Here is a 144179-nt window from a genome sequence, read left to right as displayed (position 1 = left end):
CTCACCTTTAAATTTTCCATCTTATTTGTGATGGCAGACAAAGCACTTAAAGGGTGAAGCTTTTTAGAATCAGGAGTTTTGAGCAGATGACAGAGCGCATTAGCTTTTCCACTTTATGCAGATATTGGCCCACTTTGCCACTAAAAAGGCGTGCAGAGGACTATTTTTGCCCAATTCAAAGTGAGTAAAATGTGTCATGACCCAGTAACACATAGTGAAACCTGTGTGAAATCCTGCCGGATCGCTTCCCTTATGCTATATCCTTTCTTGGCGTTAAACATTAATCATGATTGACAGATTGGCTGGCATTTGAACTCCTCCCAGAGGACAATGCCATAAGTAACACCTTTTTTTAACAAGCTCTCCAAACGAAATGGCTGTGCAGTCTGGAATTTTCTGTCAGACGGGGTCAATAAAAGGGGTGTTAATTCCTGTGGGTCTAAATGAAAGCTAAATGCAGTCAACAGTGTCACACTCCTCTAAAAACGGGAGTAGAACAATGTTTAATGGACAGTGTTTTGCAAAAGCCTCCCAGACAGCCCTGTCAAGTCTGTCTACAGTTACAAAGGGAAAATAAATTGTGAAAGTTCAGTTGCCTCAACACATGCATATCTTACAGTGCTACTTTAAATCCAGAATAAGGAAATCATTACTGAATAGTGAAAGTTGGCATTTAGCTACAATTATTTCCATGTCACTGTGCTCCGTAGAAATTTACCAACACATTAATCAATTTGGTTAACCGTTTTTTTGTCTGTGTGTTTTCAGGGGGGTGTCACAATAATTTCTTTGAACAGTTTACTCTTAGTTTAGAAATTTTAACAGCTCTATTTTCTTTCTGAAGAAAACCGGCACTTTTCTAAGCTTCCACCAATGAACAAGGATACAAAGCTACAACGAAGAAACTAGGCTGTATTTTAATATCACCAAGTAACATAAGACTCAATATTTCTCTGGAATTCTGATGGTATAACCATTGACTGTAACAGTCTATGGGTATAACCTAAATACATTTGGGTGAGATCTTGCATGGTTAAAATGAGGATCATTTTCTATCATGAGCTTACAATTTGCTTTAGAAAATCTGCTGATAAACCAATGTTAGAGCTGTCAGTGGATAATTTCATCCCTATCCCAGTAACTCAAGTAACCTAAAAATATTCTGACTTTGTGCACTGTGGTATAAAACTGTGAAACAGCTTTCAAGGTTTTTAAAAATAGTTCCCTTAAAGAGATTAGTTTGACATTTTGGGAAATATTTGCTTTCCTGTTGAGAGGTAGCTGAAAAGAATGATATCATGCTCTCATGTATGCTTAATATGAAGGCACTGTATAGCCAGAAACCTTTTAGCTTAGCTTAGCAGAAAGACTGGAAACAGGGAAGAAAGCTAGCCTGGCTTCTGTCTACACAAAACCACACCATGTCCTTTTTACACTTTTTATAAACAAATGAGATATAATGTGTTAATAAGTGAGCTTTAGAGGGATTTGAAGACAGATTTTTACCTTTGGACAGAGACAGGCTATTTGTTTCCCCCTGTTTCCAGTCTTTGTGCTAGGTAAGATTAGTGATCACATTACATTACATGTCATTTAGTGGACGCTTTTATCCAAAGCGACTTACAATTGCTATATATGTCAGAAGCCACACGCCTCTGGAGCAACTATGGGTTAAGTGTCTTGCTCAGGGACACATTGGTTGATGTATCGCAGTGGGAATTGAACCCAGATCTCCCACACCAAAGGTATGTGTCATATCCACTGTGCCACCACCACCCATCACAGTGGCTATAGCGTCATATTTGCAATAAAAAAGCATATTTCCCAAAATGTAAAGCTATTATTTTAATCCAGATTTAAACTAATGAAGCAACCTGCTATTCATAAAACCTATTTGTGTCATGTTTTGTATCATATCAAGGCATTTTGTCACTTGGTGTGGCAATGTTAGTGAAAAAGGAATATGACAAATGTTCACACCAATGAGTATTTCTAGCACACTTTAAATTCAGTCATTAAAAATAAATGCATGCGTCAATGAATTACTCAATGAATTAACAGTGTGTATTATACAAAGTGATTCTCAAAGTAACCCCTCTTTAACTTTCAATTCAGAGGCGTCACATTTACATTACCTAATTGGGTACAGTTTTTGCTATTTATGTGCAAGTTTGTTTTCTACGCTTAAAACAAACATGCAAATAAACCTAGAAGCAGCATTTTAATATTTTGCCCTGAAGGCATGCACGCTGTGCTCAATGACATCTCTCGGTTAAAATGAAAACTACACTCTCAATAATGCTTATGTGTTGTGTTCGCTGTTGTTTCCCCACCAACAGTTCTCAGCCAAGTGGAACCATCTCCCATAGCATTTGGTGGAGGTGGAAGACAAGCTCTTAATCGTCTGTGTTATTGAATTATTGAATTAAAAGCTTAAGTACTCAGGGTGAGCATGTCAATTTTTCACAACTGAATGCTACACTGCTCATTCCATTTTCATCTGAATAGATCATTTGTGTATGTAAAATGTAGAAGAATGGAGGTATTACACAGATCTGTTTCATTGTCTGTAATTCCTTTTCACTGTGACTGTAATCATTCTGAGAGACAAGTCGTATTCATTCAACACCGCATGCTAGTCCTTAATCTGCATTCAGCTCCCCTTAACAACATACCACTTGTCAAGCATCTGTACTTGTAGCACAGTGTTAATTAACAAATGGGTTGGTTCAAAGCAAATTTTGCATAATTACGGCAGAAGTGGAAGTTTAACCTGTTTTACTTCCTTGTGATGTAAAACAGTGATATAGTGTTAAACAATTGGAGGAGTAAGTGTTGCAGCAAATGGTTTAACCCTTTTACTTGACATTCTGCTCACCTGTCTTCATCCGCTGTGTTCTGATACCCTGGGACTGATACAGATAAAATGATGTGATGTTTCTGTCTGTATTTCAATGGGATGTGTTGCTGTGACCCACGCAATCTCTTTCTCAAAGAGTATTTCAACTTATGCAGATGAGCTCATCAGAGCTGCCTGCTGAGATGAGACATCTAGGTCTGGAATTGTGTCAATACCAGCACCAAAACAAATGCAAATCAAAATCCAAATTAATGTGTTTTCCCTGAGGAGAAACTGAGTCGTACTTATAGTCAGCTCTCAGTAGATGACAGGATTCTGTTATCCAGAGCTCATGAAAAACAAGGCAATCTGAAAACCGCTCACTGGGTACAAAAGTCAGTGTCTCCAGATGGAGAAACTAAACTAAACTAAGTTAAAAAAATAAAGAAAATAAAATAAAGAAAAAAGAAACAGGAGGCTTTGGTGTGATTGTTTTGCAGATGAAAACCAGAAAACATTTTTACATTTCCAGGATTCCTAAGTTTAGTGATTTATCTTGGTAAACATACATTCATGTTTATACTTAATCATTGTATATAGACTATGTCCAGGAGATGTAGTGGATAAATAGCATTACTCTGGTCACAGCAACATTCATGTCCTTGTCCTCTGCATGAAAGAATAAAACAGGTTATGTTTGCAAAGAAATGTGGATGGATTGCAGCGGATCAGGCTGTTCTAATATGTCTGCGGACCGTGGCCTTCTGTCACTACACCCACCCTTTCTGCATTTGATTGAATACTAAATAGTGCACAATGCATATAGTATAAACTTTTGCACAAGCAACTTTGCAAATCTAATGTTTACTGTATGTGTATGTATGTATATTTGTGAGGCTCTGTACAGACTGTGAAAACAAATTTCCCCAGTGGACAATAAAGACTATCTATCTATTTGATAAAAAAAGAGAGCAAATGATGGACCACTGGATAATTCTCTTTTTCTTTATTTACTTGAGATAACCTTTAATGCACTATTTGTTCAAGCCTTTGCTGCTGCAATGACCCACTTTCCCCACAGTGATCATTAAAATTTCACTTAATTCATCAAAGAATACATTGCAAAAAGTTCTTCGCTGGTAACTGCTAGTTTAAGCTGATGTTAACTTTTTTGTTAGATCCATGTCTAGTTATTTGTCAGACACATTCATAAATAAACATATTATTACAAGTAGACATTAACTGACAGCAGCTCTGATGACTTTGAATTTTTGAGTACAAAAGCGTGAGCAGGATTTCCACCTTATGATGCATACCTATCATAAAAGCATTGAGCAGAGGAACTCATATTATCTTGGGTGCACACACAGTGCCTGTTTTATTTGCATTTTTTGAATATAAATAACTGTGTAAAATGTTGATTGTGATTTTTCTTTTAAGTTCCCCTTACTATAATCTAGAATACTGCTAGATAACATGTGCTGGTATACAGAGTATAGCTAAAGATGGCACATTTGCAGAGTGCTTTTTGTCATGAACACGTATTAAGCACCTTGTACACATAAATTTACTTCCCTCACATAAAAACTTGACAGCTTCAGAAGTTCTTACCAGTCAAAAATAATTGCCTTCCATGCACACAGTGTATACAAATTTAATAAAATACACAACAAGTACAGTAGCCCACATTCACGTGTAAGCTCCGCTTATTTTCACATAAACTGCAGAGGACAACAATAAAATTACAAATACATTCTTAAAAAACTGTTTTTTATAGGAACCTCAAATGGTGTTATGAAAAGGGACATTCCCTGTTGCACCACCATTGACAGTTCATAAGACACTTCACTTTTGTTTATTTAACATCACTGATATGTATTTCAGTTTGTCTGTGATATTCAAAGAGATGTTGCTTATACACTAAATGGAGACAGGAAGCTTCACTGTACAAAAGCAGACAGGACTCAATAGCTCAACAATAGCAATTTGTTCCACAGCCTCACGAAATTGGAGCTTGAAATGTGTAAAATACAGACACCTAAGTTGACAGGTACAGTACACTATGAAAACACTTGAAGTCAGGTAAGCACTGGTTCCCCCCCAAAACCTTCACATCAGTCAAGGACACATATTTCACCTAAACACAACAAGTCACAAACTAAAAAAAAAAACAGACAAAGCAGATGGTTTTTGGTTATACAATGTGTGCCTGGACACCTCTGTGGGTCAAAATAAATCACCTCTTGGTCATTAATCTGTGATATCATCATCATCACACCCCTGGCAGGTGAGAGCGAGCGGGATCACCTGGCCCGTCAGTTACCAGAGTCCCGCGGGTCGAGAACACAATCTGACCCCCCACACTCCTGGCTGATGACAGAGCTGTGAATGAAGCTGCTTGACAGAGACTTAGGCCTGAGTTCACAAGTCAGGTAGGAGGGCTCCTCCAATTCGGTGTGCAGTGGGGAGCACTGGCCATCTGGAGGGCCATAGGCACTGCTGTCTGAACCCCCCTCCCTCTCTTCTTTGGACTCTTGGTTGGCCAAGTCCAGGGGCATACTACTCTTGGTGGGACTACTGGACTCAGATGGACTCTCCTGTAGCGGTCGGCTTAGTGCACGCTGCGATTTTAAGTAAGGTTTGACATTGGCCACAAGGATTGTACTGTCCCGCTGTTCCTTTCCAAACGTGCTGAGGGTTTTTCTGCTGCCGCAGCTGATGGTGCCATAAATCTCTGTCTCTACCATGGCATCCATTCCCACAGGGATGAAAAGGTTGGTGCGATTATCGGCGCTGTCTGCTTGGCTTCCTACCCGTAACTTTGGCATCCAGCATCTGTCAGAATGTCCCAGTGCACGACATTCATCGGTGCAGTGGACTGATTTGTCTTGCTCTGCAAAAACAGTTAAACATTTGTTATTGGACCCTGCTGGGGTAAGAACAAACAACCAAGAAGAAAATGTAGATGGCATTTTGAAGGATGAGCAACAATAATAAAACACTTCAACAAACACACATTTCCAGTACTATTCTTAAAATCCTACATATACAAATCCAACAATAGTATATTTCCTGTTATACTGTAAGTTATTTAATATGCATCACAAGAATTTTCCAGAATAAAATAAGCAGCCTTTTGCAGCAGTTATTGGAGATTTAAAATGTAGCAATTATTGATTTGATTTAGTAATGTACAGGCTTTTCTATTTGAGACATCACTCACAATGTAACCTTAAAATTATAACATCATTCAAATGTCATGCCGGACAAGGTAGCAACTGAGTAAGTCAGGCTATCCATGAAACCTTTTCCCCTCTGCTTTTCTCAACAACTTGTGTAGGTGTTTCCAGGAAAATATCATCTGGTGCAGAGGAAGTGATGTGTTGTTCATTTACATTTCCAGCAGCAGCATGTTTGTGTTGAATACACAGAAAAACAACTGTGAAATTTGCATGCACAGTGATATTTACAATTTTTCTGATCAGAAAGTGGTGGGAAACTCTGTAGTCAGAATGTTGTTATTTAGTATTGTTAGGGCTCATTATTTTTCAGTTTTGTATTTTTCACAATTTATAGATGGGAATATATGGGTGGTTATTCTGGATATTCAGAAAATGGGTGGCAATCAGATCAATATCTAAGATTACAATTCAAGTTGGATCTTGGGAATTTGTAACACAAACACTCATTTGTTTGAATTTTAGTAATTCTTCTAATTACTTTGAGGGATTAATTTCACTCCGTATTAATGTACTTATTTGACCTGTCCTTGCCACTAGAGGACCTTGTTAACTATACACTGTGGTCAACAGTTTCTACAAACTACGTTTGGATATGTGGAAACTAATATGAACTGATATGCTATGGTGAAAATTGGCCAAAATGAAAAACAATTAGCTTTAAATATAGTCCACATTGAGTATTAACTCACTGCCAGTAGACTAACACTACTAGTAGTAGCATTTCAAATTGAGGGCTGGTCATTTATGTCAGTTGATGAGGCATAGAAAACTCGTCTTCTTGACCACTTTTTGTTGATTGAAGTGGTTCGCTGATTATCCCATGCCTGTAGTAGACATCAGCTGCATTAGTTGATGGATGCTGAACACCAAGCCAAATGCCACAGAACTGTACATGTGTGAGTGACTGTGTATTAGTGTCAGCGGTAAAAAGTGGAGCAATGGGTAAGACTCTATCTTTATGCCATAAATCAGTCTTTTACATTTCACACCACATCTAACCCTGGTAGACATGAAATAAGCATAAAGAGAGCAGTGCATAGAAGGAGTCAATTTCCACAGCGTCATGATGAAGAAGGTGTCATTTTTATTTCTGTAGCCATTACACTACGCTATCAAAATTAATTTGACAATCATGCGTCAAGGTATTTTGCATGTAGAGGCATGAAGCAATATCTCAAAGGTGTCTTTATACATTGGTAGTAAATGACAGTTTACCTGTTAATTAGAAAAATAATTGTTCTGATGACTGATCTTACTTCTCACTTCTTTGCTGTGACTGCCATGAGGTTGTAATGACATTCTTTAAGCTAGATATGCAAACAAAATGAAATTAATGATCACTGAATCAATCAGAAATTGGTTATTTATTTAAGTTTTGTACATGCGTTTCCTGTTAAAACTACAACTGTATGAAATAAATGAATGAGCAGGTAAAAGATAAAATACAACACACACCACATCTGCAACATCTCCCAGATTTTGGTGTCTCTCCCCACAGGAACCAAATGTTCTAATATTATGACAGAAAATATAAAACACACTCACACAGTCACACATTAACACTTCACATCCGTTTTCTCTCATAAATCTGTCTCCAAAGATTCCAACCAAAACATTAAACCGTTTTTTTTTCTATGAGAATAACCAATCACAACATGGCTTGATACTCCACTGATCAGCTCTCGTAGCTTTGGTCTATAAATAAGGCCCCTCTATCTTGCTCACATGTCATTCTGTGATATCAAAGACAATGAGTGAAGTAACGAATGAGGCACTTGATCTTATTTCTAAACCTAACCCTGATGAGAATGAGACTATCAGCCTGGAACGGGGGAATGCTCCACATGACGAGGCTCTTCCCAGAAGAGGTGGGAAGCTGCTCTTGTTCAAAGGCAGCATTACCTTCCTCACACTGCCAGCCTCGGCCAGTTTGCTGGAGGAAGTTCAAACTAAAAAAAAGATACCGTCTCTACAATCCCAAGAGATGTGAAAGCCAGCACCATGTGCCACACATGCTAGCAAGCTCATTTGCAAAGTGCCACCACTATCTGCTCAGGTCCATGAACACCCACACACAAAAACACGCACACTTCCAGCCATATGACAAAAGGAACAGTTAATTATTCGATGACCGGACGGAGATTTAAAAAGCGAAATGGGGCTGTTACTTTTACACCATAACTGTTTTAGTGATTTAATAATGAAATGTTAAAAATGTTAAAGGAAAATGCATTTCTACATTTTCTTCCAAGAAAAATCTATCACATATGTCCTTTATGGGCTACAATAATTTTTTCATGACATTATGTGTTTTTTTATGTGCGTAGTAAACTGGTATAAGATAATGGGTGCCCTTCATGCTATCTTCTTCCTATCATGCAATCTAATCATAGGAAGAGCTTTTTGTTCACATGGAAGTTGGCCTGAGAAAGACTTTGCAGGTCGAAACGTTTTCAATGCATTTTTGGGGATATTGTAAATTTCATGTATGCTGTTTTTTGTTCTGCACCTGTACCCCTGGATGTGCACACTATCCACCTTCTTTTCTTTCACAAAGAATGTTCACATGAAAATTGATGATTTACCTGCTAATGTGACATACTATCATAATCCATGCAATAGCCTTTTTATGATATTGTTTAAATAAGTTCCTCTTGTTGACATTTTACCTGGATACTGACTCTACTCTTTTATTGCATATTGTTGTGTATTCTTTGTGTTTACTCTTTTGCAATGTGTGACAGTCTGTTAATGCTGTTTGTATTTATTGTTGTAACAGTGTTTTTCTGCTGACCTCTTGGCCATTAACTGGTTAAATAAAGGAGATTGAAATAAAAAAAGGGAGAATGTCTCATATGTAGCATAAATGAAGTTGGTTAAAGGGTTTAAAATAAAATTAGATTACAGTAATGAGCCTAATAAGATGTATTGCGTTTTTAAAAGGTATATAGAGCAGCTAACCAACAGAGAAGCATGGTGATTACAGTTTAAGTTGTAAAATTTGTAGTAGCGTAATGGCAGTCTGTTTTTTAATAATTGATGCTGATTAACCTCAGTACTGAGTTTGTAGTGCAACAAACTGTACATATAACTATAAGTTAAAACAAGCCATTTTTACTGTTAGTACTACTTGTTAACTGTTAGTTAACAAGTTTAATTTCTAGGCTGCATACTGTGATTTCCCCCCTCTGTCGTGTTACATAATCATGTGAGCTTACATTGTTACATCCTTAGCATAGACCATTTTGGTGCTATCTCTGTCAGGACCAAGATCAAGAGAAAATACACGTTTGAGTTCAAAATGCATTTTACATCAAAAGGGACAACTAAATGATGGCTTTGATTTGGCAAAACTGCAACACAGAGCCTACATATTAAAACTGATACGCTTTGAAGCAACTACACCTCAGATTACAGCTCTGTGCCCTGTGTATTTGTGTTTCTCCGAGCGTTTTTACACACAAGGCCAAAACAATAAGCATAGGCGAGGAGAAGCGGGGAGATGCTGAATTCATTTCCATTGTACCTATCACCACTGCAGAGAAGCTAGCAGATGACGCTGATGCAAAGGGATGTATGTGCTTAGAAGGTTAAGCAAAACCCCAGTAAGGTATATTTGTCATTGTGCTATTTTTCTCGCTATATAACCAGGAGCAATTTAAGGATCATGTCGGAATGTTACACGTTATTATTAATGCTTACAAGAGATTAAGATTAGAATTATTTTTCCTGTCATAATCACACCTTTACGATCACACAGTATAATTTTTCTATACCATAATAAATTATTTACATTCAACAATATGGGTAAATACATGTATAACACTAATGTTAAAAAAAACAAAAAAAGGCAGACAGAAGACGAGGAGGAAGTTAGGGTGCTTTCATCTGTTGTGCCTGGCATTGGCTTTCCATTTCCATTTCCATTTCATCACTGAATACAAATGTGTTAAGTAATAGCTCTGAAATGACAGAGTTATACAATGGCTTTATATAGTTCAATGCATTTACATAGCCACATAATAGAATGATGACAAAGTGACAAAATAGCTGTGATCTTATGAGCAACTGTGAGCAGAACAATGACATGTTCTCAAAAAACAAAGAAACTGCATGCCCATTATAAATAGAATCCGAGAAAGCCTAGCAACATATCCACTGTGCATCTGGTGTCTATGAGAGTGAATAAATATTCAGAGTGCATGATAGTGGAAGCTGCACAGGTGCATATATTACCTGTATCAAAGCAGCCAGGAGACTAAAGGGATGGTAAAGGTAAAGACATAAAAGCAATACTACTTAACCCACAGGCTTTTGTGTTGGTGCATTTGGAACTATAATTCTGTGGTGTCTCCATTTTGGATAATAGCGCTATCTTGTCAGAATCTGCAAACCAGTGGCTTTGTTGTTCAATAAATGTACCTGTATGTGTGTGTGTGTGTGTGTGTGTGTGTGTGTGTGTGTGTGTGTGTGTGCGTGCGAGAGAGACAGAAGGAGTGTGTGGGTTGGAGGGTGATGTGTTGTATGATCAGGTCTAAGGCATTATGCGTAATATAGATCTTCCATCTTGTACTAAGCAGACAGTGACACCATTTAATGTTCAACTGACCAACCCTGTGAGAAAACAGCATTTAATCTGACCATTAGTTTGTTTTTTAACTACATTTCTCGCACGCAAACAGGAAAGGCATTAGAAAAACCTATTAATATTAAACGCAATGCCCCACTTCTTTGAATTTCTCTTATCTAACAAATGCAGGTCTATAAATTAACTGACATTACTGTCAAGCGAGCGTCAGCGCTGCACATGTAAATATTCAGTCTCGCATGTACAAAAACTGAAACTTTGATTGGCCTTAGAACTTGGGCTGAATCAGATTCAGAAATGTGCTGCAAAAAAAATTGTGATTGAATTTACACCTCCCACAGAGTCAAGTTTGGTCTGCCATAATTCCTTATAGCACACACACACACACACACACACACACACACACACACACACACACACACACACACACACACACACACACAAAAGTGAGATAGATAGAGTGAGATATTCACACATTCTTCCGGCAGTCGCAAGAGTGATTCCATCTCTGCCCTCCTGAGCATCCCACAAACAAACAGTTCATAGCAATGTAAATGGTGTGGAAAGTACTGCATAGGGACCTGATGACCAGAGCCAGGCTCACACAAGGAAATGAGAAAAACCACCACTTCACTCAAGTCCCCTATTATCTTTTATCTCACCAGTGAGAGTTGCTTTCATATTTTCAGTTTATATCCACAATAGCTAAATATATCAGTCCCTATCAGGTCAACCAGGTTGCAACAGATTGACAATTGTCTATGATTATACTCCTGGCAGTGTCAGATTTGTGAAATAAAATTTAACATTTCTATTTTCAGTCGCAAAGCAAAGCTCCTCTCAAAACAGTGTAACCACGGCAAAACTGATAATAACTGAGAAAATCTTTCCAAGCAAAAGGTGGAAACACTCTGTCATGTTGCACCAGAAATACCTGTCATTTTGCACTCTCACGCTTTCTTGTCTCTGTCGTGTCATTCAAGACATCCATGCGACGAATCTGTGTTCAAATAATGACGTGATCAAAAGAGACACAGACGGAGGTACGCTTTGCCATGCATATGAGCTTGTTTGATGGCAAAATCAGACACAAGATGTTTGAACATTCCACCTTCAGCCAACGGACTCTTTCATCCTTTTAAACTACCATCTACCTTCCACTCTGGTGCCTTCATCACATCTTTGCAACACACCTCAGGCTGTCTGCAATGTAAAGCAGTACAAAGTAACACGACCTGCATCTGATTACAGTGTGGATTTCCATCTTCTGTGTTAACGATTTGTCTGCGTTGGCTGTATCCAGAGGCTGGTGGACCTCCACTTAAACACCACTGAGCTGCATGTTCTCAGTGCATAAAGTATAAAAAAAAACATGTGGGGTACAAGAGTCAGTTGAGCATCTTCAAGATGTCAGGAAGAGAGTGCATCCACTCACCCTGCTCAAAAGGCTGGCCATTAACTGCTGTTGCTTTCATCTTGAGGGCCTCCCTAGCAGACGTGTCGCAGTGTGAGCCTTTATTAGTATCCTGGTCACTGTCAGCCTGGTCACTATCACCATGGCCACTGTCTCGGAGGCTTGCTCGTTCTGCATCCTTAAATGTTGAGCTGCAGGAGAATGGAGGGGAAAAAAAGAAACATAAGTTGCCATTACCTCTGTGTGAAGGCTCTTATTTGATTGCCATAGTCAGCTGGCTTGATACAAAGATGAAAAAGCTAAATGCACTGGTCAGGAAGCTTTTGGATAGCGCTCTTACCTTTGAACAAATGGCTGCCTGCTGCCAGCATAATTGGGCTCTGAGGGGAAATTTTCCGTCTGGAAATAAAAAAGGGAAATTATATTTTACATTGGCCATTTTAAAATGTTCATGCAATTTTCAACAATAGCCTGGGTGACATGACATTGAGACAGAAGAAGAGATTTTCTTGTATGGTTTTCAGATTCTTATATCTTTATTATAACAATAATAACTAGTTTCAATAAAATCCATAGAACACCTTCCAGTGATGACGGCATGATAAGAACAAATCTTTATCGTGACCATATGTGCCGCCTTGGCAAAGCAAAAGAGAAAAGCATTAGCCAACAGCATCCTCTTTCCCCTATCTTGACAATAATGTGTTTGTTGATCACACCCATATACCCTAGTGACTGGTGACAGTGCCAGGCCTTGTCATCTGTGTTATCATCTCCAAATGAGACTGTCTGTGAGACTGTCCTAGATATTTACATCGTTTACGACAGATAATTCTGCTGTGCTAAACAGCACTACAAGCCCATGCTGTCAAATTAGCATGTTAGCTGGCTCGTGTATACAACCCTGCCATCTCTACAAGGCAAGGATGTACCCTATTAATGACCTTCTCGTGCCAACTTTGGATGCGGATGGGTGGATTTGGCCCATATTTGTGGGGAGCGAAAAAATGCGATTGTAAGGTTATGCTGTGTGCATCTAGCTGTCTGGTGCACGTTGGTTCAGTAATGTGATCGGACAAGCTGCTCAAACACCTGTCCAATCCCACATTTCAAGCAGGGTTTTGTTTTCACTCTATAGCAGTGGATCTGGCAGGGCCATAGCAGCCTTGTTCAAGACTCACACTGTTTGCATGTCTAACTGAGAGGACTTATTGATTATGCAGGCCACCTGTACACTTTGAAAGTTTATAACGGAGCACTATCTAAAAGGATTCAGATTTCTCAAATGTAGAAAGAAAAGGTATCTTTAGTGAAATGCAATTAACAACACATGCATACATTCCAGCACTAAGTTCCCATGTCATGCAGAAATATATTTCATAGTTTCAAAACGGAAAGAAAAAAGTGATAATGATGTCTGCTCATAGTGACAGAGTTTCTCTTTTTCACTCGATTACTTTTCTTTTGTCAGATTTGTATGGCAAAGCAGCAGGTGCAGATAAGCAAGAATAAAGGGCAGATAAAGAACACAGTGCGGCATCCTCCTTACCTGTATCACTGACATCCTATTCGCTGGAGTGTCTGTGCTAAGCCCGGCAAAGCTGGACTGGCAACCTGCCCTGGGGACCGTCAGGCTGTTTGGGGTGGTTTTCAGGTACATGACCTCTGACCTGGGCAGTGTGAGCGGCAGAGGGCTCTGGTAGTCAAAACATATTGGTGAAGTGATGAGAGAAGGACTGCTCACCACATTCATCCTGCTCGCAGAATCTCGCTCCTCCATCTCACTCTGCACCAGCATGATGTCACTCTTGTTGATCCTTTTCTTTTTGCCTTTCCCCACTGGAGGATTGGAGTATTCAACCATGCGGCAGTTATAATTCCCAGACTCCTTATCTTGATGTTTGGACTTGACAGCGATGGCGGTCATGACTGCTAAGAGCATGACAGAGATAATGCAGAGGGTAACTATGAGGGGCAGGGATACATCCCAGTGCTGCTGTTCCCCGCTCGCGCTGGTACCCCCTCCTGCTGCCGGTTCTGTGTTCACCTTAATGATCAGCTTAGCCACGGCAGATAAGGGGGGCTTGCCATGGTCAGTTACTTTTACCACCAGCTCAACCACTGGGGCGACCTCTTCCCAAAGAGCATGAGCAGTTCTGACCTCCCCTCCCACCGGATCCATCTCAAACAGGTGGTCGTCATTTCCCTCTGTGATCTCATAGGTCAAATGGCCACTTTCTCCGTGGTCATGGTCCACTGCTTTCACTGTAGCCACGATGTATCCAATACCTACGTTTCTGGGCACTGGGATTTCGGCTGTGTCATTCTGTAGAAGGGGTAAAATAATAACTGGAAGATTATCGTTTACGTCAAGGACATTGACCCTGACTGTTGAAGTGCTCTCCATGTGAGGGGAGCCTCCATCTTTAGCCTGAACTTTGAACTCAAAGGATTTTGTTTGCTCATAATTGAAAGAGCGTGAGGCATATATGGCTCCATTGGTGGGATTAACAGACACATAGGTGTACACTGAAACATCTCCTATATGTGATGGCAGAATGGAGTACAACACTGTTCCATTTCGTCCTACATCTGGGTCGTGGGCTAGAACGGAGCCCAAATACTCCCCCGGGATGTTGTTTTCAGGCACCTGTAGCACGTACACTGTCTTTGTAAAGCGTGGTGCATTGTCATTCTCATCCAAGATTTTCACAGTAAACGACTTAGTGTAGTTCAAAGAGGGGATCCCATTGTCTCTCGCCACGATTGTTACATTGTATTCATCTTTCATTTCCCTGTCCAGAGGTCTGTCTGTGAGCAGCGTGTAAAAATTATCATTGTTCTCCTGCAGTCTGAAGGGTACATTACCCAGCACCCTGCACTGAAGTTGACCATTACGCCCAGAGTCTTTATCTGTTACTCTCACTAGCGCTATGACAGATTCTGGAGGTGCTGCCTCACTGATGGCTCCCTGCCGAACAGAGACAAAACTTATTATTGGCGAGTTGTCATTTTTGTCAAGCACTTTGACAGTAATTTTACAATGGCCTGGTATCGGATTGGGCCCGAGATCCTTAGCCTGTACGTCAAACTCTATGATTGGATTCTCTTCATAGTCAATCTCTCCCTGGACCTTGATGACGCCAGTATTGGGGTCAATGGAGAACAAATCTTGGATTCTCTCAGATGCATATCCAGTGAAGGAATAGACCACCTGCCCATTGCTTCCCTCATCTTGGTCAGTGGCGTTTAAATCTATGAGTACTTTTCCGGGAGGTGAATTCTCCAGAATCTCAATCACATAAGAGGATTTTTCAAAAACTGGGCTATTGTCATTTGAATCAGTCACTCTGACGTTAATTTGCATGGAGCCTGATCTTGGATACTCCCCACCATCAATTGCTGTGAGGAGGAGGGTGTGATGACTCTGATCCTCCCTATCCAGAGGTCTCTGAACCACCAGCTCTGGATATATAGTCCCATCACCCCTCACTTTTAAATCCAAAGAAAATGTATTGTAATCATCTCTCGTGACCTGGTAGGTCTTTATCCCATTTTCCCCAGAATCTGAGTCATGTGCAATAGTCAGAGGGAAGCGTGTCCCAGCAGCTGCGTTTTCTGAAATATCAATATTAACATGATCTGAAGGAAAACTGGGCGAGTTGTCATTTATGTCCTGTATATCAATCTTGATCATGCATATTTCCTTGTCGTTGGCAAACACCTCCATCGAGAGCTGGCACTTTGGGTTGCGCCTGCATAACGTTTCTCTGTCAATCCTTTGTTTGGTGAAGATTAGTCCACTCTCCGGGTCAACATCCACCAGATGTGGAGCAGAATTCTCCAGTACTCTGAAGTTGGATTTTTTCCCCCTCTCCATGGTCCCATATCCGGCATCTTTTGCTATATTACCTATAACAGTGCCGGGTCCTTGCTCCTCCGGGACAGAATAATTGAGATTTTTCAATGTCAGGGCTTTAACCCACAGCAGAAAGAAAATGGGTACAGAGAGACGCATCCCTTCAACTGGATATGCGGTAGTGGCAGACAGAAAGAAGAAAAAAAAATCGTTGACTTTCAACCTGTTGATTACGGCAAACCTAGAGGACTAAACCCCAACCAGGCAAGTGGTTGACGCCGATCCCACATTAATTGGGTATTAAATCGATGTGTAAATCCTTATTGCCTTTTAATCTGTATTTTAACCTCTTTCACATGCCGTTCGGCTATGATGAACTCTTTCTGTAAACAAAGATGACCGCCCGACGACACCTAATGCATGAATAAAAGATCAAATTCAACATAGTGAACGAGAAATGCTTTGTTTTTCCTCACGAGGGGGGACTTGATGAATAATCGATGACTATAAAGTATTAATATTCCCTACTGCATCCAAGGTTAAAGCGTTTGAATCTCTGTGGTGAAGGTTAGACCGTCGCTTACAAAAGCGCATTGCCCTCATGCGACATCTACACCTAGGCTACAGCAAATACTGACATGCCCGTTCAAAATGCAGCATTGTCCGATGTTACCATTCACAATGCATTTACTTTTTCTCCTGTGCGGCACACTGTTGCATATGGGTTCTGCTCGTGTTGCACAGCCTGCTCATGCCACAAAGTAGAATAAAAGCAGGATATAGAGCTGTAAATCCTGTCCAACCTTTTGTGTTCCCGTCATTCAAGAGCATCTATAGCACGGCTGCGACTTTTGCCCGATGATTGTCCTATAATCAGTCCAGTAATCCCATAATCCAGTCCAATTGGACCCAGTGCTCTTGCATTCCTCATTCGGACAATGTTCTTCTGCACTGCCCCTGTGAACGTTTGCCCGAAAAAAAAACGCGAAAAGAGGTACTGGAAGATTTCAGATAATCAAAATTAATCGCTTTTCCTACGCTCAGTTCTCTCCGCGTCAACTGTTGAAACCTGCTCCCTTCGCAATGAGATCTGACCAGAATCCTTTCGACGCATTTATAAGAGACACCAGTGTATTTCTTGGTGTATTTACCATAGTTTCTGATCGTATTCCAGCAAATGAGTGAACAGTGACAGATCTTGCCTTGGGGGGTTTCTCCAATAGGTCTGGCAAGATCGCATGAAGAAGGGCTGTTCTAGTGCTACGTGATTCATTTACTGATGTGCGCGCACAGAGGAGCAGCAGCATCAGAGGGAAAACGTGCTGGAGGATGTTGCTCCTAATGCATGTGGATGTGAACTAAGGATTGTGAATAGATCGACGAAATTGTACCTGGATTGGATGTAGTAAAAGTAGTGAGGACTTGACAAGTGGTCACTCTTAAGGAGAAGTGGATCAAATGGGCAAAATGGTGTGGAAAATGTAAATGAAAAGATTAACTGGGTTTCTTACCCTCAGAGTGCTGTGTTCTCAATAAATCTATTTGGAAATTCAGAACTACATATTATTTTCAATAATTAAAAACAATACCACCTGTCTGGTGTTGCATCTTGTCAATAGTTTTGAGAAAATCCAGCCGCAAGATAAAATAAAGGACAGACTGTGGGTGTTTTCAGGATAATCTCTGTAAAGGACAATATAATTACTTATGCTTCTGAAAAAGCAAGGCTTATTCCACACCTCAAATATCACAGCTGTTAGTATAACCTGCCTTCTGCAGCTATCACACTTGCCTTCAATAGCCTATCCACATCAATCTCATATCTCATATTGAAAAGATGGACTGACATTTAGTTCAGTCAGCATTTCAACAATATGACATTTGCATTTGTATTCTCACTTGACCAGATCTCAGTGACGCATGGGGCTCCTCGGGGATGCAGGTACACTATGAGAGTAATTCTGAGAGGAAGCTGTGTCAACATTAGGGCAAGCTCGGTGTGGCCTGGTTCCTCATTTAATTCCATGTTGTTCAGGATCTAAATCAACCTTCAGTTGTCCCTGAGTTCATTTCCATTGTTTGAAATGTTGCTGCTTTCCTCCTCTGGGGAGCATCAACTTTGCCTGACCAAGGTGCAGCCTGCATAAATTGGCCATTTCTGCAGGTAAGAGATAAGGACAACAAAGGGAAACTAATTATCATTCCGTCTATGTTAAAACCTCAGGAAAGAACTGCTATTGACAACTGTATCTACATTGTCACAGTAATACCATTTAATATGATCTGAACTCTGAAACAGAGGGGGTTTCATATCCTTAATAAATAGGCCACATCCTAAAGTGTTGCTTTGGCTGCCTTATTTTTGCAGGAACTGACTTTGTCATGGATAACTTTCTCTAATAAGACCACAGCACCGCCCTGGAATGAACCGCCATCTCTGCTGCTTTGTTGAGTGTAAAAAGCCACAGAAGCATCAGTTGTTTCATGACAAATTGATTTTTATTTGAAAGCACATTATCATGTTGGTGTAAAATTCTACCTGTTATAATTCCACTGAGGTTGAAATGACAAACAGTAGCTGTGCTCATTAAAGCATACGTGCAATATCTTTGCATCACTTTCATGCGATTCACTTACCACTCTGCACAAGCATGATTAGAGGTGAGATTAAGTTACTTATCATTCTGTTTTTGCGCCCTTTGCTGGTTGCACCACACCTCAAGCAGCACTCTGGAATACTGATGGTGGCGAGTGAGAATGATGATCAACACTGAAGTCATTGAATTTTGCCGCAGAGTAAATACAAGAGCGAACAAGTCTGTTAGGAACAAATTTCTCCATGAGACATTTTATAAAGATGTTGATTTTACACATAAAAGAGGAAGGTTTTCTTTTAGCAGTTAAACAGCATTTTAAGAAAATTATCTTAGTCAAAGAAAAAAAATACAATGTTAAACAACAACAACGTAACTTCCCAAAGTTTGTCTAAGTAAACACATATGAAAGTTAATTTTATTGAATACTAATCCTACCACTACCACAATACTATTCTGATGAATAAATATTATATCCAGTTTCTAGCTCACTATCATGTGTCTTCTATACTGTAATAATGATCCATATCCCTGCATAATCCATGTGTCACGACACCTCAGCAGAGTACCCAATTTAAATGGTCAGTTGACTCTAGGCATGCATAATGGTTTAGTTCTATGTGTCAAGATGTTGAGAAATTCACCTCTGAAACTTCTGAAGTCAGTCCAGTACAGTGGGGGTAAATACAATTTAAATGTATGCTACAAAGAGAATTGAAGACAAATTTGAAATCCCTGCAATGGTGCCTTAATGCACGGGCTTACCGGGGCTTAAGTCCCAGGGGGCCCCGGGCCTCCGACCAAGTAACAGGGGCCTTACAAGACTTACAATTTTTGTTTAAATATATATATTATAAATTATAATATTATATATTTGCCTCACTGCTGTCATGAACAATATTGGGTCAGGGAAGTCACAGAGGTTTCCTGCTTCCAGTCACTCCCGGCCAGAGGAATGTGATTGGCCAAGCATTTGGTTTTTATGGGCGGGCACTGACAATTAAAGACCTTTTTAATGAAACAATGGATTCATATTGAATTGTTTAATATCAGACTATGTAGGTATATATGTTAGAAGACCATGTATGATATACTTATTTACTGTATATTTTAATGATGACACTTAAAATTCGGTTCAGTCTATATGAATTAATTGAAACCGGACAGTGCAGCCTATAATTTATAAGAATGGCAAGGTATGCTAAAGTCATGTAGTCTCACCCCACTATTAAACCTTACAATTCATACCCACACAGTCTGAGGCCTAAGACTGGTATGAGTGCAAAACAAACTCAACATTGTGACATTTGCATGATCAGCACCATGGACAGCACTACACCTCAAATAAGAAGACTAAAACAGCGTGCAGCACAGGGGACATTTTATTCTACTCTCTCACATATCTATAACTCAATATTGGCTGAAAAGGACATACACTGAAAAGGACCCAGTTTTTGATGACCTAAAAGCTAGAAGACTTTGACCTATGATGTACTGTCATATACTGATCAGTTTCACTGATTACAATAGGAAGGCACTTCATTTACTATTTGTATCTGTCCAATGGCAGGGGGTTCTGAATTAATGTTGCTGTGGCATATTGTGAAGGGCCTCCAAAACATCCATAGCCCCAGGGCCTAAAGTAATATTAAGCCAACTCTGCCTATTAGCAGCATGTTTTTCAGAAACATGTTTCCCAGATTCTTTGGATAATCCTCAGAACATACCGTACACACTTTCATGGTGTGTAGATGTTTCGTAGAAAGTAGTCCACAGAGGTCTGTGACTATATCCAGAGTGACCAGGACATTAGAAAGCAGTTTTTTTCTGTTGCATGTCATTATCCAATGCTTTAAATACCCAAAACTAGATTGAATTATCTTCCATTCTGTCAGGATGGCGGTAGAAAGGGACATCTTGAAACTGCAGCGGATAAAACTGACACTCTATGCATGGCTCAATGTCACTAGGGGCAAGTGGGAAAATGTTTATTTTGTGAACTGACCGAAATTCTTTCATCTGGTATGGGGATGTCCAGTAATATTGTATTTACATCAACATGTGTCAATGTTTGTGGTGCAATGTGTGTTTTTCTTTCAAAGATATGTGTGGTGATATTCTATATTTTGCTTATTGTTAACAAATCCAATAACAAGAGCAAAACCAATATCCTACTCACAATGTATGGCCTATATCATTAAAACCTTATATAGCTTATAAAAACTAAACAAATTGTTGATGAGCCTTTACATTAATCTAGAACTATGGCCTAATGTAATGGTTTAATGTGCATGTTGTGTTATCGCATCACCCCTGGTTTGATACCTGCTGGAGACCTTTGTTGTCATTTCCCCTGTGTTCTCCCCTAACTTTGTGGTCTCTCTACTGTAGAGAGACCACAACGCTAAATATAGGTATAGAATAGAGATATGTTTTCTTTACACAGTATGACCAGACCTTGGCCTTCCACTAGTGTCCATTATGCCTGCATTTCTGGAGGTTGACACATCATGAGTGACTTCCACAGAGAGGCAGAGAAGCTGGCCCGCCTGTGGGTGCAACAAAACAAGCCTCACACATCTCACAAATCTTGTTATCATGATACATGTCGAATAAATAATTGTTGTTACAGACCAGCTGTGGATTTGCATGTAAATCAATGTGCCAATTCTCCAACATTTAAATTCAGAATCAAAACTCAGAAGTGGAGCCTTGCTCTCCAGAGTGTATGGGGCCAGGAGTTGATGTTTTTGCCTAACTTCTCTCTGGGGCTTCAATAGCTAAGTCACCCTTCTGCCAAATTCTCAAAACTGAAAGTCCAACTTGAAAGCATTTTGGATTTTTATAGCCTCCAGTGGAGTTTCGGTTGGTGGTCAGTAAGATGGGTTTAATTATGCTGAACCTAATCTGTATTGGGGGGGAAGAGGTAAGACTGTGACTATCTGTAAAGAATTTTAAAGGGTTTATACAAATATCCACCTAAAAATCCTAAAATCACCTGCGTGTCAATCAGTCCGGAAAATAAACGTGTAATACACTGCTCTGAACACAAAACACATTGGGATTGAAACTTGTACTCTCTGGAACAGAATTCACGATCAATTCACATCAATCATTTCTGACTGGAATAATGAATATAATTATGAGAAACAAGAAAACAAAACCATAACCTTCTATAAATCAAAACACAACCCTCTGAGTTTCTGCTCTGATAATAAATGACAGGGAGACTCTGAACAACATACTGTAATGTTAAGGGGTCAGGGTTATAACAAGGCAAGTTCCTATTTGCTTTTGAACAAACCCAAATGTCATTAGGTCAAACATGTTAAAAAATTCCTTCACTTCTCTTCACTTTGTCATGGCTGCTGGTTTTGTCTATTGTTCAGAACACAATTTAGTACAATAAAATACAATCAATTACAGTGAAATATTAGCGCCTGTCTTATGATAATTTGTAAATGAAAGATGGTCACACTATTGTAACAGCGACAAAACACACATGCATTGTACATATTTCAGCCAATCCATACTATTTACCATTTAATCAGGTGGGTTTTATTAAAGAATCTGAATTTGTATTACAAATTAGTCCCGTAATTGTAAATAGCCTGAGTTGCAAAGACTACAGTTTTGCAGGCGTCAGGAAGACTCACCCTTCCAGAAATATATTGATTATTCATCTCAGTAAGGACCTCATGTCCTGACTTGTTAGACTTCAGTACTCTACAACCTGCCACACAGCTTTAGAGGCTCCACTAACAGTTTCATACTGAATTTTTTTTTTTAGCTGATAACACATGGTCACAATTACTGAAAGAGTATTTGTCTTTGCTGCTCATAGGAATATCCTATAATATTTGTAAGCTTGAGGCAACAACAGCTGAAAGCTCAGTTGAGGGCTTTTTTTTCCTGTCTGACACGTCCACTGTGATTTCAGAACATCTAGCCAAAGTCTTTAAGTCACAAGGCATCAGCACTTACCACAAACCATTCAACACCTTAAAATCTGTGCTGGCACACCCTAAATATAGGAACCTCCTTGGATTGAAGAATTGAAGTGGTAAATGACATACACCCCATGTGACATCTGTGTTGATAAAAAAAGACCTGGACAAGAGACTGAAAGAACATTGAAAACAGACAGCATCAGCTGTTGATTATTTTGTCAAACTTTTGAAACACCACCTGAAAGACAGTATACTTCCGCTTTTGACAGATCTAAGCTAGCTGTTTCTTCCTGGCTTCAGCTTCACACAACACGAGAGTGGTATCAATATTCTCATCAAATTTTTAGAGAGCAAAGGTCTTTCCCCCAAATGTTAACCTATTCCTTTAATAATCATATAAAGTAGAGAATAAAGCTTATCTATTTACCTAATGGGACTTTGTGAGTACACAAGTTCAAAGTTAACTTCTCAAAAATGTAATCTATCTATTTTCGGTTTTCTCAAACCCTTTGCTCTGTATCGAAGAGTGAGTTTGATTTGTGCCACAAAAGATCCATATATTATCAAGAAAAATATAAGGTGTGCCAGTTTATTTTTGGGGGCCTCTGTCTAAATTTCACTCAGCTGAATCTAGTGCACAGTCTCAGGAAGGTTGTGCCAGATGCCTTGTCTCACTCTTAGCTCAAGTGTCCCACATACAGTGTGTGAGAATTGCTGGTTACAGTGCTCTTAGGAGAAGCAGAGAAGCAGCAGGTTAGAAAAAAAACACCTCCCAGGAGAAATGATTCAAGGTATTGGATAGCCAGAGAGGTGAGTAAAGTGAATACATTTTCAAAGGGGAAATAATGGAGGTCATGGTGTTTGATGTTCCTATGCTGGCTGAAAATGACTTGGTTGATGATGGAATCAATCACACCTCCATGACACTGAATGTTAATGAAGATATGTTTAGTTGGTTTTTTTTGCATTTTTAATAACAGTGTTAACATCAAACCTAGCCATCCATTGCTCCAGACAGAGTGAAGTGCAGTTATCTGCAGGCATCCCAGGTGATATCAGCTGACTGAAGCAATACTATTTGAAATGTGACAGGTGTGTTTTTCTTTTTTTCTTCTTCTTTTTTTGGTGCTGTTCTTCTGTTGTGTTTTGTTGTGATGAGTGAACACAAGGTCAAAACAGAGTTTATCCTCTATATCACCTGCCAGTCCAGACAAGAGAAATGCTCACTCAAGGTGACATTACTTTGGTGTCTGTACTCAGGGCGCCACTACATCTTTCATTTCCTGTGAGCTAAATTTTACAACTTATCCTTTGACAGGAGGAGTAAACATCTCTAATATGACCCAGGCTGTGATCTTCCTGGATAAACAAAAGAAAACCTGCCTCTTTCTCGACGATCCTTGACAATCCCAAAGAAAACAAAAAACAAAGCCCTTTTTTGTTTTTATGTATTTTAAATATTAGACATGAGCCAGAAGTCCTTGAAAAACGGCTTTAAAATTTCAGAGTATAAAAGAAGTATACAACAGTATGACAAATTCATTATAAGATGTGTGATGTTGACAATGACTAGATTTCAGTATTCTGTTTGGGATTTCTGGAAGGTGAGAGCCATGGAACGAGCAGCGCTTACTAAATTAGATAGAAACAGTGGTAATAGATAGATAGATACAATAGCAGTGCGATTTAGGAGAGCTCATGACATTTCCTTATTCTTTCTGCAGTGGCACTTTATCTGAGGCTGGGAAAGTTATTTAGTATGCAATGGATCAATCACCATCCTCAAAAAGTCATTTAAATTAACTTCTCGGGCAGATATCTATCCAGCAAAGTGGCCAGCAGAGGCAAGGGACTATCAGAAAATTAAAAAGATGAAAAAAATGTTCCTGTGCGAAATAGAAATGGAACAAAGCAACGGCTACGCAAACATTCCAAGATGTTCCCTAAGTAACAGATTGCCTTTCCTTTTTTTGTTTTTGGATGTTTTTCTTATGATAAATTCAAACAATGAGGAGCAGACTTTTTCTCACGTACACGGCTCATCATCCTCGTTCTGACAACACATTCCATCTTTCCATTGGCAACCGGATTGTGTCCTATAGCATGCCACTGATATGATAGTCATCAGAGGCATGACAGCTGAAGTCATTTAAAACACTGTCCAAATTATTAATACTTGTTTTACTAGTCTCTCGTTTAAAATTAAGAGGATTCCAAAGTGAATGTTTCATTCTCACTAAATAAAAATTAGCCAATGGCCATGCAGTGCATGTCTAATTGCAGATGAAACATCAAATGAAAAAGTCAGGGACTAGTTGGAGAAGCATTGGCTGCAGAGGTAGTGTATAAATTTATGTTTAAAATGATGCAATTTTCAAGAAAGGTGTAATTTGTGTGGCAGTACAACCAGAGCAACACCATGTTATTAGTTTCGACAATTCTCAGTCATGTTAATGTCGGGAAGGAAGGAAGGAAGACAGCATGCCACCTAGTGGGATGTGAATAACCCATATATCTCACCACCAATTAGTATTAGGCTGTACTGTAAAGTGACAGGAAACTAATTCATAAATACTAACATAAAAAAGGAGGGAAGCCATCCAGAGAAGAAAAATAAACTATCAGTCCCATTACAGATAGGGAAACATCAACAAAGCCTTTCCAATTACTTCAAGGTTAGCTGTGAACCACTAATAACTTCAGGGAAACGGAGAAACAAAACATTGTTAGCTAATTACATACGCAAGTCATTTAGACTGATTGATGCAACATATTATTCTGTGCTCCCTCTCTCCCCCTCTCTCTCTCTCCCCTTTCTCGCTAATTTCTTTCTTCCATATAGCGGGAGAACAGCATAAAGGCTGTTTCCTTTGGCAGCTGTCTCCATGACAGCCCACACTGACACAATGAGACACTCACCCAGCTCAGCAGTAAACCACAATCAACTGGTGAACAACTGGCACAGATTTATCATCATCAGATCAGGACCAAAGCTCTATGTGTGAGCTGACACACTCTGCAGATAGAGAACTACAGGCACTGCCATTACTGTTTAAGACAGAGGTCAAGCAGTCTGTTACTGAGGTGAGAGAGCAGCAGCCACTCCATGTGTACATCTATGCCGTGATAAACTGAATTAGTATTCCTTATGGTTATCTGCCTGACAAGATGAAGCATTCTGTTTTTCAATTGGTTTATATGGATGCTATATAACAAAGAGGCTTAAAGGGAGTTCATTTATGTTTATTGTTATTTTTATTGCCTCTTCTTCTGTCACTGAAGTAACATTCTAAAGCTCATCCTGGATACAAGCTCAATCGGGATTTGAGCTTTTGTTGTACAGTATTGTACTGTAAATATTCTCAATAGGAATGTGAATTAGTTATCCCCAGTGTTTCTATGGAATCGTGAATATAATTTACAGTGAAAGCAAAAAACTAGAATATTAATTTGCGTCTGTACTGTGTGTGGGTTTGGTTCATGGTTCTATTTAGGATGAAGATAAAAGAGCAGAATATGGGATTCATAGCATTTTATTGCTCGTGGATGTGCCTCAGCTGAAAATGAGCACTCAATGGTCTAATTGCCAAAGTCCCACAAATGTACTTATCATTTGTTTGTTCACCGGACTTGAATGCAACATATATTAACCTTTCAGATGATGCAATCCTTGGGTGACCATTTTAAATCACTTGTACCTCTTAATGAAATTATGTAAACAGCAATGACACTGCTGTCTGGTAAACTTGTCACTGAAAGCACTCATACAATGAAAGAACACATTTTAGCAGCGTGAATATAAAAGTACTGACACAATATTGCTATATTACATGATGTTACTGTTAAACACAGGCTTTGTGTGTCATTAAGTGGAACTCCATTAAAAAAACTGGCATTTTGTAAACAGCTCATGAATTACACCTCCCAGCTTTAGCAGAAACAGATCTTTGAGTTCCAATGAAGCAATCCCAATAGCAGTACATTCAATATGCTGCTTAGTTTGTTCAATCATTGTTCTTGTCGAGTTTTAGCCAGGTTGCTGTATATTGTGACCCCAAACTGTAAATTATGTTTGGGTAGCCTGTTTTGAGGTTGCATAGCGTGATGTTTCCCCCTAGTGGTATGAGAACTTAAATAGAACAGACAGACATTGGTAATGTTGCTCAGTGCTGCTACAGGCTACATACAGTATCTACTGATTAATCAGACAGTAATATTTTATGTCTATGTAACTTTACTTCACCTGTATGAATGTTTGCCTCACAGTTCTGCACAGAAAGAAAACATAATCAATGTTTAGGATAGATACTGATACTAGATAATTGTACTTGTATACGCTTTACTTTATATCCCCTGGAGAGTTAAGTCCAAATAACGGATAAGGGTCTGCCTTTTCACTTGTCTAGGATTGTTTTAAACATTTATAAATGTAGGAAATGCCTAACATAATAATGTAAGAACAGCAATGATTGATGGAACTGCTATAATGGCTAGAGGACTTCTATATTATATCATCTGACAACATTTCCTTTAAAATGGGTTCTTTTTACTATGATGAATTGATGTTAGTGTCCTACTACTTATCTCTCTTTGTCTTATCTGACTTTCGAGAGACAAAAGAAGTCTAGCACAACATATTAATGCAGCAAATATATCACATCAATCACATCAATTGAGTATATTCAAACCCACAGAAGCACAGATGTCTAGAGAGAATGTGACATAGCACCTCATTGTTGATGTTTTAAACAATCTTCATTTTAATCATATTTGCATCATTGTATGTTCAGATGCCTATTATTGGTGGATTTAAGAAAAGAAGATGCAGAAACATAATTGCTTGTGTTTTATTCATAGCTAGAATTGCTTCTGAATGTATCATTGAGTGACATAACTACAACATGTTCATTCTTGCAATCATCACTTCCAAGTTTAGTTGCACTTTGCACTTCTAAGAATAGGTAATATTACACTATAATGTAATATTACGTAACACATTATTGTGTTTTCAAAACAAAACAATTCTCCACATTTCCATAAAAAACACTACAGCTGAACAAAAATCCTCTCCGTGAACCATCACCTTATCGTGGTGGAGAGGTTTGTGTGTCTCTGTGAACCTGAGGGCTGTGTTGTCTGGAGCTTTGTGCTCCTGGTAGGGTCTCCCAAGGCAAAGTGGTCTCAGGTGAGGGGCCAGACAAAGAATGGTTCAAAAACCCCAATGAAAAAGCTAAGCAGAGATGGAGTGACCCTGCCCGGAGGAAGCCCGGGGCCCCCGTCTGGAGCCAGGCCCAGACGGTGGGCTCGTCGGCGAGCGCCTGGTGGCCGGGTTTGCCACGGAGCCCGGCCGGGCACAGCCCGAACAAGCTACGTGGCAACTCCCTCTCCATCCCATGGGCCCACCACCTGTGGGAGGAACCGTTGGGGTCGGGTGCGATGCCACATGGGTGGCAGTGAAGGTCAGGGGCCTCGACGGACCAGACCCGGGCAGCAGACGCTGGCTCTGGTGACGTGGAACGTCACCTCTCTGTGGGGAAGGAGCCGGAACTGGTGCGGGAGGTGGGCGCTACGGTTGGTTAGATCTGGTGGGGCTTACCTCACGCGCAGTCTTGGTTCTGGAACCATACTCCTGGATAGGGGTTGGACTCTTTTCTTCTCGGAGTTGCCCAGGGGTGTGAGGCGCCGGGCGGGTGTGGGGATACTCACAAGTCCCCGGCTGGCGCGCTGCTGTTGGAGTTTACCCCAGTGGGACGAGAGGGTCGCCTCCCCACGCCTGCGGGTTGTGGGGAAAACTCTGACTGTTGTTTGTGCATATGCACCAAACAGGAGTTCGGAGTATTCGGCCTTCTTGGAGACCTTGACTGGAGTCCTGCATGGGGCTCCAGTGGGGGACTCCATTGTTCTGCTGGGGGACTTCAACGCACACGTGGGCAATGATGGAGACACCTGGAGGCGTGATTGGGAGGAACGGCCTCCCTGATCTAAACCAGAGTGGTTGTTTGTTGTTGGACTTCTGTGCTAGTCATGGATTGTCTATAACGAACACCATGTTCGAACATAGGGATGCTCATAAGTGTACCTGGTACCAGAGCACCCTAGGCCGAAGGTCAATGATCGATTTCATAATCGTTTCATCTGATCTGAGGCCGTATGTTTTGGACACTCGGGTGAAAGAGGGGCAGAGCTGTCAACCGATCACCATCTGGTGGTGAGTTGGGTCAGAGGGTGGGGAAGACTCTGGACAGACCTGGTAAGCCCAAGCGTGTAGTGCGGGTAAATTGGGAACGTCTGAGGAGGCCCCTGTCCAACAGACTTTCAACTCACACCTCCGGCGGAGCTTTTTCGTGCATCCCTGTGGAGGCTGGGGGCATTGAAACCAGTGGACAATGTTCAAAGTTTCCATTGCTGAAGCTGCAGCGAGGAGCTGTGGTCTTAGGGTCTTAGGTGCCTCAAGGGGCGGTAACCCACGAACACCGTGGTGGACAACGGTGGTCAGGGAAGCCGTCCGACTGAAGAAGGAGTCTTTCCGGGATATGTTATCCGGAGGACTCGGAGGCAGTTGCAGGGTACCCGAAGGGCCCAAGGGCTGCAGCCTCTGCCGTGAAAGAGGCAAAGCAGCGGGTGTGGGAGAAGTTTGGAGAAGACATGGAGAAGGACTTTCGGTCGGCACCAAAGTGCTTCTGGAAAACTGTTCGCCACCTCAGGAGGGGGCGGGGAACCATCCAAGCTGTGTACAGTAAGGATGGGACACTGTTGACCTCAACTGAGGAGGTAATAGGGCGGTGGAAGGAGCACTTTGCAGAACTCCTGAATCCGACTAATACGCCCTCTATGTTAGAGGCAGAGCTGGAGGATAATGGGGGGATTGTCGTCGATTTCCCAGGCGGAAGTCACTGATGTAGTCAAACAACTACACAGTGGCAAAGCCCCGGGGATTGATGAGATCCGTCCAGAAATGCTCAAGGCTCTGGGTGTGGAGGGGCTGTCCTGGTTGACACGCCTTTTCAACATTGCGTGGAAGTCTGGGACGGTGCCAAAGGAGTGGCAGACTGGGGTGGTGGTTCCCCTTTTTAAAAAGGGGGACCAGAGGGTGTGTGCCAATTATAGGGGTATCACACTTCTCAGCCTCCCTGGTAAAGTCTACTCCAAGGTGCTGGAAAGGAGGGTTCGGCCAATAGTCGAACCTCGGGTTGAGGAGGAACAATGCGGATTCCGTCCTGGTCGTGGAACAACGGACCAGCTCTTCACTCTCGCAAGGATCCTGGAGGGAGCCTGGGAGTATGCCCAACCGGTCTACATGTGTTTTGTGGATTTGGAGAAGGCGTATGACCGGGTCCCCGGGAGATACTGTGGGAGGTGCTGCGGGAGTATGGGGTGAGGGGTCTCTTCTCAGGGCCATCCAATCTCTGTACAACCAAAGCGAGAGCTGTGTCCGGGTTCTCGGTAGTAAGTCGGACTCTTTTCAGGTGAGGGTTGGCCTCCGCCAGGGCTGCGCTTTGTCACCAATCCTGTTTGTAGTATTTATGGACAGGATATCGAGGCGTAGTCGGGGTGGGGAGGGGTTGCAGTTTGGTGGGCTGGGGATCTCATCGCTGCTCTTTGCAGATGATGTGGTCCTGATGGCATCATCGGCCTGCGACCTTCAGCACTCACGGGATCGGTTCGCAACCGAGTGTGAAGCGGTTGGGATGAGGATCAGCACCTCTAAATCTGAGGCCATGGTTCTCAGCAGGAAACCGATGGAATGCCTTCTCCAGGTAGGGAATGAGTCCTTACCCCAAGTGAAGGAGTTCAAGTATCTTGGGGTTGTGTTCGCGAGTGAGGGACAATGGAGCGGGAGATTGGTCGGAGAATCGGCGCAGCGGGTGCGGTATTGCATTCAATCTATCGCACCGTTGTGACGAAAAAGAGAGCTTAGCCAGAAGGCAAAGCTCTCGATCTACCGGTCAGTTTTCGTTCCTACCCTCACCTATGGTCATGAAGGCTGGGTCATGACCGAAAAGAACGAGATCCAGGGTACAAGCGGCTGAAATGGGTTTCCTCAGGAGGGTGGCTGGCGTCTCCCTTAGAGATAGGGTGAGAAGCTCACTCATCCGTGAGGAGCTCGGAGAGAGCCGCTGCTCCTGCGTCGAAAGGAGCCAGTTGAGGTGGTTCGGGCATCTGGTAAGGATGCCCCCTGGGCGCCTCCCTAGGGAGGTGTTCCAGGCACGTCCAGCTGGGAGGAGGCCTCGGGGAAGACCCAGGACTAGGTGGAGGGATTATATCTCCAACCTGGCCTGGGAACGCCTCGGGATCCCCCAGTCGGAGCTGGTTAATGTTGCTCGGGAAAGGGAAGTTTGGGGTCCCCTGCTGGAGCTGCTCCCCCCGCGACCCGACACCGGATAAGCGGACGAAGATGGATGGATGGATGGACAATTCTCCACATTTCCATAAAAAACACTACAGCTGAACAAAAATGCTTATATAAAGATAAAATGAGCAATTTATTTGACCACCCATACTATGAGTAGCCTTTACTTCTTATTTTCTTTCACTGAATTTAGAAAGCCTTCCTTACTTTAAATATAGGTGTACTGCAAATCTTTTTTTTGCAAATATTACAAATGTAACCAGACATTTAAAGACTACAGAAAATCCAAGATATCTACTGTTCAGATAAAATAATACAATTGAGAACCAAAATGATACCTTGAATCATGCAGCAGTGCAACTGAGGACAGAATCCTGTGACCGCAGTCTGATGCTCTGACATGTGTAATACAATGATCTGCCTGGTGCTTGTGATCCAAACCCTGGGCCCAGACTTCCACTTGAACAGCTTTGTACTATGGCAGGTGCAAGCATATGGCAAAATTTGACTTGGAGAGAAAACAATGTTCTCAACTGAGATTAGAATATGTAGATCAAAACATTTATCGAATGATTAAGTGAGCAAGATAACAGAGGAAGGTACGTGTTTAATCCATTTTAGGAATAATTCCTCATTTGGGGAATTAACCCTATTTGCTGTCTTTCCGAGAGTTAGATGAGAAGATCAATACCACTTCCAAATAAACATATTTTCCAAAATATTGAACTTGAAATTACTTCTAACATCTGCACTAGACTGGACAGTCAGTGATCAAACCAAACCCAATGTGTTGAGGTGACAAAAGACCAAATATAGCTCAGTCCAGGCCTTCACAATTGATAACTTCTTCTGTCTATGACATGCTGTATGTTTAGACAGTAATTACATAAGGATAACAAGTGATAACATCCCATCCCATCCCTTTAGTAGAAACTGTTGGTTTTGCCTTCCTCGTGTTTTAAGTATCTTAAAGTATCAGGTTTTGATGGGATTTTATTGCAAATGAAGCACACATCATCTTAATGGCAAATGAAATAGACAAAGCTTCTCCTTCCAGATAAATTGTCAAGTGGAAAACAAATGGTGTTATTTTTTCACACACCAGCCCCTCAATTCAAAGCATCTAAAAGTCAATATCCACACTTGAAGATGCGAATAGTACAAAACATTGCATTGTGGGACGGGCCTTAAGCACCAAATGACATTGATTCAGAAAGGCTCCATCGTTACACACTTACACTGGGGACTTAAAGTTGAGATGCTAAGAGGTTATAACAACATAATCACAGTCATACAGTTGGCCATTTGTCAAAAAAGACCCCAAACACCAACAGGTGCTGAGGCTAGAAATGACTTGTGTAGATCTGACTCATTTGTCAGTGGACTGCTGATGAGCTGAAAACTGTCTCTAAAACACTCATTTTCTATTACCTCGGGAGATTTCAAATGTGTTGCGAGAGCTGCTGGAGGACATTAATGTGAAGTCCATTTGGAAATGAATGAACACAGTTCCTGCCAGCAGTGACTTTTCAAACAGACACACATTTTATACCAAACTGTGCAGATGAATATACCTTGTGGCACAAATTGTCAGGTCAATGCACAACTATTTGACCTACAAGGAGCATACAAAGCAATGATGAAGGGAATCATATTGTATTGATTGATAAATGCATTTTCCCTCTATGTGCAATTGGCTACCTGTCAGACCAGTTCACATCACTTGGGGCACAAATATGACCTTTCTTCTTGCTTGCCTTTTGTATTACATGGCCTTGAATCCACAGCGACCTGTATGCCAAAAATAAAGTTCATAACTTTGTAATTTCCAAACTGTCGTGACTTTGCAGACTAGGAGTATTCCATTAAAAAATTTGATCAGAACTTAAATAGGAAAAAAACTAATTTGAACACTGTGCTTCTTTCATGAGTCATATTGTGGTAACGTGTAAGAACTCTGTTTAGTGCTTCACAGTTATGTAAAAAGTTATCTAATCCGCTCCATACCAGCTTTCATCACAGCGATCAAAAAGCATATGTAGTATTTATGCATATGCAAATGAGCACTGCTTTTAGCCCCCTTCTCCTGCAGATGAACGGAAAACCGACACATTAATTAATTAATTAATTAATTAACAAAATGAATGGCTCAGTCTGCTGTCAGCTTTCACTAACAGCTCTTCCTTGGCAGCAGTTTTGGAAACTATTTATTTTCTCTTCAGGACTGGCCCTTAGATAGCTATTATGTAGTTTGTAAAAACGCTTTACTCTTGTCTCATTTGCTTTCATACATCAAAAGCTCATTTAAAGTGACCTTAAAAATAATGAGGACAAAATACTGTGGCAAACTAGTGCATGAGATACAAATCAGCAGGTATTTAATATGATTTAACATGCATATTGTGAGTTAGCCTTTCAGTTACTTAACTTGAGAGTCTAAAATGATGAAAAGCAATATTAAAGCGGACTTGTACATTTGAAGTTGTTGATGAAAACCCATGCACCTCCCCATGGACATGGTCCCTTGATTGAGAGATGTATTTAATTGATTGTATCTTGCATAATTTAGTTAGACTTTCTGGTTTCTTGCATCTTTGTGTCCTGGATTTACTAAAATTCTGTTGCTGCTCTATTTTGGGAAATCTAAGGAAAATAATGCAAATGTATAATTGTATTTTTTCAGCTGTGCTAAATATAAAAGCTCAACATTTACTGACCAGTATTCAGGGTCAGGGTGATGTTTGTCAGAGTTGGTTATGGTTTTTACACTCATCAATGTCTCATCAATAAATCATTCGTGACCAGAGACAGTTTGCACTTGCCCTACATACCCATGGTTGTATTGAACTTAATAAAAGTGACATTTTCTGCAAAGAGGACAGTAAAACTAGACAAGCACGTGCCTTATCAATGTCAGAGTATTCAGAGAAAGAGTTACATGACGAAAATGTATTTCATCTTGTGTATATTTTGTCCCATTTCACAGTTAAGTCAATAATTTGCCCCTCATAGCAACAAATGACAGTCAGTAATTTGTCAAGCAACCTAATATGTGCTGTACTGTGTTGTGTAAATGTATGTAAATTATTTAGAAGAGTCGAAGCAGCTGTGACAACATCCAGCGTGATTTTTGTAGGAATAATGGTTTATACTTTATTTTCCACTTGAGTACCAGCTCTACTCTCTCATTTGCATGCAAGAAACTCAACTGCGAAACTAGTCTTCAAAGCCAGTCTCCCAGGTAATGCAGCAGCTTGAGATTTTACATCTGATCATCACTGACTGGAGTCTAGATCATGTAGATTCAAACTGGAGGGATAGTTCTACATGTTTACAAATTCAGACTGGAGTTGTAATCAGCAAGGGAATGGTATTTAATCTTTAAAATTGAATATTTCTCAGTTAAACTGATGTATTGTCTGATCTAGCTATATTAGTCAAATCATATTTGACAACATTGTTGAATAAATGACCTGTTTTATGATTTCAATTACATTTTTAATGACAAAATGAACACCAGTGTGCATCATAGAATACAGTGAAATAATGTAACATGAAAAAACATAATACATTTGATAATAATTCCTTCCAACAAACAATATGTACACTTGTTGACAGTATAGTAGTAACCAGTTTTACAAATATTTACATCTTCCAGGAACATCTTAATTAGTTTATAACACAGTTTTTAAAAGATAGTTGCAACCTCTAATGCCGTAGCCACAGTTACAATTTTTGGACTGTGGCTGTGGATTTCAGTTCCTCCAACACTCGCCTCACGCTGCTGCTGCTGCTGCTGCTGCTGCTGAGTGAAGTAAGGAGGGAGGGTCCCGGCCCTGGAGAAGGTCTGTATGCTGGTCCTCGATTTTGGGCGATTCGTGCCATAACCAGAGTCCTTCCAAAAGTGGAGATACCCATGAGGATTGTTGAAGACTGGTACTGGGGAGAAGCCTATTGTGTATGCATTGTCTCTGGGGCCTCTGAAGCTCTGCGGTGGTACAGCACAGTATGTGCCTTGGCAATCCCCAGACAAGCTGTTAGCAGCGCTGGATGAACCTGAAATAAAAGTGAAATAGATTTAAAAAAATAAGGATTACAAAATGTCGATGCAGGTACGACATTACCGCCATTTGTCATTTATGTCATTCTCGTGAATATTAATGTTTAATTCAGCAGTGTGTGCTGTCAAAACTTAAGAGAGGAAAACTTACTTTTCATCCTTGGCTGGAAGGTGCTGAAGTTCTTTTTGCCTCCGTCTCCACTGATATCAGAGTCACTGTCGTTAAAGTCACTGTCCCCTTTGCCACTGTCCTTCACGCTCAGCTGGTCGCTGTTGCCAATGCCACTGCACATACAATCAACAAAAACCGTATGAGCCCCCACTGAACCGCATTAGCTTGATTATTGATGTGTTTTTTTCACATACAAGGCATGTCTCTATCCTACCCATCTAACCTCATTCCACAGAAAAGCCACAAGCAGAAAAAAAGCATGCATGGTGCATGTTAAGTACCCTCTGTGTTCAGCTACATTTGCCTGTGAATAAAGAATATTCTATCTGAGAAAAGAAATTACATGTAGTTGTCTTACCTCACTTGCAAGCAGTATTTGTCACCTTGCCACACAGATTTTGCTTGGAAATGCTTGGAAGGAAGGAACATCTAAGGAAACAAACAAAATGACAGCAGAGAGCTTAGTTCCCATTTCTGGCATAAAGATCAAGGCAGCACTTAATGAAAATAAAATGTGAAAAAATAAGTGATCTTGTAGTTTACTCACTTTTGTCTCGGAGTCCCCACTCCTCTCCTCATACAGGCAGGGGTCATCCAGAGACGAAGAGGTTCTCTCATGGAAGAAGCCTTGTTGGCCTGTGTAAATGTTTGGTTCTGTTGAGCTGAGCATGGGCATGGGCCTGCCATCAAACAGGCTGTGACACACTTCTCTCTTTGAGCCACCGTTTCGGCTGAGTTTGCATGTCACAACAACAACCACTATTGCAATCAGCAACAATGCACAGCCCCCGCTGAGCATAATAATGACAATTAGCGAGCCATCCAAGCCAAAGCCTTCTTCATCACTTGACCGCAACACAATAACGACTTGGTCTTCAGAGGGCTGTGTGTCTGAGACGATAAACCTAATGGTGGCACTGCTGGAGAGCGGGGACCTGCCACTGTCACTCACGGCGATTTTCATTTCCAGCACGTCTCCAATTTCAGATGTCAGCCATTTCTTTAAAGCAATCTCTCCAGTGTCTTTGTTCATTGTGAAAAGCTGTGGGTCACCTTGTACAATTTGGTAATAGAGCTCGCTATTCACTGCCTCGTCGTCGTCTTCAGCTGAGACGCGAATGGCAAGATAGCCAGCAGGTGCATTGAAAGGCAGAGGGATGTCAGCAGAGTCATTCACAAGGACGGGGAAGGTGAAGTATGGATAATTGTCATTCAGATCCACAACTTTAATCCTTATTGTTGACGTGCTTGAAAGAGAGGGGGAACCTCTGTCTTCAGCTTGGATGACCAGTTCAATCTGCTGAAGAGTCTCATAATCAAAGGACCTCAAAGTATACAAAGACCCTGAGAGTGGATCCACAGATACATAAGTGGACATTAGAGATCCTCCCAGCATCTCTGAATCTATGAGTTTGTAAGAGACTTTGGCGTTCTTTCCCACATCAGGATCTCGGGCCACAACTGTGGTAACATATGAACCTGGGATGTTATTTTCCAGGACTGAAACTTCAAATAGTGACTTACTGAAGAGGGGGGGGTTGTCATTCTCATCTGTTACACGGATTGTGTACTGTCTGACAGTTTTGAAGGGTGGGCTTCCAAGGTCCTCTGCAATCACAGTCAGGTTATACTCTGGGATCTTCTCTCTGTCTAAAGTTGTGCTGGTGATAATCATGAAAGAGTCCCCATATGCCTGCTGAAGGGTGAAATGCTCGTGCCCGAGCAGGCTGATGTGAACGTACCCGTTGGAGCCAGAGTCTCTGTCCGAGGTGCTGATCAGAGCCACGAAGCTCTCCGCTGCTGCAGCTTCCGTGATGTAGGCGACTCCATCACTGCTGGAAGTCATCGGCTTGATGCTGATTTCAGGCGCATTGTCATTCACGTCCACGATATCTATCACAACTTTACAGCTGGATGGGACAGAGTTCGCGCCTGAATCAGAGGCTTTGATGTTCAGCTCGTATGACCTCCTTTTCTCAAAATCAACCAGCGCCTTCAAGTTCACCTCCCCGGAAAAAGGGTCGATGTGGAAAAGGCGTCCAGCTTCCGGTGATAGCCCGTCAGCAAACGCGTATGTCACCTCGCCGTTAACACCGTCGTCGGGGTCAAAAGCATGAACTTTGAGAACTCTGTGACCCACCGGGGAGTCTTCATTCAGCTCAACTTTCAGCGAGCTGTGTTCAAACGTCGGGCTGTTGTCATTGAAGTCCAGCACGCTGATATTTACAATCATTGACCCGGACTTTGCAGGCACTCCTCCGTCAGTTGCAGTGACTTCGAATGTGTAGGAGTCCTCCACCTCCCTATCGAGCTCCCTCACCAGCACCAGTTCAGCAAACTTCACTCCATCTTCCCGATCGCGCACTTCAATGGCAAAATGACTAGAGGGGGAAATGTTGTAGATCTGAATGTAGTTTTCACCTACGTCCTGGTCGAGAGCAATCTGCAGTGGGAATCTTGAGTCCAGCGGAACATTCTCCACTATCTCCAGGTGTGTCTGGTTGCGCGGAAAATGAGGAGAGTGGTCGTTGATGTCTTTTACCTCAATCTCCACGTGAATGAGTTGAAACTTTTCTTTGGAGAAGGCCACAACGTCGAAGGTGATGAAGCAGCGCGGAGACCTGGGGCAGAGCTGCTCTCTGTCAATCATTTCTGCAACACTCAGAAGTCCGTCAATCTCCCTCATTTCAATCACAGAAGAGTTGTTTTCTTGCATGAAGCGGAACGATGTGTTGGGGTCATCAGCTGGATCAATCTTCAAATCTTGGGACAGATTTCCTATCTCCGTCCCCGGGGCATCCTCTTCATAGGTGAAATACCTTGTAGTTGTACACTGAACAGAGTATAAAAATAAAGAAAGCACCATGCACAGCCCAACTCCTGCAATCTTGCAAAATCCCATGTTGAGTGGTTACAAAGTGCCGCTAAAAAAAGTCATAAATGATGCAAACAATCCACTACTTGTGCTATTTCAGGTCAAAGCACAGCTGTGTTAAACTCTGACTTTGCTGTGAGACTATAAGACCCGGTATATGCAAATAGCCTGCCCCATCGACCAATAGCCTTCCAGTGGTCCGCCAACAGGGGAACGTTTGGCTCTGCAGCAAACTGCTGTCCACTTTTGTGGAAGCAAATGGTTTATTAGATAAACTGATTGTGTAGCTTTAATCGAGCTGATAACAGTGTGACTTAAATAAATCTGCACTGGCAATTAATTAACTGACTAAATCACTTACAGGGCTGTATTAAATAGGACCATGTGCCATCAGAGAAAGAAGAAGACTACATGTTGAAAGCCTAAAGTATTGATTAGTGTTAGTCAGTCAGGAAATAATGCAGAAGCTGGGGTGAAAAAATCCACATGCCAATTAAATTAAAATAAGATGATAATTGCTGCAAAAGTAAATAAGAGCTATCCTGACCACCGTAGGTACCCTAAATGTAGTTTTGCTTTGCTGTACTTCTAAAAATGAATGTAGGCTTCTTAAAACGGTATAAGTAGTTAGAGCACTGGTGGAGGAAGTTATGAGGTTATTTTCTGTTTAGTTTTCTTCTGTCTTTTGTTATTTCTTTCATTGTTATTCATAAACAATTATGTATTATAATCAGACATGTACATCAAAATTCTTACCCTGAGATTTAAGAATAATAAAACACAAACTATGAATACATAAATATGTATTTCTTTAGTTGTTGTTTTTTCCCCGCACAATCATATCTATCAATATAAACATTACCCATAAATAATGTACATAATAAAGGACAAGCAGAAATCTCTCTTTCTGTGCAGCTATAGAAACTGTCTCATCTGCTCTAATGGTGGAGGAGGAATGTAAGTAGCTATATTCCGGTAAAGAAAACCCACAAAGCCAGACAAGTGTCATTTGATTAGTGTTGTGTTTTGGACACCCACACTGTTAATTACACATAGAATATCAGTGTGGCTCCATGTTAGAGGAAAATCCTGCCTGTGTAATCAAGACCATCTGTATTATAATAAACACTCAAATGCACTTAATATACCCTTTCCAACAACAGTTCTTAAACAAGAGCCTTGGAAGTCAGAAGAACAAAGAAGTCAGGAGAATACACTACATTGGATGATTCTCCCTGACACCTCAAACACACACACACAATACACACACACACACACACACACACACACACACACACACACACACACACACACACACACACACACACACACACACACACACATGCAAGCAACAGCTCCCATAGTGATAACAAAAGAGCATGAGTCAACCAGACCTTTGTCAACCATATGGGTGATTAGCTTGTGCTGATTAAAAGGCGTCTATGGCCCTTCAAAGGGCTCTTCACACCTCACAAAAGTTTGGGTTAAATCTGTCTGAGCCCCCAAGAGGGCACATACAGGGAGGTGTTAAAAAGCACACAGAGCCACGGAGACCAGAGATACTTGTGACTCTGTCAGTTTGAGAGGTGATAAGGACCTCTGTGCTTCCAAATGTAAAGTCTTATATAAGCCCAATTTTGCTTATATACTATGTCCACCCAACCACACATGGATGGATTCACAGCCGGCGAGGGAAGGTATTCCAGATGTCTCTCTCCCCAGCAATGCTTTCCAGCTCCTGCTGGGGGATCCCAAGGTGTTCCCAAACCAGATGAAATAAATAATCTCTCCATGCCCGAAAAAACCTCCAAAGAAAGGCATTTTGATTAGATGCCCAAACCACTTCAACTGCCTCTACTCCAAGCTCCCTCCGGATGTCTGAGCTCCATACCATCTCTAAGGGTGAGCCCAGCCAACCTACAGAGGAAACTCACTTAGGCTGCTCTCATTCTTTCTGTCTCTACCCAAAGCTCATAACCATAGATGAGGGTTGGAACGTAGACCGACTGGTGAATCAAAAGCGTTTAGCTCACATTACTGCTGACACCGCACAGTTCTCCTGTCGATCTCATGCTCCATTTTACCTAAAGCCGCTGCCCTTCTAGCCTCCTGATACCTGTTTGCTGCTTTAAGAGACTCCCTAGGTCATCCAATCCTCTGTCATCAGCATGACCGTCTCCTTAGCGGGTTCTCAGGTTGCTGCCAACACAGGCACAAACCTTCTGACCACAACTCTGACCAGCCACCTCCACAATGGAAGCTTTGAACATGTGCCACTCAGATTTAATGTCCTCAACTGCAGATCTGATGATACGACCACAAAGTCGATCATTGATCTTTGGCCTGAGGTGTTCTGGTACAAAGTACACTTATGAATCACTCTATGCTCAAACATGGTGTTTTCTATGGCCAATCCATGACTGGCACAGAGGTCCAATAAAAAAAAGCAACACTCAGGTTAAACTTGGACAGGCCATATTTAGCATATATATATATATACATGTAAAAATTGATTATGTTGCCTGCTTTATCCTTGGCAAGACTACTAGGCAGTGTGAACAAAAACCAACAAGAAATTGTTGTTTGCAGCAGAGTAGGCCAATTCATAATGTATGCCATCGAAAGCTGCAGTGTTTACATATTGAACATGGAACGTGCTTCAGTCGCATCAGCAGAAGTGTCAAGTGTTTGTTCTCAAATCCACAAGGCATCAAACCAACAAGTGTTTTTTTTCCCCAAATGCTGAAGCTTGTATTATGTCACAAATCATTTAATCAAGTGTTATACTGGCTATACACTAAACCGGCCAATAGATCTTAAACCGTTAATCTTGGAAGTGCAACAGCATTGCATCATCACTAGTGGTTTTCAACATCAAGTGAGAAACAGAAAAGTAGCCTCTATCATTCATTAGTTCTTGGTTATTTTTTTTTCGTTCTCTATATCTATTTTATTAAAAACGAGATCACACTGAACATATGAACACTGAGCCAGAGGGGGATCAAACATAAGATACTTTTATGTCATTACCAGACATACAAAGCCTTCAGCACAACAGTCCCATGCTGGCTGGGTGTTGAAATCCAGGATTTGGTGGCTACAAGGAGTCAGAAGGCAATGCAGAATTATTGGCCAAATTAGTTGTTTGCCACTAAGAGGATTACGCTTTAATCTTATCACGCATTTACCACTTTGTGTTGCAACGGTTTCAAGGTAACAGCTGAGCAGCTGTAGATGAAAATATTTCAGTCTAAAATAAATGGGCAGACATAATGATTAAAACAGCTGCACAGGTAGTGATGACTTGTTCACTTGTGAGTTTCTTGTGTGTCTTTAACATTGTGTTTGAGCTAACTGCCTCAATATAAAACTCCACCTTATCATGTCCAAATTATTTCTCTGATCAATACATCACTACAAGGTCACCAGAGGCCTTAACCACAAACAAAGCCTGACTAACACAGGAGTGATACTTGTTTGTCACTTAAATCAGGTGATTAATGCAGATCACAGCTTGATTAAGACGTGTGGGGTGACAGTAAGATCATTACAACAGATTAATGGGTTTGGCCATCTGTTCTCTCACAGAGGTGATTTTAATTAATGGCAAGAATATTGTTAATCTTTCCTTGGCAGTCAACATTACAGTAATCACAATGATGGTCAGAAATCAGTCCGATGTCAGTCAGGCTTTGACATCATTTGAAGGCTGTTTGAAGATTCTCCACCTCATGCCACCAGGTAGGAGGCAGGAAAAGCATTTGGTGACACTGGGAGAAGTAATCCTGGCATATGCCACTGGGAACAAATGTCTCAAAGGCCCACCTTTTGGATAACAGCCACCATGTTACTCACTGCTAGAAAATCCATTTAAAGAAGCCATTTAAAATGCTAAAAAGGCTTTTTGACATGTTTATTGTTTTATATTTTGCATGTTTTACAGTCTAATTTTACAGTCTCCCTGAGGAAACTGTTGGGAATTTCTAACAATGTAAACATATACAGTTATAGTGATCAACAGGTGAACTGGGAACATTAGAGTTGTATCTATGAGTTTTGGTTTGTCTAGAGTTATTTTGTCATTAAACTATACGGTATAATTTACCTGTACACAACACACCAAAAGGCAGAGTGACACAGATACAGGGAGACATATACATACATACAGGTATGCACATCGACAAAATAGAAAATGAGCATCAATCAAGCTATTATGCAGAAAACATGACAGAATAAAAACACTAATCAGCTTTGTTTCCTAAGTTCTGGCTCGAGTTCGAGACAACAACAGATGCTGCTGTGTTACATGTAACACCATCTACTTTAATGACAGTTGTGACATGCAGATTTAGTAAACACAGGAGTTGCATGCTGCATGCTACTTCACAGATACTGCCTATTTGTTGAAATGTATAGAGAGTTAACACCTACCAAAGTTAAATTCCTTGTGTATGTAAGTATACTTGACCAATTAAACAGATTCTGATGTAAGATATACAGTAGTTTTAACATTAAAATAATTCATACATCTTGGGTCATTCCATTTGCATGGTTTAAAGGTTTTGTTACACTGACGGAATCTGAAAATCATTGTTACATCATTCTGTTAGCTGTTTATTTATTTATTTGTAGTTTATTTAAATAGGGACAGATACAAAAAACATAGATTATTACATAAATAACAACCCAATGCCTGTATCACAGTGTTTGTAGCCATGGCTAATTCACAACACCTGTCCCTAGGAGGGCTTTTAACAGTTCAAATAATAAAAGTCAAATTTTTATAGTGAATACAATAAAATGTCCAAAAAAACAGTTAACAGCAATAAAAATAAGTGTAGTAAATAAACACATTAACTCGGACTCACACAGAAGCTGTTCCAAAACTGACTCCTATAATTTCAATTTTTCTAATTTCTGCTGCTTAATTCTTAAAGGGTCTCTTTTGATAAAAAATATAACATTGAGAGATACTTAAATTCATGACACTGTGTTTATTCAATTTATAGATAGGCACATACTTTTTTGCTAAGGCTGGATAGCCATTTTCAGGCCAGCACCCTATCAGTTTCCTCATCTCACTTTAACCTTAGGTGCTCCAATAAACTGGGGGTATACATGTCACTGCTCTGGCTGTGAGGGTCATGTGGAGGGTTTAATCTCAGCCATTTGGACTGTCTGAAAGGCAGATAAAACAAGATTATCCTGTGCTTGGTATTGGCCTTTGGTGAAACGAGAGGGTGGAAGCATGTGAGCAGCAGCAGCTGTGGAGGTGCCAAATGCTCAGACTGGCTATGGGTCTCTGTTGCTTTTGGCACCTCCTGCAGCGCTACAGGCACAGATAACCCCCCCAACCACAGCTCATCCTCACAGCTCTCCAACTGATTACAATTGGCCAAATGTTTAACATACTGTCCCTAATCACACTTCACATTCTGTCACAATATGCTCCTAAATAGCTTTAAGGGCCATATAAATCGCATAGGTACTTGTAGCCTTGATGTTATTAGGTCTAATTGTGTTTTCTTTCTGTTAGTTTCCTGTTTTACCTCAGCTCTGTAATTAATGCATTCAGAACAGTACAGGAGGGATGAAATCTCTTTTGCACACCAGCTACTGAATTTAGGACATGTGAGGAGCAACTTAAAAAGATATATTTGTAAAACAAAGATCAGTTATGGAAATAAATGCATAACATAAGAAAATCATACAACTGCCTTACTATTTTATGATAAATTAATTAGACTATTAGGGCCAAACATGAATAATACAGAGTTTCCCTGTAATAAGATCTCAGTGGACTCGACATGTTTTAAACAAATGCAGAACATTAATATGGATATCGTGTAAACATGTTTCTAGGTTTTTTTCATGTTGGCCACAAAAGGCTGAGACTATTAAGAAATTTTGGAAGACCGATTTTGTTGTTTAAATCTCCTAAAAGCCGAGGCAGATCAAAAGAGGCATTAGTATTCAGAGACAAATCATGTTTGGCTGAGGTTCCTCTACCCCCACTCAACTCCAACCATTCCCCACTGTGTAACTAATGCTCGCTGCCTGAGACGATTGGAACAACAGTTGCTAGCTGCACTTCATTATGCAAAAGCATTTTTGAATGTGCTTTGGCCATATGTACCATCAGGTATGCTACAGCTGCACACAATAATTTTTGTCATTAGAATGTAAGCTCTGAGAGAAAAAATAAATCCTGCTGTTAACAAAATACCTGCTAAAGGATCATAACGACAAACAAAGCAAAACTGGTTTCTTGAATTGAGGCCAGTCATTTCAAAATGGGGAGTTGACCCTAAAGGTTTGGATTAAAACCAGGGATGAGAGTGCCATCTACAGGTGGAAACTTTGCCATCTTAACATCAGATGACTTGTAAGCAAGCATGTACAAATTTTCACAAAATACTTTTAACACACACACACACACACACACACACACACACACACACACACACACACACACACACATAGATCATTAACTCTCTCCCTTATGAATGGAAAATGAATGTTTGAACCACCTGTTTACGCTGACATAGGATCTAACAGGCCAATTAGAGCAGAGACTAGCAACCTCAAAATAGTTCATCCAAACAATAATATTCTACTAGAAATCCACTCTCCTCCTCTGAGTGTGAAGTGGCCTTGGTGTGCTGTATACTTTCTGTTGGTAAAGGACTGTGGGTTTCAATCCAATTATGATGACTACTTCACATTTCATGCTTCATATTAAATTTTACCGCTTTAAGCTACATGGATGAGGGCCCCAAAAGATCAGCAGGCCTGCACATTAACCTCCAGTGATATTCTGTGTGTGATGATTGCAGGCACATATTTGACTTGACATATCCCTATCCAACTTTCACTTCGATTTATATTTTCCACGTCACCGTTGAAAAAGTCATTGTAGATACTGCTAAAAAATCACCTTGTTTCAGTGTGTCCGCAGTGAGGATGTCCACGCTTGTAATCCATATTTCCGTGGCACGTTGGCTGTTATATCAGGTGAGGTAAATAAGAATTCCAGGCTGTGAATAAATTTAATTCTCTCTTGGACGGTTATATTATTCAAAGCAGGGAAGATTAAGTATATCCTTCTCGCTTGTGTGTGTATGTGTGCATGAGTATATTTATATGTGCCTCCGTGTGTGTGTGTGTGTGTGTGTGTGTGTGTGTGTGTGTGTGTGTGTGTGTGTGTGTGTGTGTGTGTGTGTGTGTGTGCAGGTGTATGTCAATGCTAATTTGTGCTTTTCAAGGACCAGGTCCCTCTTCTCGTCTTCCTTGAATATGTTTCACATCTCCATATTGCCATCCTAGGATGTCACCTCCTTGAAGCAATTTCCTCTCAGCCATTATCTGATGGGTGAGAACTGTTTCCATTGGCAGGTGCAGCAGACACTTCGGCTGGGCAGGAGCTGGCTGTTAAACATGGGACTGGCTCCTTACCAAGCTCCAGTCTGCCTGGTCCTGACAGCCCCCACAGGGCTGGCCACTGGGGGCGGACTGTTGGGCCAACTGGCCACTGAGGGGTGTAATCACTCCCTCTGACATATTTGGCACAACCTATCCATTTGCTCCACAACAGAAAGGCCTATGTGAACGTATTGCTTAATCCTGTTAGGCCAGGAGATGGCAACATTGAGGTGAGAGATAAACTTTTAAAACACATCAACCCTGTAATGGATCATATCATATGAGAGGCTAAAGAAAGCAAGTAAGGATTAAAGAGTCATGACAATATATGAAATACCTTATGAAATAACCAAATCCAATAGCAGAGTATTTCAAAGTAATGGTCCTCTATTATATTGCTTTACTGTAGATGATACATGTTCACCTTGTGGAGAAAATTGTGTATAAGCTGTTTACAAACAAATATATATTATTAAATTAATATATTAAAACAGGACATACAATATAGTATACAATGTGATATAATAATAACAAAATATGACTCACAAATTACAGCTGTAAGTAAAATTGACACTTTATAAGCTTCACAAATATTATATAACGCCTGTTGCAGGGCTATTACATTTAATTGCATTATATTTAACAGCGAGTAGACACAAACACTGTGTATACTGTAAGTGTACACATTCACAGACAAAAGCTTTTTTAAATGGAAATGGTTGAAGATGCAGAATAGAGACACTCCTTTATGTTCAGCCTTTACTCGTAATAATTTACAATTAGGAATGCACAATTGCAACAAAGGCACTGAAAAGGATGCCTATGGTGTATAATGTGTGTGTGCATGTGCACAAGCGCATGAGTGGAGCAGAGAGATAGATTAACGTTGAGGGGCATCAGCTTAGAGGATGTTTTGTTTCCCTACTGTGTGCCGAGTGCAGAGGGGAGTTAAGGGATTCCAATCTGGTCGTCTAGTCCTGCGGTGCGAAGAATGTTTGGAGTGTGCTTGGTGATAGCGGACTCCATTACGGGGCTGAGTCTCAGGGTAGCCTGCCATTGTGCCGGCAAGCAAGGAGGTTAATCAGATCCCCGCTCCATTATGAATGCTTGCTATTTCTAAGGGCTCTATGAATAGAATAGTGTAAGCTCTCGTAAAAATGAATCTGGGCTCTGTGCTTTTACAGAACAAGGCCTGATAAAGAATAGCGTTGGTTTACATTTGAAGAGATTCCACATTCTCTAGAGCAAAACCAAATGAGTGTTTTATGGGGGCCTAGTTATTAATTATCTGAGATTAAGAAATAGTCTTTCCAGCTCTGCAGCGATGTTTCCCATGTCTGCTTTTTTTTGCTGTAAAGGGCAGATTATCGTAATTGATTTTTTAAGTATTGAATTAATTTCATATTGTTAGTCAATGACATCTGCTCGCAGAAATTGGCAAGTATGTTATCAGTCTCTCCTCCTTACAGGAGACACATTGCTAAATATACTTTTGTTTTAGCTAATGATTTTATTATTTATTATTCGCAAGTTATCCTGTCCTTTCTATGTCTTGTAGTAGCTCAATTAATAGCTTTGCTAACAACCTACATTATTAGTAGCAGGATCTTAGGATGAACCTTATTCAGTTTGATTCCTACTTTTAACCCTTGGCACATAAACAGAAACACGTGGTCGGCAAAGTGTCATTGGATACGGTCGAGTTTTATACCAGGATACTGGAATGCACTTGATTAGCTCTTACATTTGGTTTTCTTTTAGAGCCAAACTCAACAAAACATCAGTAAAGGAAAGCACCTACTTGATAACACCACTGCCATGCCTCTAATCAAACACTCAGCTCTAAATCTTTTAGATTAGGAGGTTGGTGAATGGTGCTGTCCTGCAGATTTATGACAGTGTACCTGATGTCCTGTATGCACCTGAGCTTTCAATCCACAGACCATCACCAAGGACTATGGTTAGACTTTCAATTGTTTTATTGCTTTTACTACTTTGTTTATGTGTTTTGGCCATTTGTCCATGTCTAAAATACAATTTGAAGAGTGCATTATAAATAAAAGGGCATTATGAAGCCTACAATTACATAATGTGCTTTTGGGATGGAAAATATTTACCATGAATCACAATTCAACTCACAATGTAGCATGTCTAAGTAGAAAATTGAATGAAGACGACAATAAAACATGACTTGAGGGAATAATAGAAACAGGAGATTCAGCAGTCTGCCATCAAGACAACATGCGCAAACTGTGATTTAGAGAGCAATAAACGTAAGCCTAATAGGACAGTTCACATTTCACACAATTTGTAGAAAATCTAATTTCTCTGTGAAGGCACAGAAGCTAAAATCCAAGCTTTGCAAAACAACAGAGCTCTTATATGGGAGGAAATGTGTTAACAGGCTAGACAGTCCTATTCTCAGCAAAGAGGTATTTAAGTAGTGAAGATGAAGTGAGATGGAAAATCTCATTTCCATAACAGAACAGGGAAAACAGTCTGGCAGAAGGTGTTTTTTTTTTTTTTTTTTTTTACTGTTGAATTGTCAGAGCAATCATGGTTGAGCCAGGGCAGCAGACTAAAAGGAGTGGGGGTTGGGGGAGAGGAGGGGAGGGGAGGGGGGTCGAGCCCTCTTTCCCAAAACACATACAAATGAACTTGAACAATCTCATGCTTGCACATGCACGCAAGCATGCACACACACGCGCACACACACACACACACACACACACACACACGAACAGCAGTAGATGCACGTAGATTCAGGGATGCACAAACAGTTCTTAGTCTCAGAGGAGCAGACAGTGAGCACATTATGCAAACAGAGGCTTTGTGTGTATGGCGCTGAACGTGCCTGTATGTTGGAGAGAGAAATTAGACTGATTAAAAATCAGGGGAAAATCACAAACTGTTAGATGGATCTCCTAGGGGCTAATTAGTATGTTGAATTTTGAGCCAAAAACACAATGTTTAACAAATCTGGAAATGTAGGTGCATTCATGATTTGTTTACTGAACTCTATTTTAAACGTCAGACATGTTTACATTTGAAATGCAAATCTTCGCTGCATAAGAATAATAGAAATGCGCAATGCATTTCAGCGCCATCACTTTTTGTTTTCCACACACAATCAATTTGTGTTACAGTATACGGAAGCTGAATGTGTAATGCAATGCTCCTTTGTTCCTTTGGGCTATGAGTTATAGGCATATGGAGCGAGGCAGAGAGTATGGACAAAGAGCAGGAGTCCGTCTGCAAGAATGAGATCAACTTTCATGTTAAAACCCAGGTAACAGTGAGATTACATTTTGGTGCTTCAGGAGCAGGCAAGGAACAATTGTTAGCGTTTCCATTGTGAGTTATGTAATAGAACAACTAGAGGAGCCTGCAGAAGCAAAATAGAAATGACCCTCCTCACAAAACAGAATAAATATTTAATTCAAGCCGAAGAATGTACTGTCCCGCAATGTTTTGTCCTTGACCATAAGCTAAGCCCTGAAGATATTAGTTCAAGGCAGAGAACAATAGTCGCACAAGCACAGAAGTCGATTCTGTTCACCTTATAAAAGGGAAATCTGAACAGCTCCCTGCTTTTCAATCTATCATTTATAAACTTTTGCTTTTTAGTGCACTTAGTATCAACACAGTCAGCCAGTCCATATGAATATATTCAACAACACACAGATATAGTCACCAGGGGGAGATCTGTTTTATGTTTGGAATACAGGCGGAATTCTGGTTTAATATTTAAACCTTTTCCAAAGTCTGGAGCTTTCAGTGCTCCTCGGTGGGACTTGTCAATCCCTCCTTGTACTCCTCATGTTAAAAGAGCAATGGTGACCAGTAGCTTGAATAGCAATGACATGACAATCCATTGCACAGACATACAAACCTCAGATGAGAAAGGCTATCGACTTCCATACATAATGCATTCAAATTTTGTTTCAATTATCCAGTGTTTTAGGCTAGAAATGGAATGCATTCACGGTAGCATTAATAACAATATGCATTCATTCTAGTTTTGCTGCAACAGATACAGTACAGATTTCACTCCTGCGACCCCGGCTGTAGTTTACAAGTCTACAGCAGTATGCATTGCAGAATTAAAGTATACTGTGTGTTTCTGGTGATGTGGTAGAATACTTGGTTTGTATTTTCAGAGAAAATCTGATATTTGCAGTGAGTGATTTCTTTGCTGGGAGCTGGTGTCTCTAGTTAAAGCTCTATGGCCAGCAGGGCTCACATTGTGTGGGTTGCCAAATTAAAAAATTTAGATACAATTTTATAGCTGATATATGTTTATTATTTAGCTCAATTTCCTCACATTTAGATAATTTTTCTCACATTTAAGAAATAAATTTGTGTAAAAAAACATGTTATATGCAATTTTCAACAATATATTATAAAAATACAAAGTTAAATGTTAAATCTAAATGTCTAATCTAAATGTTAGATCTAAATGTTTGATCAAAAACTAAATGTTAAATTAGATTTAGATTTAACAATTAGATTTAGATTTAATATTTAGAATTGACATTTAGATTTAGATTTAGATTTACCATTTTGATTTAGATTTAACATATAGGTTTAGGGATTGTATCTGAATTTTTACATTTGGCGCCCCATACACATTGAGCTTCAGAAAGTGCCACGAGCAATCCAGCAGCTCAGCGAAGCACACCTGTTACTAATCAACCTTTATGTGTGTGTGTGTGTGTGTGTGTGTGTGTGCGCGTGTGTGCATATGTGAGTCGGAGTAGAGATAGGGCTAAGGACCAAACCAGGGACAAATGCTAGTACATAAGGCTGCTATGACAAAATGTTAGACTAGTTTAAAAAAAATTGAGGTAGAGGAGCAGTGATTGAAACATCAGTAGCATTGGCCTAATACCCCTTGATCTAATACATTTAAAAAATATCATTTATAAATGAATGCAGCAATCAGACAGTCGACTGAAGCGCTGTTACAAGCAATTTTATTGATTAGATGAAGATAATCTGCAGGTTCTGCAAGAAAAGAGGCAAGAAAAGGGAAGACAAGCAGGAAGTGTACCACAATGAATCATAACCTCACACCTCTCCTCAGTAAATGCCATGTGCCACACATGAATGAAAACTGTCCCCAGTGCACCCGCAGTATGCCACCAGGAAACACAACAGAAGAACCAGTCCTAAAATATTAAAAACCCACAGTGCTAAAAAACAATCTAGCAGATTATAATCTGTGTTTGACTGGGAATAAAAGACAACGACAGTTAGACAGGCGTACAGCATAAAAGTAAATTATTTCACAAGCCCTCTGGCTTGTACATATTGTCTGTTTCACAGATATTCACCCAGCCCAGGCAGCCACAGGTCTGCATGTCCTCAAGGCACAACAAATCACAAATCACACACAAGAAACAAAACAATCACCCAACCCATGCTTTAAATTTGCAACATATTAGGAAATATTTCATGTTTTACCTCCACAAAACACCACGTGACTTAGATACCGACCTGTACAGCTTTTTTTTAATGGATTTTAAATTGTTGCTACATATCCCTCAAAGCCTCCCAACAAAAAGTTATTATCAGTGTAAAATAAACGTTTACCAAGCTCACATGAGGCGCCATTAAACAACAACTTACCTACTGAGCTATGTGCATTGTGTAAACCTAGCTTTCTTAAGGGAAGCACAAAGGTTTTTGGTTCACTATTCAAACTTTGCATTTAGGATTTAGTAAACATCCTGCAATGCATTTCCCTTCCCACAGTGAGTGTCCTTCACAAATTGCATTAAAAGAGGTCTGCTTTGTGTTGGTTTTATCTTAGTTTATATCCACAACGTTCCACTTCTGGGATTACTCAGGAGCTGCCGGAAATTCTGCCAAATCCCGTTTTTTTTCCCCGGATGTCCATTACCTTACGCTTTCTTTGTGTTGGAATTTTAAACTCCAGTCGATTTACTGTATGAGGACTATGGTTGACTGCTCCTTAGATCTCTGCAGGTTAAATCCAGACAGCCAGCTAGAGTATCTGTTGAAACTGAGTTTTCTGTTGCACTACTTAACCAACTTTTGAACGTACATGTTTCACCAAAACAAGTTCCTTCCCAAGGCTATTTTGCAGCTGCACCGGGGCTCCGTCTGGTACTTACTACCATGACGATTGTGATTGGTTTAAAGAAATGCCAATAAACCAGAGCACATTTTTCTCCTATCCTGGAATGCTGTGTGGACTAGCCAGATCCTCCTCCGGCAGCGCTGTGGAGGAAGGCCTGGCAACCTGGCCTTTACACTAGATCTTGCGTCAGTATACCCAACATACATGTATATAATTAACATATTTTCTCATGTCCCAACAGTGATATTCAGTCATGCAAATAGTTTTAAGTTTTTTTTAGACATATTATCAAGAGTAACATAGGCACTGTATCTGGAAAGACACATTTCTTATTATATCATTCTATATAGATATATTGTTTTTATTTGTACTGTCAAAAGGTATTGTCTGTGTTGTCAAAAGCTTGTTAATGCTAATTCCTCTGTGCCATTTTCTTCCATTTTTGTGTTTTTATGTTCCCTTATTACAATACATGGACACTGTTTTTGAGTCAATCCTACATACAGGTACATAGCCCTGGTGCCCCAAATACTTTCTAGCGCACCAAAGATGGATGAAAATCCCCCCCAATAAATCCCCCATTGACTGTGGTTTGAATAAAGTTTGCTAAAAACTACCATGCCCAGCTGTTTTTGTTTCATAATTTGGGTGATCCAAGCCTTTAAAGTGCCACACAATCCTTTCAGTTCATGTTTGGCAACACGTTTACTTTGTACAAATACTCATGGCAAATTTCTCCACTGTTGTTTCCTACCTGAGCACTGTCACAGCCTGTCACCACAAAAATCAAGCAGAAAACTCTGTTGTCAGCCTAAATCACTTTATCTGATGCTGCCTCGTGTTCAGCGTCTCTCTCTCTCTCTCTCTCTCTCTCTCTCTCTCTCTCGCTCTTAGTCGCATGTTTCCATAAAAACTGCTGTGCACAGCCAGATACCATGGAATCTGTGTGGTTTGCTTAGGCTATATGAACACACTGTCAAAAGTGCTGTGTTGAATAAAACTGACATTTCAGACATACAAAAAATACCCCAATATTTTGTTGATAAAGGACTGATCATCTTCAAATCCTAGTTGGTGTAAGTGTTGATAAAGCACTCTAACCGGGCTGAAGGAATGTTTGTATAAACTTAAATCTGTGTGCCCTCCAGTGTTTTCCCTCTTAGCTTTTTGAAGAGCAAGCAAATCTTCTCAACACCACAAGACATTTCAAATAAATTCTTCATTGGCCTGTCAACATGCTTTTCCTCTCCCTTCAACACCAGCAAGAGACTAACATGATCTACTATGAAATGGCCTCATTGTGCAGGGCATCAAGGATTTCTACGGCTCCATCTCCGGGTGTGCTCTGAACTGTGAATTTCAGATTCAGACAGCCCAAGGCCCAAGGCCATGAGCCGCTAGCGCTGCTGAAGCACTCTGTTGCTTCACACATCTGAAATTGGCTGACATGTTTAAGTGTGCCGCACCTTTGCTCAATCTCTGTGTGATTGCTCTCTGGAAACCATGCAAAGCCAAGTGACTCAAGACCTACATGTGTCAGGGCAATGAAGTTCTCCCTTCTCTAATTTTAGTCTGCATTTCCAGAACTGCCATATACACACATTTTGATGAGATTTATGGTTCATACAGAAGGGCTGTTAGACACATCAGCATGTAACATGGTAATCTAAGAGAGGATATTTGACAGATAGTTTTCCATTCCGTCTTAGTATCCCAGCGTGCTTTAATCCCTTAATATCTTACCAATAACTATTAAGGATTTAATGTCACTCCTACTCTGTCGGGGTTTGACTTGATTCTCTCTCAGTTTTCCTGAACCCAGGACAAAGCTGAGACTGACTGAGCCCATGAAATCTTTAAAGTCTCCACTTAGGTGTCACAGAATCAGCCTTGCAGAGACGGGATGTTCAGATGCTGAATGAAAGGAAGTCAAGGTGACAATTTTGCCCTGAGTCAGTATATCCATGTCAAGTTAGCCTCCTTTGACTTGTTTCTGTGGAATATGAGAATAAAACATGAGGTAATATTCAACTGTCACATAGTAAATGATAGAAAAGAAATTACTTTAATATCTTGTTGGAAATAAAGTGTTTTTAAATTCACTTTGTTAGAGATGCTATTGAATGAAGCTTTGTCATCCAAAGTGTTTGTATTGTTTAGACTGAAGCCAGCCTCAGTGGAAAAACATGTTGATCACAGCAGCTGAAATAGATGGAGAAAAAAAATACTCCACATTTTAGTTCTCCTCAAAAAACCTGCAGTTAATTTTTCATAGCCGTACCTTTTAAGAGACTTGTCAGTTTGATTTAATGTTCGGCTGACAGTTATTGTTTTTTGGTGTTTACCTCTTATCACTTCAGAAAACTGGGGAGGCCAATTTATACTCTGGATGCACATAAAGCAGCATAAAAAATTAAGATCTTGACGCCCTTGAAACATTATAAAAGCTTTCTATAATGCCCCTCTGTGTGTAATTGTGTTGTGCTCTTTTGTGTGTGTGTTAAGAGGATGGCAGATGTTTGTGTTTTCTCTATTTAGCGTTAAGACTGAGATATCCCCACATACTGTAGATATGTTTCAAATGCAATTCTTTTTTTTCCTACTGTCTCATCTGCAGCTTCACTCACACACTGGACAGTTTGCACTAGAGTGATGGAAGTTCAGACTGAATGTTGTTGTTTTTACTCCCATTACCAATGCCCAGAGTTTGCCTTTGTCAAGTTAGAATTTTACATAATAAACGACCAAGCTGCAATACGTGTTCATTGACACATATGCTGGCACATTTGATAAAGAAAATCTTTAAAAGGGGTCTTACAGTGAAGAAATTGTCTCAAGTGGTTCAAAGGATTTAAGTAGAAGAAGAGAGGATTGATGTTTGCGCTGCAAGCCCCTGAGTAGAACTGGCCCATGGTCTAATCAGAGACCAACAACACACCCTTCCCCAGCCACCCTCCCCCCACACAGCCACAGGATTTTCTCTCACTATTCAGGGGCTGATAGATGAGCCTCTCTTTGTATTTCAGCCATGCACTTTCTTAAATCTGAAAAGCCAATTCATCTTGGGCAAATGCAAGAGGAGGAGGGAGTAAACGAAAAACTTCAAAAGTCATTTTTTCACTCCTTGCCAGCACTCAAGTGTCATTCACAAGCTCTCTAAGCTCTTGTCTCTCATTCATTAGTTGTCCCAGCTGCTTCACCTACGTCATGTTCCTTGACTACAACCGAAGTTTAGGAGATTGGAACTGGGCCATTCCCCTCTGTCTTGTTTTCCATATTGATAAATTCACAAAAGATAAGGGACAGTCTGCACAGACTTACATTGGGGGAAAGATATCACAAAAAAGGGGGAAATGTGTTTATGTTTCCTGATGGACTGGATTAATCTTTGCTTCTCAGGTACAGTGCTTTTCAGACATTCAGGCAAAGTAGTTTATCTACACTTGCTGTCAAAACGAATTCAAGCATTTAGTGGGCCAGACATAATAAATAACCAGTGTAATAAATCATCCCTTTTTCATGCAGTAGGGCATCAGAGAGGCTGCTGTGTGGACAGGCTGTTTGAAGTTTAGGCGCTTTCATTACACACATGTCAACAACATGTACACAGTTTAATGATCCTGTAGTGAACTATGTGGCAATTTTTTCACACTTCCAGTGGCCAAATAAAAGACTATTTTTCCAAGAAGATTATTTTTCAGCCAGCAACACAATATACACCAGAGTATTTTTTTAAATCCCAGTGTTTCACTGAGCCCATGTGTTAAGAGAGAAATGGTGTCATGTTTAATTAGCAAATTCTCACAGTGAATGTGGACACCTTGTTGACACATCCATTCCACATGAGCTATTGCTGATTCCTTTGAATGCAATTTACATAATTATACCCCATCCAGTCCTGTAGAGCACATGCCTCAAACACCACATTGCTCGCAGCAAAACAGCATGAGGAGAAACAGCCATATTAACGCTTGTGGCAAGAAAACACTAAATGTTGATGTGCCTCCTCCATCTGCATTGTATGAGACATGATGGTCTCGCTGCATTAAAGATATGACCCACAATCCCCCCATATGTGCACACACAGATACACACATGACACCGCCTCCTCTTAAAACATACACACAAAGAGAGAAAATCTCACTGCCTGAGAAAGATGACCTACATTTCAACAATGCTTTTCACTTACTGTACATATTTAAGTTGATCTGCCTCCAATATGCAAAACCCATAATGTACCACCTCATTCCAAAACATAAATTCTAATTTACATTCACAATATTGCAAAACAAGACTCACCACCAGTGAGTCTATAAGCTCTAAGGTAACATTCAAAGTCAAACAACACCCATCTCCCCCAAAGAACAATGAAGCATGTCTGAATTGCCAGATCGTACTGTCAGAGGGCTCCTCCAAAGCTCTCAGCATTGACTTTCCCTCTGAATCTTGTCTTGCTCATCTATTAACTTTGTTTATGTCTGCTATGGTACATGTCTGGAGAGACACCTTGAACACTGGGATACAGCTCTCCGTCCAAACATAAAGAGAGGAATGAAATATTCATCCGCTTGATTGTCTCCAAACTCCAGGAGAAGAATCAATAAAACATAGCATTGGCTTCTTTCTGAGTTTAAGACTTCCGATGGGGTTTGAAATCCCCATGTGACGTTGGAGGCTTTACTCTCGCATATCAAAACACCAGAGTTTTATTTTGATGTTTGAATTAATCAGCAGAGAGCATCTTCTGAACAAAAAGATCTGATGTTGCCTATGGGATCTGTAGCCATCTGAGATTTCACAGCCTGTATTTAAAAGCATGTTTTGAAGAATGCACTTTAACAGCCCATAATGAGCTAAGATCCATAGTGCCCCTCATATCTGGTCTACAAAACTCAGTCTTTTTTCCTTATATAGGCTACCACAGATTTTGAACGTCCAAATCTATCACCTCGGTGAGGAAAACTGACTAGACTAGTGTTGAAAATGAGTGTTGACTCAATAACCTCACTGCGTTGTATGTTTAAACACAACGTTCATGTGAAGGTTAAGCCTCTGTGAAGTGTGTCACTTGCAGCAATACAATGGGGCAATTATGCGGACCAGGTCAACATATGTACCAAAGGAACACAAAGGACAAAGCTAAATAGGAGGTGACTGTGACCCCATTACCATGTTATCTTAAGGCCCAGACACAGAGAGCCGACGGCCAAACGTCGGCAGAAAAGGCACTTGGGCTGATCAGTTTCCCCAAATTGGTCAAAAAAGTGCCTCGGAACACACCAAAGCGACGAGACGTAATAGGTCTCATAACGGCAGGCGGCGCTAATCTGTATTGTTGCCCAAAAATTGATTGACAGCTCATTGGACAAACACGTCACGTGGGTCTTGTTTCTCCGGAAATTTAAAGACAGACTGTCATGGCAGCTTGTTCAGAATACAATCTCATATCTCACACACCGAACAGACTCCAGTCACTGACCTCGCCAGACGGCCAACGGCCGATTATCAGCTAGATATGTCTTGGGCCTTTAGAGGTTAAAGAAATCCTTTCAGTCCCAACTCTATAAATAACAGTTTAACAAAGACAGAAGACAACAATACTCGTTACTCGTTAACAATACTTGTTAACATATGCATTAAAGTGCTCATATTATGCTCATTTTCAGATACATATTTGTATTTAGAGGTTGTACCTGAATAGGTTTATGTGGTTTAATATACAGAAAACACCATATTTTTGTTGTACTTTTTCAATCCTGTGTGTTGAGCTCTCTGTTTTAGCTACAGAGTGAGACATCTCACTTCTGTACCATCTTTGTTGGGAGTCGCACATGCGCAGTAAGTAATGCTAGCTTGTCAGTTGCAGAGCATGAGGGCGTGCCACGCTAGCAGCTAGGCGAGCATTATAACATGTGTTATAAATGACACATGTTTGTCATGGAAGTAAATGCTGGACTACAATTGAGCTGTTTGGAGCAGTTTGTGAACAATGTTTTCTGTTGGAGATGGTCAGTCCCTTTGGGGTGGACTTTGGGCTTTTTCACTTTGTAAACCTATAATGTGCACAAAAAGATATATAACACAATGAAGGAAAAGGGAAAAGCCAAAAAGCATAATAAGAGCACTTTAACTGCAGAAATAGCTACTTTTACTGTGAAATGTCTCTATTGCTTCCGGATGTTCTCATGAACCATATGCACATATAGCCACACAAGTTAATGCATTGTTATTCATATGTATTCCGCGTATTTATTACTGTAAGCCCAACATTGACGTTTTCTGTAAGGTAGCACCCTCTATTGTCTGTAATAATTAAGGCCGGAGCATCTGGTACAAGACATCGAAAATCCACATTGGCAGGAGGCTGGATTGGTCCCAAAACACAGGACTTTCAAGCAGGGGAGCGTTGTTCATGTCCCAGAAGAAGTTAAGGGGTAAACACAAGACTTTCACCTAGGATGTCTGAGTTTTCTAATCTTAACTTGTCATATTGGTGGCTAAATTTAGGTACAATGGCTGGTGTAATCATGAAAGGTCGCTATAATTTCATAAAATATCATATGAATTGTTGTGTATATTTTTCCGTACAATATCATATGGACTCATACATCTATGGGAAAAATACGTTTGTACATACAACCACATACTCACTCAGTTGCCAAGAGTTAGATGAAAATATCAATACCACCAAATTTCCATTGTGTTCAACACCTCACATTTGTGTTTTTTCAATACCAATTGCTATTTTGTACAAATGTGGAACGACTTATTTGGCTTTGAATGAATGTTGCACATTGATACTTTCTAAATAATAACACATTTCATATGCTCTATTATTTGGATTAATTTTTATCTTTTTTATTCATTGTCACAGTTGTGAGAGATGTAGTTTTCTGCACCCTCAGTACATGCCTCATGGGACCAGTGCAGAGAAACTATGGATGAAAGAAACATTGTGTACTATCGCCCTGACAATGACTCCTGACAGTTACACCTGACTTGCTTCTATATTGAAAAACTCTGACATGGCAAACTTTAGGATGTGGGAATGTACTAAATAATCTGTCAAATGATCATGAAACAATGAACACAACTCCTAAATTGATCCAAAACAACTTTCCGGGTAAAACACTGCGAAAGTATGACACATTCACACGTTTTTTTGCAGTTCTGTTAAGTGTTGCATGTTGTGTGTAGAGGGCATATCAGGCTCAGAGAAAACTGCCCTTTTCATACTACCTTACTGTCGTATCAGCTCTCCCCTACACATTTTGCTTATAAGTATGTGATAATAGCTTTTGCTATTAAGACCCACTTAAACTTAAATGTAAATTCAAAATCAAATTTGAATGTTTTTTTTAATGTCAAGTTGAATATGGGTAGAAACAAAAGAGGTTTGAGGGAGAGAGAAACATACATACAGAGAGAAAGAAGAGAGTCTGGATTCTCTGAGACATGGAATAGACTTTTGAGTTCTTTGAGGCAAGTGATCTCCCACTACAGCAACATTCAGTTGAGCTGAGCTCCACCACAGTATAATTTGCCTCTGATTTCTAATCTTTGTAAAAGAATGCGAGACTAAGTGCCTTCCACAAATGCAGACTATCATGGCATTTCTTCAGGCACATTATGGACCAGAGTGATTAGAGACTTTAAAATGCAAAGGCATCCCTTGAAACTGAATGCATTTACAATCCCATTAAATATGGAATTGTGTCTGTGGGCCAACAGTAAATTTGAAATATCTTTCCCCTTAACAGTTTTTTTCTTTCTCTCATACAGTTTCCGTTTGCTGCTTGCTTCCTTCACTCTGTTGTTCAATCTGTTTGAGGCTGTGAATAATTTGCCAGTAACTTTCATGGAAATAGCTACACTCTACACAATTATATAGCATTAATCATGGAAATACTATCATGATTTATAATCAGCATCATGCAGACATTTTTATGACCGATGATTTTGACAGTTGGTTGCTTTCACCATGAATAAAAAAACAGTTAGTTTGTAGAAAATTCTACAAAGGTATAAAATCAAATAGTAATATAATACAACTTAAATTTAAAGGATGGGATGCAGTATTAAGTCTCCCTGTGGAAAGGACCTTGAGCTCATGTATTAGAATATATATATATATATATATATATATATATATATATATATATATATATATATATATATATATATATATATTAAGTATCACATTCTGCTCTCTGTGTTATTTTCATTTTGAACTGCTTATCTGAATGTCAGACTAGCACGCAGCTTGAATTTCTGACAGGTAATAATGAGCAGAAAATCCATCGCTGCAAAAATGTTCAATTTATTTTATGTTTTTGATCAGGGCACAATTCAATTTAAATATGTAATATGTAAATAAAGCTGTACAACCAACTGTGGAATTTGCACACCACAGTGAAATTAACCATCTGCTGAATAACCTTCTAAACCATAAACAACCATTTATGTATCATAAATTCACATAAACTCCTTTGCGTCCCAGTTCAAACTAATGCTGCATTGTAGTATAATAATCCAGCTATCAGCACAGCCGTTTGACCTGGTTTGATGTAATCCAAAGAGAATCGCCCACACGGAATCTATGATCACCTCTGTTCTCATTAAAGTAAAAATTAGGTTACATAAAACGTTGTTCCAAATTGAGCTGAAAGAAAGAAAAAAAAGTGTTTATCAAACTGAACTGTCCTCAATGGTTTCCATTCATTTCTTTGCTGCATTAAAAGAACATTATGCTGTTGTGTTTTGCCACTTGAGTATTGAAAATATGATGATGTCAGTTGTACAAATTTGCCTGGGCATGACAAGACCTTGTAGAATATTATCACAACAATGCAGATTCTTCTTTATTTATTATTTTGATTAGGATAAAGGTTCTGCTGTGATATAAAGACATGCAGGCTATGTAACTAGGACTACATTTGAAAATTAGCTGTCTGGCTAACACTGGCGCATTTACAGATATGTTGATTAATGTGCATTGTCCTAATCAAAATAAATAAATATTCATATAAACTCTACCAATCAATTTTAGATGTATTTCAACTATCATAGCAGAGTTAAGTTTGGAGTTTCTTGTTCTAATACCTTATAAAATTGATATGGCGAGTTAGCATAAAACACTTGCCTACTTCCACATCCAGGAGATATTGATCAGCATTCACCTTCATTTGGAGTCATGATTGTGTGTTTTTTTCAATTTCACCCTGAGTGCCTCCAAATTTAGCCACTTAATAACAGCACAAGTTAAAAAAAATAAAAAATAAATTTAAAAAAATCCCACATGGACTCTGCACAGAAACCCAGTAACAGAAAAAGAAGAATATTTCTAACTTAGACTTGTTTTATACACTGGAAGCTTAAAAATATAGCTAGCATTATGGGAAGAAAATGAGAAAAAAGACAAAATAAAGTGACAGCAAATGTCATGTATTTTAGTGTGAAGCCTGAATGAATACATTCCTCTTTTTTTATCAAATATTAAGTTGTTGGACTCAAGCTTGTAGGAATCTTAACATTCTTGGTCAATATATCCAAACCTCTGCATGCTAATTACACACACTGGTGTGAATCTGATTAGATGATTCTAAATATCCATTATTGTCTGTATTTGGAGCATTTTTAATATATTACCTTATTCAAAAACATGATCTAAACAGAGTGTATCGTAAATCTGATAACCTCTGCTTGAAGAAACAAATACAATCTGTCACAGTTATTCTCTCCATTACCTGGAAAGCTTATACTGTAATATTGCCCACCTACCTTTTTTGTTAACTGCAGCCTTTTCCCTTTCAATGTGTCTCTGTGGGCTTTTCACAATGTTTCAGATCATTATTGCTTTATTGTTAGTGTTGTGTTTCAGATTATTGTTAGGGCTTTAACCACAGCTCGCTGTGAACTGTATGGCTGACTAACGGAGTGTTCTGAGCAAAATACACACAAGCTGTCAATAACTCTCCTCCACGCCCTATTAAGATATATGGTAGATGGAGAAGTTGGAAGTAAATAGAGATAAATTGTGAGCAGAGGCCCCAAACATGTGACTTCAGTATCCAGATGCTGGGTAGTGGAACAATTATTCTCTGGGTTTCTATCCTATGTAGTCTCCACAGCAGATGAACAACAACACATAATTATACTAGAGAGAAAAAATCTCTATCAAATCTAATAAGCTCCACTAGAGGTTGGACAAAACAACTAAACAGAAGGCATGGACACGTGTTTGGTGGAAACTAAATCAAGTCCTTAGTGAAGATTTAGAGCTTTATTTTTATATTTATATTACTGCTTAAATGTAGTAGCTACTTTCAGTTATTATGGTTCAAATTGGGAAACCTCACAAATATTACAAAGAGGGGGCATGTGTTGCATTCCATTACAGTAGTCCAAAAGTGCCAGAGAAGTATCACTACAATTCTGTAGTTGGATTTTGAAGAGATTATGGTGGTGTTGTATTGTGACCAATTTAAGAAGATGTATAGAGTCCACTACATGGCCAAAGCTATGTGGACACCTGAACAAAGCATGCAACAACCAATCGTTACGTCATTACACAAGTGATTGTTGAACATGTAATTCCCTAACCATGGGCATTAATATGCTGTTATAAAACTATCTGCCCTTCTGGGAAAAATGTCTACAAAACTTTGGAATTTTTGCTCCTATTCAGCTGTAAGAGCATAGAAGATCTCATATATGAGAACATTTTCTCAGTGAGACTCTTGAAAACGTCCCTTTATTCATTGGTTGTTTTTACATACAGGTAGCAAAGTGAAATGATATATTACTGATCATCTTTCTTTTTTGTGTGTTAATAACCAAAAGAAAACAAAAAATAAACTATTGCCATTCAAGACATGATCAAGCATCATTCCTCCCTCAGAAGTGTTGTGGATGTTTTAAATAATTAAGCTATTTTTTGTATATATTTTTTTACAAATATGCTGCACCCTGAACAAAACCTTGCCCATCTAACCAAACAAAAACACAATTGAGCTTGCCTTGTGAGTGCACGCACACGTTCGCACGCACGCGCCCACACTTACACACACCTACCCATGCTCAGGCACGCTCACTAGACAATAAACCAAACATCAAAAGAAGAAAAAAATAGTCTTTTGCTAAATAAAACCATCACTCTGTAATGGCTGTGAAAAGACGATAAACAGATCAGGGACTATCTCCAAGCAATGGCATATCGTTCTCCCCGTTTCTTCTATTTTGCAACTTTCTTAAGTGTACACTCTCAAAAACAGGCTTACAGTTGTTTTTTTTCATAAGGGGGTATTTTTAATTCTAAAGCGAGGGATTGGTCACACTTCGTCTCATTAGCATGAGGAGCTGTATAAACCCCGCCACTGCAGAATTTTGAGCTGTATTGAAGGCGAGGCAACAAGCGTATCTGACTGGCTGCGCGCAAAGAGCGAGTAACTTTCACTTCCAGCACAGTTCAGTTCATACAAGCGGGAGCTGCATGGAGAGCTCACTCCAGAGGTGAACTGCTCTCATCTGTTCAGCACACAATGAGGCTGCTTACGGAGGGAAAGATTACTAGGAAGATGATACGGGGCAAATGTATAACTTATTGGCACCGGTGGATTTTTATATTCTCAATCTATCAATTTTTATTTGCCTCACCGGCTCAGTCCGAGGGAAATACTATTCGATACCAGACCAATGAGGAGGACGCGCCAGGTACAGTCATCGGAAACCTTGCCAAGGGCATGTCCTTGAGTCCGTCTCATTCCTCCAAGACCAATTTCAGGATGATGAAACAATTCAATGATTCATTCATCAGGGTAAGAGAAAGCGACGGGGAACTCACTGTCGGGGAACGAATTGACAGGGAAAGAATCTGCAGACACACTCTACAGTGTCTCATCACTTTTGACGTGGTGAATTTCTCCAAAGACCGCTACAGATTGATTCACGTTGAGGTGGAAATAAAGGACATCAATGATAACTCTCCGGAGTTTCCAAACAAGGAATCTGTAGTGGAGATCTCAGAGAACGCAGCATTAGGGTCCCGTATCCCTTTAGACCCAGCTGCGGACGCTGATGTCGGGTCAAACTACATCCAAAGCTATCAGATTTCTGTCAACAGTCATTTTACCATTGATGTGCTCCTGAGAGCGGATGGGGTTAAATATGCGGAATTGGTGCTAATGAAAGAGCTAGACAGGGAGACTCAGTCGTCATTCACTGTGGAGCTGGTCGCCACAGACGGAGGAAATCCTTACAGATCGGGGTCAACAAAGATAACTATCAAAGTGACTGACTTTAATGACAATAGTCCCGTTTTTGACCAGAATAGTTTCTCAGTTAGTTTGCCAGAGGACGCACCGGTTGGCGCTGTTATACTGGACTTAAACGCAGTTGATGCTGATGAGGGTTTGAACGGAGAGGTCGTCTATGGGTTCGGAAAACAGGTTTCTCATGAGATCCGAGGACTTTTCCAAGTGGATAATAAATCAGGTCGGCTGACGCTCAGGAGCCCAGTGGATTTTGAGGACAAAAGCACATATGAGCTAGACGTCCAGGCGACTGATCTAGGACCCAACCCGACCCCCTCCGTATGCAAAGTCATAATTTATGTCACAGACGTTAATGACAATGTCCCAGAAATCAGCATCACCCCGATGACTTCCATCACGACAGGCATTGCATACATCAGCGAGGCGGCAGACAAGGACAGTCTGGTGGCGCTGATCAGCACCCTGGACAGAGACTCAGGTGTTAACAGCCAGGTCCACTGCACATTATACGGCCACGACCATTTCAAACTCCGGCAGGCTTACGAGGACAGCTACATGATAGTTACAGCAGCAGTCCTAGACAGGGAGAGGATTAGTGAGTATAACTTGACGGTCATGGCTGAGGATTTTGGGTCACCTCCGCTGAGAAAAATCCTTCAGTATACTATTAGACTCAGCGACGAGAATGACAACGCCCCTCACTTTACTAAAGCTGTCTATGAAGTTTCAGTGGTGGAAAACAACGCCCCGGGCGCTTATATCACCACAGTCGAGGCCAGCGACGCGGATTTGGGCAATAATGGCAAAATTACTTACAGACTTGTGGACAGTGTTATCATGGGGTCCCCAGTGAACACATTTGTGTCTCTTAATTCAGTGTCTGGCTCTATATATGCACTGAGAAGTTTTAATTATGAAGTGATGAAACAGCTAGACATACACATCCAGGCAAGTGATGGGGGGTCACCACAGCTGCAGAGCACAGCTGTCATCAGACTAAAAATAGTCGATCAGAATGACAACCAACCTTCTATCATAAATCCACCCCTTTACAAAGGATCTGCTGAGGTTTTCCTGCCCAAAGATGCACCTTCGGGTTATGTGGTAACCCAGATAAAGGCCACAGATGCTGATGAAGGTATAAATGCACAGCTGTCCTATAAAATCACAGAGGGGGGACACCTGGGTTTCTCTATCAACAAAGACACAGGGAAGGTGCATGTGAGCCGACAGCTGATGTATGATCTCACAGACAATGTCAAAGTCACAGTGTCGGTCAGTGACAATGGATCCCCGGCACTTACCTCTACAGTCATTATACACTTCAGCTTTATAGAAGGAACTCTACCCAGTATGCCTTCCTTGCCTCAAAATGGCAGCGATGAGCTCTTTGAATGGGACATGTCCATAGCCATAATCATTGTCCTGGCAGGAAGCTGCTCTCTTCTCTTACTGGCTATCATTCTCATCACAACCATTTGCAGCAGTCGGAAAAAAGAGACAAGGGAGGGGGGTTATGATGAAAAAGAAGACGTACCAAATGTGGAAAAAGTGGAAAGTGGTCACGTTGATTCATTGATTGCCAACCACAAAGGCAAAGTGTTTGATGCCCATCCATTTCCAGAGAATCCTCCATTGGCTAGCAGCAACACAACAGAGACAGGCTGTGAGGATGGCAGGCAGACAGCAGGCATCTTTGAATCAAACAACAGGGTGATGGAGGGTAAATTAAAGGTAAGTCATTATTTTTTTCTGATTGTTTTTTTTTTATCACCAAGTTTGTCGTCTTTTGAATCTTCACTTAACATTTGTGTTGAATTTTTTGTCTTCGCAGGGTTACTCTACTCTTCCGGGATATGGGAAAGAAACAGTCAGACCAATAACGATATGGAAGGGGAATTCATTCACAACAATCTCCGCAAGAGATCCACACATCAGTGGCAAGGACAGTGGAAAAGGGGACAGTGACTTCAATGACAGTGATTCTGACATAAGTGGAGATGTGCACAAAAAAGAGTCGCCGCCAACAAACAGTGAGTGTCATGAAGACATTATAAGAAATAATGATAAAATAGAAATTCAGAGAAATTAGTTAAATGAGACCGGATGTAAATGTGAAATCCACACAATGATGTGACATGCATTCATTTTTGTTTCTTGTAGTGGGGTTTGTTAATCTGTTAATTGTTTTAATCGAAGCCATGCACTAGATTGTACCCAGTTACAACAATGCATTTTCTAATACACTGGGCACATTATGATTGATCTTACCTGGGCTCACTGGGGTCTTTCAAGACCAAACACCCTCGACCAGGTGAGCCAGCAAATGTGTTTGCATTACACCCTGACAGCACTGCTGTTTTCCACAGGTCTCTGGGCATGTACAAGCGAGTGCAAAGTGTTGGGACACTCGGACCGATGCTGGAGCCCTTCAGCTACAAGGCCCAACACGAGCATGGCCTGTGGACCACATCTGTCAACTTTCCACAAGACTGCTTCCCTTCCCAGGAACACCGGAAGGGAAAACTACTATCCAGCACAAATACCCAAAACCAATGGCCTGCAAAGTGTGTACGAAAAAGTCCAACACCAGGAATTTGATTATATTCTAGTTGGTCCATCGACACCAGCCAGAATACAGGAAACAGATGAGATGTCCATTCCAGAGTACACAAACTCTTAAAGATCAAAAATACATCCAAAGTGATCCTGTATTTATACTGTACAATACTTTTATCTTAATTGACTCTATGTTGGATTGTTTCAGTGTTTTGTAGTATGTTGTGTGTCTTTTGGCTCATATAAGACTGTTCATTATATTATGTGTAATATGCAAGATTTTGTACATTAATAATATATTTTTCATAATGATGTAATGTAAAGAAGATTTTATTATGAATTTTCAAGAGCATGTGTTACTATTTAAGGGGCATGAGCTATGGACATTTAGGCCAAAAAGGGGCCTTTCTGCTGTGAAAAACAATCAATATGAAAGATTACCATGTTTGTGGTAGGTTTTGTCACATTGTTGCACAAATAAACAGTTAAAAGTTAAATTGTTTTGCTGTTCAACCCCAAGTTAATAGGTGAGCTATCTGGGCTTTCAGGACGCAAATGTAATCTTTTAGGAAGAATACAACCTATTGTCCTGAGGAAATATTCAGAAAAGCACACAGAATAACCTCAATTAGCCAAATGAATGGATTTTATTTGCCTTAAAGGCTTATAAGCTGCAATGAATAAAATGTGGTCCTCCAACGATCATAGTTAAATTGATAGCAAGCATACGGCAATGTCTAATTCTTTTCATGGTACACAATGTAGTTACTGGGCTGCCTCAATTTGCATGCAAATATTGCAATTTTGATAAAATGCTCATACAATTACATATTTTTTTCCGAGGTCAAAGAATCTCTGTACCCTTTCTGATTGCCTCCCAGCTTACCAATAATCAAAAAAAAAATTGGTTCAATCTGTTTCCAAGCAACAGCAGCACTGCACATTTGAATCCTTTTTCTTTATATGTGTCTTCTTTTTAAGTCATGATAAGGACCGAGTAACCTTGACCACCATTGTCAAATCAGAAAAATTAGTAATTAACCAAAGGTTATGTCTGTGTGTGTGTCTCTTATTGATGGTATTGCAAGGCATTCCATTCTTGTGGCATATTGTAGGAATATAAAGACCTAAGAAGACTCACTTCTGCATGCAAGTTTGACTACAGGAAGTCTGTTCATTTCACACCTGTAACCACAAAAAACCTGAAGGAAATCTGCAGTATTCATAAACATTTATATCATGATTGACATGCAACTATAAGAGGTGGGTTGATTTAATGAAAGGCATGAAACATAACTGACTTATATGTTAGTGCTTATATGTTTTCCTCCTCCTTCCACACTGCCTGAAATATTAGTTAACAACCTTTTTACCACCCATTATATTACTGCCTGTACCACATGACACTAGCCAATCTGAGCTCAGAACTTCTTTTAGTTTGGTACCACAGGATGCCCACCTTGCTTTAGATGACCTGGACCTACAGGTAACATTCAGATGAAGAATTTAGCTCAAACATTTTATATCAACTGTGAGTCATTCACACTGAAATGTCAAAAAGCCTCCTGGTGGATAACCTGATTCTCCAAAGAGAAGCAACAGTATTAGTGGAGGAATTATAGAGGGCATCACGATAGAGACAATGGAAAAAGTCCCAAATACCACTCATGGATCTGGCTGTTTTGAACACTGTACACCTCCGGTAAGACAGGCTTAATACGTTTTTGATCAGAAATATAATCGACACCAATGACATGGAAATTTAACTTTAAACTCTGCAAAACTGATACATTTTTCAAGAATGTCATCAGTTGTTCAGTGTGCATCATTTCTTACTTTGCATTTCTGAACTTTGTGAAGGAACAAAACAGCACACCGACATCTGCTGCGGTCAGTCGCCTCCTGAGATTCGGAGCCGTGGCTCTTATTGTTGGTGCAGTGTTGATGTTGTGTGCATCTATGGCTGCTCTCTACCTGTGGAAAGGCAGCGATAAAAATGTAAGTGTCGACTGAGGATTATGCTGTAGTTATTCAATGGAGTTATTGCAGTATCCCTTCAATAACTGATATCTGAAGTGGAAGTAAGGTGGGAAATGGATTCAAAGTAGATCCTCTGATAATAAAAACGTTTGAATGTAGGCATTATTGCACAAGAGGTATTTATGTAAATGGCAGAGATACCCTATACATTATCTTATTCATCATCACATTTCAGACTGTAAAACTGCATCTTTAATTATGTTACAATCCATGCAAACATCATAAATTGCTCAGTTTTATATAAAATAGTTTTATGTTTATGCGTCCTATTGAGCTCACCTGTAGGGCAAACATTTCCACCAAGGTCTGCAACTGCATCTCCTGTAGTGCTTTGCTCAATTATTGTATGCTTAAAATACAAAGGATTTCTGTAAGAGAAGCAACACCAATAATTACTGTGCAGGATGCAGCATGAACATTGTAAAGCTTGTTTTTCTGTATCTCATTTCTATTGTGTTTGCCACAGTGTGATTTACATAACTTGACTAATCAGTCATTTTAACGTTCCACCTTGAATGCTGCCAGGTTTATAATGTCCGTTACAGTATGAGCATCAATGGGGAGGTGAGACAGGGCTCCGTGGAAATTGATTCAGACAACAACGTGGAGAGATTTAAAACTGGGAGTGGAGCTGAGGAAGCTGTGGAGATTCATGACTTTCAAATTGTGAGTGAATTTGTCCTTGGGGTAGTTCAGCTGAGACTTTCTGTGTGCTTAGCGAAGTAGCAAAGCTGTGAGTGTAAACATGGCAACTCTGTGATTTGGTGCAGGGAATAACCGGAATCCGCTTCTTTGGAGGAGACAAGTGCTATATAAAATCTCAAATCAAAGCCAACCTTCCACACATGGGAGCTCACAACAAAGAGTCGCTGATGTTTGACCTGGTATGTGCATACTACTTGATACAGAATGTTTGCAAATTGAAAAAAAAGAAATGACAATGTTGTTAAAAGCAAACACATCCTCCGCTCATTTATTTGTCTAATTCAAGGACATTATCTTTTTCTTCTTGCCAGACAGATGAAGCTATTCCAGTGAGTTTTGACGAGAAGTTCCTCATATGGGTTTCTGCCGAGCAGCCGTTGAAGGACACCAGCTTTCTGAGCAACAAAATTCGGGGTCTTTGCGGGGAACTTCCCATTTACTGGCTCCAACCTATCTATCCTAAAGGTTTGCATTCTTCTCTTCTTTCTAGATATTATGTATTGATTCACTCCATCCAAGAGTCTATAAAACTGACATGCTAACATGGTCTATTGAATAGACCATGTTAGCATGTTAGCATTAGTATTCTATTTAATACTTTAAATAGAATAGACTCTATTCTATTTAAAGCATTGTCCATTCTATCATAGTTTATTCAGAGCTTGGTTGTGATTGCCCTGCTTATCTGCTGACACACTTGTAAACTGTACAGTCGTGTCTGAGAAGTTGGTGAAACACTTGATGTCTTGAACATACTCTACATTTAGAGTACACCAAAAAAGGCCCCGGTCTTGTATTAAAAAAGAATGATCTTAAAATATGCAAGTGCTTGAAATCACGGCTGCTAATTTAATTATTCAGGACATCTGAGACAGCCCCAGCTATGTAGGATTGAGCTCCGAGGACATGTATGGCATCTTGTGGATGTTGACCCAATACTCTTGCCTCTTGTGGCTGATGTAACAGATGGGGAGAGGAGAAAAAGAGACACACAGCGAGCCAAACGGCAGTTTAACATAGAGGAGTTTGAGGCAGCTGCTGAAGAGAGGAACCCGGTGAGTCACGCAGAAGATGACACCTCCAGAGTTGGGGAAGAAGAGGAGGAGGGGGCACAGTCTGCTGCAGGGTCAGCATACAATCCCGAAAACCCCTATCATGTGAGTACCAACTTCATCAACAACACTGTTTATGATAAACAAGGCTCCAGAGCTGGTGAATATTTGATTAACTATCAAGAGGCATATACTGAGCCCTGAAGCAACCCTTAAAGTAACACTAGGAATTAAAGTTTCTCGGTTTTGTCAACACTTTTTTCAAATGACTGTATAACACCATGTGTAAAATGCCACCCTTGTTAAAAATGTATTGTCAAAGAAATAGAAGTACATGGTGTGGAAATGTGCTAACCTCTGCCAGCTGATACACTACTGCTGCTGCTGCTGTTGAGTAGGTGCCATGTTAGTAGCTATGATTATAGGTCACCGGGTTAACAGCTGCAATTCAAAGTTGATGAACTTGTGAACTGAAGTGAAAATTCCCATTGCTTATAAAAATTCATGTTGCCAAAGATGTTTGTTTGAGAGGATGAGAAGTTTTGGAAAACATTTGAATTGCAAATGAGTATAAAAAAACAATTAACATTGCTTTAAAACTCCAGCGCAGTGGAGGTGCTGGAGAGGAAGGTGCCATGACCTTTGACACCATGTTAGACCACCAGGGGATCTGCTGCTCGGAATGCCAACGCAGCTACACTCACTGTCAGAGAATATGCGAGCCTTTGCATGGCTACTGGCCGTGGCCTTACAACTACAGAGGATGCCAGGTAGCTTGCCGAGTCATTATGCCCTGTCGCTGGTGGGTGGCACGTATTTTAGGTGTTGTGTAAGAAAACACCCTGCACTTGTGAGAGAATATATCTTTTTTTTTGTTAGTAAGACCCCCAGGGTTCCTAAACTTTCAGTTCCTTTGCAGTTATGCATGCATATAGGTATTTTCTGAGTTTGACTGTAAATACTGTTTAGAAAGCTATGCATGTTAGCATGAAATGAAGATCATGATGTATGATTATCTGTACTATATGATACATATACTGATAATTGTTCTCCATACAATTTTATTTACATATAAACAGGTGCTTTCTCTTTGGCTACTTATTTTCATATAGCAAAACTGGAATACATAAATGCCATATTCCTATTTACAGCAACAGACTTACAAATGAGCACATTCATTTTTGCATCATGTAATACTAAATCTTAATGTGCTGTGCTATGTTTAATGGAAGGTATGGGACTGAGTCCAAAGGCTCAGCAGATCATGTACCTTTCCTGACTGAGTAGGCTTTAATAAATTCTAATTACAGTATATGCTGGCTTTGATGTCAATATTTTTTTTGTGTCACATCTTGTTTCCATGGTTCCACTGGGTGCTTTTCTGATAAAACTGAAGTGACAGCAATGGGTGCCATAACTTCCATTCACAGCTGAGAATCAGTCTGAGGGCAATGCAATTTGTGCACACTGACATCTGCATTGATGTGAACTAATGTGAGATGAGTGTCATGGCACTGATGGAAAATATTTCCATAAAAGTGACATTTTTATTAAATAAATAAATCTATATATTTTTTCTATAATAAAAAAGAGAGGAGTGTGGATGCTAAGCTACCAAATAACATGATACACAGAGACAGGCCTTTTTTTGCACAGCTGTTATTTTGACATGTGGTGTAGGCTATTCTGAATACCTCAAATCAAAAGAAATCAGATTACAATCTCTAAAGTCATATGCCAACTTTCTAAATAATTGAAAGGAGCCATGTTGCGATCAAGACAATTTCACAGAGGGTGATCTAGGGACATCAAATTACAACAGATGTGATATTGCACCATATCTGCCACTAAAGCCGCATTGAAACTCTGAAGCAGTGTGAGCGAACAACACAAAGAGATGCTTGTCGCTTTGCTTGGAGATCTTTCCTGGTTTTCATGGGGGTAGAGGTGCTTATCACATCTGCAGTGCTGATAAGACGGCCTCTGTGCTTCCGTAGGCTATATAATATTAATCCCTCTCCCACGTCTGCAGATGCACTTAAAGGAAGGTGACAAGCATGACATATCCAGGACCTCCTGATGGCTCGTGCTCTGGAGTGCAGCCGCTAAAAGAGCCCCAAGTACCCTCAAGTGATGTAAATTTGCAGGGGGAGTCCAATTTCCATCGCAGCACTGTCACTGCCATGGTCATTAAACTAAATCATCCCACTGTGTGTCACACAGCTCCCATTTTAAAGTCCCCTCAATAATGGAGTTATACTTGGACTGCAGATTGCAGCACAACGGTGGAATGTCTGACCTGACAGCAGCTGGAAGAGTACTGTGCACATTATTTCATCTTTAGAAATCACAGGGAGACAGTGTGTATGGATGTAAGAGATCACTTGAAATTATGAATTAATTTAAGACCTTTGTATATATTAGCTCCAGCTGTTGTTTAACAGGACTATTTATATGATCTCTAAAGTTAGTAACTGCAGCTAAAATGTAAATATGATGTGTGCCTGTTGCTCTCTGCGGTTTCGTTGGGTTTCAGAATATGTTGATACAGCAGTAGAAGACAAAGCGCTCTGAGTCTAGGCTAGACAAAAGGAGATGAAAAAACAAAGCAAAAAGCAAAAAAAAATATCACCACAAGCAACAACTCAAAATGGCATTAAACTGAGAAAAAATACATCGCTCAGAACAACAGTAGTTTTGTTATCCTGAGGGCCTGTTTCTAAATAAAAACTTGTTTCCTTTTGCCATTCCTCTCCTAAGAAAAGAAATGTATTCCCATTGAGTGGAGAAGATGAATATGTTGGAGAGCAGCTTCAGTGTGTGAGACAGTGGGGCCTTTTTGTTTGTCTCCCCCCTAGGGCCAAGCTTACCCTGGGAGCCCTGCAGGCCAGGGAACAAACAGAGCTTTGTGAGCACTGACCCACTGTGCCCAGCAGCCAGACTGCAAACCTCCACTCCTGTGCTAATAGGAAACCACAGAAGAGGAGTCTGCAGCAGCCAAGGGAGGGGAAGCTATCTCGCATCCACCTGTGCTTTCATCATTGACCATCAAAACAAGCACAGTCAGGCAGGGGTCTGTGGTACTCTGGTGACCACTGAATCAAAAGCTTTTTCACCAACATCCTCTTGGCACCAACACTCACCAGAATACATGTGGGATACCTTAGCTGGTGATTTATTTTGTGGCATGGATTTGTGCTAATCAAGGCCATGCACTCACTGGAGCTGCCTATAAATATGTCAATAGCCTGTTATAAATTTGCCTGTTGTTGCCCAAGAGGCATTAGAAGTGTGAATAGAAGTGTGAAGTGAACCACTCTGGTAAACGTGTCCTACATTTGATTGCATGTTTTCCATTACATCCAGACATGAATGAAATAAGCAGTAGTGACAGTCCATTTTGCACCTTAACCAGAACACAGAAACCCTTTTAGGCTAGCTCATTATGTTTTTCTGCAAGAAAGCACTGCAATACGTTTATAGATGCTGGCGTCGTGAAGAACCTGTAACCCACAGTTTTGCACCACCAATAACCAACCAGGCACCAAAGATTTGTCTTTTCTTTTCTCCTGAATGGCCAGAAATAACATGGCTGAACGAAAGGGGGGCTGGTACAAGGCTTAAATGCTTTTTAATCCCATGGTTGAGTGACCACTTGCAGTTCTGCCCAGTAGTCTGACTCTGCCTGCCATTTGAAGTTTCCTTGCCATTGGCTGGAGTCTCTCTCTCTCTCTCTCTCTCTCTCTCTCTCTCTCTCTCAATGTGTTTTATTGGCATAAACAAAAAACTTGTTACTCTCTCTCTCGATGTGTTTTATTGTCATGAACAAACAACTTGTTATTCACTCTCTCTCTCTGTCTATCTATCCTTCTCTCTGTCTCACCTATTTAGTATGCAAGCCCCTAATGGCCATTAATTAAATCCCTGCTGGTATTGTTTAAGGTAGTCTGTCTTGTTTATTGTAAATATTGTCTATAGACCTACTTGCACGTAGATAACACGTTCTATGCCATGAGACATTATAGCAATTCTCCCAAGTGACTTTACTTTGCACACACTGCAGAGAATTTTTTTTCCCTGTGTATTGCACTTGGTTGCATGGTGTCCTTGTTACATTCAAATAAAAAACCTGTAGTGTGGTGTAGGTCTAACTTGGACACAGTGCTGGAATCTGCACCATTGTTTTCTTAGTGACACACTGTATGTGACATTAGTGGGCTGGAGGCATCCAACCTGGAAGTTATCTTTACAACACAGCAGGCATGGTTCTCTGTATAACCAATGCAAATACAATACTTCCTCACCCATATCATTTCTTTTTACCCTGCCAGTGAACTATAATTTGAAAAACCATACTATGCCTGAAGGGGATCAATATTAAAGGAATCCTTTTTTTTTTTTAATATGGCATTTGTCAAAACTTTAGTCACCATAGGATGTACCCCAGAGTGTACACGTCCTCTAGTGGGGTGCTTAAAAAGAGCTATTGATAGCTCAAAGCAGATTCAAATCAAGACTTCACATCTACACACTGTAACTGTAACCTCCACAAAGCAATGTAGAGAGGCTTGTCACATGAAAGCAAAAGTTGTCCAAAGAGTTGTGGGTAGTACTGACAAAGTTTATGGGAAAAAGTAAATGTGTTTTTAATCCTCAGCAGCACGTGCAACAATGAGGGAGCCTGAGCCCTTAGATATGCCACCCCGGGGGCAGGCTCTATACTTAAGGCTTACAACAGCCTCATTATCTCCCTCAACTCACATCAGATCCTAGCAGCAGTTTGTCACAGGCAGGCTCCTCTCTGCCAGTAGGCATCAGACCAATCCTCCTGCAACACTACTGTACATAATTGCCATATGGACAGCATTTTGAGCCAGACTGAAGACTAAAAAGCCCTCCAGGCAGATTCCCCAGATAACTAAATGAATATTTTATCTCATTTCCATCTAATTTGCACCACATTATTATACAGAACTGAAATTTTTAATTAATTGATAGAACAGATCAAACACAGGTTTACACTTTGATTTTCGGGAGCTGTTATTTTGATAATTTGCATGGCTTTTTTTCCCATGCCAAGCTCTTTAATCTCCCAGAAATTCAGCATCTCTATATAGAAACACTATAATAAAACATACAGCAAATTAATAACTGTCAGCGCACATGAAATGCTTGTCTTGGTTGTGTGAGTAGTTCTAGTGAGAAGTCCGTTTACCTGCCACCCAACTGATTAATTAATTTCACACTGTTTAATTAAATCCACAGTCTGGGAGTCTGGGCAGCACCGTGGGGAGCCCTATCTAAGCCTTGTGTGTACAGAGATTATCAAAGAAGGTCTCAGACACCCGCTCTTTCGCTAATGTTGACACTGACGTCACTCTTCTCTGGATACCGCATGATTGTGTCAGTGTCATCTGGCAGCTGTTAGCCTTTACTGCTGGGGACATGATAGCATTGCACCATTTGTCGAAAATCTGCCAGTATTTACATTAACTAAGGAGGCTGGAGCATTTGACAGCATTTGACACAAATTAGTACCTGACAGAAGCGTCTGATGATGTGTGTTGCTGCAGTATGTATACTATTGGTCAAAAGTTTTAGAACACCCCCATTTTTCCAAGTTTTTAATTAAATTCATGCAGTTCAATGTCTTATTGTACTCTGAAATGAAAGAATAGAACAAATGAACAATTTAAGTTAAAAAAGAAATCATGGAATCAATTTATATCATCAAAGTAGCCCCCTTTAGCAGATATAACAGCTGAACACTTGTGGCATTCTTTCTACAATGGAAATCAAATATTCTTCAGAAAGTTCTTCCCAACTCTGTTGCAGAAGTTCCCATAAATGTGTGGCACTTGTAGGTTGCTTTGCTTTCACTTTTCTGTCCAGGTCATCCCAAACCAGCTCAATGGGGTTTAAGTCTGGTGATTGTGCTGGCCACTCCATGTTTTTAAGCTTATCATCTTGTTCTTTTTTGCAAAGGTAGTTTTGGGATAGCTTGGACTTATGTTTTGGGTCATTATCTTGCTGTAGGATGAACCCCTGACCAACTAGGCGCATACCAGAGGCTACTGCATAGCGCTGCAAAATGCTGTGGTAGCCGTTACGACAAACAGCCCCAGACCATCACGTTTCCTCCTCCATGTTTGACAGTTGATGTCACACACTGAGGAACCATCATTTCGCCTACTCGACGGGGTACAAAAATCCTGTGTGATGAACCGAAGATTTCAAATTTTGATTCATCAGTCCATAGCACCTTCTTCCAGTTTTTCAGTAGTCCATTGACAATGTTTCTTGGCCCAGGCAAGCCTCTTTTTCTTATTCTGACGTCTTAGCAGTGGCTTTCTTGCTGCAACTCGACCTATCAAACCTGCAGCTCCAAGTCTTCTCTTTACAGTTGAAACTGAGACTTGCTTATTATGACCACTATTAAGCTGTGCTTGAAGCTGTTGTCCTGTGAGCCGCCTATCACGCAAGCTGTTGACTCTCAGAAACTTGTCTTGTTGTGGCTTTGGATCTGCCAGATCTCTTCCTGTCAGAGTTTCCCCCAGTTTCTAAGTGCCTTTTGATGGTGAAGAATACTGTACTCACTGACACCTTGACTTTCTTCGCAATTTCTCTGTAGGAAAGACCAACATTCTTAAGTGTTATGATGGTCTGTCTCTCTTCCATTGTTAATTGCCTTTTTCCCGCCATTTTTATAGCAACACACTACTTTCTGCAGTACAATACTGTTCAAATAATGCTCAAGAGGGTATTGTACCACAGTGCGTTCCAACAATACTTTTATACAAACAGAGGGGGTTGTAAGTAATCCAGACAAGTTGGAACACCTGTGGGAATTGGTAGCACCAACTTTCAAAGCTTGATCAACCTCCATTGCTGCAGAACAGCTTTACATTGTTTACCCATTTCTTGTTCCCTGAAAAAGGCCTTTTTGTAAAATTCTGAAATGTACATTATTTTTCAGTTTTGGGTAACATTACTTTTTTTTAACCTCAGGCAGTTCACCACTTACCTTTGTACCATTTCAAGCTACTCATTGGACTTGAACTGCTAAAATTTCAATAAAAAACTAAAAGAATTGGGGTGTTCTAAAACTTTTGACCAGTAGTGTAAACCTTGGATTCAGTCAGTTAACTGTACAAAGAAAAAGTCATACTCTAGTGCCATAAAAAGTCTAAAAAAAACATAGGAAAATCAAACAGGACAGATTCCAAAATATGTACATGCAAAATATACATGAACACATAAAATACATGGACCATGTTGTGCTAGATCAAAAACTGTGCAAATTGGCTTCAGCGCAAATGAGCATATTCAACTCCCATATCCTGTCCAACACTATTGTATCCAACAGTCAAAGCCTTAGAGACACAGAGACACTGTCTCTCTTATGTCAGAACAGAGAGAGGTGCATTAGTGTGTAGCGCAGCAGGCAATATGACTGTGTGGGCTGGAAAGCACGCATGTTACTCTCTCTGTTCTCTTGAAACATATTTTTGGCATCTCTAATCACAAACACATATTAAGTCAGATGGCTTTTTTGTCTTTACACTACAACTTTAAACTAATTTGATTTGTGGCTAAATATAATTTTTTATGTACTACTATATATCAACACAAAAATTTGAAAGGATTACATAGATTCTTGCTAATCTGTCATAATAAACATAAACCTGACTCCAACTGCTGTTTGCTCAATCTAGTGTTTGTTCGCCGAGGAAAGCAAGGATAATCGATTAGGTACATAAAGATGGCAACTTGCTGGTTTGATGAGATGTGATGTGGAACCAGCATTTCCTTGTGCTCTCTATTTGATGTGCCAAGAGCTATTAGAGAAACACTTTGCACAATGACACTCAAATGAAAAAAGCCATGATATAAAACAAAGCTAGTATTTTTATTATATACATGGTTTCATTTGAAATTATGTAGTTGAACTGTATTTAGCAAAATCCTTAATTGAAAACTAAAGAAAGCAGTGTAGGACTTCAGTTATCTAAGGTTTAAATAAAGTATCTTTCATGCATACGTTTATGCAACATGTAAATTACTACGAGATGGATGTTTGATTTGAGCTGTATACAGTACTTTACTGAAAAGTTTAATTAGCTTTAGAATACATTTAGATTTAAAAGATTAGATTTGAAATTTAGAAAAATATGACAGGCTCATTACACGTCTCTTCTATATAAGCAAGACAAGCATCACAAGTATTCATACGCTTTTATTCAAACAAACAACTGAGTCTTCAAACAGCTGAGGGTTGTGCTCCTTACTAAGACAAGTTAAACTTTTAATAGGCATTTCAGCACACAGCATCAAGACAGTTTTGCCGACTGATACAGCATTAGCTGGAAGAACAGCGCTCTATTTGTGCTTGCCTTGTCCTGTGACAGGAAGACCTATCAGGTGCTCATCTTTACCACCCCCTCCTCCCATCCCTCCCATCCCTCTTTCCTCCTGACCTCATTCTGTCATCTTCGTTTTCCTTCTTCCCCACTCTCAGGTCTTTTATAAAGTGTCTCCATGCATTACACATTTAACAATGCATTAAAAATAGGCCACCATCAATCAGTCATTCAGTGGCGGAGACAGAATCTACTTGTGGCACCAATTTTATATGTTTCTCAAGGTTCAAGAACGAAAAGGAACACTATAAACTCTTTGTGTATGGGGAAACTCAACATAGATTAAAAAAAAAAAAACACATGTATGTGCTAATAATACACCGTAGCCCATAAAACACACCGTAGTAATTTTGAATTCCAATTTGCTTGATTTTGTATGGCACAGTGTCTTTCCAGAATCCAGAAACCAAATCAAAATAATACATATGCAGGCGGTAAGCCGTGACAAGATTTCTGTTGATGGGTGCCAGGTTAACATCGTGCCCAAAACAGTGATTTGAGAACTGCATGCATGATACAGGATAGGTACTAGGTAAAATCTGATGTAATGGTTGGGAGTGAGTCAAGCCCTGGAGGCAAATAGTCAGAACAGTCTGACTCCAGGTTGCTCATACTAAAGCAGATGTTCAACTGACAACAACAGTACAAAAGATAGTGTTGCATGTAATTCACATTTACAAGTATTTTATAGTATTAGGTGGCATGTCAAGGTTACTGAGCTATCGATGTGGTAGCTGCTTTGAGAGACATATATATCTATATATATATAGATATTTATTTAATAAAGATATACTAAAGCACTCACAATGTATTTTCACTGAGTTTTGTTAACACAGTAAGTAAGGTGTTTTCCTGCTCAAATAGAGTTGTGGAAGTCTGCTTGTGAGCTTTGAAGTTGCAGCTCTGCTATGAGGCTTGATCCTGCGTTCTGGACTTTAAAACAGACTGTGCCTCGTCATGGGGAACAGCTGGAAGAGGTAGACACCGACTGCACAGACATGCCTGAAGGACCCCCCCCACACACACACACACACACACACACACACACACACACACACACACACACATACACACACACACACACACACACACACACACACACACACACACACACACACACACACACACACACACACACACACACACACACACACACATTTGGTCAGAGAACAACAAACATTTATCAAGACAGACAGTAAAAGCCGTGTTGCTTTAGTACAGAATAGGGGCGTAATAGAAAGCAGTTGTCTTTTATTTCTCTGTGTAGAGACATTTGTTGAAAGCAATCTCAAGTTGGATTGTCTTTTAATCAAAGAAAATGGGATATATTGAAAGGAAAAAAAATGCATAAAATGTAACAAATAAAAGGGATATAAAAACCATTACTGCAAAGGGAGAGTAGTTATTCATGCACCGTGGTGCGCACAAGCCAAAACAAACCAAAGTATGTTTAAGTATGTTAAAGGCGTTTAAAGAAATTCTCCCTTGAAAATTGCCTTGAAGCCATGTTTTCTTCTTCCTCATAACAAATCATTCTGATTGAGTGACAAACTGTCTGGTAGATTGCCACGTGTCTGTTTTCTTTTTTTCTGACAATGTTTTTCCAGACCATTCTCACTTATTACCCCCTCGGGTCGTTGCTTGCTGCAGTCCGGCCATTTTACAGACATGACTCCATATGTCCTTGATGACACATATGATAGCTCATCCAATGTGGATCACAATCCTTTCACCCCCACCAGACTTGTCTAAAAGTGAATAGTGCCCTACATAGGAACAACTGGAAAAAAAACAAAAAGTCCATGACAGTGTATCTTACCTTGAAACATCCTTTAAATCTCTTGCTGACTGTGTACAATGCAATAGGGTTGATGCACGAGTTGAGTGATGCCATATTAATGCCAAAATAGTCCATGACAAGAAAGACACTGAAAAAGGGTAAACATTAGGTATGGATTAGACATAAGAGCACAGAACAGGTACTGAACAATGATCTAAAAGGTACTGAATTCTTCATGCTCACCTCAGTAGTTGACACCTATTAGGATCTGTCTCATCGTATATGGTTAATTTCAAGATTCTAATTAGGTATAGAGGCAACCAGCAAAGTGCAAACACAATCACCAGGCAGAAGACGGTTTTCGCAACTTCCCGTCTCTTAAAAAGGAAAAACATGATCAATATTAAAGTTGAAAGTCAAAAGTCAAAATATGAGAAATGTGAAAAAATGCAAAATGTGCTTAAAACTAATAACCTGCTTGGTGTGGTCACTTATTGTATTGTCAGTATTCCTTAGCATTTTCCTGGTCATGAGCGTGTAGAAGACGGCAGTCCAAGCCAGTGGCATGCAAAAGTAGAAGCCAAAGAGCCACCAGTCCTTTACTGATTTATAAAACTGTTGATTAAACATGACAGAAGCCCAGAGTCAGTCGGTGCCACAGATGACGTGATATTCCCTGGTTGCTACGTTACAGCACACATAAAACAATATACGAGATACACATATAGGCCTATAGGTTTACATGGACATGTACAAGAATGTGTAGGCATCTGTTGGATGAAGTTATGAGAAATAATATTAGAGCCCTTATTCATTTCATTTCCTGTCAACACTTAGCCTAACTAAATATTGCTGTATGTTGGATATGAAAAGACAAATCAAAAAAATGTTGCATTGGGTATTACCTGCATGAACGGTGTGGTTTGCATGGGATGAAGCAGACAAATTCTCAGATGCTTGTCTTTATAGTCCATTGTTATCATATCAAAGCCGACAACTTCAGGGACAGCCAACAGGATAGAAATAACCCAAATCAGAGTTATTTCGATTGCTGTCCAAACTGGAACCCCGATGCCTTTGATTCGATTCCAGGATACTACAGCTCGGTATCTGCAAAATCAATGGGAAAATGTTATGGCTTGGGGGACATTTTGTCTGTAACATTATTTATTCTGTAAGAGCATTTCAAGGGCTAATGCTAAACAAATGTGTCTGCTTGATGAAATACAGATAGTAGCCAGCGAACACTATTTTCTTGTAGGGCACAGGACAGTGCTGCTTATCTCTGTACCTGTCAACACTTAAAGCACATAAGCTCAACACAGTAATTCCAACTGTGGTTTTCTGTATGAAGGGGACGAGTTTGCACAGCACCAAGCCAAATGGCCAATCTTCTGCCATGAGCTGAAAAAGAAACAAAGAACATTTTCAGTGGTAACAAACCACCTACAATCAATTCATGGTGAGATTGCAGTTTTAAAAAGAGCAGAGAACAGAATAAGGTGCAACACTGTTTTCTCACTGTAATTGTAGCAGTGCGAGGTGTATAACTCACCCTGTATGCGTTGACTGGAATGTCTATCACAATGTGGATTAGATCCCCCAACGCAAGACTCGCAATGTGAATGTTTGGTCCACTTCTCATGCATTTGTTTACATATATGATTTTCAGTAAGGCTGAATTGCCCACTATTCCAACAACAAAAACAACAACAGACACCACAGTATGGACATATTTGAAGGCGTCTCTGATTCCAGCTGACTCCAAGCACATAGGAGGGTGTCGGGTTTTCGGTCCTGCTACGTGAGGTGGTGGAATTGAGCTGTTGGATTTCTGTTTATCCAGTATTAAAAGACCAGGGGAGGCGGTTTCAGAGAGTTCAATTACAGAGAACGGTTCTGAATGCTGATAACTGGCCTCTCCTGTGATGAGAATATTTCCCAAACAAAGAACGAGAGCAATGGTCCACATTGTTGATGATTTCCTCAAAAGGCCCCGAAATGTTTTTCGCCAGCACTGGAGTGAAAATGAGAGTGAAAATAATTAGCACAGCATCTCAGCCTTGAGATTTGCATCAAAGCATTTGGGTGTGGTAAAGGATTTATTTAATTCACTGATCAAAAGGCAACAATAAATAAACAGAACTGATACAATATGATACACTGAATTGTTCCAGCTTACCTTTAAATGTGCACACACAGACTCTGTATGAAATGGGTCTCTGTAATACCTACAAAATAGGCTGTATGTTCAACACAAAGGACTGCTGCTATATATACTACTACTTTGTTGCAGCGCCTGCTATAAACGTTAGAACACAGCAGAAGGAAATCAGGGTTTTATAGACTAAGGTATTGTTGTCAGCGTTAGTCATCGATCTGTCAGCAGTGACTGTAATTACTTGACGCATCATCCTCAATAAAAAGGATGGCGTTGAAGAGTATTGTCTGTTATCACAGAGTGAGATCATTTTATAGGCTTCAGCAGGGATATTATGTTGCAGTTGTTTTCCACTCTCGCTCTAAAATGTTGGCCGCTAACTTGTGTGACATAAAACTTTCACAGAAAGCAAAGACATTTCTTTTTTTGCTTGAAGCCACAGAGTCTCTATCACTAAACTTAGAAGTCATCATTAGTGAATGTAATGGGAACAGGAAAATTGTCTTTTGCAACTACATGACATTTTGGAAGTACATGAGTTTGATGCAAAACTACTGCCAGGCAACGGCACTTGAACAATAACAAAAATGATACAAATGGAACTGTGCAATATTCAGATACAGAGTGTCCTCTAGAGATATTGCTTCAGATGACATATCACGTTTTTTAAAACATGAGTCAGTCTCCATCCTACCAGAGAGATTCTTCCTCTGCATCTCCTGAGAGTCCTAAAGAAGGTGACATCTCCCCTCTACAGCTTTATGACAACCTGAAGAGCCTGGAGGAGCATGAGACATGTGACGACCAGAAAGATCCCATTGCTAACATCATAACTGACAACTACTCCAGCTCTCGTTTAAACACTCCGCTAGCGGCAAATGACCTTGGGAAGCTACGTGCTGGCATTGTTCTACAAGAACAAGCGATTAAGAAAAGTGAGTTGGTTGAGTTGGATGTGAAAAAGTACTGTGTGACAACTGTTACTAGCCAGGCTATCTACTGTATGTACTCTACACTTTTGCAACTTTTTTTCTCCCATATAGGTAATTGCAGAGAACTGAGATGCTTCAGTACATCGCCTATAAAAAAGAAGCCGTAAGGATATTTTTTTATTTATAGTGTGCATGATGGAAAGTCCTATAAACATGACAATAACATTAATATAACATTCCCTTAAGCATTTACAGTGTTTTTTTTAGTAACCATATAATTGACCTTTATTGTTACATTTAATATCCGGCAGTATTTTGCTTACTTTTTGATTTAATATGCTGTAAAATTGATCAGAAACCAGTTTGTGATGCTTGACCTTTGGTCTACGCTGTTCTTTGATGGTCATATGACATTTTGCTAGGCAAAGTAAAAAGCTTTTCAGTCAAAAAATAAATAAATAAAGCACTGCCACTGCTATCTGAATTATGTGTATAGTGCTCCCTAAAGCCATCATTACTGCAGTGGCATTGTCAAAGCGAATGCAGTTGCTTTTGAATACATGGATGGTTGGGTGTATTACAGCTGTAAATCACCCCCTCCAATGGATGAAGGTGGTCTAAGATGTGAATGTTATTCAGTCTCAAAACACTAGTCTTAAATTAGGTTATGACATTGGCTTGAGGAGAACAAAAAAACTCCGTAATTTCTATCCCAGCATGCATTGGGTGAGTGATATCCCTCTTTGCCTCTCTTACCTTGTTAGCTACTTTTAGCTCAGCAGGAGCTGTTTTCTCTCTGATAAAACCACTGTATACTACCTAGCCAGCCGCAAATTACTAACTAGCTGGTGAAAAAAGTCAACAAATATTAGCTAAACACCAAGCTATTTTCTTAAGAGTTGACGAAGAGCAAAACAGAGCTGAAAGGAGAGTTAGTATTGGACTTACATTTGTCAGGTGACCAGACACATTACTTGCTGATGTTGCTCCATGTCTGCAGAACGTGTAAAGAGGTGACTGACAAAACAACTTTATAAAATGATAATATGTCAGATGTCTTTTTGTAGCTTGTTGAGGGGTTCCTCTGCCCCCATGAGGACAACAATCTATTACTGTAGCTCTAAGATGAATTGAGTCGTTCTGGTTAAAGCATTGCTGTAATTCTTTGTCTCCTGTCTCTGTTCTTCTGTGCAGTCCGGTCTCACCAGAGTTCATGGAGGTGCTTGCGTTGGATGGAAGATTGATTACTTTGGTGAGCGCTCAGTGCCAGACAGATTGGGAGTGGGTGGAGCAGAGTCTCTCTTTCAGCTGTCAAGGTAAGCAATGTCATCAATTTGGGTGCAAAGGGGCCTCCTGCATTTCTGCCCCATCCTGCCTTTCATGCCTTAGACATCTGTCAAGTTCCCAATTATTTTTCTCTTGTGCAGTTCAAAAGGAAATTGAAGATCCCCAGTTGTTGCAGGCAGAGGTGGTGAGCATGGACACTATTGGTCGCTATTCTTTTTATGCATAGTCAAGTAAGGTGGTAGAAAATAAGTACATTTCGCTCACATGAAACATCATAAGAGGTACAATTTCACTGAAATTTCTTTATTAATTTGTAGCTTACATTCATCTGTACAAGTCTTGGTTTTTTGTATTCACATCAGGAGCCAGAGAATGAAAAGATTCCAAAGACGGAGCATGATATATCTTGTGTGGGTTCGCCTCGTCTCATAGCATACAAGCCAGAGCCAAAACAAACTTCTCATGTTGAAAAGGTACTGTTAACTTAGTTCTGTATCTCTGTGTTGCCCATAGTGCCTGGAAATGACAGTGATGGCCTTTTTCATTTTTCCACAATAATAGCTGTGAATGGAGGCTATAATATCAGAGACAAGAGGTGATTGTGAGTTTGTTTTTTGCTGCACTGTAGGTTCCAGAGGTTGAATCTAAACAGGATGTGCTTCATGCTCAGTGTGACTATTGCCAGCAGCTCTGTCAGCCCTTTATACAAAGTGAACTGTTGGAAAATGAAACAGACTTTGAGAGGGTGAGTGTAGCTTGTTTACCTGCAACAAATAAATTCATTCAAAAATAATTACTGTTCAGCTAACCTTGACAAAACTTAATTTGAGTTGGGAAAAGGTTCATAGTGGAGAAGCACTGCAAGTACAAAAGAAAAAAATGTGTATTGTTGTACATTTTCTTTTATTTAGCTCTTTTGTTGTGAGCTAGCTAAACAAATGAGAGAGCTTATAATGGGAGAGAGAGACAAATTGGCAGAGGAGGAGTCAGACAGGAAGATTGATGTGAACCCGCATGTCCCTGTCATGAGTGAGGAGGAGAGGACAGCTGCTAAAGAGCGGGCAAAGGAGAGGTGAGTAACATGCATGCCCTATTCCCTTACGCATTCATGTTGGTAGGATTAAGTGGAAGGCAGCCAAGAACTGTACCGTATTGCATATTGTGATTGTACTATATTGCATGGCAAAAAAGAGCTCTATCTCTCTTTGTGTTTACAGTAGCATGAAATATGAGGTGACATCTGAATTTCATTATCATGCCCTTCAGGTTTTGGCATTGTATTGTAAATTTTTCCCACTTCTGCGAACACTTATTTCAATTTCTAATGTAGGTTGAGACTTTTTCAACTCCAGAGAAAACCTAAAAAAGACAACTTGAATATAGACATAAGTAAGTATGCAACCTGGGGCCTCTAGACAAATTAGTACAAATGATAAAGATATGAAGTGTGCAGTCTTTCATGCTTCTCATTTTTTTTTTTTAATCAATAAATGGATATTCTCCTTTTTCTGCTCAGGCCATATTGATGCCAAACATAACACCTCCCACAGGCTGTCAAAAAAGACTCCCTGTGTCAATAATGGGCCTCACATTCTTCAGATAAATATGACTAAGATTACTGACTTGTTTGAACTACACAAAGAGACACATGGTGAGCCAAAGGTATGTTTGAACGTATACTTTCGTAATGACATAGCTGTTACCGTAGCCTCTCCTAAACCAAAAGGTTTTATCATCAATGTATTTACCAGAAATGTAATAAATAACTGACTATTTTGCGTCACAGCTCAAGTTCTACAAAAGTGGGAAACGTTTTCTCATCTTGTTTCCAGATGGAACAGGGAATGTTTTGTATCCTTTTAAGAAGTGCACAAAGTGGAAGATCAAAGTACTTAATGAGTGGGTACACATTTGTTCTCTTTGATAAAAGGTTTGCAGTGTTGATGATCCTTAATAGACAAAGTTATCCTTCTGGGAAAGCAGCCATTATAATATCATCTGCAGAAGATGCTGACTTCACTTATATTATCTTGGAGGACAAGGACGAAGCACCCAGCATCAAAGGCATTTTCACAAATAAAGGCGACGCCACATGCTATCATCCCAATGGAATGATGTGGTAATTGTTACACCATAATAACTGATATTATAATCATTTAACCTAAGTTCTTACTAAAGTAAGGCCTTAAAGGAATAGCTTCACATTTTGGGATATGCTTTTTGTTTGATGAGAATATCGATACCACTCTCATATTTGCACAGTAATATGAAGCCACAGCCAGCAGCTGGTTAGTTTAGCTTAGTTTAGCTTGGAAACAAGGGGAAACAGATTAGCCAAGCTGTGTCTGAAGGTAGCAAATCTTGCCTACAAGCACCTTAATTGTTATAGCTTGTTTGTGTGATCCATACAAAAACCAAAGTGTAAACACGTAAATTTGAAGGGAGTTATGTGCCAGACTATTTCTTGACTGGGAGCAGTTGCCAGATTACAAATAGAGATTACAGGAAGTTACTGATCTCAGACAAAGCTGATACATAACTCCCCATTTTAGATTCTTTTTTTGTACGGATTAATCAAACAAGATATAACATGTTAATTAATAAGATTTAGAGGTGCTTTGTATCTTGGACACCAAAATGATTAAGACCTCTTAGTTTTCCTAAATTTTTTTTTGTCCAGAGATACTTTTTTGATGAATGCTGTCCTCATACTACAGGTCAGGATGTGTATTTTGCTAATCTCTGTGGTGTGTCTGAAGGTTGAATCTGACCCCTGTTGGAGGTATCTGGTTCAGTGAGACAGGAGCTTTGAGGAGGCGCTGGAATTGGTTGTATCGTGCCCCGCATGTACGTAACCTTCCCTTCAAGCCGCTAACCTTTACCCTGGGCCAACACATCAGTGTGCGCATACACTCAAAACAACGCATGTACATTACCTTTTCATGTCAGCAGAACAGCGTGCACTTCAATGTGGGGTCAAAGCTTAAGGTAGGTAATGATAAATGCACTTTAAATGCATATGTAATATACAGTGATTTAGTGTATGCATTTGTCTTACACATGAACAATATGGGAGCCTCCATGCCAAACTGCCTGCAGAAAATAACAGTAATTAATGAGTTGCAATACGTGCAGATAATATTCTAAAAAGGGACAACTTTTTTTTTTTTTTTTAATACAGCTCATTTATCCAGAGAGCCATGACAAGCCGGGGCAAGACACTCTGCAGAGCTATACCAAAAAGAAGAGCTCAGAGATTTACTCTCTGCTTGGCCAGATGCAGACCTGCATGTCCCACCACTCTGCAAGCCTGAGCAACATTAAGCCACATTACCGTTTCATTGTCCAGACGCAAAAGGAGAAGTCACCCGAAACGATAAAGGCCAATGTAAATAAAGAGAGAAATACAGACTAGGCGAAGCTAAAAATGTCTGTGTTACAATTTATATCCTTATATTATTTAAAACATCTTTAGTATCTGGTGCTTATAGTAATTCATGGTTACAATCAGCATGTAAAGCTTGAGTTTTATAGAAAAAGATTCATGGAAGATTGGGTAAATTGGTTTGGAGAAAATAAAAACTCTCAGGGAAGAAGCCCAGTTTGTGCGTGTTTCTACCTTAAATGCAGTATTAAAAAGAAGAGAGGAAAAAATTAATTTTGGTATGTAAGATTCAATGCTTTTAATAAATAATAGCTACACCACATAATTGAGTGATGAGCTTCAACATTTCAAGAAACCAAAGTAATATTTCCACGACCTGACTTGTCGCAAAAGTTGCACATACATTCCTTGTACTTTGTAAGAGCACAAAAAAGGCCAGCAGCTACAGACACTAAACCATCAACATAGTAGTCAAAAGTTTATGTTTACCTTGTTCAACTTTGTTGTCCTTGTTTTTAGCAGTGTATTTCTCTGTATGTACTTTGAAAGCAACAAAAAGCCAGAGTCAAATTCCCTGTATTTGTTCACACTTACTTGTCCAATAAAACTGATGATTCTGAACACACAGATTTTAACACTGACCCCCTTATCCCTTTCTACATCATCAATCTAATCCCCCTTCTCATCTCCCAAAATGATCACGTGCATTTTCCCAGTTGAAACACCACTTTTCTCATCATACCTAACTAGCGGTTCCTTGACGTTTATATGAAATCCAGCTACTGACAAACACCAAACAGTAGTATTAATAACTGTCCATCTGCCAACATGCATGTTATGTTACTGTATTGCAACATAAATAACCATTCAGTCAGATGTGTCTCCAATACCAAACCTAATGCGATCTTCATACTGCATTACTAAAAAGATAGGCTTCCTTTGGGTCCCTCGAGTAAAAAGGCATGGGATCAAGATTGTTTTTTGATTGGATTTTCTGAGTCTGTATACTGTTTTTAAATCTATTCATAATGTAAACACAACATAATGTATTTGCAAATGCTAAATTGCATACATTAGTGAACAATGCTTTGTGGTGCAAATCTTACCAATATACCAACATGACATGATGACTGCGAAAACATACACGCCCACTCTCTTAAGCCATGTGGGGTGTTATCTGTACGCATTTAGAGCTATCCGCGTGTATGTCTACGCTGTATACAGCGGACATAAACATACACGGCACTTGGCGTGTTATCGCGAGAAAGCGATGGTTGAGTTTAGGAAATGTGACACGCAGGTTGGGTTTAGGAAAAGAAGAAAGCGACGCTCGAGTTTAGGAAACGTGACACGCGGGACACTAGCCCCGGTCTCCTGGGTGAAAGTCCTTGTTTTATCCATCCACCACCCCGACCAACCTCCCTGCGCGGATTGTTGCACTTTCTACTTGCTAAGGCGTAAATTTGCACGCAATTGCAAGGTAATGTAAGTCAATGGAGGCCAAACGGCTTTGATAAACACGCTAAAAAGCGAGTATGTGTCTTGATAACATGCCAATAATGACATACGAATTGATGTGTCATACATACGCCACTTCATGAGATCAGTCTGGATATACACACTCTAAAAACTCCTGGGTTATTTCTTCAACCCAGTTTCTGGGTTATTTGTGTTGGGTTAAAATGATGGGTTATTTTTTCAGAGAGTAGCCATCTTCTGGGTTATAGGGCTAATATTTTGACCCAATTCCTGGATTGTTTGGGTTGCTGGGTTATTTTTCAAAGAGTAACCCATGTTCTGGGTTATAGGGTTGTCTCTCTCCCTCTCCCTCTCTCTCTCTCTAATGTATTTTTTGTTGGAGGGGTGTATTTTATGGAGTTATTATATTATCTTGTGTGTTGTGTACATTATGTTAAAAGAGTATCACCAGTATTTGTAGGAGAAATAAAGTGATACACCCTCTAAACATGGATATATTAACTAAGAAATAGAAGAAATAAGTTCATATATTAAACCCTTGCCCCTATAACATACACATCAGTCTGCCAGAAATTCAGAAGAAGAGGAAGAAGAAACACCTCCTTCCCTCTCTACCCCTGTAGAAGAAGAACGACCCCTCTCTCAGAGGAGGGGCGGGACTGTTGATACAACGTATGTACATATCGTCATTTCAGAGCGAAGGAACTACTCATCCCATAAACCACCGCACACTACATAAGTAACTTAGTATTTTAAGTAATGCAGGAAGTGTGCATTTAGTTTCCATGCTTATTGAGTTTCCACAACAACGTTAGTGAGTAAATCTACTGAAATGGCCGCCACACCATAACAGAGGAGTGTGATGCGTCAGATGAGAATGCAGAGGTTTTTTCCCATATCATTTTGGAGTTAGTTAGGTTATTTGTGACCCAATTTGGTCAGGTATTTAACCCAGAAATTGGGTCAAAAAGAGTAACCCAATTTTCTGGGTTGAAATAACCCAACAGTGTAGTTAATATAACCTAATAACCCCATATAATCCCTTTTTAACCCAGGAGTTGGGTAAAAAATAACCCATAATGGGTTATTTTTGACCTAGGAGTTTATAGAGTGCAGATTTGAAGGGGTGCTATTCTTTCCATATATTGCAACTTCATATCACATTGCAGTCACAACTTTTTTTAATAAATTTATATCCTTTTTCTCTACCAAAGGTTATGGGCTTTTATGTCGTTATTTAGTAGGCATTTGAGAAGAAAAGACAGAAAGTAATAATCCCAAGATTCTTGTGATTACCAAACAATGTTAGTATCATCCCTTATCAAAACAGAATACATCATGGTGTATGCATCACATAGGCTTTTCAATTAACATAGTAATATGTGTCAAAAGGCACAGTGCATGTACAATGAAAACAAGCAGATCTAGCTTTAAAAAGATCAGTCAGATCTTCATTCCAATGCATTTTCAGTTTAATTGTAGCTTGTGGTAACATTCATTTAATCTATTATAACTAGTCTATTAGTCAATTGCAGACTACTGTAATTATTTATGTCCATTACTTTATATGGTCCACTGGAAGGGTGTGAATTAGTGTCATTACCAGACTTAATTATTGAGCTCATACAGCACTTGGATGTGGGTCTGTGGCTGATTCGTGATTCTTTGGTCTAAACTGGGCTTTACACTTTAGATTGTTACATGAATTGCAGATGGTAAAAACACACCTCAGAGATATCAAAAACAGTTCTCATCCTTTTTCTCTTGCTTTCTCTCACAGTCAGATTTACATTTGCTTTAGCATGAGCATAATTACATACAGTATTGCCTAAGCACAAAGTTTGCAATGTCTGTATGATAATTTAGATGTTTTAAAGGAAAATAAAGAAAAAGTATATGCACATTACTACCCAGTATAAGAAAAGTAAAAAGAAAAAAAGTAAAATGAAACATTGCTAACATTAAACAACTTAAACCACTTACTGATAAGCGATGTAATGTTATAACCACATATTTATTACACCACTATGTTATTTCACTCAAGACAATATTGCGCACTATTAGTACACGGGTCGTGGGTACTGTATGTGTATGTGTACTGCTTGCTTTGTAATTACGAGTTGAATTGCTCCCATAGGCTATAGTTCTTATTTTCATTTATATTCAAATTTTTATTTGATTATTACTTGTAATTATTTTATTTTACTTATCACTATTTATCTGTACTCATTTCTGTCCTTGTGCTGCTGCACAACTTCCCCTCTGGGGATCATTAAAAGGGTCCTAATCTTATCTTCAACAACTGAAGGTAATGGCAGTGGTGAAAACCATAGAAGAAAAGTGATGAAACAACAAAGAACAGGAGTTCAGTTTTCTCACTTATTTTCCCATTTCTGTTAATTATGCTGCCATAGAAACAGTTTCTTATTTTTATGTGGTTGCTATGGTACAATAGGAGCAAAACATTCTGTATCTGATTCAAAATGTTTTGTTTATTAATTCATTCATTTGTGGTTTCTCTGCACACCGCTGTTTCACAATGAGTCAAGGATACCAAGGAGAAGACTGACACACTTGAAACATTCGCCAGGCAAATCATCTGAGATGGCTTCGACTACAAATCCTGGACTTGTAAACAAACGGAGGTTTGAAAAAAAAATGCCACAAATTGACTTTAGTAACAGCATCATTACCAGTAGATACTAAGCAGTGCAGTCAATGGAGATCCAAGACAGAAATCTTGATTTTATGTGATATTGTCTTACCTTTTAAAGGATGATGAAAAGAGAAAAGCTGCACGTGTCCACTGTAGGCCTTCTTTAAACATGAAGTTGAATCAGCATCTATTTGAGTAAATTTAAAAAAAATGAACATCTTGCTTCCCATACAGTAGCTAGTACTTATTGCAGGGCAGTTGTATTATATTGTGCAGGTGCTTGAGCTATTGCATCCACCCTCTGTACGTATTGTCTTAATTAATTTTATAATAAAGAACTGGTTCCAGTTTAAGCTCACCTGAATATCTGACAATCCATGCATTTGATGGGAGAGTTGTCACCAGAATCAGCGTTGGTACACAAACTGACTGGAGACATGAGGAAGAGTGCAGTCAAGGTACTTTCTTCAAATTTCATGCTAATTATGAATCTCTGACCTTGGTTGGTAAATGGCTGGGAATATCTGAGATCATTCTATATATATATTTTTTTTTTTGCATTTGCAGACTATAAATACCCAAACCAAGAAACATCAAAAGCTCCTTACAATAATCTGGGGTTACTATCTGAGCAGGTCAGTGTATTGTAGATGTAGTAAATACCCAGAAGATGGTTCACAATGACAAACTTGCAATGAGGTATTCTTGCTTGTTAAGTCCCCTTTTCTCTCAACTTTAGTGATGATGTCCTTGACAAAGTAAAAGCTTTGCGAGGACACTCAAGAGTAGGAGATGTTTATCTGAACTTGACTATCTTTGTCATTAAACTAACATTTGAAACAGAGAGACCTTAGAGATGGGGTGAATATGCAATTATCATATATATAAAGTATTTTTTTGTATGTTTTAGAGATAATTTTACTATTGCCAAAGAAATACTGACGTTTTCATAGCCTTGTCTATCCTTGTCACAGTGTAAGTTTTATCTTGTGAGAGATGATATGCCATGGTATCCAGAGACATGGTTTTGATTTATTCATGAAGCACAAGTTAAAGACCTCAAAAAAGTTAATAAATTATGAAGTGTCTTTGTTTTTTCTCCTCAGAGCGTTTCTAAAAACATGAAGTCTGAACTGGAGATATCCCCAGATAATGAAGTGTTGGATTCACTCAGCAAGGAAACTCCCCAAACTCTTGCAGCCTGCCAAGGAGAAACTGAGGAGTCTCTAACTAAACTGGACAAGGTATGGAGGAAAATGCCACTTTTAAACTGCTCCTCTTCCTCTTCTCGTATAAATACGAATTCATTTATGGAACATGCAATTAGTCTGCGTTTGTCTCGTGTCAAAACTTGACCATCAATGCTGCAGCTTGTTGAAACATGCCAGACTGTAACACACTTTTTGAATAGCTCATTAACTGGAATATTTGGATACTACGTATTCGTGACAGTGTCTTTTTAAGAAAGAAAATAGGATTTCTTTTTTCCTTTACATTTTCAGATCACATCCTCAAGTGGATCAGACTCATCAGAGGAGTTGAACAGTTGCTGCTTGCACTGCCAGCAGCTGAAGAAACCCCCAGTGACCAGTGATCAGATAGCAAACAGTGTTGACACAAAAGAGGTGAGAGTGTGTGTGCAGCTAACACTACTGTTGATATGGTGACATGCTCATGTTAAATAAAAACTGACAGAACTGGGGAAAAAAAACTGACTTGCTCATTTTGCTGAATGAAAAGTTACATTCAGTGTCAAGTGTGCAGCTTGGACTTAAGATGAATATGGAAGCAAATAATAGCCATGATGAATTGAATCACATAACTGACATTTAATCACTTCTGAATATTTAATGTGGAAATTGAAATTACACTAACTTCATGGCATTTAACAACCATCTGAATTTAGGTGACTTGAATCATGTTTAGCAATGTTGGTCTGTTAACCACAAGCGTACGTGAATTATGTTTAGCAATGTTGGTCAACCACAAGCGTACATAGCATTAAGAGCAATAACGGTAGCGAGTAGTATGAAAGCCCAAAAATCCACAGGACTTTCACCCAGGAGACCGGGGTTTGTTAAAGCTTATTACGCTTAAAAGGAGACTTTTAGCGTCAATAACAATGCCAAAGGCACCTGACCAAGCCTCCGTATTTTACACAATGGGAGTGAGAATGTGTACCAGCAGGTCAAAATTGAAATGTGTCCAATATTTTTAGTTTATGACATTGCCATCAGCCTCAACTCTTATGTTGTGCTTTGTGCTAATTATGAAATGTTGGCATGCTAACATGCTCATACCTGCTGAACGTGACTATGTTAGCGTTGTCATTGTGAGCATTTTAGCATGTGGATGTTAGCATTTAGCTTAAAACACAGCTGTGCCTAAGTATAGCCTCAGATCCGCTAGCATGGCTGTAGACTCTTAGTCTCTAAGTAGTTTTTGGAGTTTACAAATGCAGACGTCCAATCAGTGGTTCATGTTACAGAATAAGCAATCATGCCTGGATGGATGAGATGTTCTTTCAGCCATACTCTGTGATCAGAACATGTGAGCTGCCTAAAATACAAGAGGAAAAAGTATTCCTGGTTGATCAGATTTTATATAGAATTTTAGTGTTGAAATGTCAATTTAAGCAACCTGGCTATGGACTTAATTTACATCCAAATTTGACTTATTGAGCAACGAATATTGAATATTCTTTTTACTTGAATTTGAAAACTCTTTGTAAAAATCAATTATTTTTCGAGAATCACTTACGAGTGACTTAAGTGATTCCTATTAAGTCCTATTTTACAATTAAGCTATGATTTGCTTCTATAGGAGATGAGTAATAATAATAAATATGATGTTGGCACTTTATAGCATTTTTACATTTACACTAGTCTTTTTTTTCTCTAACTTTCTCTCTTTGTGCCAGTTTTTCTGCTGTGACAAGGCATGGAAGATATCACAGATTTTGCTGAAGGGTGCAGCGGTTATCAGTAAAGAAACCGTGACTGATTGGGACCCAGCGATGCAGAAAGATGAAAGGTCAGGATCAACCTTGTCCATTTTTGACTTCTACCATTAAATGGTTTTCAAATTAAATTGATATGCCGTTGAATCTCGGATGCTACATTTTACACTGCAGGTTGAAAGGTTTGGAATTTGAAAGGAGCTTCTATCAGACCCCTAAAGCAGGTCACTCACTCACTCTCTCACACACACACACACTCTTGTTCATCCATGCCACCTTTACCTATATTACAGCACACAAACTAGTGTCCGTCACTCTACATAATCAACTCACTGAAGATGCTTTGACTGCCATGAAGGAAGTTTCATTCCCTGAAATAGAAATTGTGGATATTGAAAAGACTTTTTCTTTTAATGGACCAAATGCTAGACAGAAGGTATTGTCATTGGTTAAAACACCCTATCATGACTACAGCTGAGAGTATAGAAGCCAACATTAATTAATACATCTGTTTGGTTCAACAGAGGACAACACCACTTGTCAAACACTACAACAATGGTCAAACATTTATTTTGATTTTCCCAGATGGAACTGGGCAGGTGTGGTATCCTTTAAGGTGAATCAAACTGACAATTTACTGACATATCATAAAGACTTTGATTTTTCACCTTAATCATATTTAAAAGCTATCCGTCAGGAAGGCTGGCTATTCTTCTGTCCGCTTCACAGTCTGCTGACTGGTGTTGTGTGCTGGTCTTGGAGGACAAACATCTGCAGCCTTGCATTCAGGCAGTTTTCACCACCAGAGGAGAGGCTACCTGTTATCACAACAATGGCAGCATTTGGTATGATTGGTTATTTAATCATTCCTAAGATCTTATTTCATACATTCAGTATAACGGACATAAAATTAGCATATGTTCTAAATAAAATCGATTTCATTATCACCAGCTCTGTAGAAGCATACAGATATGACTGTCTGGGTGAGAGACTAAGACCCCAAGGGTCTTATTGTTCACAAGCTGCTTTTCTTTATTAGGGTGAATCTGACTCCATGGGGAGGCACCTACTGCAGTGACACAGGAGATTTAAAGAAACATTGGGGCTGGCTGGACGATAAGGATCATGTTCATGCTCCACCGTACCAGCCCCTTGGCCTGACAATGAGCCCTAACCTCAACATCCGCATCCAATCCCAAGAGCACATCTGCATCACTTTCACCTCCAGCAAACGCAGTGTACGGCTTAATGTAGGGACAAAATTGAAAGTAAGTTATTGTGGTATTAATTTAATACTCATTTGTAGCAATAGTAGAAATACAAGGGATGAGAAAGGGAGACCCAATTTTAGGCCAAATCATTGATTCTGCATTAATTTAGAATTCCTTGTTGTCACAGCCGAATCAAGGCAAAGGTCTAATGCAGCCTGACATGCTTCAGAGGTATCTGCAGCAGAAGAGTGCAGAGATCAATGTCCTGCTCCAGAACATCCAGTCCCTCATCACCTTTCAAAAGACTGTCAGTCCACAGAAGGTCAAGCCCCAGCAAAGCCTCATCTCACAGATGGAAAGACAGCGGCTGCCAATGAAACAGCAACAGTCTGCCAAGAAGACCCCCTAAAGCCGATGATGTCCTTGAATGGCAGTTTGAAGAAGAATCTCATTTGTGTTAAGTAACTCGTACTGTAGTGTGCAGAGAATTTGAATTCAATGACGAAGTGCTTCCTAGCAATAAAACCAAAGAACATTGACTTTTTTTTTTTTTTTAAATCAGAATGTTCATAAATAGTATGACTGTACACATAATTTTACATGGGACACACACACACCAAAGCAAATATCACATTGCCAGTGTCCGGTTACTTTTGTTAACTCTGCAAAGACCACTAGGAAACATACCCATAAATCATACAGTGCAAAACTGCTAAGGTCCATTATTTTTGCCAGAGTAAAAGCATATTAGTTGCAATCAAGCTATGTATAAAAGAAAAATATATATAAAACATAAGATATTGTATTTTGTTTACATATTTGCAACAGAATAACAGAAACATTCACAAGAGGGAACGTGGAAGAATCTTTAAGAAAACATCCGACAAGTAAAGAACAGCGGACTGTATTTTGCTATGATCAGAGGGGAAACCGTGCTGGACCTGAGCATCCTATAGCACATCAGGCCATCAGTGAGTTCAATCTAAATTTTACAAAGGCGGTTACATTTTAAAATAGAGGAATAAAATATTTTGCAGCATTTTTCCTCTTACTATCCTTCCAAACCCATAGAGAAACTAGGCATCTGAATGCGAGCCCCCTTACTGGCCATTAGCTACCTGATTGATGAACGACGCTTTGGTGTCCATTTGCACACCCAAAGTGTCCTTGTATGAAGACTCCTAATAAAATTCACCCCCCCACCCCTCATCCTCACATAGTGTGAAAATTATTTTTAATGCAACTGACCACAAATCCACCCTTATCAAAAATGGATTTCTCCTACATGAAAGCAACCATTACCACAACACCACCACCTTCAATGTAAGTCAAACAAAATTAACTCAGTACCCAAAATAATACCATCCACTTCCCAGTTTGTTATGGACTTCAAGATGAATACCTGAACCGCAACATACTTGACTCAAAAATCTTTGGCTTTTTTTTTTTTTTTTTGCAGTCAGTTCAGAGCTCCCGGTCAAGTTTGGAGCTCAGGTGCATCTTCTCTGGTCACCTGGAATCCTCACAGCTCCTGGTCACGGTTGGAGTTGCAACATCCCATTGCTATCCAGCGAGGGTTTCACCAGCACTGCCAGACCAAACTTGGACATTACTTATTCACAGACAGCAGTAGGTTAATCTGAAAGAGAAATGTAAAAAAAAAAAAATTATGAGTGCTCACCGTGACTTAGCTGCCATTCGTTATCTAACTTTTCTCCACTAAAGTTGCTCTCAGCAGTTTTAGATGTTGCAGCAGTATTATTAAAACTATGTCAAGTGCCCTTGGGCTGTGCTAATAACCGTACTAACCTGCTCCATCGATGGACATGCAATGATTTGAAGGTCTTCTCCGCTGTATTCCTCCTGAAGCAAGGCATGCAGTCTTTGGAATACCTGCTGGATGTTATTCTGTGGGAAAAGCCATCCTATTACTGAGTGCTGGAGGGAAATTAATACTACATTTCCATCTAGCCCAGGTCCCCTCACCATCTTGTTTCCATGTCAACCGCAGAATTTTGTTTCCCCTCTCATTCAGCTTCACCTGGCACCTTGATAACCAGTACACAGGCAGCGCAAAGATTTCTCTATTAAGAGTTCAATCACACTGTAATTTATAGCCAAAGGCACAATCTCAAAGCCAAATTTAAACAAAAAGGTCAGCCCAAGACTAAATTCAAACAGGATTGTTATCTTTATCGCTCTAAAATTGATTGACAGGTATTTTACTACAGTGACTAAGCCTTGCTAATGAATAAATGTAAGTCATTAATGACTTCGGATGCTGTGAGAGGTTTGTTTACATGGTTATGTCTGCACACAACGCTGCACAATAGGCCTAACATTCATTCATCCATCCATCCATCCATCCATCCATCCATCCATCCATCCGGGGGACAAAACACAAAAGGACTCCTCAGTGATACATGTGAATAACCTCTAATTTACCCCTTTTCAGAAGATTTGTAATTTGTCCTTTCACTGCAAGTGCATGGTACTCCTGTTTTGTAAATACTGTATGAAACAATTATTTGCACCTTAACAAGGACTTGGAAAAAACAAACTAAAAACTGACTAATGCAGCACATGCTACAACCTAGCGTTTCTGCCACCCACCCGGACAGGCTTGAAAAGGATGAACTCCGTGTCTCTATTGGCTAAGTACAAGGACATGCTCTGTAACGTGCTTGGCAGCTTGCTCTTCATCACCCGGTAGGTAGCCATCACTATATCGTTGATCTTTGCTGAAAAGAAAAAAAAAATACGGAGGAAAAGCAGAAAAAAAAAAAACACATTACCATGCCCTCTAGCATTTGCTATACAAGTTTTGATGAATTACAGTGTGATGCCAGTGGCAGTTCTGAGACAAATCTTACCTGGCTGTGCCCAAGGTTGCTGAGACAGACTGTACGTGGGACCACCTTCGATAGCCATAGTTTTAAGAGCTGCAACCTGAGTGTCGCAACAATCAAAACAAACAATTACAATCTGGAAGAATCTTAAATGGCACTGGTGTTACTATAAGCCGTGTAAACAAGTACAAGAATCACACACACACACACACACACACACACACACACACACACACACACACACACACACACACACACACACACAAACAACACACACACAACACACACACACACACACACACACACACACACACACACACACACACACACACACACACACACACACACACACACACACACACACACACACACACACACACACACACAGGATGAGCAGTCGCTGCCTGAGGCAAAGTCTGCCTTCTAACTGCTCTGACGGTTACCTTGGTGAGAAACTCCTCAAGGTTCCCCACGAAGATCTGAGTCTGCTGCTGGATGAACTGCTCACAGCTGAACTTCAGGTTTCGGTCCACATCCTTCTTAGAGTCAATGTAGTGCTCCTTTATCTCTGGTGTTCCCTGGGGGCCACAGAGACGAAGGGTTTAGTACTATCAAGAGGCGCTTCCCTAAGGCAGGGTTCTATCAAAGTACATAAAGTGTGTGGTAGGTTTAATAAAATAGGTTAAAAAAATAAATAAATAAATGGAAACACTACCTCCAACAGGAATTCAAGTATTGCGTTGTGACTGTTCAATCGGAAGAATTTGGGAACAGCCTTAGGGTTCAGGATTTTGAAGGCAGCATCTTCACACAAAGCAGAGAGATTAAATTTGGGCTGTGTAGAATTAGAGTGCCCTCTAGTGCTACCAGTTTAATATGGCCTTGACTGAGATGAGGGTGACAGGAAGAGCAATCTGCCCTGTGAGCCATCAGTTAATGTACATTATTGTGTTGGATTACACTGTCTTTTTCACATTAATTGTTGCCACCGGTGCATGCGATAGGCACAAGTTGCTTAATGAGCATGAGAATGTAATGACTGGCTTTATGGAGCTGAACACCAATGTTCCTACCACCTTTAATTATCTTACCTCGCGTTTTCTTCAGGTCCACTGAGATTTCCTTGATGGTAAAATCGGTGTGAAATGGGGCAATCTGTTCACGCACTATCAGCAGGTGCTTGATCAGGAAAAGTTGCCCATCTATTTGTGTCTACAGAAAGTGATAGCACACTGTTAAATCCACACTGCAGGCTGCCAAAACAAAAGGGCGTCTGCTGACTATCCAAGCTACAGAGAACATAAAAAGCACAAGCTTGGAGATGATAAGGGGATATGTCTAACTGATGACTGCTGATTAACCATAGTTGGAAAGGGACATAGAACGGATAAAAAGAAAAAAAAAAAAAAAAAAAAAAAAAGGCAGCTGAAGCTATTTATTGCTCAGCTAGCAACTAAAACATTGGAAAAACACATCAACATGGGGTGGGAACACATTCTCTGAGATTGAAGCTGCTGCTTTAATTTTAAGTGCTGCTGCTTTAATTTTAAGTGTTTGGTTGAAACAGGCCAGTTAGCACAGATAGACAGCAAATTTGAAGGTGACAGAAGCATATAAATAAAGGACGGTCTGCTGAGCATAATAAAGCATTGATTACAATAAAACTTTAAATTACATCTGAGCTACTTTAGTTAGGGTCCTGTAGCTGGAAGGAATTTGAATATTATAATTTTATCTGAGGGAACTAACCTTATTTACTCTTTCAAAGCTTAATTTATTTTTCTTAATTTTTAGTCTATTAGAATAAAAATCTGAAAGGTTCAGTAAATATACAAAATCATACTATACTCTTAACCATGTGTGCAAACCTTGTTTTTAAGGATGATATCTGAAGCTTTAAGCAGGGACTGGATGCAGGCAGATAAGGCTTCTTGAGATAAACCCTGGAAGACTGCTCTCTGGAAAAAGACCAAGTCACAGTAAGAAACACAGAAATAAGAAATGCCAAAGTGGGAAAACTATATAGCACACATCCTGCCATATTTAAAAAAGGTCCCATGGCATGACAATTTCACTTTGAGGTTTTTTAACATTAATAAGAGTTCCCCTAGCCTGCCTATGGTCCCCCAGTGGCTAGAAATGGCAATAGGTGTAAACTGAGCCCTGGGTATCGATCTGGAATCTTGCTCCTTATGATGTCATAAGGAGCCAGGTTACCTCCCCTTTCTCTGCTTTGCCCACCCAGAGAATTTGGCCCACCCATGAGAGAGACATCACGGCTTGCAAAGTGGCAGTTGGTCAAGGCCACAACCCCACCCTCCACCTTGCCCCCCCCTCTCTCCTCCTCAATAGCTACAGACACAGAGATGGCACATACTAAGGAAAGCTCATTGTGGGACTGGCTCTAGTGGCTGTAATACTGCACCAAGGCTGAATTTCGGGAAAGAGACTTCAGATACTGTATTAGGGGACCACTGAGGTCTATATAAAAGCATCCAAAAAGCAGTATGTCATAGGACCTTTAAGGATAGGAGACTAAAAATTTGAGACAAAAAGTGAAGACTTACATCTATACATCTGTAGAGCTTTGACAGACAAACCAGCGTACGTCTGACAGTAGGGTACCACATGCCATGCAAATCAGCAGGAGAGATCGATGTCTGCTGGCGTGATGCTTCTACATTGCCTGTATTCAATGTACAAAGGAGGAAGAGCCATCAGGCAACAATAACACCAAAGTTGTAAAAAATAAAATAAAAATCTCAATCTGGAAACACGGACCAGCATTACTGTTTCTTCTACCATCAGGATCCTCAAGCTGAACGTCAGAAAACACGGACTCTTGTGACATCTGCTTCATCTGCTCTTCCTTCAAGCTTTGAGCAATTCTCTATTGACAAGAGTTAGAATATAAAAAAAGTGTTAGATTCTTCTTTTTCCATTTGTTTCAACAAAGGTTTTTAAAAGGCAAAGTTAACAGAAAATAATATTCAACTTCCAAAATAAGTCTTTAGACAGACAGAAAGCCAGATACACAAAGAAATGTAAAGGGCATCAGATTGAGTAAATTGTGTGGATGCAGCTAAATGTATTCTATTGTATTTTCTTCTTTTATGCCCTCTTAAACATGTAAGATGTCCTTGTGTATCTAGAAAGGCGTCAGCCAAATACAATTTTATTATTATTATTATTATTATTATTATTATTATTATTATCATTATTATGCTGAATGTTATGAGGAAGATCTCTTAATTGTGATTATTTTGACAGATTTTGCGATAGCAATATGATTCACAATAGGGAGGGAATGATTACTTTTGTATCAATCTAATTTTCATTGAAAATTATTAAAAATAAAACTAAAAAACTAAATCACTAAAATGATTTTTGCAAGGATCTGTAGCAAGTTTGTTGGATACGATTTGTAGGCCGGGACGTCTCTGCAGCACCACAATACTTCATTTAGAATGGTTTGACACATATTTTGTCTTCAACAAATGTTGCTCCCCATTGCGATTTGGATATTACACTAGTCCATATTGAGATTTTCATACAATTGTGACTAATTGTGCAGCCCTAATGCAGCACATTTTAAGAGTTGTAAAATATATGTTAAAGCACAAAGGGGTTTAATAACATACAGATATCCACAGGACCAAAGCCCTTCCAAGGCCATTAATTATAATGGATTGTGCTTTTCAAGGACCTGTAGGTAGAAAGTGGTACAGGTCACTTTTTTCTACTTTGCTTAGGTTTTTCAAAGTTTCCAATTACATTACGTTAGCTATGACACAAAGACAGAAATATCAGAACATATGCCTGCACAGTCCGCAATTTGACAATGAGAAAATAGTGCTCATGAAACACAAGAGCTTTAAAACATTAGTCAAGACTCAAAGGCATATGTAACTACATGTGCAGACATTCACAAGCCAGAAGACCTTACAATTTACGTACAGTTCAACTTAAAACATTAAGACAGTTCTGCATGTTATGTCAGACATAAGCATTTGGAAAATCATTATCTTGGGCTCTGGGAACTTTTGATGGACATTTCAAAGACAAAATGATTAATCAAAAAAGTGAATCGATACATTAAAGCTATAGTGTGTAGTTTCGGTCTCCCCATGAGGAATTCAATTAGTCGGTGCATCCACATGATACAAGCCTTCTGTGATCGCACTTCACCCCACCCCTCCCCCACAAAGTTGCTAGTAGCCAAGGAGGACACGGAGGATTAAAAAAAAAAAAAAAACATGAACTCTTCAGATGAGGCAATTATCTTTACTCGAGTTTCTGCGCGGGAAAGTCGCCGGACGACACCAGTTTCTGAACATAGCCATACTGAGAAATTCAAAGAGGGTTTTGTGGAGCCGATAGTCTTAATTAGCTTTGAAGCAACTCACTTGGCAATGGCTTGAATGTAACAGACGTTCATTGTTATTAAAAAGCTACGCACTAAAGCTTTAACTAATACAAATATTCATTAGTTGTAGCCGTAATTACATCCATGGTGTGTAAAGCAGGTTGAGTAGAAGCTAAACTGATTACAATTAGTGGAGCTTTTGTTTGTAAAGATGTTACAAAAACTTTCAGCACGCAAAACTTACCTCCATCATCTCCAGTTTTTCAGGATAGGCCAGATCCCCTGGAGCTGGGTTGTAACCTGTGATATCAGTGTTGATGTAGATGTGAGTCCTGTAGACCAGCCTCTCCTGGACATCCTCCAGCATTTGCTTCACTAATGCATCAAAGGCACCCAACTGAGTAGCTACATAGAAGAGGCCAGAGGTCAGTCTACAGTTGAACCTCTATCAAAATTACAACAAACTTGGCTTTCTAGCCAAACAGAATTTAATAAAAAAAGAAGAGTAAAAGCACATCCTAGTGTATATAGTTTTTGTTCTCAAATATCAACCCACTAACTGACTGGACTGTTAACTTCACAAAACCTCTGTGTAAGTTGTGATAACATTTTGAAAAGGTTTGACATTTTGAATATATGCTTATTTGCTTTCTTGCCGAGAGTTAGATGACAAAATCGATACCACTCTCATGTCTGCATGGTAAACACGTAGCTAACGCTAGCAGCTACCGCAGGCTCACTTAGCTTAGCACAGAGACTGGAAACGGGAGGAAACAACTAGCTTGGCTCTGTCCAAGGTAACAAGATGGTAATATAATCAGTCTCCAAACTCCAGCAAAGCTGTATCTGAGTAGCTTAACATTTCACACCCTAGTGAGAAACTTTGAGGAGAACAAAAGCTACCATTGTTATGAACATGGTCTTCCAGCATCTCGTTCTTGAGGATACTGCAGAGCTCAGACAGGGTTTCCAGGTGGATGATGTGGATGATTAGAGGCCGGAGGACATCATACAGGGACAAGCATAAATTCTCCAGCAGCTCGCTGTCAGAGATTAAACACCATTTAATTCCTTTGTACAACTGAGAGAAGAAGTCTAAAATTATACTTTGTTAAATTCCAGCTTTGACTTTTTTCTTTCAAGTTAAGGAATAAAGTAATGACTAAAAATAAATTATGAAAACTGTTAAAAATGGGTTTGTTCTTAAATGTTAAGGAATAAAGTAATGACTAAAAATAATTATGAAAACTGTTAAAAATGAGTTTGTTCTTAAATGGTAATACAATTCTCTACCAATGCTGTATAAATTGGTATTTCGAGCGCTTCACACATCAAGCAAAACTTGAAATGGCGATCATGCATTTTGAAGTGTCACGCCTTAAACAAACACATTCTGCCTGCATGTGTGCTACAAGTCGATGGCTCTCTGTGTGCTCATTGATCATGTTCCCAATGAGGCGGGCGCTACTCACTCTAGTTTAGGTGTAGGTTTAGAGAAGAACTCTTTGTAGAGTTGGTGCTCATCCTGGCAGACGTGAACCATAAAAGCACAGCCACTGCGAACCTGTACAAATACACATAATGATCACCCGCTGCAGAGTCTACCAATACTTTGCCTGGGCTCCACTTCAAACAAGCAAAAACACCCTCCTCCCACATAAATGATGCATGCACCCATTACAGCAATCATTAACAAGATGCATAACCTTTCAATTTTCATTAAAATAAAAATCTCGGACAGGTGGGGCGGCTGTTATGACGTTTGTTGTATGAAATTCTGACCTTTAATTATAGCATCCCATCAAGCCAATTAGTGGAGTGTTTTTAAATGCCACAACAGCGTCAAAATACATAGTCTTTCAGGGTACCAAAATTATCTCTGAAGTATCAACTTAGAATACAAATATGTTGGTGCCAACCTTTAGGTGAGTTACATTTTTTTAACAGTAGAGGAATGGGAAACAACACTCTGCACAGTAATTCACTTGTGAAGAAAACAAAAAGTACACTTTGGATACCTGCTGTGCACAATCTCATTTATCATGTGCACAGCGCAGACAAACAATCCAGAGGGACCATACTGTGCATTCTTTGCCAGCTCAAATGTCACCTAAAGGGCAGTTCTGCTTTGAACAAGTCATGCCTTACCAATGCGCAGTGGTCTTTGCTGTTTTGGTTGGTCAGGTCAGTAATGGTGGATGTAATGCTGGGGCTGAGGAGCAGCTCTCTCTGGTCAAGGTAGCACTGATGAATTTCATCTAGGAGCTGACAGTATCTGCTCACATCAATATAGGAAGGGATAAGTTAATTTAGCACAAGAACTGTGGAAAAAACAAACAGGAATGCTGCTACTTTATTCTGGAGAAATGCTGACACTCACTCTGGAATCTTCTCTGCTCGCTGTTCTATCTGTTCAATCAGTGACTGAAAGGAGAAAACACATCAATGAAAATATATTTTTACAGAAAAAGATCTATGCATAATTTCAGTGAGTAATAAAAAAACATAATACTCACTCTAACTTTAGGTGCAGCTGCTCTATACTTAACATAATAAAGTGTAAAGGCATTGTCTGCGTTGGTCAAGCCCATTGGATCCTGGGGGAGACAAAAGATTTAAATCAAGTATTGATATTGGACTAGGCACACGCAATATGAACGCCTCTATACACCATTGTTGACTGTGTAGGAGAAGGAAATGTGGCTTTCCCTTACCCTTTTCGTTAACTGGCCTGTGAGATGCTGCATAGTGTTTACAATGTGGACTTTCATAAAGTGCATAGCTTTAGAAAGACATTGTTTAAACTTGGCCAGATAAACTGGATAGTCCTTGAAATTGGTCTGTAATCAGTAGAGATAAGCAGGTGTTAGAGTTTTATTGTGATCACATATCTATTGCAATGCATAAATCATACCAAGTCAACAGTATGTTGTCACGGTCTTAGTTAAATTGTCCAGTAGTATAAATATGCATTTACTACACGGAAGGCATTTAAAATATATTTACTGTACTGCTCAAAAACATGATCTAGTGTTTATTTATTCTATCGCTGGAAGTAAAATGAGATTTGCAAATACAGAATTGAAATGTTGAGAATGCGAGCTACTTACATGGGAGGAAACATATTCAATGCAGTCATCCAATTTTGACAGCATTGGTATAAAGCCTTCACTATTTACAGACAAGGTTGATGAGTTCAGTTTCTGCAAAGGCAAAGAAAAAGCTAGTTTCAAAGTAATTCCAAACATAAACAATTATAATCTTCCATCTTTATACTCAGTTTCATTTGGCAGTTACCACTGACAGAAATGTGTTGTTTTTATAACTGAAACCAAGCCAAAAGTAAAATCTATAAAAACCAGTCTTAAAGACTTTCCTTTGATGTTTGAAAGTTTTCAGAGATTAAACTAAATTTGATGAGTACATTTATGAAACTTTTTAGAAATAGTCATGTAGGAAATGTAGCTGACATCCAAATTCTTCAGAATATGTTTTCTTAATCTGGGACATAACTGCTGATCTTTAATAATGATGATTAGGTAAATATCTAATCAGAAATTAACACGCACATCATTTACAATGCATTTTATGCAGTGCATTTACCAAACGTTTCAAAACGAAGACCAAAAAAAACCAACCTACCGTGTTTATGTTTTCTAACTCATTAAAATATGACAGCTTCTGTTGTATGCTCTCTGCCAGGTCAACAAGCTCTGACTGTAAAAAAAGAAAACAAGCCACAGTTGACACGATATGACATGACAGTTTAATTTCAGTTCAGTTAAAGTTCCTCGAATGGTCCAATCTACATACATTTGTTAACATAAGCTTCTATCTGCAAGGGAAAAAAAGAATGAAAACTGCAGTGCTACAATATTAAATATATGCCAGGGAAAGAATGAGCAGAACACAGATTTTTTGGACCTGAAGAATGCTTGCTAGCAATATTATATTCAGACAAGCTTTTATCTATGTCACGCTGTTCTGAACTAGATACTGCACAGTATTTCCAGTTATCTCCGGGGACTCCTACAATTTTACAATTGTTTTACAATTACAATTCAGAACAACACGGGAGGTTACACCATACAGACAGCTAATTCCATAGTTTCTATGATTGGGAGTGATGTTCATGGTTGCAAATACTAAATACTAGCTTGTCCTGGACTATAGAAAAAAATAATTCAGTGACTTTACAATTTAAACATATTCTATTGATCAAGTCTCAGCGATAGACTTATTATGTGGCTTGGGTTAATAGATGGATTGAACAGCATGCAGCTTACCTGCTCTTTTAGGAGCTGTTCACAGGCCTCGTGTAGGGTGCCAGTCTTATTGGACACAAACAGATACTGTTTCTGAAGGGAGTTCAAGTGCTCCAGAGCAGCACTGACATCTTTCAGGATAGCATCACATTGCTCCTGGTAGCAGTTTAGATCATTTCTGGTTTTCCTATAGGGAAAGCAGACAAATTATCTGCATGCTTACCCAAAGACAAGATGATGCAGTGAAGCTACCTACTGGTCTGCACAGCAGTTTGACAACGTTTTAGCAGAAAAGTTGATGCACTGTCCTTTATGGGTTAAAACTTTCAACGGTCACAACTGTGGCCACTTTAAAAGCAAACTTGAAACTTCTTTGTTGGCTTATGATTAGTTACGGTGTGTCTGTGGGTTATGTCCGTAGGGACTTTGCTTTGGAACTGGAGGGTAGCTAGTTCAAGTCCTGGACGGACCAGGTAGGAAGTGGGGACTGTTTGCTGGAGACGTACAGCGACCCATCATTCTGACATCTCTCCACATTTGATGCACGTACATGTGTGTGTAAATAAGGAAAAATAACAACACAATGAAAACATGAATTTCCTTAAAGGATCACGTCGACTCATTGGGAATTTAGCTTATTCACTGTAACCCCCAGAGTTAGATAAGTCGATACATACCCTTCTCATCTCCGTGCGTGCTGTAACGCTGTCTGACGGCTCCAGCGGCATCAGGCCAGCACAGAACATGCAGGTGAATGGTTCCAGCAATCCTACTGCTCCGAATAAGTGACAAAATAACGCCAACATGTTCCTATTTACATGTTGTGATTTGTAGAGTCACAGCGTGTACAAAAAACAACTTAACATGAGACACAGCCACCTTCTATCCCTAAACAAACCAGGAACTATATTCTTAGGTGAAAGAATATAGTACTTTGGCAGAGTGATATGCTCGCAGCAAGCCTGTCTGAGAATATAGTTCCAGCTTGTTTATGGTTAGAAGATGGCTGGGTCTCATGTTACGTTGTTTTTTGTACATGCTGTGACTCTACAAATCACAACATGTAAATAGGAACATGTTGGCATTATTTTGTCACTTTTGTCACAATTTGGAGCAGTAAGATTACTGGAACCATTCACCTGCAGGATCTGTGCTGGGCTAAGCTAATGCTGGAGCCGTCAGACAGCGTTACAGCACGCACGGAGATGAGAAGGGTATGTATCGACTTATCTAACTCTGGGGGTTACGGTGAATAAGCTAAAGTCCCAATAAGTCGGCGTGTTCCTTTAAGGGGACAAACAAAGTACATTGTTATTATTAAAAAAGCTTTACTCTAAGCTTAACCTCCTCCAAACAAGCTAATACACTTAGCACAGTGTAGTGTAAAGCACTTAACATGTATGCACCTGTATTTTGCGCTCTCATCCTGGTCCATGTTGGCCTCTAACTTGGCAAACCAGGCAAAAAACTGCAACACAGATTTGCACTGTATTAAAACCATGCATCGCATTGTGATATAGCATGTCTGACTGGCTACAGCACAGCTTACTGCTGGCAAAGACAGTCACCTGTTGTGCAGTTTCTATCCTGTCATTCTCCATATCAAGCATCTGGAAACCCTTGAGCAGGACGTCCTCCGTTGACGCCGGCACAGTCGCTGTGAAGGGGGACTGCAAGGACCGCGATGAAAGACTGCACAAGTCCTCAATGGGCAACTGCAAAACAAAGCAGGGCTCTCTGGTTCAACACACCCACAAGCCTTCGCATAAAGCTAGCTGGACAGCTTGACGTGGCGGAGTGCAACCCTCTAGATAGCCAACAGGCTAACATTTATAGGAACTTTAATATCATGTTTACACGGCAGGATAAATGTGAGCTAAGTGCATACAGAGGCAGCTTCAGAGTTAAAGTTAACCTCACTGACGTGTTAAGAAAGTAAGTTAGCAACCCTGTTAGCAAGCTAGCTGGCTCCGGAGTCACATCTCACCTCTGACGGGATAGAGAGCGTTTCAGTTGCGGCCCGGATCTCCAGGACAGCGTCCATTTGTTTCTCCGTGAGGGGAGCCATGGCATCGGTGCGACGATCCCATAACGACAATTTCTCCCGGGTATCTTTATCTGTTATGTCCAGGAGCGACTGATCTGTGGACGCCATCGTCACTTTATACAGCACCAACGTCAGCAGCAACGCGCAGGCACTTCCTGTTCCGAGAGCGTGGGCGGGGCTTGACTGATATAGCTGCTACAGTGAATTTAATCACTTCTCAAATAGTTTAATATTTTGACATTATTACAAATCATGCTAACCTAAGCAACTCTATGTGGGTTAAGGTTAAGTGTTTCTTGTGTCTTTTCTTTAAGTTTATATATAACGTGTTTGCTTTTCATGCTATTTATAGTTTGTTTTATTTTTTTGTTTTTTGGTGTCTTTTCTTTTCTTCTTTTTTTATTATAAAAAAGTTATTATGTGGTTGGTGGTTACACATTCATAAAATAAACATTTAAACTGCCCATACATAATTACATTGAGCAGGTTTAAATACAATAAAATAAATAAACAGTAGATAAATGTTGGAACAAAATTGTATTGTAATGTTTTATAATTTTTACTTATCATGATCAATATCTTGATAAGTTATTCACTTCGCATTTGATTGTTCCTGACCTAGTCACTATTTATTCAATATTTTGCACTGAAAGTTGCATCGCTGCATTATTCATTCTTTTGGATTTCCAACGGGGACCCAGTCTAACACAATCACGTTTCTCAATGTACTGCACCGCACTGTATACAGATGGTTGACAATAAAGTCTGTCTTGTCTCTTATCTTATCTGAAGCCCACTAAATCATTTTTACAAAGCTAACACCACAAGACAAATACACAAGTTTCTGGTTGGGACAGATATGGCCTCTACCAGCACAATCATTTATCACAGAAAATACAAATCCAGCAGGTGGTGCCCCAGGGCATGTTGTTAATACTTCTATTAAAATTTTCAGTTCTTGCTCATTATGTCTGCAAATTGGTTTCTTTTCTCTAAGTACTCATTCAGAGTAAAATACTTGATCAGACTTATTGTATTGCAGTCACACATACAAAGACTTTTCTTTTCCCCCCAGCATAGCCTTAACTTTAATGCGTTCCAACTTAACCATACCTGTCTTTATAGGCATGCATAGAAGATAAAGCACAGAAGAACAAAAAATAGTGTCTTTGTTTAGATGTGTTCTTAACCCCACGGTTTTCTCTCTGTCTCATAATGGAAAGCAGACACTGGACAATATACATTGGCTACTGTATTTTTCTGTTTGTTTCAATATACTGACAGTGATAAAGCGGTAGCAAACACAGCCCATTGGCTATGCTGTGGCCTTAAGGCAATTTTTATCAAGAGATGTAATATTAACTTATGCACACCAACATTTCATTACTTCAATAAAATAAAAATGTCTTTTGCAAAATATTTACTTTGTTACTGGCATTTTTAGTTTTTTTGTTGTATAATTCATTTTTAAAATGTTTTTTCACTTAAAGAGCTAACATTGTAGTCAAAACCAGAACAAGCAATCAATTGTGATTACAAAAATGTCTTCCAGTATTTCTTTACACATCTCAATCCAACAAAATCCTGGTGGCATGAGGTGGTAGTGTTCGCAGCTCTGTCTGCAGGGTGTCTCATGGGAAGGTCACACAGAGTTCAGATTTTTTCTTTCTTTTTTATCACTTGTCTACTTTGGTTGAAAGGGGATGCTGCAGAATTCAAGCCACGTTACTCCAGAACAAAAAGAGATGTCAGAGCAAATCTTGTCAACAGTTGTATTTTGGCTCAGTGTGGGTCAGAGTGAGTCCTGTAAAGCAAGACTGCCACTTTTCTCTATGATGATGTTGGCCTCGTTTTCTTTTCACTGTTGTGTTGTGAGAGCTTGTTCAAGCTATAGTAAGAGATCAAGTATAAATGAGTGTAAACAACAAGTGTACAGCGTATTAAATTATTATCCTACTGAGACACATTTTAAGCACGCCGTATGTCTTTAAAAAAGGACAAATCTCACAGGGAATCAAATTAAGTCACTTTTATTAAATGTTGAGAGAAACTTAAATGTGAAAATTGTGATGAATGATCTCATAATGCTGAACTGCACTCGCGCATTTACAGATAATAAATATTTCACAATGGCTGAATTGACTGATTTCACATGTGAAACTTGTTCATTTTTGTTATGTGATTTATTTAAGTGCTTTTTCCTAACAAAACAATGACAAGGAAACATTTTAATTACGTGGCTTCGGAATACATTTTATAGTGACTTATACTTCTCAAAGTGCTATGACTTAAAAAAATCTTTCAAAAACATTGCATTTAAAATAAACAATAATACAACCTTCCATAAACATCAGAGTCAGAGAGTCCGCTCGTCACCCTGTCATACACCTTCACACATGAATGGGAAAATGTGTAATATGACTTATACATAAAAAAAAATATGGCGCCTATTTGAAAATTTATTTCAAACTGTAAGCAAACCCTTAGAACCATTCAGCAGTGTAATGTACATATACCCTATGTGCAAAGCAAAGAAATACATCTACAGAAGCTTGTAAATCATTTCTTAAATAATTCTAATGAATTTCAACATAGGCTTGATTAGGAATGTACACCTGGGCTAATATTTGCATCTCGTTCGGTTACTGTTTTTATTTTGTCAACAGTATGTGGACATCACAGTCAATGTGGTGCAGGCAGTCTGGTCTCTTTTTGGGTACACAAAGAAAATCCAGCAGGACAGGTTTTGTCAGTTGTTGTAGTCTGTCCCCTCTAAGTGATCTGGGATGGGCAGTCCAGTGAGGACTGTTAAACACCTGTTCCAGACGTTGAACACGGGGCAGACTGGCTGAGCAAAGTCAACATCAAATGTATGCAAGTGCTGAGAGCCGACAGCGTCGTAGAAAGACAGAGATCCAGAGTCATAGTCCAACAGCACTCCAAGACGACGCAGGTGGGGGGAAGGCTCGATGGGCATCTCCTTACTGTTGTGACGCACCACCCACGAGTTGTTGCATCGAGACAGTACCCAGGACGCAGAGTTTTTGCCAACCCACTCTTGTTTTGGTGCTGACTTGTATGCAATGCCCACTGCAAACCTGCATGCCCAAATGGAGAAAAAAAACGGTGAGATTTCATTAGAGTACATTTATAGCATTCTAAAGCTGAAATATTAAATAAATGAACAACTTTTTGACCTGAAGTTAAGGGATCAACTAAGTTATTACAATTCATTCTGTGGGGAACATGAATGTGTGCACCAGATTTCATGGAAATACATCCAATAGTTGTCAAGATAGTTTACTCAAAACAACAAATGTCAAACTCATGATGGCACTATAGTAAAATTCGGGGGGTTACCAAAGTTACTAGGATTCATCCTCTGAGGACTATGAATATTAAATTTTAAAAAAGCATGCACATCCAAAAAAAAAAATCTTTCTTGGACCAAACTTGATGGGAAACGCTGCCTACTGTTAGATCTGACTAATCAAAACGTTGCACGGCAACAGGAAATAAATAAAAAAAACATTAAGGGACCAAAGAACAGTTGGCAAATTTCACGGCAATTGTTCCAATTCTCCAATAATACAATAACCCCCTTGACATATTTCAGTCCGGACCAAAGTGGTGGACCAAACCATGGATACACAGTGCCATCCCAAGAGATAGACAAGTAAATGTTTACCATGTGCTCCCTCCTATCAGAGCTTCCCAGTAATGGCGGCCGCTGTCAATGTAGACATTTCCTGTGACACCATAGCTGCTGTGGCTGGAGAAGCGGTCCTGACTGTGGCTCTTCTTGGATGACGTCTCGTCCCTCTCCACAGTCAGGTTGTCATGGGACAACCTCAGCTTCCGGTGAGCTGACTTTGGGTCCAACTTGAATGGTTGACCTTAAAGAAAGAGCATGATAAATGCTGGTTTCTATAAGATGCATTGCAATTCTCATTGGAAATGAATTATAGAATAAATTCTTGACAAACTGTTGGTCTTGAGTTTCCCTGGTTCACTGCTGCGGTTTCCAGCCTGGTTTATGGCCTTCAGTATGAAAATGTACTTGGTGCCACACTGAAGCCCATGCACAGTGTAGTGATTTTGCTTGATGTTTGGTACAATCATCCAGCTGTCAGCAGAGTTGCACAAACCTACAGCCCAGACAGACAAGAGAGTCACTGACAAAGTACAAACCAATTGATCATGAAAAAGTATGTTCAACTAACCCCTCATTCAATGTTGGAAATTAAGAAATGGGACAATAAATAATTATATGCAGCATTTCAATCTATAGCTGCAATTTTTGACTCTTCAAATATAGTCGCATTACCATTCATCCGAGTGTACTTGAGCATGGAGGCAGATGAGAATAAATTGCTTGATTGAGCATGTTGTGACCTTGTTAGAGCAATCAATTCAATCAGTCAGCTGCTCATTTCAACCCCGAGATAATATCAAGCTCATGATGTTCATCTAGATGTAAATCTGGTCTGACTGAGCTGTTATTTTTTCCCCACATCCCTTGGTAGACACTGCAAAAATTGCAGTGCATTTTGGTTACATCTCATTACCAAAGAGCCAGGACAGAGCTCTCCACTCCTGCTAATACAACACAATATTATGTCTGGATAGTGTAACATAGCCCCCAAATAATTTAAAGTCCTAGAGTGAAACCCCTTCCAAATCCTTCCATCATTGTCATGTTTCCCACCACAAACATTACACTGCACTCCCACCAGAGACCTGCATATAGACTTACTGACAACATTAGATTGGCTGGTAAAGATGGCATACTGAAGTTCATATGATACAACAGAGAATTCGTCATCTGATGTCCAGTGAACTGTGATCGTGTCGTATGAAGCTGTACATAATTCCTCACGGATTACTGGTGGATTTGGTGCTGCAATCAGAAAACAAAAGACAAACGTTTTTCTGAGACGTTAATGAAAGCTGAGTGGATTCTAATATGCACACAACATAAAAAAAATCACAATATGTTGCAGAGACCAGTGGTGGTAAATAGCACCATCCATTTGTGTCTTTTTATTCTTTGTATCTATGTGTAATTAAGCTTGGTTGCAGTTCCCCCAGCTATCATAGCTACAGACCCCATGCAGAGTTAAATTCACCCTGCACAATAGGCGCTGAGCATAAACAATCAAACCTGTATTCAGCCGAAAATAAAGCTACAACAAAGCTTGTGAGCTTTTTTGTTTTCTGTCGCTAACAGGCACATCGTTGAAATACAAAGTATCGGCTTCTGTCCATGCCACAGCCTTTAAATTGTATGAATCTATAATTGAAGAATAAGGTGAGGATAGTTTAAAATGCCCTGTTTGGATAAAAGGAAAGTAAATTATTTAGTTTGAAGAACTATAGAGTGCGAGTGAAAAACTGCCCAAAAGCTGTAGAGTAACTTAACTCATCTGGCAGTATATGTTGAGCAAGCCACACATAGGCTTTGTGCCAAAACATAAATAATATTGGGCTTGGATTTCAATACCCTGCTCACCTGTGAGGTAATCCAAGCTTTCAAGCATTTTCTTCTCCCGTGTGAAGTCCAACGCAAAAGTATCAAAGGTATCATTCAGGTTCATTTCTGGTAACAGGATTTGAGAGGAAGCTGTTGCCATAGAAACTCTGTAATAAAGAAGCATATTATTAGATGATGACGGTTTTATACACCATATCTGTTGTTTGTTGATAGTGTTGACTTTCATTGTTCCCTCACCTCTCACAGGTGCTTTTAGCCGTTTGGAGGAAGCGAGTGTGGTCCGTCTCCTTGAGAGTTTGGTTGGCCTGAGTGATGAGGGAGGAGGACCTCTCGATGCACTGCTTGCAGCTGGCTATCTGCTGGGCTAGTTTCCTCAGCCGGACAGACTGGGCAGAACAAAAGGACATGTTGATAGATGAAAAGCTTGGTAAATAACCAACCGATGAACTACTTACTGTATGAGGCACCAACCTGCCAGATGCTAGATTTGATTTTACCTTGCCAATTAGAAAAATCCTACTGGGGAAAATCTGATTTACCGGTACACCTTTGACAATTTGATTTTTCAGTTATGTAATATCCACAACACTGTGAGCTTCAACCTGTTTTAAAAGCTGTCCTGGCACAAGTTGTGTATTTATGAAACATCCCTCATAACACTGCCTTAGTAACCAGAACCTCCTGTCCCGCATCTGTGCCTTATTGGCTTAGTGATTGAAAGCAACCTCAGAACCTGACACGAGGCACGGGGTGAGGAAGGAAAGAGTCTTCCTCCAGAGAGCGCCATCACAGGAAGCAGGGCTGATCTTACTTTGACACTGAGCAGGGCACAGCATGCCACTGCCTCTCTAATGGCGTCTAACATGGGAAAAGAAAGGGAAACAATTCAAGAGGCACAGAATACGCACATTTATTGTATGGATTCTGTGCCAGAAGTTCTCGTGATACTGAAGACAAAAACAATAAACAGCAATAAACTCTGCAGTACGGTGAGTATTTCAGTGCAAGTAGCTTTAACGAGTGTACAAAATCACATAAAAGAATTCATCCAAACAGATCTGAGGACATGTTGTCACCAGCCCCCAGTCTGACCTTTAAGGTCAGAAAAAGAGGATGAGTGATTTTAAATCAGCTGAGATGTCAGAAAGCTTTCTCTCAACCCTCAGTGCATTGGAGGCCTATGTTTGAACCTACTGAACCTAGGCCTACTGAACTGGTAAAAGCCTGTTTTATTGTGTTTTTATTTGTAAGAAGAAAAATGTCTTATTGATGTTTTCAAAGGTGACATAGTCTCATCTCAAAGAGTCACATTTTGAAGAGTTTTTTCATCCAACGACAGTGAATTTGTTACTGCTGTATTCTGATAAAGAACAACATGCTTGGGTATTGTATGCTAGCTTATCAGCTGGGTTGGAAAGCAAGGTTATCAACACGCACAAGGTGATAAACACAACAAAGGTTATCAAGACACAAAAGGTGATAAACAGTACCTTGCCCTCCTTTATCTTGGTAGCTATGATTTGTCTCCGCTGCTGTATGATATTAATCAGCTGGTCACACTCCTCCAGCAGCTTGTTTTCTTGTTGCGATGCGTTAACCTAGACAGGACAGATGCATAGATAAGAAAATCATTTGCTTTGACAAAATGTTTTGCTGCACAACTGCAGGTCCACTTGACTAAATCCTCTTTTAAATACATTATTAACAGGACAGTCGACCTTGTGCACCGTGTGTCTTTTTATCCCAAACAAATGCATGATCACAGCCATTGCAATAAACATGTACACAATATTCGATTGCTAAGTTTGAGGAAACACATAATATCTACATACATACACATAAACATATGTGGCCAAAACATTGGCTCTGAAAATACTCAATTTGCAGCAAACTGTATGCATATTGCAGAAATTATTGATCTATAGACTAATGAGCCCTTAATCTTGTTGACGTGTTGAAAAGCCCCTCTCAGATACAGTAATTCATCACTGTGTTAATCATTAAATGAGTTGCCCATGCTATGCCACAGTAGCAAGGAGCCCACACCTGAAAGGGAAAAGATAAACAAACCTCACCTCCACATGTTGGCAGGTTTGGATGAGTTTGCCCATCAGACTTTCCAACTCACTGGTTCTCTTGATTAGACTACTGAGGTTGGAATCCAAAGCGTGCTGCAAAACAAAATTGAAAACGAGTATTTCATTACAAGCTGCCACCCTCATCAAACTGTAAACAGCTGAATAAATCTTGGAGGAGAGTTAGGTGAATGGGAACATAAGGACTGTATGGCTGGAGTGTAATGGGCACAGGAGATGACACACAAGGCTGCCACTGGATATGGCTGGCCACATTTGGGTTTCGATCAGCGTGGAGCCCGCAGTCCTGCCTGTGTGCCAGAGATCTCATCATACTGCCTGCTGAGGCTACGGAGCTAAGCCGAGCATCTGCCAGTGATTTGGACAACTAAACCCCGGCTGTGTTAATCACTGATTCAGATCAAAGGCTTATGTTTCAAGCTTAATCTCTTACTGTAACTGGGTAGCAAAATGACTGTGTGCTGTGTTAGTACAAAACATCTTCTGATTGTAAAATATTATTGTTCTTAAATAGAAGATGAATGATTGATTAATTACATTGCGCTATAAATGATTTCAATGGCAACAAAAGTGTAATCCCACCAAAAACAGAGGTGTCGGAAAATGCTGCAAATCAAACATTTATAGACACGTGTTTTAATTACACACCTATATGGCTGGTCAAAGGCAAAATCTAAATTATTAGTCTTGTAGGACACTGTAAGAAGCCCAGGTTTTCAACTGAATCAGATAAAAACAAAAGAATGCTTGTTTTAACCTATCATTAAAGTTGATATTAATGATGTCTGAGACGTTCACATTGTAAATGGTATAAAATACAAGATGGGTTCAATATTCAATTTATCTCCATATGTTGAAGCACAAACACAAAACTTTCCCTTCAAAAACAGTCAAAAGAAAAGAACAATCTGTTAAGAGAGGCCTGTAGTGGGTAGACCTTCAGCTTAGACGTCTCACATTATGATTTCATAAGGTGGGAGCCGCACTGTGTACTAAAATAGCAGAGGCTTTATTTTACCGCTCACAAATATGATTTATTTATATGAAAGAGAAGGTGATGAAAGCCTTTTCAGATGCCGATGTTGAAGGTACAGGTGAGGTGAGTTCAAACTTTTAAACTGGACACATGAAACATAACATATTAACCAAACCGATGTTGAATATAGCCAAATGTATATGGTTTCAACTCTCCCCTGACAATTTTGTTGTTTGAATATGAAAAGTATCACATGAAGCCAAACAGAGAAAGGGAGAGCAAATGGAAAAAGCGGAAAAGTCTGAGAGACATTTTAGTGTACTGTATTTCTCGATGCGCCTAAAATACAGCTGCTCCTGCAACATTAATACTCTCTGTGTGTTTAGACAGCTCTTTCTAATGGAGGTCTCTTTCCGAGAGTCATTTCAAGCTGATGAGAGGAAAGAATAGCAGCTTCCTTTTGCATGTGAATGCTTCTGGTCCCACACCTTTGCTTTGGCCAGTCTCTCTTCCTTCCTTTCACAGTCCTGAGAGAACACTGACAGGACTTGGGAGTTTTATCCTGTGTCAACATTAGAAGTTGTATCCAGAGTCTGGCACTTTATCCTGTGAACACCACAAGCCCAGTTACACATGCGTGGTTTTAACTTTTTTTTTTAACTTTAGACCGTTAGCTTTCATTGAATCAGAAACACATATCATCGTGAGGTATTCTAGTGTACAAATATACACTATTATCTAGTATCTGTGAACTCAACACTCTATATATAAGTATATTATGGGTATATTAATAGTTTGACCTGCTGCGTTTTCTCTTCTGATATAATTTCAAATATGGGTCTGTTTTACAAATATTACTAATCAAAAATCATTTTTAGTGTATATTCTCTATTGTCACACATGTCACAGTAGAAAAAAACCCCACATGTAATAAAATTAACGATAGCTGAATTCCATTTAGCTGCTTTAGTTTCAAGCTCCTGGTATTGTGTCAGACTGACATGCCTTACTGACATACTTAAATACAACAGAGACATTATTAATGTTATTAGTAACACCTATGCTTTACCTACTACAGTATAACAAGTAAAAATGTCTGGCTTGTTATTAAAAGACTTGTCAGTTATATAACTCATACTGTATATTTTTCAATACTTCTTTATAAAGTGTAATACACGATGCTATGAAACGTATAATTTATTATATTATAATTATATAATCATATTTATTATATATATTTTTTTATTTTACATAATCTGCCTTTCAGCAGAAAACAAACAACATGGCAACGTGGGTTTATGTTCCTGAACATGGCCAAAAGGTTCTTCTACCTTTACCCCATTGCATGTTGGGATTATACTCCAACCACTCCTCTGACCCTAAATAGGAATAAATTGACATAAACCATTTATGATAGATAGACAATAACAGATATACTACCAGACCAGGATCATGTCATATAATGACCAAATCCAGACTGAAGGAATTACTGCATTATAAATGCCTGCTTGCACACACATGTACACACACACTCACGCTAATGTCACAACATCCCCTTCTGTGGGAATTTCTGAGAAATGTGAGGCACTGTGGCTGTAAACATGTGTTTGGAAAAACCGGCAACTATGAACAAGCTCAGCTGCACACCTCCTGGGTCCTGTCCTGCGTGCCACAAGAAAAGAACAATTTCTCTCTGAGATGGGAATTGCTGTTTTTCTTCTGTCACTTGAGGCTTCTAACAATGCAGCTAAGTGCACATTATATGAGTCAACAGGATGCATAGACAAATAAAAGCATGAAGTGGTAGAATATATTGCATCATATAATTGCATCAATCAATTGAGGATATTATAAAGGAGAGAAAACAGATCATAGCTAGTAAGTCTTAGAGAAGATAAAGGATAAAGGACTCTACTCTAAATCCAACACCCTATTGTCTTTAACCACTTGAAGAATCTGCATATTGAAAGATAAAGAACAATACGACTACACTGAAGAATAAAGAATAAAAACACAAAGCAGTATACTACAATTGTCACATTAATAACCAACATGGCTACACTACCAAGTCTCATTACTGTGTCTGACCAGCAATTCTGTTGGTTTTCCAAGGATAGAGCCCTTGAAAAGCAACATACATGCCTAGGTTTTTCCAAATCTGTCCCTGAATGTGGAATTAAAGAAATGATGCTGATCACCTGGTCTGCCTCCTGGTGTGAATGACCACGCCCCACCACATAGAGATAACGGCCAGGGGATTTCTGCACAACGACAGCATGATCAAACAAAGGAGACAGGTTAAGGCTGGTCCTCTGACCTATCTTGCCAAACATGTTGCAAAAGATAGCTTACATCCCAGTTCCACTGTGACCAAGCATTGTGAAAGACAGGAACGGGCACACAAAAGGGTTTCGAGTGTTACTTGTGAAACAGTAAACCACCCCTTTTGTGAGTAATGCATGGACACTGTGAGTGTTTGTGAAAACAAAGCAGATCCTCATTTTTATTTCATGCAGTGGATGCCATGCAGTTCTCAGGATACACTTTCGGATGAACTTTCACAGAACTGAAAAGGTCAATACTACAATTGAGCTAAAGACATAGTCCTGAACTAAAATAGTAAATATTTGTAATTATTTCAGAGATTTTGCTTAAATTCAGTTACATATAGTAGATCAAAGCTAAATTGTTTATTTCCATGTCAAAGGTTCACAATAAAGCTCGTTGCTGTACGATTGCCTTGTTGTGGACTATAAAATGATCCCGAGGTTGCTGGAGACATGATAGAGACCAACATTGTGTGTTTACAAAGCACTAACCCGTTAAGCCAAATTCTCAATCTTATGATAGAAGCATATTGATGTCTATAATGAAAGAGACACCTTTATGCTATGCCACCTATTATGCTCCAGCTAACAGTATCTTCTCATGCCTAATTGATATCGGCCCATCTGCTGAAAGTGAGCACTTCCACTTAACTTGAAAACTGTGAAAGCAGTCTCTCGCATTGGGTGTTATTACACTTGAGACTTGTCAAGAGAAAAACAACCACTCCAACTCACTTCATTTATACTATTTGTCTAAGGTTTATGATACATCTGGTCTTAAAGTAAAAGGCTGGCAATATTAAATTTCTTATTGTAAACAAATCCCAAAATCAAGCCCCAAGCCCATGTTAAATATGTTTATCTTTAATAACAAGTCATGAATATATAGTTTAATTTTTTTTTAAAGCCAAGATTCCTCCCTTAAACAACTGGGCACTGTCATTTTTAGCAAATGTTACTCAAACAGAAGAAAATAGTGTCTTTGGCAGGGACTATTTTCAGCCGTGGATCTGTTACACTAGCGAGTATTCACAGCAGGAGGATGGTTTGACTGTGGGATTGACTCAAAATAAACTACAGTGGCCATGTAATGCAATCTATGCAATGGTGTGGCTCATTTATGTGTTTTTGAACAACAATGGAGGTCTATGGCACAGCTAAATAAGCTATATCAGGCAAAGACTTGTTAGAAGGATCAAGTAATGGTTGTTTATTTTCTTCATGGTATTTGTTGACAATGAGAAAAATATAGAATATTACCACACATTATTGTAAAATCTAGTTTAGGAAGTCATTTTGTAGCATTAGTTATTTCATATTGTTTATCATAGGAAGTTTACAGTATACTGTGTGTTAAGTGAGGGAATTACTGTAATTGTTGGGGCTTTGGAAATTATAGAGTGTGGTCTAGACCTACTCTATCTGTAAAGTGTCTTGAGATAACTCTGTTATGATTTGATACTATAAATAAAATTGAAATTGAAAAATTGAAAGTGCCACTGTAGATTTCCTTAAAGGTCCCATGGCATGAAAATTTCACTTTATGAGGTTTTTTAACATTAATATGAGTTCCCCCAGCCTGCCTATGGTCCCCCAGTGGCTTTATGACGTCATAAGGGGAAAGGTTACCTCCCCTTTCTCTGCTTTGCCCACCCATGAAAAAGAGAGAGACATCATGGTTTGCAAACAATCAAAGTGGTCAAGGCCACACCCCCACCCGCCACCTTGCCCCCCTCTCTCTTCCTCAATAGCATTTAAAGCTACAGACACAGAAATGGCACATACTAGGGAAAGCTCATTGTGGGACTGGCTCTAGTGGCTGTAATTCTGAACCATGGCTGAATTTTGGGAAAGAGACTTCAGATACAGTATTAAGGGACTGAGGCCTATATAAAAGTATCCAAAAAGCAGCATGTCATAGGACCTTTAAAGATAATGCTTGCTTCACATTTTATTTACAATAACATGCATTTCACTTGCCATAACATTATGCAGTATTAACTTATTTGTACTTCAAATTGCATCATATTTATCAAGTCAAGTTGCAGATTATCTGCATTATCTGCATAATTTTCTCTTCACAGAGGGTTCTGATTTATTACATTTTTAACAAAACAGTGGAGGTAGGGGTTCGAAAGCATTTTATCAAATCCAAATCCAGCATCAAATTCACTTGGACCAGGAACCAGATCCAAAATGGAACCAGCAGTTGAAAACCAACCCTAAAAAATAATGGTTCAGCTAAGTCATACTGAAAAGCAACTACTGACTAATGTTACAGTACATGAGACTGGTTTCCAATAAAAATGTCTGCATTAAAATGTATTTTAAAATGTATGAAGTTAAGAACAAAAACATTATCATCGCAACTTTTTATAATTTCCTGATTAACTGGTTTATAGTTTACAGTGCCTGCGCACGTTTCTACATCACTAAACTCAAACCTCTCAAAAGCTCACTTTGAAAGTTTGAATTATTAATAGCTTGCGTACCTGTCATACTGTGACACTGTATAATATGTTAAGGGTTTTAAAAAACTACAGATCATTTCATACCTTGAGTTTGTCAAATCGGTCACCGAGGGCTGCCACGTGGTGGTCTCGGTGTCGGCCAACCAGCTTACACAATGCACAGATCAACTGTTCATCTGTCACACAGTACATGTTGACCTTCTCATCCTCATGCTCCAGACACATAAGCCCTCGCAGATGGGAGTCCAGCAAGGGCTCGATTAGACGGTGGCCCGTGAACGGCTTCTTGTTGGGGTGGGTGGCCTTGAGACACTCATCACAGTATGACACCTCACAGGTGACGCAGGTCTTCACAGCATCCTGCGGAGGGTCCTGCTCACAAAACTGACACTGCACCCGGTCCCCGGGGGAAGTCATGGCTTTGCTGTCGGGGACGGCTCGTTCGCGCCGAGTCTCGTTAGGAGAATTAGGTCCGCTTAGAGAAGCCTTCTGGTAGCGGTCAATGATGTTCTGTAATGTAACGTTACGTTTGAGTCCGTCTAGACCCTTCTGGTTGAGGGTGATGACATAGCGACAGGTTGGACACTGAAATGCGCTGATGGACTGAATTGGCTCGCTGGGCGTGCAGTGTGAGACCAGGATGCGATGGGCACAGTTGAAACAAAGGCTGTGAGCACAGGGCAAGAGCAGCGGGTCCTCAAAGAGCTCCAGACAGATTGGGCAGGTCAGTTCCGACTCCAGCGTTTCCATCTTCAGGCAAAACAAAGTGAGGTCGTCAGCGAAATCCAGGGAAGCTGATCAGCTATCTGTAAGGGTGACAGAGCAATTAATTAGAAATTGGTGATAGCTATGAAAATAGTTAAACTGTGGGAGGTTGTAAACACTCCTTCAATAGAAGGTAATGAGTTGCCTTTAATCTGCAACTATTGTCATGATCACTTATTTTTCAAGCAAAAATACCAAACACTTCTTTGTTTCAGCTTGTAAACTGTAAGGATTTGCATCTTTACTTTATCTAATATAATAGTCAATTGAATATATTTGGATTTTGGACTGCTGGTCAGACAAAACAAGGTATTCAAAGGCATCACCTTTGGCTTTAGGAAATTGTAACTATTGTTACTATTTTCTAAGATTCTATAGACCAAATGATTCATCAAGAAAAAAATAGAAAGATTAATGAAAATAATAATTTACTTGAAAACATTTTTAAATAAAAAAGATCATGCACATTTTGTTTTATTATCATAAGTACTTATGATAATAAGTATAACCAAATTTATCCAGCCCTGTCTTGAGTTTCATTTAATTTCCCCTGAATATGAAAACATGAAAATAAATATTACACTATGTAAATATTTGTAAGAGATATCTGATTATGGAAAAGAAGCAAATTGGGAAGTTAATCCAGCAAGTAGGAAAATACTCAAATCAAAGATATTCTGATTATTATACATATTTCAGACTTCTGGATGGTGTGAACTAACAACTTTGAGAATGCAGCTCATTTTAATTTGGCAGAGGAATAGTCTAGCCTATCCCCATGTGTTCTCTCTACACTGTAGTCGGTAGGCAAGCAGGCCAGTGAGGACTGACAGCTCAGCCAAGCAGAAGTGTATTGGCCTTCTTGCTGATGGCTGGGGCTCCACGCTATCATACAGACACTAAGCCTTTGTTCAGGGCCAGTCAGACACCCCAGCTGCGAGTGGACACACTGTGCTCACAGCGTCTCTCTATGTGAACTCTCTACCTCCACTCATTATGTGGGAAGAAGGCAAAAGCTCATTATCAGGACAGTCGGGCACAAGTAGCCTTTTGAAGTTGTGAGGATACAGCAATTACCTCTGAGCTACAGACCTGGGTTTGTTCTTTCCATTCTATTCAAATCTTCACAGACAGGCAGCTATCCCACTGCACTGTAAAGGAGGCGATTGTTGCACTTGTCTTCTCTGACTGTGATGCATCTGTGGGCCTTTGTTTCTTTGCTATTTTGTTCTTTAAAGACAAAGCGGCGAATGCAAGTTTTTACAGAGGATTAAACACAACCTCTTCACTATGCAAACCCCTTAATGCTAAACATCAAGCTTGTTGGCACAGATTTTGTTTGAAAGTTGGTATTTTATCATTAACATGTTCTTTTTAAATGTCAGATAGTTTGCAGTGAATGATTATTAATTAATTCATGCATCTATAATTAGCCTTAAACCAAACAAATTGCTACAGAGTAACCAAACTGTGGCACACGAAACTACAAAATTGCATAACTTACTTTTTAGCCATTTGTTTGACATGTTGTTACTTGACACGAGACAAAATCACAGCAAAGCTATCAGCTACAATATAGCGGCTACTCAACTAGCACAGGTCTCGTCAAACAGGTTAAGTTGTTGCTTCAACCAGGCTGTCCTCAATACAAAAATGAATAAAGAGCTTTGTATGACAAACACAATGCAAAGACGCTAATCCTCTGATGTCATCGCCTGTGGTATAAAATACCCAGAAAGATTGTAAAACAACACTGTGGCAAAGAGCCACTGCAAACTGGATTACAGCCCTCAAGTACATTAGGCACTCCTGAAAGCTCTCTCCATTCATACACAGTTTACTATACCCACCGATGGATTCCGCCCCACTTTGCAATGCCGAGACATTTCTGCTGAAGGAAAACTTCTGACCTAAATCATGAAAACATATTAACGTCAACAAATGCACCAGCTATAAACCCCAGCATGCTGTAGATATTGGCATCCAGTTGGCACAAGTCTCCACAGCCCCAGTAATCCTGCAGCAGAGCTGTCATTAGGAAGAGATTGAGCAAGAGGTAGAAAGCACAACAGGAAAAGTTGCCCGACAATTCCAGGAAAGCCAGCTCCACCTACAGCTGGAGCGCTAGCCAGTACTGGAAGTTGAAAGAGAGAGAGAGAGAGAGAGAGGAGACAACAGTGAGGGGAGAGAGAGAGAGAGAGAGAGAGAGAGAGAGAGAGAGAGAGAGAGAGAGAGAGAGGCAAAATCAGGAAAGCAGAGCCCTAGCCCATGCCCTCACAGGCAGGTTAGTGTCCTCTCAGCTCTGCCCATTCAGAAATTCAAAGCGTCAGGATCAGTTTCAGGTTTCCTTGTGTGACCACCCCTCTAGCTTCTAGCAGCACAATGCTGTTGATTAGAACTTTTCTTGGCTATGCCACCAGGGATTCAAAGAGAAACACTGAAGACACAAACACAGCTGAGGGCCAGCCTGAGAGGCTGCAGGACTCCTCTGTAACATGGGACAGAGGACTGCGTCTCCCTCAGTATTCAAAACACAAGGTGACGTGGAAGAAGCGAATTACATCACAGACTGTTGTCTGTGTCTCCAGTCTGTGTTGTAGTATGTAGTATGTGTAATACGGCTCAGGAGTGCCACAATTCAAAACAACATATCCAAAACTATGTCTATCTCTCAACCTGCTGACAGCAACAACTGAAAGTCGCTAAGCATACTCTCTCATAAATAGGACTGCAAATGAAGAAAGACACCACAAAACATCATCTGCTACGTACACCTCTGTCCCAGTTGGCCCTCATGTGGGAATCACCGATGTACCATCTGCTTACCATGTGGCACTATTTCCAGACCCCCCCTCCCTCCCCCCCACTGTGCTGCATTTCAATTCTCCTGTCATTCAAAGAGAGTCCCCAGAGAGGCTATCTTCTCTGACAGACAGATACACACTGTAAATATTAAGGAGACACTAAAGTTTCGACAAAGTGGTGGGTGTGAGCTGCATTGCTGGGGATATGCACATGGGAATGTGACAAGCATTCCCAAGGTTTCTCTTTATACGGTCTCCAACCGGGATGGATTTTAGTACCATGAGTTCAGCAAAAGGACTTGAAACTGAGCACACACATTTGAGGGGAATCCGAAATAAAGGAGTTTGTTTTAAAAAAAGAAACTCTGAACTTCTTATTTTTTCTCTCTTCTGATTGCTCCCGTTTCAACGTTTGAACACAATTCACTCACACGATCAGTGTATAAGGAAGACTGCTTTCAGAATACCTCAATATAGATAGACAGGGCATTGATATGCTTTTGCAATATGACTTTCCTTGCACTCAGAGGCATGAATCAGGTTTCCTCACAACTGCAAAACACCCTTTAAGACTCACAAAAGCTATATTATGGTATATAATATCCAGAATAGAAAACAATCACAAAACACATACCAATATGACAACCAAGTTTGCTATAGTTTGATAAATAATGCGTGAAATGTGTAAATGTCCTCCTTTTGGAGTACAAATTGTATTTACAGCTTAGGCCATTGTGTTGCAGAGCAGAATTATGCTTCAAGATGCTTAACGTTCAACACTAGCAGATATGACAGGTGTGAGACATATGCTCCTAACTGTGTGGCTTTTTGATGAACTTGAGCACCAACTTAACATTTGGAGTTTTATTTGATTAGGAAGTAATGGCTCATTTAGAGATGAAACAATTACATTGTCTCAGATACGAAGACAATTTCCTGCTCAAGCACTTTCTAATCCTTTTGGTTATGGTGTTTTATCACCTTTAATGATGGCTCTGAGCCATGTATTCAGCAGCTGAGAGAGTGATTGCTCTTTGTCTTCTTTCCTGGGGCAGACACCTAACATATTTATCTGTAATCCTGTCTTCACAGTGTGGCTGTGACCAATGTGCAGCCTGTTGCTGCTCCCTAAAGCAGCCAGCTCAGCAGCAGCCCACTCAGGCCTAATGTGATTTACAGCTGTGGCAGCACAAGCCAGCTGATTGGACTGACAAATCTACCTGATCTGCAGCTGCACACATTACCGAGATTAGCTGCATGAAGCCTTGCCCTGACCAACATCCATTATTACTGATTATTAAAGGTGGCTTGTGAAGGGCAAGTTAATTACAGAAACATTTAGGCTACTGTATTTATAACTCATCTGGCAAACAGGAATGAGAAGTATGACTGCCATGTGTGCACTCATGGCAAACTGATGTTAGAAGACATAAAATTGTTATGAAAGTGAAAGATGGCTCAAATCAACTTCCCATTAAGAGGCTCCAGCTTGAGTGAGCAGGATTTTTTATAATGAAGCTCCAAATGAGGAAATGCATGCCACTAAAAATCTATACTGCACAATGTTTGTAGCTAATGAGTTTCATACAGACTGATACCTTGATATAGAGGTCTAAAGGTCAGCTGAACAAGTTTCTTCCTCTTTCTTTTGTTTCTCTGTGCGCTTACTGTCCGTGCTGTACAGGTCATCCTGGTTACAGCATCACAAGTTGCACTAAACTCTCATTTCCTCTCCGAGACTTGGCAGGTGGGATCGGCGGGAAAACACCGCATCCTTTCCACAACCACAGGAACTTTACAGAATGCGACTTTCCAAGCATGCGGCTGCAGCCTCATTAGTCCGCATAAAAGAAATGTCTTACTAAGCCCAAAACTATCGTGCGGAGGTAGTTCGTTAACATCAAAACGCACAAACCAGTTCATAGCATATTTATGTCTTACCTCGTGTGTGGATAAGCGATTTGTAAACGTCACACAACAATAATGATGTTCTATTGCCAGGGAAGACATGCAAAGAGCGACATCGTGTGGCTGATTTATAATTTACAGCAAACACGTATCTGTCCTTACTCATGTCAAAATTACATGATGACATTTTTGCAGTTATATTTAAAAAATAACTAGAATTTAAAAATTGTTAATTCGATTATGTCTAATTGTACTCATTTTATATGTATGCTAAGTCTACAAGAAAACTGATTACAACAACAACAATAATAATAATAATAATTATAACACAAATAATTGCCCTCTCATAAATCTTATCATAACTTAGACTTAAAACCAATTCAACTGTTCTTTATAAATACCTCCACATGTGTTGCCATGGTGACAGCTTGATATCTATTTGTCACACTAGTGATCAAAGGCAGCGCACTCTCGGAAGATGTCTAACATTCCTCCTGACTGGAACAAGATAAGTTACTAATTAATAAGCGAAACCATAGACCCAACAGCAATGCCCCAGTTTTACTCTTCATTAGCTTCATGTAAAATGACTCCTATGCATGTAGGCCTGTCACAAACTGTGTTCAGATTTATTGCCAAAGCATATATGGATGTAGGAGGGGAGAAAAGTCAGTATCTTTTATCTTATCAGTGGAAAAAAAATGGTATTCTGTAGGTCATGAGGCTACCAGATTATGAATGAAAGGCTGCAAACGTTTATGATGACTGGGAAAAGGAAAAGGATTAGATTAAAGAAATAATATTCAAGGTCCACTCAAGTGATTGCTCAACACATTATATTATATCCTTTTAGATAGAGCCTGCACAGACGCATATATTTGAAGAAATTCTACAAAGTGTACACAGAATAGCTGCTTTGACATTGGAAAACTACCAGTTTCCAACTACTCCAGTTACCTCCACTCTCTTTGATGTTTTTGAATAACAAAATTCCCCTCGGCCTTCTCACTTAGTCATTTTATCCCTCAAAAATTATTCACAGTTCAAAACATGAAGGAATCTATGAACACAAGGCCAAACATCCTCAGAAAACTCTGCCCGAAGGCTTGGAAACATATGATGACTCTATGTTTTGGTATGCACAGTAACATATCACACAGAGTGAGATACGAATGACCCTCTGACTTACCCGCCACATGATTACATCCAAGCGAGGAAAGAGCCACCTTTAATATCAGTCAGTGTTGATTTTTGGGCTCTGCCAAAGCTGATCCAGTGCAGTGGTCTGAACTTTGAATTGAGTGACTCGTCTCTCCTACTCTCTGTAAGTTTCTGACCTTAACCCTGTTCACCAAGCCCACTGAAAACCAGTAGGAGGATTAAAACTTTCCACCCTCTTCTCTGCTCTTACTGTAGAGACTGTACCTATCCCATCTACACACAGTGGGCTGCACATTGTTGCACTGGCCAATCACATGAAAGGGGCAGGACTTCTGCTGGTTTGGTCTATCACTGGAGGCTTCCAGTGCATGGAGTGTTGCCATAACTCTCAACAAAGCTTTTTTTGTCATCCCCAACTTAACATCATCCAAAAAGCTGAAGCTGCACACAAAACAAAACAACATTCAGTGCAAATAATAAAACGTTCTCTCTTGATTTGTGCATGATCGGTGTGATGTGCAAAATCTGCTATCTGTAAATGTGTTTCATGCTTAAGATGAGATTTGATACAGCCAAATGAAATAGTGCATAAGTAAACACAGAAATCAATGATGATTATTCTCTACAGGAAGGACAGTGACGCTTTGTGTCTGAATCAATATCCCAGTGCACATGCTAACGTTGGATGAACACAGATATAACAACAGACAATCCACTGTTTTTCTCACACAACCGTATTCTGCTGGCAGTTGTCATGCTCATTTGCACAGTTGGTGATCAAGGAAACCACATTTAGTTGGGAACCTACATTCAGCAACATTATTGCTAAAAGCGACCCCTTTTGTTTTTCCATGTGAATACATTTACTGAAATGAAAACACGCAGGAATGTATTGTGGTTTGTGACAGTTGACTTATAGTGTTGAAAGTTGTCTCAGATTGCTTGCATCTGTTCACCACTCTTTGGCTACGTGGAATACGTTTCCAACACCAACATGTGCTGGCTGACACGATGGGCATCCAAAATCACATTAAGTTTGATCAGTTTCTCAGCTCTGGATCTGAGCCCAAATTCAATGTTTAAATATGAGGTTTAAGGTATTTAGTTAGCGGCCATTACCTCAAACGCCCTTGTCAGCGACATCAAGTCAGTGTGTTTGATATGGTATCTCTGTGTAAAGCAAATGTTTATGTTATGTGGTAAAACCACAGCATATAAGGCATGGATTTATTTGGATTAGTAGTAACCCAAAACCCCTGCCAGGACCTATTGTGTTTCAGGTTAGCCTGCAGGGTTCAATAAAGTATGAAAAGAGATGTGACAGCAACAAAAACAACTTCAGATTTGAAGGTATGTTAAGGCACATAATGACTTGACGTAACATAAACCTATTACCATCTTGGTTATTGCATGAGACCCAATGCAAATGCAATGCTTACGCCAGTATGTACAGTACATAATGTGCAATAAAGCCTACAAATTCAGTTTAATTCAGTTGCAGAGGAAATTCATTGAAGAATAAATAACCCTAGCTGAAACATTATAATTGATATTTTGTTTTCATTGCAATTTTAAATTTTTTATAAATCCAAGAATAATTTGCTAAATTTCAAACATATAGAAGGAAAAGCATGCAGAATACTGCAAAGCATGTTTACTTTAGCACACAAAAACTTTTTCAAAGCCAAAGAGACCTAAAGGGGACTTTGGAAGTCTCCCATTGGAAATACAGATGATCCCTTACCTCACAGTCTGTTAGTCAGTCAACCAGACAGCCGATAGTCCGGGTGACAGATGATTACAGAAATAAAGCACAGGAAGATTTTTCTAAAAACACTGGCTTTCCTCAGAAGCCTCCCTTTAGCTCCTACTTTCTGTCTAGGCTCTGTTTCGTCTGCTTCACCGCTATCTCTGAAATTCTCCTCACACAACCTCTTCTTCTCTAATCCTCTCTAAAGGAAGCTGAAACTGCTCCGAATGGTTCAACCAGGCGCCGACTTCTCAGGCTTTTCCCCTCTTTGTATTATTTTGTTGGCTGGGATCATTAACTTAGTCCCATGAGAACATAAGGAGGTAAATAACCCCCCTTCTTTCCAGTGGGAGGCTGTCAATCACAACTGATGATGAGGTGGTGAGGGGGGCGCTTTTAGCAGCCAAGGAGGCACTCCTGATTGGTCACCGGGGAACAGAGGTGCCCTGCATGACAAATGGGAGCACTGGGATGGATAGGCCTTGGAGAGACTCTCAGCTGAGGTTACGTGCACATTTTTAATAGACTTTTATGCAGCTCAGTCATTACCATGTTATTCAAAAAGAAAATTAAGCTATATGGAAATGAGTTATCAAAGCTGACACAGCAAATGTCTATTTTAAACAGCTGAATTCATGAAAATGTAATTTACAATGTACATGGCTAAATAGCTAAATGTTAGGGTTGACATGAAGCTCTTTAAATGACTCTTTGGTACAGTCTGGACACTCAGTGGGGGGACTGGGAGGAAAGCATAAAGCTTCTGTTGCCATGGCGGTGTGGCAAGAGCAACGATGCATCTTGGCACTCGAGCCAAATACCACTCTAATCTTTTCATTGGCAAACTTTTCAGCTCTCTCGTCACAGCTTGTTTATTTCTCAGTCAAGCCTACTGTTGTCTGTCACTCTCCAGTTCCTTCCAACATCCCATGCCAGTCCGAAGTCTGTTGCATTTTGTAAGGAAAAGAAATGTATAAAGACACTGTAAGCGGTGAAACAATAGCTGAGACAGGTCACTCTGCTTCCAGTGACCACGACTAAACTCTTAAGCGGACAAGTAAGGAGAGAGAATAGACAAATTAAGCATGACTTCCACTCGTTCTGCACACATTACCCACACACTAATGGATTTGTAAACAGAATAACACACATCCATTTCCAATGTAAAACACACACAGCAATGTTACATTATTCCCACTCCTCAGATGTATGCCAACCCCAGTAATTTACAACAGCAAGAAAATCTACAAGACAGTGTTACTGCTACCGCTCAAGGCTGCACATTGCTGTATATCCAAAAATTGCCTGTGAAATAATGACTTTGCCTCTTCACTCTCTCACACTAAGATTCATTTCAGTGCAATAAAATGCCATAAATCTCATAACATTTACATGGATTGTGGAGTCAAACTGACATTTGAGGCCAGTGCTTTCTAAAGGTGAAAATGGTTTTCCGCACTCCCGGGTCAATCCAAAGTCACGCCTTCTTTTCTGAACTGCAATAAACATTAAGTGGAAAAAAAAAGTCTGTTTCTGTTTTAACCATTCCAAAAAAGAAAACTTGTCTGGGATGCGGTTTAAGCAACTGTTCCTACTTCACCCACTGGAAATGCAACCTGATTCTTGATCCAGGCTAACACACACAGTTTCTGTGGCTTTCAGCCTGGAAAATGGACCCAAAACATTTATTTTTGTGTATTTATTCATCAATAATTTATCAATTTAACTTCCACTAATCAAAAGAAATATAATGTATTGTTCCAATCCAAATATGTGACATCTACTGAGTCATGATGTATCAACTTTGACAAAAGAGAAACTGACTGTTCCATCATAGCTCAAGGACTCTAAGCCACAATTTAATTCAGTCCAGAGGTTGGGAAGCAGACAATAACAATTATATTTCTTGATTATGTTTTTGTAAAAGTGGCAATCAATATGTTAAAGTTCTTTAAGTTAAAATTACTTCCAGAAAACATGTTGAATTATGCTGTACATATATATATATATATATATATATATATATATATATATATATATATATATATATATATATATATATATATATATATATATATATATATATATATATATATATATATATATATATTCCTTATCAATAAGTAACAGCACTGTCAGAATAATTATTCAAAACAAATGAATATTCATCCCCACTAAATAAGGCCATTTGCTGCCTAAAGCAGCTCTCTCTGTGGCGGTTGGCACATCGAGCTGTATTAATTGGACAAAGACCTGAAAAGGGCCAAAAAAGCCTTCCTGAAGGAGCAGATAAGAAGTTGAAAGAAAAAAAGGCTGTGAAATGTAATGTTAAATAAACTTTGATGGGTGAAAAAGAAACAGGCTTTCTCTCAGGGAGGAGGACACAGTGGATATGGTCAAAACCACTTCACCAGAATTGTTCACTAAAGCAAATCATCATAACTTTTCCATTAAATTCAGCAGGTAAACAAAAGGCAGCTAGCCTGACTCACGTGCTATTGTCCAGTGTGATCCTCTAAAACACAGCGAGAAGATGCAACTCCCACTGACGGCTCAGCATTCAGTAGCACATGGATGAGAGACTAAACTAAACATGCAGTAGCATCCTGGCTAGTCTCTTTCCACACGCCCTCCCTTATTGCTAGAGATCCCCACTCTGCCCCAGCCCCAGCCGTTTGCTCACGCGAGCATAAAACATGCCCAGGAAGCGTCACTTCCACTGGGTCATTTCATGGATATTGTCTCCATTAATGTCCGGGTCCATCAACACCCCCTCCTCTGTGGGGTTGAGCTCTTGCCCTTGGCTCCCCACCCTTTCAGCAAAAAGACAAAGATGTAGCAAATGGAGAGACAAAGGGGGGGTGCATGAACCTTGGGGAGCACATTTTTGATGAGTTTCTGACTACACAACCAGGCCCTGAACAGATGGGATCAGTCTCCAGGGCCCTGCTGCATGGTTGCATTTAATACACAGCTCCATACATCCTCACAATAAATGTTTTATTCTGCTGCTCACTAAATGGCAGTCATCAGATCACACACCACAAACAAGGCAACACAAACAGAATATCTTTATCATGTTGTGTTTTCTTAAGCCCTAACATATTACTGCAATTAAAGCACGTGCCAGATTGATTTAGTCCATACTTTGGCATCAAGATGGTCTTTTTGAACACAGATCTAAGCAGCAATGATTGTTTTCCTAGTATAGTCCAAAACAGCTCCTCATTTTGCCAGTAAACAATAAGATGAAACGTAGTCTGTCCTCGCATGGCAAAGGTTCAAGATTTTAATTGCTTTCATCCCCAAGGCATCCTGCCCATAACTGAGCAACACACAATCAGTCCAAACATCAAGCAAATAAATGAGCACGTTTGTGCCAAGCCAATTTACACTTACTTCAATTTATCTTTAACATTGAGGTGCTATTCAAGAGAAAAGTCCCCCCTTTCAATTAATAAAGATATGTATCACAGAGGCATGTTGAAGCTCATATAATATCTGCTGTGCACATCACTTCAGTCAATGTCTACATGCATTTAGTGTGGGTTATGATTAGCTGGCAGAACATATGGGACTGTTGTGAGCATTGACCTGGAATTGATTCTTTTCCTCTGAGTATATATGCTGCTGTTTTATTGGTGCTGTGTTCATGGTTTTGCCAACAACCAAATCAATTGTCAATGTAGTTATCCTGTGTAATATGGTGTAACAAAGAATTAAAAGCTCTGAACGTAACTGGTGTGACTGAATTTAGTATGAAACATATTTTACCGTAAAACATTTTAAATGTAGATTTACATTTTGATAGTTCAGGGATGAAAGAAAGCTACGTAAGTCTTCTTAAGAAGCAATGCCTTAAAGCGGGGGCGTTCAACATTTTTTAAGCCAAGGACCCTTAACTGAAAGAGAGACAGATCAGGGACCCTACATATATTGTATCAAATTAAGTTGCATATTAAACTGGGCCTAAAATAACGTGGAGGGCAGCCTAAAGCCTTTAGAGATACATTTTTGCATAGAATACTAAGTTATTAAAATAGCCTAATTATTGCTTGCCTGATTTTATAAATCATGTTTTAATGTTAAACATACATGTGGCACAGTGAATACTCAGGATGAACTGTATCTGTGGATGGCTATCTTAGTGACTACCTTAACTATAGTCCAGTACGCCTATAATCACTGGAGATTTATATTTGCTAATAATATGTTATTTTCATGTTAAGACTTTTAAATTTTTTTAAAACAACTTAACAATAATTTGGAGGCCCCCCTGCATTGACTCTGAGGACCTCCTAGGGGTCCCGGACCCCCTGTTGAAGATCCCTGCCTTAAAGACACTTGATTAACATTCAAATTGATATACCATTATACTTTACATCTGAAATTGTAGTTATGGTTTACTATCTGCTTTCATGGAAAGATTAAAATAAAGTTACAGTATAAAAATTCTGACAAAAGATGAAAAGAAAGAAATGAAGTCCAAAGGAAACATCATTTACCGAGAAAAACAGTTATACTTTGTGGCTGAAAGCAACACAATGAAATGCTGCACTGTCTGGCGTTTTCTCATTGAAATCAAACAGTGAAGGGATTTTTGGGAATGTAAGGTCATGTGTTATGTTTAGTCCACACCACAGCTCCGTTGCCTGAAAGTCTTGGCTTTTATTTTTTCCTGAAAAAATGAATCCTTCTGAACAGGGTGCGGTGAACGCCTGCTACATTCTTTGCTGCTTCGAGAAGTCTGTAATTGCTTCCAGCTTCTGAGGCATCTACTGCAGAAAACAAGTGTCACATCTTTATCAAGAATCTCCCCTCGACAACACTGAACTTATCTTATCAGAGATGATACAAGTGAAGCACTCAATCACTCTTCCATCTGCTAACTCCACCTAAAACCCAACCCCCAAATCCCAAATATAGTCCTTTTTTTTACAAGTAGTACTAGCATTTAAAGACACTACTAATCTTATCTAGGATATATAAAGCTTTACTTTAACTCAGTGCTGTTCCTCCATCCTACAGTCACAGAGTCACTACACACTACAGTCCTAAACCAAGAAATCCTGGAGGAGGTCTGAACATCTGCTGTGTTGTGCTGCGTTCATGTGTCCGAGGAGACTGTCAGAGCCAAAGGCAGAAGCCCAGCTGTTAGGATCAGGGTCGGCAGCATCCGGGCCAAGGAATGTGTTCGAAACACTCTGCTCAGGATAAGACACTTTTGACAGTATTGTCACTGTTGCAGCTGGAGCTATCACTTTTAAGCACATAGATAAAAAAAATAAAATAAAAAAAAGTCCAGTCTCTGCTGTGTACAGATGCTATTAAGGTTAAGAGGCAGTCAAACTGATCAGTTTTCTGCTTTTGCTGTGAGCCTTGGCTCAGTGTGGCCCTACTAAAATATCCTCACTTCATCTACATGTCAACAAAGCATTCCTTCAAGACAAGTCTCGGACACATTCCTCAGTGTTGGCCTGTGACACACATTCTCTGGAGTTTGAAATGGATTAAACATTTACTTTTCCTGCAGAGGTATCGTTGATAAAATAATATTCAGCCGCACAGTGTGGTGAGTCCACTCCACACACACATCAATATACAAGTACCCCATTTCTATCCACACTCATTGGCTCTGACAATGAGACTGAACCAGCATTGGCTCTCTCCCTGTCACAACAAGCAGACCTAGAGAAGTCACAGCTGCTGGTGGAGCTGGCACCGCTGACCTGATGGTGACAGTTTTGTTTATCATTTGGCATGCAGATTGAAGAAACAGAGCTTGAGTGAGTTTTGAAAAATACTAATAATAGTCTTCTCTGTCCAGTTCAGAATGTGAAAAAGGGTGGTTGAAGAAAACATAATTCAATTCCAAAGGCACAAAAGATTAATATCAAGAACGATTGCTTTACTTCGAGTCCCTTAAAACAGAGGGAAGGAGGGCGTTTCAGAGCAATAGCAGAACCAGATGCTTGCTAAATGAAAGTACTGAAAGCCAAAATGAATTCACCAGAGTTCCCTATCCACAGTTATTTGGCACAATTACGCATTCTGTTCTCTCTTAGAACAACATGGCATTGCTTTAGCTCTCACCAAAAGAAACGTTAGGGGGAAAATAATGCCGCTCATTGACAATCATAAGATTTCTTGTAAAAATACATAAAACTGAAAATCTTGGACAACAAAAGCATAACAATAAATTGTTCCCTGTGGATAGGAAATGTTACTTTTTTGCCAGTTCAATAATTTGCCAGCAGTTTTTTTTTTTTAAGGAAGCTGATATGAGTATATTCAACTGTCAGCAGATGTGATGCATGTGCACACAAGACTGAACTTGTTCATCCGGCTCACCTCTAAAATATAATTTCTCACTGAGAAGCACATAAAGTGCAGTGTAGCCGTCTCGTACCAACCTGGTTGTTTACTCATGTGCATCCAAGTGTGTCTCTAATATATTCCTGACTGTGCAGACTGCAGTTGTTGATTCACATGAAGGAATCAGCATTCAAGTATTATAGATGGCATGCAGTGATTGATGTGTTTAAATCTATAAAATTATTTAAATCTATTTCAAGACTTCTACTTTAGCAGAAACTTTATGGGTAAGTATTAAGGCCATCACAGTTACCTTTACTCTTTTTCTGACTCAACACAAAAGTGATAGTATTCCCTCAAGTGTCCCACTGCTCAGTCTGAGACAGTTAGCGTTGCTACTCTGGGGAATAGAAAAAATATTTAACCTAGACCTCCTGAATCTCCCTTAACCCAATGCCGTTAACTGTTTCTTTATCAGATCTTACCTGCTTCCCCATGGCTGCGGTGGTGTGTGTCTCTCCTTGTGAATAAATATTAGGCTAATACAGAGTATGACTTTTAGGCAGCTGGTACTTCCCCTGAGGTAAAACAGACAGGAGACAGGAGGTTGAAGGTGTTCTGTCTGCACATACACTCCCCTTCATTGGGGTGTGTACACACACATACCTCACTGACACACACTTTGCTTCTCGTCTGCTCTACAGGTTGACACAGGAGCATGGAAATCTCCCGAGAAGAGTATACTTAACCCTTGCGCAGGCTGACATTGAATGGAATAATAAAGGAAGACAATTCATTATCTCCACATATTACCATAAATATCAGACAGAAAATTGTGAAATCTTGACTTGCACCAGTATCACTAGCCAGTGGTACTGTTGTAGCTTTCCACATTACGTGTAGCTAAGAGAAAGAAAAATGGGTGAAAATGTGTGTCTGGGCCTGGTACTGATACACTGTAAGTCAGCGTCAGATAACAGGGATAAAGGGCTTTTCTTCGTCACCGCAGGCGGCTCCATTGAGTTCCAGCGGAGAGAAATAAGGATCAAGCTTAAGGACCCACAGAAGCCAGCAGGCAGAAAGCAGCAAAGAAAGAAAAAACTTGCTATTAAGCAAGAGAGAATTGGTTTTCTCCACCCTAATGAGAATTCTTCCTGTGAGATGGATGACTCAGTCTGAAAACACAATTCCATACTTGCAATAATGAGATCATATTTGAGGAATTGGGTGTACATCCCTCAAGTGTAGAAACAGTCAAGGTTACCAAGAATTTCAGTGAGGTCTAACCTTAAAGAAAGGAATTTCCCTTGTTTTTCAACTCCTAATAAAATAAAATTACTGAATATAAACATCCATTGTGTCTACTTGTCAAAAAAAGTTACTATAAGGGTGTAATGGTCACCACATCAGAAAGATTGCATGGATAAAAATATAGAGAGAATTTTGCTTAACTCACTACAAATGATGTTGCCAATAACACTGAATAAACACCTTCTAACAGTGCCAGACGTCCTCAATACCCTTGATTTTATATTATGTGAGAGCAGGTAACAGAACTAGTGAACCTCAAAGGTGAACTTTTTACTGAACTGCAAAACAATGTGGTCTCAAGTGTTAATTTTGTAATGTCCCAGAGCATCACTTGAGTGTGTCTAGTGTGTGGATCCAGGAAAAAGGCTGCTAAAGGTGTGCAGGTAAGCTGAGTCCAACATTATGAGCTGAAGGAACCTTTTGCCCCAAATACAAAGGTACTTCATGAGGAGTTTGTCATGAGGTAAACATATCACAGACTCAGACACAGATTCAGGTACTTCTCACCTTATTCGCCACAGTCGCAGCACAGGAATCCTTCTAAATGTGGTTATTGTTTTGCTGTGTTTCTGTGCCAGAAGATAACAAAGCAGAGTGAACCATGCTGGTAGCAATTATGGCCATTGCCACTATAAGGGGCAGCTAAATCCCAGTCTGAAGACGGAACATCTAGAAACCAAACCTATGAAGAGTTTTGTTTAACATTACCTCAGTGTTTGGGTATTTCTGAATGGTTAAAGTGTGTGTACTACATTACCACAACGTCCCCTTTTTAATTCCAAATGACTTTTCACATCATACCACCCCTTTCTCCCATTTTTACATGTTTCATTCATCTAGTTTAGGAGGACTTTAGACTGTATTTGGATTTTTCATGTAGTCTAAATTATTCAGGGGAAAAGGTAGTATCCACAGCATACAGCCTGTTCAGAGAGTTTTCAAGATGCTCTGTCTACATATCAGGAAGGAAAAAAAGTTTGGGATTAGAGGGACTTTTTACACACCTGTTATGGTGGGATGATTACACCTTTACAGTATGATTCATTTCAGTATATGCAGTTTGATGACTTCAACACATTTCCAGCAAAGTTACCCCCCACCATCAACCTCAGCAGACATCTGATCAGTCAGATGACTGAAATGTTTGGGTTTGCAAATTATTTACTGTGAATCTGCAGCATCCACTCATGTGCCATGAAGAGCAAAGAGTGTAATAGATATGTGCTCAAGAGAATTAGTATTAGTATTATGTCTTCCTAGTAAAAACAATGTTAGACCGATGAGAATGATAGTAGTAGTAGTACAGTAGTGTTTAATATTTTGCTCTCAGGTCGGACCTTTTCTGTAAAACTTCTCTGTAAACTGTTAATAAGTTGCCTTCATCCTTAAACTGTATGTTACGTATGTTACACTGGAAAGTCAATCTTCATTAACGGCTACTCAATAACAGCTTACACTCAACAAAGGAAAGAGAGCTTTAATGTCCTATGCTCCTTTAACACGGAATGAACTTCTAAAGATTAAAAAAAGAAAAGAAAATGGATGGTTTGTTAGACAGGAACTTTTTAAACGCTTGGTTTTTCCTGTCTTTGTTTTACATTTTAAAATGCTAAGCTGTTTAAGTACCTGTAACTGCTAGTTTGGTTGCTCTTCATATAATCTATTTATCTGTTTTAAATTTATTTTTACAACTACACTACAACTACAACATGTTTTTTGTGTTTTCAGTGTGTTCTCTGAGACTTACATAGGGAGGGTTATAGAGCAGCGTACTTCAATAGCAAAGCTAAAAAGGCTTTAAACTTACATACGTGCTGACAAAGTTAAAATTTGGATTGGATGGTTTCTATTGTGTTTAAGTGGTTGGTAGCTTTGCTTATTATTGGTGGTTGCCAGGGTGCTTGGGTGGTTGCTACAGTATACAGATCGCTACCAAATTAATAACATATTTCTCCTCAATAACCTGCATATCAGTGCACTGTATGTCTCTATCAAATTTGTTTGTAGTGTGGAAACTGTGGGGTAAGTAGCAGGACAAAAAACCTACAGTAGGAGAAGAATGACAAGTATGTCACAGCACATTATGGGAATCTGCAAAATCAGCATGTTTCTGAAAACATGTCTAAATATGTAAACCAAAGGAAATAAATGTTCAGGGACAATAGTGTGAAATTGTACAGGTATTGATTAAAGCCTTTCTTCTCTCATGGGAACACAGCCCGATTGCCAAAGTGTTTGTGTGTTTGCATTTTAAGTCTTAGAACTGTTTCATTTTTTAAGTCACTTTAAATAAGTAATTACCTGGGTCGATCCTCTGCTGAATTATTAACTGCTGACAAGGTCTTTGAAGCACAAAAAAACATGATTATCTGTTTGAGGCTTGTCTTCTACAGTGTCTAAGCAGCAGCTTCTCTTGCAATCAGCGTGCATAGGGGAATGACATGGAAATTTAACAAATGTAGCCTGCAGCATACCAAGTTTTTCTCCAAGAAATGAACAACTTGAATATTTTCTGGTAATGATCACTTGAAGTTTGTTGCAAAACACAGTATATAAACAGAACAGAGTTGCACAGGCATTTATATTTACAGTATTAGCCTCCACACTTTTGTCTGACATGTCCTGTAATATAGATTACATTATCTTATGGCTGCTAAATAAAAAAGATAAAATAATAATAATAATAATAATAATACTATCAGATAGAATTGGTATGTGTTCATAGCTGTCCTATAAAACAAGCTTGATAACAACGAGCTTTGGAGGAAAACATCTGGATGCTCTAATTCCTGATGTTGCATGGGAGTCATTGCTTCAGCCACATAATTCTCTGTTTGTTGCGCAAGTTTGAAAGCTGAACCAAACTGCCTGTTGAAAACTTTGCATGGCTGTCCTAAAGTGTGCTGCTAACACAATTTAAACAGTGAATCATTTATCGCCCAGCCTGCCAAAGAACTGACAATTTGAAATTGACCCAAGTTGATCCCCTGTATAAGGGGAAAACATTGCTGGCAATATGCGCTCTAAAAGCCATACAAGCCATGGTGTATTTGGGAGAGCACAACCACATGTGCGCCCACATGTGCGCCCACTAACATACTGTGTTTCATCTGATCATTTGAACACAAACAACACAATGAACAAATTCAACATGTTTTCTAACGTTTTTTGGGTACAAATATTTATCAAATTTATCCCAATTGGAGCATGAAGCAGAGCAGATTGGGTGAATGAAATGAGACTTTGGAGGCAGCATATACACAGCTCTGGTGTTGCTTCACTGAGATAAAAAACAACCGAGATCAACAAATGTTTCTGTATTCTGGACGGATAATCTGCAAACAAATAAATCGATTTGGAAAGCCTTGAAATTAAATTAAAAATTAAAGAAATCTAACAATCAAGCACTACTTCAAACACCATTCATCCAAAGAGGAGAGAAGAAGTGTTACTCAGAATCCAAATCCAGTCAAAAATTGCACCAACTTGCTTAAACTTGTCTTATCAGTGAAACAGTTTGTATCTAAAACTTCCCATTTTTTGTTCATAAAGTGTTCAACCGGACTAAGCCGAGAGGCTAAATGCAATCACTGTTAATCCTTTAATCTTAAACATTTATTTTTCTTGAAATAAACTTCATTACCCAATCATGACCATGACTATTAAGCCACAGCTATTGATAATTGGGCCCTCTGTCACTCACTCGCATTCATTAATAGTCTACTGACTATTGTATTGCAAATTTCTTTTAATAGTGAAATGCTGTGCATTGTATTCACTCATTATTGCCGTATAATGTCATTGTCGTGTGCTGTCCCTCACTACAAAAGGCATTGGAAGTACATTTTTGGATACAATGGAGGACAAGTGGAATCAAAAATCAACACAACATAGCTTCTTGTTTCAACTTTTGAATATGTAAATGCATCACATTAACTTAACATTAATGCAACGGTTATTGATGACAAGGATTGTATTTGGCTCAAAGGTACCCTCCAATTTTGTTATAAAGTTGAATACACATAATCAGGCCGGGGAGTAAATCCTTAAGGTCACCAAGATGTCAGTATACAGCAGCATATCAAGTAGCCCACAGTTGGTATCTAAAATGAAAGAAAATGGACTGAGGCTTTGTAGCATTTTGATTTCAAAGGGTTTTGTGTCATACTCAACACCTTAATGAGCTCCACTGAGCTCTATTTTTCCTTTGTAGAGATGTGTGTATTAATCTCGACCTTGAAACACCCAGGCCAGTGCTCTCTTGTTTCTGGACATTCAGTCTCATTTTGGTTGTGACCTTCCTCTGTCCTCCCTGCAGCTGTTCCTGATGCCAGTGAGCCGACTCTGACAGGATGGACCCCCTGTTGGGAACAGTTGCAGCTCTCTGCCAAAGGATCAACTTATAATCATCAGTGCTGCAAAGATAAGATGTGAAATTAAATATTTGATCTTGTTTAGTTTGGGGAGGCAGGTCACAAATATAAAAAAAGCATCTCTGTTTATAGGTTTTTTTTCCCACTGCATGGCCTTTTAGTGGTTAGGACATTGTATTGGATAGCATTAAGGCAGATGGTACAATGCAGTGCATATGCAAAAGTGTATGCTTACGGCAGTGATTCTCTGTAAAACACATCCAGACATCCTGTTCTGTCTCTTTGGTCTCGTCAGAATGGGATTGTGTGGTGGCCAAATGCAGCTCGGCTCACACAGCTGTGGAGACAGATACGGCCCAGAAAGTTTAACCACAAATCTTGGTGTTGAGGAAATCTCCAGGTTTTGCTTAACAAGGAACAACTTATTATCAGGGCGAGGACGTTTATTGTCAAAACATGAGATTAGTTACTTTCAAACACAAATTTATAACGCAATCTAATAAATTACACAATTTTAGTAATCTCAGTAATT

The 144179-nt window shown here is 39.7% G+C and overlaps 9 protein-coding genes across 19 annotated transcripts; 4 read left to right on the top strand and 5 right to left on the bottom strand.

Annotated features, from left to right (window-relative positions):
* Positions 1-5154: 5154 nt before the first annotated feature.
* On the bottom strand, positions 5155-16184 carry LOC114563644 (protocadherin-17). Its single transcript, XM_028590442.1, has 4 exons — positions 13633-16184; positions 12424-12482; positions 12105-12274; positions 5155-5732 (listed from the first exon to the last, which is right to left on the bottom strand). Exons 1-4 carry the CDS (start codon positions 16099-16101, stop codon positions 5155-5157), a joined length of 3276 nt encoding a protein of 1091 aa, XP_028446243.1. The 5' UTR covers positions 16102-16184.
* An 18340-nt stretch (positions 16185-34524) lies between these two features.
* On the bottom strand, positions 34525-45503 carry LOC114563643 (protocadherin 8). The gene is made up of 5 exons (XM_028590441.1): positions 45399-45503; positions 35616-37901; positions 35427-35497; positions 35048-35181; positions 34525-34892 (listed from the first exon to the last, which is right to left on the bottom strand). The coding sequence occupies exons 1-5, from the start codon at positions 45501-45503 to the stop codon at positions 34525-34527; spliced, it is 2964 nt and encodes a 987-aa protein (XP_028446242.1).
* A 3091-nt stretch (positions 45504-48594) lies between these two features.
* Positions 48595-66426, top strand: LOC114563642 (protocadherin 8). Its single transcript, XM_028590440.1, has 4 exons — positions 48595-48654; positions 63135-65477; positions 65578-65759; positions 66063-66426. Exons 1-4 carry the CDS (start codon positions 48595-48597, stop codon positions 66424-66426), a joined length of 2949 nt encoding a protein of 982 aa, XP_028446241.1.
* A 1518-nt stretch (positions 66427-67944) lies between these two features.
* On the top strand, positions 67945-70932 carry cnmd (chondromodulin). Its single transcript, XM_028590439.1, has 7 exons — positions 67945-68004; positions 68163-68300; positions 68868-69008; positions 69113-69226; positions 69359-69512; positions 70014-70208; positions 70715-70932. Exons 1-7 carry the CDS (start codon positions 67945-67947, stop codon positions 70930-70932), a joined length of 1020 nt encoding a protein of 339 aa, XP_028446240.1.
* Positions 70933-79393: 8461 nt separating this feature from the next.
* On the bottom strand, positions 79394-82565 carry ednrbb (endothelin receptor type Bb). The gene is made up of 8 exons (XM_028591598.1): positions 82482-82565; positions 81855-82316; positions 81591-81703; positions 81205-81409; positions 80774-80914; positions 80543-80676; positions 80339-80447; positions 79394-79521 (listed from the first exon to the last, which is right to left on the bottom strand). The coding sequence occupies exons 2-8, from the start codon at positions 82269-82271 to the stop codon at positions 79426-79428; spliced, it is 1215 nt and encodes a 404-aa protein (XP_028447399.1). The 5' UTR covers positions 82272-82316; positions 82482-82565; the 3' UTR covers positions 79394-79425.
* Positions 82566-83073: 508 nt separating this feature from the next.
* On the top strand, positions 83074-88154 carry LOC114563894 (glutamate-rich protein 6-like). Of its 3 annotated transcripts, XM_028590864.1 has the most exons (13): positions 83074-83395; positions 83504-83555; positions 84587-84708; positions 84820-84863; positions 85042-85152; positions 85308-85424; positions 85591-85751; positions 86010-86068; positions 86196-86341; positions 86466-86530; positions 86643-86798; positions 87439-87667; positions 87861-88154. In XM_028590864.1, the coding sequence occupies exons 1-13, from the start codon at positions 83134-83136 to the stop codon at positions 88092-88094; spliced, it is 1758 nt and encodes a 585-aa protein (XP_028446665.1). In that variant the 5' UTR covers positions 83074-83133; the 3' UTR covers positions 88095-88154. The 3 variants fall into 3 exon arrangements, with proteins under 3 accessions (XP_028446665.1, XP_028446667.1, XP_028446668.1); XM_028590866.1 differs by lacking the exon at positions 87439-87667 and having other exon boundaries at positions 87861-88081; XM_028590867.1 differs by lacking the exons at positions 86466-86530; positions 87439-87667; positions 87861-88154 and having other exon boundaries at positions 86610-86683.
* A 3888-nt stretch (positions 88155-92042) lies between these two features.
* Positions 92043-96963, top strand: LOC114563895 (glutamate-rich protein 6-like). 3 transcript variants are annotated; one of them, XM_028590869.1, is made up of 12 exons: positions 92043-92188; positions 92548-92657; positions 92767-92834; positions 93306-93443; positions 93702-93824; positions 95120-95232; positions 95333-95340; positions 95452-95594; positions 95683-95762; positions 95845-96003; positions 96198-96426; positions 96557-96963. In XM_028590869.1, exons 1-12 carry the CDS (start codon positions 92148-92150, stop codon positions 96776-96778), a joined length of 1434 nt encoding a protein of 477 aa, XP_028446670.1. In that variant the 5' UTR covers positions 92043-92147; the 3' UTR covers positions 96779-96963. The 3 variants fall into 3 exon arrangements, with proteins under 3 accessions (XP_028446670.1, XP_028446669.1, XP_028446671.1); XM_028590868.1 differs by having other exon boundaries at positions 95333-95594; XM_028590870.1 differs by lacking the exons at positions 92043-92188; positions 92767-92834 and having other exon boundaries at positions 92594-92657; positions 95333-95594.
* On the bottom strand, positions 96910-110059 carry cog3 (component of oligomeric golgi complex 3). The gene is made up of 23 exons (XM_028590863.1): positions 109837-110059; positions 109418-109564; positions 109256-109317; positions 107871-108036; positions 107227-107301; positions 106695-106787; positions 106299-106424; positions 106101-106181; positions 105965-106008; positions 105733-105859; positions 105057-105148; positions 104488-104627; positions 103829-103989; positions 102000-102108; positions 101786-101904; positions 101087-101176; positions 100310-100430; positions 99934-100022; positions 99662-99796; positions 99243-99318; positions 98983-99110; positions 98179-98277; positions 96910-98008 (listed from the first exon to the last, which is right to left on the bottom strand). The coding sequence occupies exons 1-23, from the start codon at positions 110002-110004 to the stop codon at positions 97979-97981; spliced, it is 2478 nt and encodes an 825-aa protein (XP_028446664.1). The 5' UTR covers positions 110005-110059; the 3' UTR covers positions 96910-97978.
* A 1851-nt stretch (positions 110060-111910) lies between these two features.
* Positions 111911-138532, bottom strand: mid1 (midline 1). 7 transcript variants are annotated; one of them, XM_028591205.1, is made up of 11 exons: positions 138449-138532; positions 123345-124066; positions 120661-120723; positions 117466-117561; positions 116881-116988; positions 115628-115776; positions 115409-115536; positions 114653-114796; positions 113883-114044; positions 113585-113792; positions 111911-112994 (listed from the first exon to the last, which is right to left on the bottom strand). In XM_028591205.1, exons 2-11 carry the CDS (start codon positions 124008-124010, stop codon positions 112646-112648), a joined length of 2073 nt encoding a protein of 690 aa, XP_028447006.1. In that variant the 5' UTR covers positions 124011-124066; positions 138449-138532; the 3' UTR covers positions 111911-112645. The 7 variants fall into 7 exon arrangements, with proteins under 7 accessions (XP_028447006.1, XP_028447009.1, XP_028447005.1 ...); XM_028591208.1 differs by lacking the exon at positions 138449-138532 and adding an exon at positions 134141-134257; XM_028591204.1 differs by lacking the exon at positions 138449-138532 and adding an exon at positions 129927-130142.
* Positions 138533-144179: the final 5647 nt, after the last annotated feature.

The sequence above is a fragment of the Perca flavescens genome, chromosome 11 (genome assembly GCF_004354835.1).
Source record: "Perca flavescens isolate YP-PL-M2 chromosome 11, PFLA_1.0, whole genome shotgun sequence".
Classification (NCBI taxonomy): domain Eukaryota; kingdom Metazoa; phylum Chordata; class Actinopteri; order Perciformes; family Percidae; genus Perca; species Perca flavescens.
Note: the sequence above shows the minus strand (reverse complement) of the source record. Positions and strands in the feature narration are given on the sequence as shown.

What these genes read in the sequence shown, in the direction of transcription:
- ednrbb (XM_028591598.1), bottom strand. Translation starts at nt 82,271, where the DNA reads ATGTGGACCATTGCTCTCGTTCTTTGTTTGGGAAATATTCTCATCACA. An exon ending in TTCCAGTCAACGCATACAGG is followed by an intron (nt 81,704 to 81,854) that starts GTGAGTTATACA and finishes TTTCTTTTTCAG; the next exon opens with CTCATGGCAGAAGATTGGCC. An exon ending in GATTTAAAGGATGTTTCAAG is followed by an intron (nt 79,522 to 80,338) that starts GTAAGATACACT and finishes GGGGTCCTTCAG; the next exon opens with GCATGTCTGTGCAGTCGGTG.
- cnmd (XM_028590439.1), top strand. Translation starts at nt 67,945, where the DNA reads ATGGAAAAAGTCCCAAATACCACTCATGGATCTGGCTGTTTTGAACAC. An exon ending in TTGAACACTGTACACCTCCG is followed by an intron (nt 68,005 to 68,162) that starts GTAAGACAGGCT and finishes AACTTTGTGAAG; the next exon opens with GAACAAAACAGCACACCGAC. An exon ending in GGAAAGGCAGCGATAAAAAT is followed by an intron (nt 68,301 to 68,867) that starts GTAAGTGTCGAC and finishes GAATGCTGCCAG; the next exon opens with GTTTATAATGTCCGTTACAG.
- LOC114563894 (XM_028590864.1), top strand. Translation starts at nt 83,134, where the DNA reads ATGAGTCAGTCTCCATCCTACCAGAGAGATTCTTCCTCTGCATCTCCT. An exon ending in TCGCCTATAAAAAAGAAGCC is followed by an intron (nt 83,556 to 84,586) that starts GTAAGGATATTT and finishes TCTTCTGTGCAG; the next exon opens with TCCGGTCTCACCAGAGTTCA. An exon ending in CAACTTGAATATAGACATAA is followed by an intron (nt 86,069 to 86,195) that starts GTAAGTATGCAA and finishes TTTTCTGCTCAG; the next exon opens with GCCATATTGATGCCAAACAT.
- LOC114563895 (XM_028590868.1), top strand. Translation starts at nt 92,148, where the DNA reads ATGGCTTCGACTACAAATCCTGGACTTGTAAACAAACGGAG. An exon ending in GATGGAACTGGGCAGGTGTG is followed by an intron (nt 95,763 to 95,844) that starts GTATCCTTTAAG and finishes CATATTTAAAAG; the next exon opens with CTATCCGTCAGGAAGGCTGG. An exon ending in CACAACAATGGCAGCATTTG is followed by an intron (nt 96,004 to 96,197) that starts GTATGATTGGTT and finishes TTTCTTTATTAG; the next exon opens with GGTGAATCTGACTCCATGGG.
- LOC114563644 (XM_028590442.1), bottom strand. Translation starts at nt 16,101, where the DNA reads ATGCGTCTCTCTGTACCCATTTTCTTTCTGCTGTGGGTTAAAGCCCTG. An exon ending in ATAGGATGTCAGTGATACAG is followed by an intron (nt 12,483 to 13,632) that starts GTAAGGAGGATG and finishes TTTTATTTCCAG; the next exon opens with ACGGAAAATTTCCCCTCAGA. An exon ending in TGGCCAGCCTTTTGAGCAGG is followed by an intron (nt 5,733 to 12,104) that starts GTGAGTGGATGC and finishes CTGTTTTTGCAG; the next exon opens with AGCAAGACAAATCAGTCCAC.
- cog3 (XM_028590863.1), bottom strand. Translation starts at nt 110,004, where the DNA reads ATGGCGTCCACAGATCAGTCGCTCCTGGACATAACAGATAAAGATACC. An exon ending in CGAGCAGAGAAGATTCCAGA is followed by an intron (nt 105,860 to 105,964) that starts GTGAGTGTCAGC and finishes TGATGTGAGCAG; the next exon opens with ATACTGTCAGCTCCTAGATG. An exon ending in AAACCTACACCTAAACTAGA is followed by an intron (nt 104,628 to 105,056) that starts GTGAGTAGCGCC and finishes AATCTCTGACAG; the next exon opens with CGAGCTGCTGGAGAATTTAT.
- LOC114563643 (XM_028590441.1), bottom strand. Translation starts at nt 45,503, where the DNA reads ATGTCAGAGGGAGTGATTACACCCCTCAGTGGCCAGTTGGCCCAACAG. An exon ending in GTGGGGACTCCGAGACAAAA is followed by an intron (nt 35,498 to 35,615) that starts GTGAGTAAACTA and finishes TTGTTTCCTTAG; the next exon opens with ATGTTCCTTCCTTCCAAGCA. An exon ending in CTTCCAGCCAAGGATGAAAA is followed by an intron (nt 34,893 to 35,047) that starts GTAAGTTTTCCT and finishes CTTTTATTTCAG; the next exon opens with GTTCATCCAGCGCTGCTAAC.
- LOC114563642 (XM_028590440.1), top strand. Translation starts at nt 48,595, where the DNA reads ATGGACAAAGAGCAGGAGTCCGTCTGCAAGAATGAGATCAACTTTCAT. An exon ending in TGATGGAGGGTAAATTAAAG is followed by an intron (nt 65,478 to 65,577) that starts GTAAGTCATTAT and finishes TTGTCTTCGCAG; the next exon opens with GGTTACTCTACTCTTCCGGG. An exon ending in GGAGATGTGCACAAAAAAGA is followed by an intron (nt 65,760 to 66,062) that starts GTCGCCGCCAAC and finishes CGACCAGGTGAG; the next exon opens with CCAGCAAATGTGTTTGCATT.
- mid1 (XM_028591205.1), bottom strand. Translation starts at nt 124,010, where the DNA reads ATGGAAACGCTGGAGTCGGAACTGACCTGCCCAATCTGTCTGGAGCTC. An exon ending in CACACCAGGAGGCAGACCAG is followed by an intron (nt 117,562 to 120,660) that starts GTGATCAGCATC and finishes TTTGTTTTGCAG; the next exon opens with CACGCTTTGGATTCCAACCT. An exon ending in AAGCTTGGATTACCTCACAG is followed by an intron (nt 114,797 to 115,408) that starts GTGAGCAGGGTA and finishes TTCTGATTGCAG; the next exon opens with CACCAAATCCACCAGTAATC.